This window comes from Patella vulgata, chromosome 9 (assembly GCF_932274485.2).
Source record: "Patella vulgata chromosome 9, xgPatVulg1.2, whole genome shotgun sequence".
Classification (NCBI taxonomy): Eukaryota; Metazoa; Mollusca; class Gastropoda; family Patellidae; genus Patella; species Patella vulgata.
In genome coordinates this window covers 44,324,186-44,430,393 of record NC_065887.2, presented here as the reverse complement: position 1 = coordinate 44,430,393, position 106,208 = coordinate 44,324,186, and the positions used below count along the sequence as shown (strand labels likewise).

Sequence of the window (106,208 nt, the reverse complement as noted above, 5' to 3'; positions counted from 1 at the left end):
TTATTATTATTGTTCGATTTATATAGCGCTTCATTACACGTGAAGTGTTTCTAAGCGCATATCACAAACATATACTTTAAACACACAGAAACAATCAAAATCAGGAGAACATAATTAAACACAGCTGCCTATTAGGCGCTATTATTCAAAGGTTTATATCCAACAAATCAACCGGCTAATCTCAATATTGAACTCAGTCGAGGTATTACCTGATGAACATCTACACCAAGTAGAGTTCAAAAATAAAAACGAAGTTTAAAAGAATCAACTTCATTAACAAAAATTAAACAATCAAAAACTAAACAGATAAATCAAATTCAAACGAAACAAATAAAACAAAGAAAATGAAAAGAGCAGTTCGTTACCATTCTACATTAACAAAATAAAGGAAATCAACTTGTGAAAATTTTTTCAAAAAATAAGAGCAAAGTAACACTAATGTTAATAATTATCAAAAGGAACCAAGATCTTAATGATAAAAACATATATTTAAAGTTTCATCCAAATTGGATAAAAACTGTGGTCTCTAGAGGGTCCACAACCTTGATATACCATATCTATCTATTTCTTAATTAATTACAGGTATGTAAATTATTGTACCGGTAACCTAAATTTTATGAATATTGTTGTGATGTTATGACGATGTGCAATGCATATTGATATTGTGTTTACCTGTTTAAGATGAGTCAATAAAAATCTTTTCTTAAATATTTAGCACCCATGCCATTTAATTGGACGTACGGTATCCGAGACTTTGTTTAATATTATCATAGCAATCCAATAGTACATGTACCTATGCCTATTTAAAGATACATTCCTGTGTACAAACTGGGTGATTTATGGTATTATAATAGGATTAAACACATATTCAAACTAATTAATTTGTCATAATTTTGCTTCAAATCCTTCTCAAAACATTGTAATTTAGGCTAAATAAATCTTGTCAAAACATTCAAACATACGGTAGGCCTATACTGAAATGAAATAAAATGGGGTTTAACGTCCTACTGCTCCGAACTGGGCTAATGAAAACGGGCATAGATCAATTAGGCTGTACATTTATTTATATCCATCTTATTCTCTAATAAACCGATTATAGAGAAATAAAGGTATACAGGGTTTTAAAATCCCCTTAAATAGTGTTGAAGTAAAAAGTTTAAAAACATATTTTAAGATTATATTAAAATATTATTAGAATATTAATAGGGTGGGAAGGGTGCAAATTAAGCATTTAAATCTGGTTTGAACCGGTCAATAAAGTAAGCTTCCATATTCCGCCTCTTGATAGTATTGTCAATATTGACTTATAAAAAGGAAAAATACTAAATTTAATATTTAAGTTCTTAGCACAAGTATTTAAAGGAGCTAAATCGCTAATATTTGGGACCTAGAAATTGACAAAAGTGGGTCGCAACGCATATAATAATGTAGTATGAATGTATATAAACTGATTTACATTCAATGGTTTCCGTTTTTACTCCAATTTCAAATCAGTTATGTTCGGCGAAATAAGCCAGCAGTCTCAAGCGAGTGCAAATTTCTAGCGTCTGGTTATTCCTGTCTACATACGCCGTTTGATTTGATGCAATGTGTCTAGCCTCGTCCCTCGAGTCTCTTGATACAACTGGGGCTGAAGCGCACTATGGTACACGATTCGTGTACCAATGGTAAAATGTTTATTCTGTCTTAAATATTGGATATCAATAGCCTATCTTTTTCCGGTAAGATCACAACATGAATGTTGATTTAATTTGACAAATAAATCGTGTTTTCAATGTTGAAGATTTTGGATGATATTGAGTTAGAGACTTAGCTACTTTAAATGTTTAGAGACTTTCAAAACAGGATTAATTTGTAAACTCTGTTGCCTATGAACTGGGATGCGTGCGCGTAATTCAGTCCCGCACTTCCCTATGTAATTCTTCATACAGTTATTGCAAACAAGAACATAAATTAAAATTATATATATATATCAACAATAAGCAGGATGTAATTTAGATAAGAAAGATATGATATCATATCCCTAGCCATAAATAAATATTTCCGTGTAAATTTCCACATCAAGAACTCTGTGGTGACAGAGTATATAAGTAATGTTGTTATTACATTATTGAAGGTGTACTGTTTTGTTGACATTGACAATAATTCGCGTTAACAAAAAAGTCTATAAAGTCTAGTATTGATGGCGATATTAGCGACCATTCATTTTGGCTTACTGTCGTACTGTTGTCTTTTCGCCTCGGAAGTTGATGTAGTCTCTACTTTCAAGGTCACTTTTCGACTTTCGTGTTTTGAAGGGGCGAAAAGTAGAAATTATGAATGGTAGTTATAGGCTTCCATAAAATTGTAAGACAAAATAAACATTTTACCATTGGTTCACGAATGCCTTTAGGTGCCATTTATAACAAGGGACTCGAAGGACGGGGCTAGATATATTCCACAAGACGGTTACGTCATATTCCTATCTGGAGAGCATGCGCAATAAATACTAAATCAGTTTATGTACATTCATATTACATTATTATTTGTGTTGCGAACCATTTGTGTCAATTTCTAGGTCCTAAATATTAGCGATTTAGCTCCTTTAAATAACAAATACATGTAGATTGCTTTGGGGTGACCTTTTCCGTAAATAATCAGTAAATGTTCATATTTTTGCACCAAAATAGATAATTTTGGATCAAATTTTCTTTTACTGATAATTGATAAGTTCGTAAATAGTATTGTACGATGGGTCAATAGGCCATTAATATTTCGATATTGATCCCTTTCTATAGAAATCAATATATAATTGGCAAGAGTTATACAATCGTAATGTCCTCAACAACCCTTGTTTTACTTATGAATATTAATCTCCACAAGAAAAAGTTCCAAAATCATTTAATTGGTTAACATCAAATTGGTCAATATCAAAGTATATGAGTAAAATAATGTAAGATATTTTATACCCTGGCTTAGACAAGCTGCTGTAGATATTACATCAAATTAATAAGCTTATTATTACATTATGTAATATTTGAATCAATTTTTTTTATTATATTAAATTGTTATTAAATTTGTTTATCTCTGTGTTTAATTTGATTAGTTTTTCTTATTCTCTTATTCAAATCTCATAGAATCTGATTCCAAACCCATCTAGCTTTCGTTTTACATTCTAAATATAGAGCAGTGTAATATGACACTTATACAATATACCATCTGAATAGATAATAATTGGGCTACAATTTATTGTCTTTGAGAGGTTGATGACAGGATTCTCTTCAACAAATCTTTGAGGTCACATTCCCAAACTTGAAGAAATCTGGCTGATTTCTAGTTGGTCTTAAGACCGTATTTATAACTTCAGCTTCTGTGAATGGCTGATTCCTCTTCCCTTGTGCTACTTTTGTATGTATTGTTTAATGGTCGAGAGCGAGACATTAAGTAATATATTGTAACAACATGAGGGCCGTAGGCCCGAATGTTTTTACAATATATTACGCAATGTCGTAAGCTCGAGACCATTAAACATCTTAAAATACTGACACTCAGCACGAGCTTTTACGTCACATTAGTCCAATATCTCACTGGTTTGAATAAAGTACTATTGGCAAGTTGCTCGTACGATTATTTGAAATAATGGTACGCCAACATCAAAGGATGACGTCACATCTGTATTTTAAAAACAAATAAGAAACGGCTTTAATATCACTGTTATAATAAACTTTAATAATAAATAGAACAACAAATAATTTATATAAACAAACATGTAAATACTGTTTATAGGAAATACGTCAAATTACACAGTGTGGGAACAACTAAGCAATGTACACGCACTTTCCTACTTTCTGTTTAAAACAAACATAAAACAAAACACCCAGTTGGTAATGAGGAGCCGGCGGGGGGGGGGGGGTGTGATATAAAAGGTTTTCCATTCAAAAGGGTTGGGAATTCATCGGAGAATTTAAACAATACTATTATCTAATGTCCCCAGGAATATAAGTCGATGAAATGACGATGTCAGCTGTGATATTTAATGTACAATGATACTGTTACATCAATGAAAGTATTGCCACATGTATAAATGCCTGTAACAAGTCCGTGGGGTGACTGTTCTATGTAAAATTTGGTCATGGAGCTGGGCAATAAATCCAGATATATCCTAGCGGCACGCTCTAGATACTATATCCATTAGAATTCTTGGCGAAGTTCAGGTGGAACATTTTTCATTCTATCTTTCAGGATCTTTTCAAAGAAAAACAAACCTCCATCATGATAGCGTGTTGAGGTATAACAATCGTGTAAATATGGCGGACAAGATATATATTGATGTACATATGCCATTTCTCCGGATAAAATGATTCTGAAAAATACAAGATAGATAATGTCCTGATATGTGAAGATATTCATGTTAAGATAGATGATGTCTTGTCTAAAGCAAGATACACTATAATAGAATGTAGACAATATGCAGCAGTTGCATCTTGGCGAGAGATAGAGAAATGGGTTTAACGTCCAATCGACACAAACTAGGTCATTTCGGGACTAACATATGGTTCAATTTTATTTCAATAATACGCTTAATTGCGCGTAGGAGTCTTTTGGGAGGAAATCGGAGGACCCGGAGAATACCTACGAAGTTGGACAGGCGACCCTACTCCTTTTCACGTACAACAGGGGAACCGAAACCACGCGAGTTGACTCAATGACAGACCTTATGATGCAGCGCACACGCGCTAACCATTCGCCCCCCCCCCCCACAACCAGGTTGCATATTGGAGTGGAGTGCATACACGAACCTGATAACTGACAACTTGTTTAAACGGAAAAATTCTAGCATACCATAGTGGGACAAAATGGTGTTCTGGGGTCTCCGGGTTCTGACGGCCCTTGTCCCTCTCAGCAATTTGAATGTTTATGTATATTAAGACTGTTGTACGTACCGTTGATAGTGATATTGTGGTATAACATGGGTGTTAGTTAATTCTGTGATTCTACCAGGTATATGAACCGATCTCGTATTAGTAGTATTTAATGGAGTTCTCTGTAGATATTGTAGATAGAAGAGCTGATTATCAGGATCCGATTTATTCCAATCAGTTATAAAAGTTTTTACTGGGAAACTGAAGCTAGATGCCTGCTGATATTCTACCCTAAGACGATGCTAAAACATAATAGAAAAATAAACCATCTATTATGAAAGTTGAGTGAAAGCAAACTTGGCTTATATTCTTTTAAGATGTTCTAAGTAAAAAAAGCAGAGTGACAATTCTAACTGAAGATTATTCTTGGAATTTCAAATTAATCAGGTTATTGAAATTGAGAACTAATAAGTACAAATCTGATTATATCACAGATCCTATTTCGTTTCGTTTTTTAGTTCAAAATATAAAAAAACGAAACGAAATATACATATGTATTTTAAACAGTTTTACCCCCGCCCCCGCCTCCCCAAACAAAACCCACCAGTTTAAATTAATAAAATAAATCTAAAATTCAAATAAATTTTCTTGTTCATCATTACTTTATAATGAATTAGGTGGCCTATTTAATACATACCTCTAATAAATCATACAGATTGGCTATTTTGCCTTTTGGTATAATAACTTCATGAAAACCTGTTACCATCATATATCTATAACCCTGTAGTCGTTCTTTACAATCAAATAACGACATCTGAATATCATTTAAATACTGAGGAGGCCATCTTTGGTTTAATTCAAAACCTCTGTCAGGTTTGGCTGAAAAAATGAAAACAATAATTTAACGTATCTATGAAGGTTAAATGTGAACGGATGGGCAAAAATCATAAATTGCGACAACGACCTCCATTCAGGCGCTGAACGACCAATTACACAAGAGAACGGAAGAGCAGGGGTGCTGACGTGTCCTAAATATTATTATTTATAATACAATTTTCATGGTCAGCTGTGTCGGTTTTTAACCAAATAATAACCACGTACCTTTCATCTGCACATGCGACAATAAAGGCATTGACAATTCGTTTCACTATTTTTTTTAATTCCTCAAAATATGTATTACAGCGTCATCACTTATTTAATAAAATTGACTTTATAGGCAATCTACCACGTCCTGGGTTGCATAAAATTTATTTAGAGGGTTCTACTCTATTTCCTAAATCGTTTAATATCCATATATTTCTCACCGTACAAAATTATATTAAAGAAATGAAAAGATTGATGTGTACTTTGTCGCTATTATTGTAATTCTCCAGTGGCTTATCACTACTGATATTCACTTCAGTGTGTAACGTCATGGACTTATTAAGGTAGCATGTATATATGTCACAGAGTAAAAATATGTATGAATGTATGTATGTACGTGTGTATGTATGTATATATGTATGTATGTATCATGTATGTATGTACATGTATGTATGTATGTATGTATGTATGTATGTACATGTATGTATGTATGTACATGTATGTATGTATGTATGTATGTATGTATGTATAGTATGTATGTACGTGTGTATGTATGTATGTATGAATGTATGTATGTACGTGTGTATGTATGTATATATGTATGTATGTATGTATGTATCATGTATGTACGTGTGTATGTATGTACATGTATGTATGTACCCCACCTAGTTGTATACCTACCTTTAATAATCAGTGGAATATTGTACGGAATTATCTGTAATATTCCGTCATTCTCATAATATTTCAACACTTTCATGGAATCTCTATCTAAATTGTATGTGAATGTCACAACCTTTTCCACTCCAAGAATCTTCTGAAGTTCAAACCATTCTGTTAGTCGTTCCGGCACCAATCTTCCATACGCTACTCCTGCGCAAACGGCTAATTGATCAACATCCTTTTCTGGGTAGGTTATCGGTGAATAATTTAAAGCTGTTTGGTCACAAGAATGGTCAGCCAAAGCTATATGTGTCGGCTTCAATCGTTCTGCATTTACGAGACAGTTAAACTGAGTCGCCCGAAACGGGCTCTCCACGGAATATCTATTGAAAACATATGGCATTACCTTTATAACGTCTCTATCTGCGCGTAAGCAACACACAAAATCGGGCGATGTATACGTCCCATCCCATGCGTTTACGACAACACTGATTACAGTAGATGCTGGTTCCTTGTAACTGGCTATAACTGACTGTATATAAATACACCTTTCTCCTACTTTAGTTAAAACACTCTCCTGAAATATAAATATTTCCCGTTTTTTACAGAACCATGTACAAACTATAATAAATCTGAGATATATACATCAATTTATTTTAATTCCAATCGTATACGATTTATTAAATTTCGAGATATATGCAACTATTCATACATTTATATCATTTGAATTTGAAAGTGTGCACAGTGAAACAGATCTCCTCTATAATGTAGGACTTTTGCTAGAATTTTTGATCTTGAAATTAATGATGGCATTATATTGTATTAATTAATGTCTTTGGCAAGTTGGGGGATTCAAACATATTGTCTAATATGTACTTAAATCAAATTAGTGAATGAATGATTGTTATATAAAACAATAGTTATAATTTGGTAAACATTAGCCGGTTCCGTGGGAATTAGAATATCGTGTGTAACACGTGATTGCAAATTTACTAATTGCATCATGTGGGTTGAGTAACCAATCGTTATAATTAATTACGTCATTATTTGACCAATTAGATAATTGAACGTCCAAATCCAAAGCTACAAGACTATCATATATTTGGGCATTTGTCAGACAGCAGCTGGATTCCAGAAGGGAAAAGATGAAGCCATTTCTATGAGCAAACTCGCCCCAGCGAGCCTGGCTGGATGGGGTTTGAGAGAACGACTTTAGTATTCTAATCTACTATGCTTGTATCTATGTATCCAGCTATGATATATAAAATGTAAAAACGAACTCTTGCATTGTTATTCTCGAGAAGACAAACGTCTTAACTAACTGAGAAAACAGTAAGGAATAAATACACAACGTGAAGTGGAAGCAAAGACAACCAGAGACAAATTCTAGACGATCACAAGGCTACTAAGATATGTAGAAAAGATGCATGGGTCAAACGTAGGATGTGGCTCTCCACGTCCGACTAAAGACCCATGGTCCTGCAATAAGTTGTAATAACCCACCTATTCCACGTAGATGAGCCAGATACACTAAAGTTGAAATAGATTGCACTCAACTCTGAAAACCATGGTTCAGATCAAATCCCGACCGAGAGCTTAATAAAGTGGAACCGGGTTATTAGAAATCCCATTCTGAAAGCAAATACGCAAGTGTCAACCACTGCCTTATATGTATTAGATGCCCCAAATGCTTAAATGCAAATGGCGCGAAAATAACAGTATTTCTAGACAGAAGAAATGATTAGTCATTTATTTTCATTCAATGAGAATAGTAGAAAGCTAATCAAAGGTAAGCAATCAACTTTTCTTCTCTATCGTAGATATGGAATCGGTTTTTGATAAAGTGAATAGAGTCTGTGTGGTATAAAGTGAATAGAGACTCTGTGTGGTATAAAGTGAATAGTGACTGTGTGTGGTATAAAGTGAATAGAGACTGTGTGGTTAATTGGCGAAAACACTCGATGCCTTCATCCTTGGCAAAGAACAGTGTATTGGTTACGCAGCGAAAGCTGTGATCTAATGATCGGAAAACTAAGATAACATCATGCACTCACACCAAGTAGCTGTCGATGATATCCCTTCTGGGACAGAATCTAAGTTATTGATTAAATACCAAATGTAATGTTTTAGAGACCGCCATAGTTGGGAGCGTTAAGTTGAATAATATGTTGTGTAAATATACACATCAACTTAAATAAACAAAAATCTAGCCATTAACCGTCAATCTCAAACCTAATGGCTCTTCAAGTAAGTTTCCTGGCAAACACTTGTCTGCGATATAACCCTAGATGAACGCGGATGCTACGTCTAACATCAATAACAGCCCTACAAACGTCACTAACTGTGACAAAGGTTTGTAGACCTATAGCATTGTACCGATCATTAAACTAAATCTCAATCTACGTCTAACATCAATAACATCCCTACAAACGTGACTAACTGTGACAAAGGTTTGTAGACTTATAGTATTGTACCGACCATTAAACTAAATCTCAATAGATATATTTGATTGATAAGTTGTATAGTATTTCAATATTTAGCTCAGTATTGGAGCATTGGCTTACTCCGGTAGATATTCAAATATAACTCACACTCAAAATGTGCTTTGAGCTCAATCGTGAACACCCCCCCCCCCCCCAAAAAAAAAAAAATACCTTTAGAAAATATAACATGTCTGAGGATTTTACAAGAATACAGTAAATTATTAGTTCACACAATACAGTTGTTATTGACAACCTGGTTTATTATTATTATTACAGTATATTTATAGTGCAACCTTTCATATAACATGTTAAAAGACACTTTACAGTTGTATATAGAGTCAGTTAAAAGTCTGATTAAATAAATGTGTTTTAAGGTGTATTTTAAAAGAATATAGAGATGTACAACATCATAAACTAAATGGTAGATTATTCCATAAAACAGGTGCTTGATAACTATAACACTAAATTATATTCTGTATGTTTCAAGGGAATCAATTCCGTTGTCGAACAGACATGATTCTAGATCGTTAAGGTGTATTGAGAAGAGGACAGGGGAAAGATTTTCTCCTTGTCTTACCCCTAACCTATGTAAGGCATGTTGATTATATATAGGTCACAAATTGAACAATAAATGCTGGTATTTGCACAAAGATATCAAATTATTATTATGTTTGAATGTGACTTGTGCCGCGTTGAATTCCTTTTTTTATACGAGCAGATACCTTAAGACAGTGTAGAAAAAAAATAGTAAAATGCTACTTTTCAGAACTCATGTTGCAACAAAATACACAACAGGCAGATATATTGAGTAGCTGCTACAATAGCCGACAAATTAGCGCCGTAAAACCATCGGATTAAAAAAATATTTCAGAATTCACGTGTAAATAATGGAGATTGTTTGACCTGCTTTGGACTATTTTGTTTAGTTTTCAATAGGCCAATCATAGTATGGATAAACAGTTAAATAAACAATTGAACATCGAGATGATAAGGAAGTGCAGAACGTCTTGCCGATAAAACGTCGGTGAACGATACCAAGATATCCATATACATGGACATCGCATTTCTTTGCCAACATATTGGCCAACTGGTTTTATTTTTAAAATATATACTTACCGAATCTGGTAAAAGGCATTCCCTGGCTTCACTGAAATTCTGGATTGGTTTTTGTTGAAACATCTGAAAGCTAGGTGGTATATGAACCAATGATGTAGAATTGAGTGTTATGACTGCTATGGTAGTTAATAGTAAGGCTGAAAAAAGTCCACCGATGGGTTTCCGACAGTTCTGATACTGTCTGGCCCTTTCTCTTCGATAAGCGGATAATAATGTTCCGCGGTTGCTCATTTTCCCTTAAATATTATAGTTTTTCTATAGTATTTATCCTCGTGCTTCCAAATCCTATAAAACTCCTTTAAATTATACCAGTTAACATTTTTCTTGGCTTAAAATTTAAGGTAAATGACACCCAAACCAATCATGAAACGTTTGATACGAACACCTTCACTCTTAATGCATATCTACCTACATATATAGCTACCCTTCGCTGTACACGATATTGACTAACTTGATATTATAAAATCCAAATTCGCGATCAACACAATCCATTATTCAACTCATAGGCCTTAACCTTATTTACACTTTGTAGGGACCACGTGTGAAATATTAGCCGTCAGTGTTGTTATCACTATAGCAACGAGAGAAGACAGGTAGATCTTAACAGGTGTGTTGATTTGAATGGTTAACTTGACATATAATATATAATTTGACTACAATATGTCCTGAAACGCACACTAAAATCACAAGACGTAACTTTAGTATAAATTTGAGTGTGCTGAATGATAAGACAATATAGATATAAATTCATAAGATTGTTATTTTAAATTAAATTTGAGTTGTGATTTGTGAGTGTTGTATAAACTATAGAATTAACTTTACACCAGATGATTAGTAGATTTTGTCAATTACTATTTTAAAACAAAATAGAAAAAACAAAGAGAAAATCTGCTGTATATAATTACTATATCTGAGAATGCAACTAACAAAATACAAATTGTTTTTTTGCGCTATTTTTCAAGTGTACCTCCAATAGAAATATTCAACAAAGATGTAGTCTTGTCAGATTCCAGCCTAATACGCCAACCAGATGCAAAGTTGACTGTGTTGTTTTTACCTTAATTTGCAATCTCACTAAGTTACAAAACATTTCCAACAGTTATCATGTGAAACAGTTGTCGTGTAAAACAGTTTTCGTGTAAAACAGTTTTCATGTAAAACAGTTATCACGCGAAACAGTTATCATGTAAAACAGTTATCATGTAAAACAGTTATCATGCGAAACAGCCTTCAGGTAAAACAGTTATCATGTCAAACAGTTATCATGTAAAACAGTTATCATGTCAAACAGTTATCATGTAAAACAGTTATCATGTAAGACAGTTATCACGTCAGAGAGAGAAAGAGAGAGAGAGAGAGCACAAACTATGTCATTTCGGGAGGTTGGACAGCCGACCCATTTCCTTGTCACGTGCAACCCGGGAATCGAAACCACGCCAGTTGACTGTATGACAGACCTTATGATACAACACGCACTCGCTAACCATATCGGACCGTAACTTCCTGGATTACGACCCCTGATTGTACGAAAAATCGCGTTTTAGCTTGCTGTCCTTATAGAGGCCACCATTTTTATTCGATGTTGATGAAACTTAAAATATATGTTTCCATCCCGAAGCATACGACATGATATTAGGCTATACCCATCTTCATTCCTTTTAATATAGAAGTGAAATCCGGGGACAGGCATATCTCTTGACTGAATTGTTCTTACTCTATGCACGGCCTCGACTTGATAGGTTATTGTTATGGTTAGTTAATTTAACAAAATGTTGATACGGGGTGTTCTCATCCAGCTCAAAATATTGATTAAGGGGATTAAGGGTTTAGGGCTGGGGGATTATGGTCTGTAGCTGAAATGTGTTCACCTAATTAGATATGGATTAACCGTTTAATAAGTGTCATGTGAACTGTGTTTAATAAGTGTCATGTGAACTGTGTTTAATGAGTGATTTTTTCAAAGTAATGAATCAATTTGGTGAACTAGAAGAGAGACTTCAAGCATTGAAAGATCAGTTCCGAAATGGTCAAAGAGACATCATGCTTTATGTAGATGCGGTATCTCATCTTGTCCATTTAGAGTAAAAAGTATGAAATGTTTACTTGCCCATATGAAATATATATTTTTAATGTTGATGCTCATTTCATAGTGCTATTTAGTTATTTATTTTTTATATTAAGTTTTTCCATGTTTTACTATAATAAATGTTGAATAAAACATTATCAAGTGATTTTGTTTTACTATTAGGTTTAACCTAATGAAATAAACAGTGCCCAATGTGAAACAGACTACAGCTAATCCTTCTTTAGAAATTCCAATTAACACCTTAGTCACGCTAACATGATAATGAACCGTTGATACCCTTCCTCTAGGTACACCTTTAGGTTCGCCGCCCCCTCTTCTGTGTGTCAAGTGTCAATGGAAGCTCCCACTAATTATCAAAAGACATTTAATTGGTGTTAAGTGTCCGACAATGAATCAACAGACGACACAAATTCATACTCATGCGATAAACTAAAGTTTAAATCTTTATCCGATTCTTTACGAAATAAGTAGTTTATAATTTATTTTATAGTAAGTTTATGTTTTACATTCAGGAATCTGACAGGATTTAGGACAGAATGCCTTGGCAGAAACTGGGTCATCACAGATACCTTCTGATTTCAGAAAGACACAGTCATAACGAGGAGGATCTACACAGGAAAAACTAGTAGTTGGTAATGGTGTCGTCGTCACGGGATAATCTAAAAAAAACATGCCATGATTATTTTTAATGTCATGTTTTTCTGAAAATATGAAAACATTACCAACCCATGTCTGTCTGTATCTCACAGCTATTGTCACTTGAAACGGAAAAAATGGGAAAAAAATGGGAGTTAACTGTAAGTATAACCAAACAGGCTGAAGAAGATTTGCTATGAGACGGCCTTATCGGGAGATGTTTAACGTGCTGTCATTGGTGTGCATGGGACCTAGGTTTATCGTCTCCCCCGAACGACTGTACGTTGTAGATTTTTTAGCCGTCCTGCACCACTGACATGAGGAAACTAAGCTGTAAAACCCGAAATGAACTTCCTCGACCAACACCGGGACCCAACTCGTGACCCGGTTAGTGTACCAGCTCTAGCTGCTTATAATGGACTAATGGGGGTACAGGGGAATATATGAAAGTGGTGGGGGGGGGGTACAGAGGAATATATTAAAAGGGGAGGGGGTTTGTGGGGGTACAGAGGAATATATGAAAGAGTTTATAACGCCCTACTGGGGAACTTGTAGTCGGGGTACAGAGGAATATATCAGAGGAGTTTATAACGCCCTATGAGGCTAATTAATCCAACATCTGACTATGGTTCTGTAGGAAAGTTTGAGTAGGGAGAATTTTTTTGAAGAAATGTTTAGTGGGTGCCGAAGTAAGTATTTTGAACTTGGGTGGACACTCACCACGTGGTAGGTTATTCTACAATGACGTCATCAAATATGGCCGAAGACATTATATCAGTTTTATCCTACCCGCTCTAGTTTTCCGTCAATTTCTATGAAATAAAGGTCAGAAAGAAGCTATTTATTTGAATTTATTTGAAGAATATATTTTTGGTAATTTTTTTTTATTAATTTTCAAGAAAACACATAACACATTTTTAAGCGAAAACGTTTAAAAAGTTAAAAAAAAATAAGAAAATTAACACATTTACAGTGCTACAACAATAAGAATACTTTAATAACACTCAAAAAAGAAGTTCTGTCTTTTTATATAAAGAACTATCTGTGCATACTAATTAATGATATCAAGCATAGTTACCGCAAGATGTGATCTTCCGACTGTGAAGAAATACACCGAGCGGAATCTCTCACACGAATTCAAAATGAAATTAGCAAACATATACCTAGCGTCAATAAAATATATCACGATAATAATTGTTACCTTTATAATAGAAGCATTTTAAGACATGTTATTACCGTAAACATACTAAAATATCGCAAACTGGGCACGCAGAATTCAAACAGTATTCAAACCAGCTGAATAAACTACTAGACTGCAAAATTTCATAAGCCGCCTATGTTGTATTGTATTCAGGACGTCTATTTCACACAAAATATTATGTTATATATAAACATCTATCTGCATAATAAGTTTATGGAAATATGCATTTAAACAACATTTAGATATTATCTACCACCTGTAGCACTTTCCCCTCAAACTAACAATAAATTGTTTATTGGAATTTTCATAGTTTTAAATTTACCTCCTCTGGGCTATTCATAATTAGTTTTGTGGATAGAAATTGACCTCTACACCCTTAAAACCCCTAGCCTATAGGCTATAAGACATATTGTACATTTCATATCTAACGGAAGTAAAAAAATTTAATGACGATTAATTAAAATTCCGACGTTTAGAATTTCATTTCTGTCATCATAGATTCTTGAATTTTATTTTTGAGATCAGAATTGAACAAAGCGACACCGAGAACCATATAAATGACATATCCAATAGGAAAAAATTTATCTTTAAATTCAGAGAGGTCGAAAACCTTATAGCTAAAAGTCATCTTACGAAATAGCTGTCATGAAAATACATTTTTTTGAGGGGGTTTCTTTTGGTTCAATTCGTTATTTCAGCACATTTCGCCTCTTAACACCTGTTTGAAGAATTTAAAAAAAAGAGTTATTCTCCCACCACTAAAACACACTGAACCTTATTGAAAACCACCATATTGAATTATGTTAATTACGTCATTTCGCCATGGCCGAATTTGAGTATTATGTTGTCTGATATATGTATCATTGAACCAAACTATTGGTTTCTTTTGCAATTCGTTTTGGGGCGAAACGCTATCCCTCCCATCCTACGCATACGCGACGTCATAGGTTGCACGCGATGGTGCCGCGTCAGCTAAGTCACGTGACACAAACTGACAAACATGACTTCTTTTAATACATTTTTTATTGCGTGGGGTATTTCCTCGCGAATACAATGTTTGAGACGGATTTGAAGAAAATTTTTGTTTGATTATGCTTTTAGTTCAAATATATCATCAGATCACCCAGTTTGTACCGTGGAAGGTATCTTTAATGTGTCTTAAAGGGTTATTTTCTAATATTAAGGTAACAATTACTATCCATTCGGCAAACCTCGACAAATTCTACGCATCTAATCTCGGCTGTATGACGAATTCCGCCATATTGGAACTATTTTAAACGTCCCGGATGAAAAATGGCTGTGCCCATGGAGATTTCTGTGGAGAGTGTATTATATCAACAAACGTCAAGTTTGGCATTGGGTTTAGGGAATTACCTGGGAATTATATCAAACCAGCAGCCTTGAGACAATATCTCTGCTCGTTTAGTTATATACACTCGACAAAAGACGCCATTTTGGGACTTTTTTTTGTAAAAGCGACACGTTTTCCTGTTAAAGTAAACCGGTAGCCGCATCGCAAATGTATGGGCGTAGGTACATATCAATTACTATCATACAGTCGAGGTTAAATGTAGGGTACCGGAATTTCCCGAGGTTTGCCGAGTGAATTACTATCGTGATAAATATAACACATGTAGATAGGTTTTTATTGCGCTAGGAATATGTTTGATAACTTCATTTCGAACCCGGGTGCTGGAATACCGGTGAGGGATACCGCTCGGTTGTTAAGATCATATTTTTATACTAACTACCTACATGTACATCATTGCAGGGGCGGATCCACGAATTTTTGCAGGAGGGGGTTTGCCAGGTTCCTGAGACAATATACCCCCCCTCCTCCCGCATGGTTTCTATCGTCATTTTGGCGTATATACATACATATTTAACTTTTTAAACAGAGAAATTCAACACCTCGTTTGACGTCAATTTTTATTATGAATTAATACAATGACATTTGTGATTCGATTTCATGGATGCAAAGCATTAATTGTGATATCACATAATGTCTATATCATTATCTCGTGCTTTGAGTGCCCATCCAGTCCCACATCTGACGATAAAGGATAAAGCACACGGCCGAGAAACTTTTCTCATAAAAAGTGTTGATTTACAAACCCCCCCCCCCTTCTGGATCCGCCCCTGCATTGTCTATATAATGTAAGCATTCATTTAGAACCATGTCAATTTCCAATCAGCGGCTGTCAGGCAGGATACGCCCACATTTTGCAAGAGATGGATAGAGAACAAGCTAAAAACAAACGGGATTTTTTGTACAATTAGGGGCAATAATCCAGAAAGTTATTTCAAAAGGGACTGGGATCTTTGGGATATAAAGATATGTTTTAAGTTTCATCAAAATGGGATAACAATTGTGACCTCTAGAGGGTCCACAACCTTTGTATTGCATATTTTAACACAATTTGCGTACAAAGAGCGGCCATTTTGTCGGGCAGTTTCATTTTGATTTTCCCGAAATTCGAATTCAACCTTCATTATGGTGGAATAGTGATATATTTAAACGGTTTTTAAAATCCAAACTCAATCAAAATTACGGTGTAACGGTGATATATTCGAGCGTTTTTTTAAATTGGATAATAATCACAAGCTAAAAACGCGATATTTCGTACAATCAGTGGCCATAATTCAGAAAGTTATGATCCGATACGCGTGAATATCCAAAGGAACCAATATCTTTCGATTATAAACATGCATTTCAAGTTTCATCAAAATCGGATCAAAATTGTGACCTCTAGAGGGTTCACAACTTTGATATACCAGATGTTATACACTATTTGCTTAAGAAAAGGCGGCCATTTTGTACGGCAGTTTTAGTCCGATTTTCGCGAAATTCTAACTCAGCCAATATTACGGTGTAACGGTGATATAATTGAACATTTTTTTTAAATCAGATAATAATTGTGACCTCTAGAGGGACCTGTAGCTAAAAGCACGATTTTTCGTATAATCAGGGTCCATAATTCAGGAAGTTACGATCCGATATGCGCGAATATCAACAGGAACCAAGATCTTTGGGCTATAAACTTATATTTCATGTTTCATCAAAATCAGAAGAAAATTGAGACATCTAGAGAGTTATATTTCGAGCTTGAGCTATTAAATTGGCAAATTTTATTGGAGAACTTTGTTGACATATTGATTGCACGATTATTCGTAGTCCGATTTGTAGACCGGGAGCGAAGGTGACAAGATTTTCACCCTGAGAATACGGCCTAAGTCCACAACCTTGATGTACCATATTTTTACGCCATTTGAGTACGAGGGGCGACCATTTTGTCTGTCAGTTTTGGTCTGATTTTTACGAAATTCGAACTCAACTATCCTTAGGGTGTAACGGTGTTATATTCAAATGTTTTTTTTTAAATCGGATAAAAAATTATGACCTCTATAGGGTCTACAAGCTAAAAACGCTATTTTTTTGTACAATCAAGGGCCGTAATTCAGGAAATTAAGGTCCGATGCATGCCAATATCGAAAGGAATCGAGATCTTAGGGATATAAACCTATAATATTTCAAGTTTCGTTTAAATCGGATAAAAATTGTGACCTGTAGAGTGTCCACAAATGGAACTTGTAAAAATCCCTGTTGAATGCTGTCAACGAATTTTTTATTGTTATACCATTGTAATTAATTTTGAAGTGTTATTTTTTTTTTACATTTTAGAGCTTTTTTCGTGTTGTCACTTTTTTCGTGAAAAATTAATAAAAGTTTAATAAATATATTTTCCACTTTAATTCACACAGCCAGCTTCATTCTGACTTTTATTTCATAAATATTGAAAGAAAACTATAGCAGGTAGGGTAAAATTGAAATAACGTCGGCGGCCATCTTTGATGACGTCATAGGGGAATAACCTACCACATGGTGAGTGTCCACCCAAGTCCAAAATACTGACTAAGCTACCTACTCAACATTTCTTCAAAGAAATTCTCCCTACTCAAACTTTCCTACAGAACCATAGTCAGATCCACGATTAAATGAAGAAGAGCATACAGTTAAAATTTCAACTGTCAAGGTTCTTTTAAGGGCACGTCTATACCGAGCCACATTTATTCGTCGTCCCATCCGAACGCTGTTTCTTCTCAAGCCCTGACAAGAGGGACACCAGGTTGGAAAAATCCCGGGTAACTTTCTTGGAAACAGAGGTGTCGAACTCTGGGCCTTCTGTTTAGTAAGCCAGTGCCTTACTCACTGAATGACCGTGACTCCCATGTAATGAGGGACTGGATACTAAAGTCTATATATATGTATAACCAGACTTACCACACAATCCACAGTAGTTCTTACAGTTTAATTTAGCCCAATGAGAATATGTTTTACATGTTTCTTGAGTATGTAGATGACAATTATCTTGTTTATCTAAACACCCTTCATCTGTAGAATAAAACATCTGACGTGTCATCAATCAATAACCAACATGTTTCACAATTAAACACTGGCAATATATAGTTATATACCCCGAACCAGGGGCGCGTGCAGAAAAATGATCAGTCGGGGTGGGGGTGGGGGCTGTTCCGGCATGGTTTAAAGCAGAGCTTCGATATTTCTGATCGACTTTTACTCTTTTAAATGTTAAATGTATAGTCTCTCTCTTGGATCTCCCCTGTATAGATCCCGTATAAGCAGGGTGGGGAGGGGGGGGGGTGCGTACTTGATCATTTTGTTTTCAAATTGTAACGATTCTGCTCGATTGTAATTATTGGAGATATCATCGTCGTAGTATATTATAATCTATACGGTAACCATTAAATATGACCATACTTTATTCATTTATTCATCATAATATCATTTACTTTTATAAAATTCGGGAAACAATGAATAAAGAAAAACTACCACAAAATCCACAAAACCTTCGACAATTATCTCTTGACCAATCAGGGTAATCGTTACAAAGATCTGGATTGGTTTCGTTGTATTGTTTACAGTCAAGTATATTATCAACACATATATGATGAGATAACTCTACAATAGAATATATGATGAGATAACTCTACAATAGAATATATGATGAGATAACTCTACAATAGAATATATGATGAGATAACTCTACAATAGAATATACAATTTGATCAGTCAACAATCTGATTAAAACACTAGGATCTGGAAGAGTTGTTATATAACCCGCGTTCTGAATGATGTGAGAGATTAGCCAATGAAACGGTCTGTTAAAGAAGAATATTATGAGTAAATTCATACCTTCCCTTCCACATATAACTAACTTCATTATTTGTTTATCATGTTCAATCCAACCAGTCTGACAAAAAAAATATATAGTTCTTCTAAAGTTGTAGGCTATACATTATTGGACATATTTATATGCAGTGGCGTAATAAAATGGGGTCTACGTCCCCCCCCCCCCCAAACCCCTAAACCCCTAAAAAGGTATGATCCAACCTCCACTCCCTTGAACCAATGTGATTAAAACACAGATCCTATTTCTTTTCTTTTATTTATGGTTCAAAATGTCGTTTAACTTGTTTTTACTACGCTGATGGCATTCTCCACACAAGTCTCGCTATCCAGCATTAGCGTGGACTGCAATTGAAGACAACTCTGTTTGGGAGAATGCGCTGATATGTTAATCAAATAGCTGACGTCATAGGGTCAAAAGTCGCTCGTATGACCCCTGACGCGACTCTCCACTGCAGCTGATCAGATCTTCATGTACTGCGGGCCATCGAAAGTATAAAAAAAACGAAAGGAAATATAGATGTCTATATTTTAATCAAATTGCCCTTGAACTAAATACAGCAAAGGTATCAAAATATAATGGAATAGGGAAACCATCTCATCACCACCCTAACGAGTAATCTAGAGCCCTCGTCAAGCCTTTCAATTTGGTCAAAATAAAGCCGTAATAACGTCGATTACCTAGCTATACATATCGATTTCTTTCTTCCAACAGAATCGAAGATCAGTTTTGGAGTGCTAATTTTTTTTTTATTTTTGCGAAACAGTTGCCACTTCTAACTTGATAATTTACAGTTTGTTGTACGTTTGTATTAGGTTTAAAAAGTAACCCATCCAAAGATTTGTTCTGAATCGCGTTCATGTAATGGGCGATTACAGAGAACCGCACAGATAGAAAATAATATGAAATTGATCAGAAAATTGTCTAAATATCTGTTGGATAACGAATTCAATCAGAAGTTATTGATGTTTGAAGTTGTACCTGTGACGTGTATTTAATATGATGCCAAACTTCACCTCGTAGACCTGAGACTTCATCAAATGATTGAACACATTTATTCATTGGCACAACGAATTCTCCATTATCTCCTTTTACACGTTCATCTTTACTAAAACATATACAATCTAAAACTGAAATTATAAAATTACATAATCTTTAGTTTGGGTTATTTTAACTGCGAGATCGTGGTGGGTTGTGGGAACACTTTGCGCGTAGCTAAAGCTTGCCCATAAACGTAGTAAGATCTTGAAATGGGAAATGAAATGGGGTTTAACGTCCTACTGTTCTGCTCCGAACTGGGCTAATGAAGACGGGTATACGCCATACAGCGTGCTATGAGGGGAAATTTGCCCAGTCAGCGGCCTTACGGCCTACTTTTATATCGAATTCCAACTGTCAAGGGATCTTTTACGTGCACGCCAATGTGTACATGGGACCTCGGTTTTTCGTCCCATCCGAACAACTAGACAGCTGTCTTAGTCTGGCCCTCCGTTCTGTATCATTGACAAAGGGGAAGCGCAAGGGAAAATCTGGATGAACTTTTTCGGCCAATGCAGCGAACCAGCGTCTTACCCACGTAGCCACCGTGATCCCTGAGTGCGCTGGGCGCAGTAAGCGCTTGGTGTGGTCGTGGCAGGAGCACGATGGGCGCGTGTCAATTTCTTGCCACGCATATGGCGCAAGCTCCACGCTGCCGTTGCACTCGCTTTGCCTCCATGCCAGAAGGCCGATTCGTTAGGCTTTTCTGTCCGCAAAATTTCGATATGAACTCAGTGGTCATCTTGGATGAAGGATTTGCATCGTTGGATAATATACCAAATGGATACGACACGGTGTCGGCTTTCAGGAATGTGCTACAAGCTAATAGCCTACGTAGCAGAATTGGACACAGAAACCTGTAAATAACAGCAAGTAAATAAATGATAATAATATGTTTAGAAAACGTTTCGCCATCTTGGAAAAAATGCTAAATTGGTGAACATACATGTACGATCATTTTATGCAGATGTATATGGCAGAAATCAAATCTGCGCCCCGAAACATATATATTGACACCAAAGACAACTTGAAAATCAGCACATCGTCCGATTTTCCCTCCACAAGTAGCAGCAATGTTAGAAATATGCTAAATATGTGAATATGTGAATATGTAATCATTATACAAGGTTACAAAGGCCAGAAATGGATTCTGCGACCCCGTAAACATATTTATTGACACCAAACACTATTGATTTTCCCGCAAAAAAAAAAATAAATGGTTGCCATCTTGGAGATATCTTCATGAAGTGATCGGAAAAATCTGAAATATAGTCATGACCTCAGTCAATACTAATACACTGCCAAATCACAGTTGATATGTCCATAAATTTATAAATAAGTTAGAAACAAAATATAAGTTGGAATATTTTCGCAAAATGACTACCTTTCAAATAATGGCGTCCCATACGATGAAGACCTACTCAGAAAAAATGTCAACATTGGTTTTTTGTCATCAAACATCCAAACCTTCAAAATAAAGCTTATTCCACGATTTCTACCCGAAAATATGGTGAATTTACATTAAGGATCGGACTACACTTTCTTCTGGAATTTAAATTTGTAATGATGAAACAATCAGCATCGTATTCTGGATTTCAGAATAGTCGAGTGACCATGTATTTAAAAGTTATTTAAATTGATTTTCTGGGATGAAAAGACTATTCCCATCTGTGTGTAAAATACCCCGGATTAAATAACTCAACATGTAGAATAATCCAAATACAAGAAACTTACGTCCTGCGCTGGAATCAAATCCACCATGTAAAAGAATTACGAGTAATGCCAACAAAATCATATTTAATGTCAATGGCGGAATCAGGTTGATTTGATAGATAAGAACTGATAAGATGGACACAGACAGAAACTAACTAAAGTTAACCAAATCTTATCTATTTTATTAGAGAATGTCCTAGAAAGATAAACAGTACTTTCTTTGTCGGCTTTAATAACATTTTTAATAAATAAAACACTGCAAAAATGGCGTTTTCGCATCAAGTCGAGCCTTTAAAACTTTCTAATGTTTTTTTGTTTTGATGTGAAATATATTATGAGCTTTAGTGCCGAACGGGGCTATGCGCAAAATATATTAAAGGCTCAATACCACTCTTGTTGTAACTGAATAATATGTCCCAATCTTTATTCTGGTCAACAAATTGTACTATTTTACAATATTCCAATTAATTGATGACACAAATTTCATCTTAACACACCTTATTTAAAAATTTTGAAAAATTCAACATAATGGTTTGAAACGTCTAACGTATACCTTTTCAAATGAAACTTCGACTTAAAAATATTTTCGAACCCTCTGGACAAGTAAAATAGGATGTAATGGATAATTTACACAACAGGTAGTACACTTAAACATGTAGTACTTAGATAGAGATATTATTTATTTTCTGGAGCTTTCAAGCTAGCAAGAGTGTTATTGTCCCTTTAAACTTTAAGAAGTATTTCCTTTTATCCCTGACATGTTGTGATACGAAGAGAAGTGGATCTCGAAATGTTATATTAATTTCGATAATGTTTGGAATTGTAAAAAAAAGTTGTACATACTTGTGTATTACTCGCTAAAGCAGTGTCGACCTGCCCCTCTTTCACGGATATAGTAGATGCACACCCCTATAGGCATAATCGAATTACTTGAGTAACCGATTCTTATCAGCTCGCATGTCATGTAGGCTAGAGCCGATAAGAATCTGTTACTAAATTTAAATTAACTTCTAATAACCATAAATCACGCCGGAAATTACAGGAATTTATGGAGGAATTGTCGCTTTGTGGACGTTTGAGACGATAAAATTTAGAAGAGTATAGTACCCCTTCATGAAAGGCTAAATTTCCGAATTACGATTACGCGATTAAAAATAAATCTGAAAACATCTTTTTTCGTGAACTTATAATTACGACCTGATATTCGGGTATGAAATGTAACAGTTATCTGCCCTTGTTTATTGTGACAAGTGTGTTAATATTTAGGAAATGATAATCTAAATTTTTATGTGTTCTTCTGACTTTGATTTGAATTTAGAATTATCTTTATTGTGGAGCTGAAACATACATCATATTTATTACTATTTGTTATTTCTTTACCATTACTATGAAAAGAACAGAGCTCTTTTGATCCGAGTAGATTTGAGACGCACTAACTTGACTAAGTGACTTGTTTTGTTTTGCTAAATATATAGTATAACGAAGTAGCAATGTTTTCAGCGACTGCTCATCAAGTAGCGACAGCACTTGGAAAAGACACGTTATTACCCGTACCAAGTATAAACACAGCAGATAATATTGATGTTCTTAGAGTAGTTATAAAGAAACGTAGAAAATGGTTATTTTTTTCCAGGAAACCACACTATGAAGCAACTGAATTTACACTCTCCGATTTGTTGGTTAAAGATAGCAGTGGCCTAGGAATCAAAGATGTTCCTACAGATACCCATGTCCTAACAACATATAACAGCAAGACAGATTTTTCTCTAAAGGGAAAATTTGGTGCCGATTTAACCAAAGAATTACTGGACGTGAAACTTGGGACGGCGGATGCTGTGAATGTCAGCAGTCAACTGGGAACACTGATTAAAACAGAGCTAACAACACCAAAACTTTTAGCTCTGCTTTGTCATAAGTAAATAAAATACTACTTACTCTTTCTGTATAGGAGTCTGATATAAACATTCCATTGTGGAATTTTGCTTCTGGGCGATCATGGGTTTTATTGCACGACTGAACTTAGTCCGAATCGACAGGGTCATGAAAGACTGGTGAATTGATGTTTAGAAACGTGTTTCTTTATTTTTATCATTGTATTAAAGATACATTATGGGAGTTTAGATAAAGAGCTGGCAGTTCTCACTATAATAGTTAAAAACTAGATAATGTAAAGGGAATTTGCTGAACATTTCAGTCAAATTGATGCACTCTGAACCGAGAATTTAGTGTAAAAAACATAGTCTCAATTATCCATTTTTTGATTTAATCAGAAGCAGGAAACCGGGTTCTAATACAGTAAATATCGCAGGCTAGCGATGCTATCGAGAGTTGATTATGGTCTGGATAAGTTAATTATGTCTAATTAATAATTTAGATACCATTTCAGGCCTAAAGAAAAACCTGCAATAGGCAGATTTAGCTCTTGCATCATGTATGTTTAATCCCCAAATTGTACGTAGTAGTCAATTTATGGGTTCAATTTGTAGAACTTGGATCCTACATGCATGCTTGCATTTTCAATATAATATGAGTACCCCTCCTACCTCCCTCCATTATTAATTATGATATGTGTGGCTATGGAATGTTGAACTAATATTTTTTTATTATAGAAAGATAAATATTGATCATCCTATTGTAAAAGTTGCGCGAGGAGACGGACGTAAATCATTATGTGTGATAACATCAGTCATACAGTTACAAGATGATGGAATAATATCCAGTCATGTCAATTTAGATGTTAGTGGTGAAATGGATTCCAAGGTATTTTACTTGTTTTGTATTTTTGAATGGTATTTGATTTTCCCTTTTGTATGGACCACTACTGTCTGCACCGTTGTAAATTCTGAACAGATTTTTTCGATTGTGAACAAACTACTTCATAATTGTTATTAAAAACTTGCCTATGTGTTTGAGATCACCTACCGTTAAATAAAATCCTTTGCACAATTAAATATCCCAACGAATAAAAAATATTATCTCTTGAAAAGTCGATGTATTTGCTTGTATTTTTGACAACACTGCTTTTGTCACGTAATGAGCTAAACCACCGTAATATGTTGAAGGGGGATTAACGTTGACAAATTTTGACAATCACATCAAAACAATGTGTGACCTATTCGATTGTTTGAGTTTGGGCAACAAAAATAGCAATTGAAGACAATAACATTAATTCGGAAACAATTGATTGTAAATGTGTGCAGGCTGTTTCGTAACTAGTTCATTCACACCTCAAATTATCGTCAATAATCCCAAACTCACTCATCGTCAGAATGGGTTCAATAATCAACACCAGATTAAATAGGAACAAAAGGCAAGTAGCAGTATTTGTTTTGTTTTTTTCAAATATCAGATGTCGTCAATAATCCCAACTTACTCATCAGTTGCAATATTGTAGCAGCATCATGTCTTATCACTCAGTTGCAAAAGTAATCTAGGTGACATGAAATCATGTGCGTGTTCTAATTCTAATTCAAATCATTTAATTATGCCGTAAGGTTTCACCTTTATTTCAATTTATTTCAACAACATATAGGAAAGGTATGAATCAATTTGAGGTATGAATGAACCAGGTATGAATGAACTAGGTACGAATGAACCAGGTACAAAACAACCAAGTTACGAAACAGCTCGCATTCCTCGTAAATATAATATTGCTTTTCACATTATTATCACCCCAGAATTGTAAATACCCTGTATATTATATATACCGGTATTTTTATAAATTATGTTACATCCTTGTCAATTATAGAGAACTTTGTGGCTTACATTTATAAAAAAAACAACTTTATTTCATAATTTTAATTGATCATATTTCACAACAGGGTCTAATCCCAACGCTCTGTGGTTATTAGTCCATTTTCAAAGTTTTATGATTACCACAAAAATATGAAAAAAGGTCACCGCTTCTCAATAATTTCCATATTTAGTTCACGTTCCGACTGTTCACGTCAATAATATTCCTGATTGAATTACGTTTTTTTTGTACGCCCACATTGATGATTGTGGACGCTCTACAGGCTAAAGTTAATATCCAATGACTTTAAATTTATGCACAGTGTTTAAGGTCATCAGACAAAGCAGCCTATTGATTGTCAACGATTTCTGATAATTAGCCCTCCAGCTTGTGGATGCTTTAATTTAGAGACCATAGTTATCATCTGATTGATTTTATATTTATACACCATGTTTACGCCTATATCATGATCGTTTCGATTGACTTTCAATTGATCCACAGAGTTTAAGGTCTTGAGACGAACAAGTATATTGATTTTCAATGATTTTTGATAACTTGAACAGCTAAATCCATGGTAGGGTGACCCAGCATAAATAAATATCTCCAAATATCTCGACAATTACGCCACAATATTTATATATATGCCAAGCCTCAAATCAGTTTCACACAATTATAGTCACTAAATAAACGATCATGTTGTACTTAATAAGCTATGACCATTAATCATCTATAAATAATAGACTGTAAACTGGTTCCAAGTGTCGTCCATAACATCCAGACACTTTTTAGTAAAAGATAGGTTACGTGCCCTTGTTTTGAAATTAGTCTCGCTTAACCAGTCTATCGACGATTCTACGTCTGATTGACAGGTCGGGATAATCAAGATTACTTTTTTACGAAACATAACAGAAAGCTAGAACAAGAAATTGAATTTAGAAATAAGCACTTTAGACAACTCAACAATTGTTTTAAGAAACTTGTAAAAGTAAAATGAAACTACTGCTAGTATCATGTTCTTGCCTAACCTGAGTGTTTCAGAGATATAATTTGTACTAAACCAAAAGATGCGGCTCTTAACGGTACAGTTAATGATAAAGCAATTTAAAAAATAAAACAAACGTAATTTCTAAAGCTGCTGTAATAAAAAAGAAGCTAAATTTTACTGCTATTCAAAATCGTCAACAATAGATTTTTTACGGCTGTAATAGTTGATATATTTGTAGAGAATTGCACGTGCCATGGCTATTTATCGACTCAAAGAGAGTGCGGGGTAGTCAGAAATCAGTTCGAGACACGCAACTGAAGCGTGCACATTTAGCCATGTCGAGACCAACTTTCTGTAGAGTGCACGGGTCACCCTATCCATGGTATTAATTGTTTTGTATACTAAACGTTAGCATGGGCCAAACAAATTCTAATGATTTTCTGATAATTACTTAATGAGTTGTTACTCTTAATCAGATTATAGTGTATTATAAATGTTTATATTACTGACAAAAGTAAAAATATGTGACAACCCTTGTTGACTGTCCGGATGATTTAGCTGCTGTGGTCTTATTCTTATGCTTCATTGCAGGGCCACGTATCTTTGTATTTCCCATGTCCAAGTTTGTGATGAGTTCAATTTTACAAGAGAGAATGTTTTTGTTAGTTGGGATATTTAGTTGTACAATGGATTTTATTTAACGGGAGGTGATTTCAAACACATAGCCATAATTAAGTAGTTTGGTCATAATCAAAGAAATCTGTTTAAATTTAGGACGGTTCAGACAGTATATGAAGTTATTTAAAAATTTGTAATTTCAACTGTTCGGTTTCCTGTTGCAAACAAACAAGCAAAGAAAGATTATAGAATACATAGGGATATAAACCCAGGTTAGATTATCAACTGTATTACCTGTAATCCTTATAAGACATATAGAAATAGATTTCACTAAAATCTATAGTGAAATTGGTTATCTATATATTGCACTACGTTTTTGTTAATTAATCATTATTTGCTTGATAACGATACCTGTATGAGTATTGAAACGTAGCATGTTAATAAAATTCAGAAGTAGTATATCCATATTAGTGTGTTTTTTTTTTTGTATTACCTGTTATTACCTGTTTAATGTTTATAGCTTGCAGATGTAGATACTGATATTAATGAAGACAAGTCGAAATCCATGACGATACCAAAAAATACAACAATGGCTTTCTCTATGATTGAATTATTAATCTCCTTAAAAGATGGTGCGTTTGAATTATTGCTATCACCTGATGATGATGGGGGTTTTACAGAACACGAAGTAGAGTCTATAGATGGAAATTTTAAAGGTACATTTACACAAAAATTCTGATTAAACATACTCAGTCATCTTTCGGTCCGGCATGCACACATGTCTTACACGAGTTGGTAAATGTCTGACCAGAAATATGTCAAATTGGACATCAAATTATGGTGAATCATATTCAAAATAATATTTACTGTTGTGAGGGTACATATAAAGTTGTTTATTACAGATTTCAATACAATAAACATGATATGGGTACCATTAACTAATACTAATCTTCATTATAGTTGATAATAGGTGGGGTTGATTATAGTTGATAATAGGTGGGGTTGATTATAGTTTATAATAGGTGGGGTTGATTATAGGTGGGATTGATTATGGTTGATAATAGGTGGGGTTGATTATAGTTGATAATAGGTGGGGTTGATTATAGTTGATAATAGGTGGGTTTGATTATAGGTGGGATTGATTATAGTTGATAATAGGTGGCGTTGATTATGGTTGATAATAGGTGGGGTTGATTATAGGTGGGATTGATGAAGTGCAATCTGATTAAAATACAGATCTATATTTCATTTCGTTTTTTTTTATACTTTCACTACATGAAGATCTGACAAGTTATAGCGATAGGTCACGTCAGGGGTCAAAAGACCGACTTATGACCCTATGATGTCAGACATTTGATTAACCAATCAGCATTGATGTTACTAGTGGATTACAGACCATTTCATTGGCTTATCCCTGACACCATTCAGAACATGAGTTAAACAACAACTCTTCCAGCTCCAAGTGTATAAAGACAAGTAAAACCAAATTTTGAACTATAAAAACGAAACGAAATAGGATCTGTGTTTTAACCAGATTGGATTAAGTGATCAACCCTCTTATAAGAGATTGACTACTTATTCTGCCTTGATTGACTACTTAATCTGCCTTGATTGACTTCCTTAATCTGCCTTGATTGACTTCCTTAATCTGCCTTGATTGACTTCCTTAATCTGCCTTGACCTCCTTTATATCCTAATCCTACAAAAACAATTTAATTCCTTTAATGTCAGATGATCCGCCCTCTCTTCTCATGACAGCGATTTTATAGGTGTGTTTTAATGTGACTTTTTGATATCCAAGGACTTTTTATACGCCCACATTTTCAGATCGAAACTTCATGGATTTTGGCCCCTGTTTGTATGAAAAATCACGTTTTTAGCTTGTGGACTCTATAGAGGTCCCAATTTTTATACGCCCACATTGAAATGTGGTCGTATATTGTTGTCGCTCTGTCTGTCGGTCAGTACACAGTGTTTAGGGTCATGAGACGAAGAAGCCTATTAATTTTCAGCGATTTTCGATAATTACTGTCAGAGTTATGGCCCTTGATCACTTCAAAAAATCTTGTGGACGCTCTTAGAGGTCAAAGTTAATATTTGATTAACTTTAAATTTATACACAGTGTTTAAGGTCATGAGACAAAGAAGCCTACTGATTTTCAACGATTTTCGATAATTACTGCCAGAGTTATGGCCCTTGATCACATCAAAAAATCTTGTGGACGCTCTAGAGGTCAAAGTTAATATCCGATTGACTTTAAATTTATACACAGTGTATAAGGTCATGAGACGAAGAAGCCGATTGATTTTCAGCGATTTCTGATAATTACTGCCAGAGTTATGGCCCTTGATCACTTTGATAAATCTTGTGGACGCTCTAGAGGCTAAAGTTAATATCTGATTGACTTTAAATGTATACACACGGTTTAAGGTCAGCGATTTCCGATAATTACTGCCAGAGTTATGGCCCTTGATCACTTTGAAAAATCTTGTCGACTCTCTAGAGGCTAAAGTTAATATCCGATTGGCTTTAAATTGATACACAGTGTTTAAGCTCATGAGACGAAGAAGCTTATTGATTTTCAGCGATTTCTGATAATTTTTGCCAGAGTTTTGGCCCTTGATCACTTGTGGACGCTCTAGAGGCTAAAGTTAATATCCGATTGACTTTAAATTTATATACAGTGTTGAAGACCATGAGACGAAGAAGCGATTTCTGATAATTTTTGCCAGAGTTATGTCCCTTGATCACTTTGAAAAATCTTGTGGACGCTCTAGAGGCTAAAGTTAATATTCGATTGACTTTAAATTTATACACAGTGTTTAAGATCTTGAGACGAACAAGTATATTGATTTTCAAGAATCTTTATGACTTGAACAGGTAAATCCATGATGTTAAAAGTTTTGTATACTAAACGTTAGCATGGGGCAGAACTTTGTAAAAACCAAACAAATTCTAATGGTTTTCTGATAATTACTTAATTAGTTGTTACTCTTTATCAGATTTTAATGTATTATAAATGTTTCATTACCGAAAAAAGTAAAAATATGTGACAACTCTTGTTGACTGCCCGGACGATATAGCTGCTGTGGGCGTATATGTTTCGTTGCCTGGCAACCTATCTTTATCCGATTTTGTTGAAACTTGAAATATAAGTTTATAACCCAAAGATCTCAGTTCCTTTCAATATTCGCGCATATCGGACCGTAACTTCCAGAATTATGGCCCCTGATTGTACGAAAAATCATGTTTTTAGCTTGTGGACCCTATAGAGGTCATAAATTTTATCCGATTTAAAAAACGTATTATTATATCACTGTTACACCCTAAGGACGGCAGTTCGACTGAGTTCGAATTTATTGAAAATCGGCCCAAAACTGACAGGCAAAATGGCTGCTCCTCGTTCTCAAATAGCGTAAAAATATGGTATATCAAGGTTGTGGACCCTATAGAGGTCACAATTTTTATCTGGTTTTGTTGAAACTTGAAATGTAAGTTTATAACCCAAAGATCTTGGTTCCTTTCGATATTTGCGCATATCGAATTGTAATTTCCTAATTATGGCCCTTGATTGTAGGAAAAATCACTTTCTTTTTAGCTTGTTCTCTATCCATCTCTCGAAAATGTTGGCATATCCTGCCTGGCAGCCGCTGGTTTATTTTGTGTTTTTACCAATTTTGCATTTTTTTTTTTTTGAATTGTTTGTTTATTTGTGTTTTTCTGAGTATGATGTCTTGTCCATGTATTTGTTTTTGTGTAAATTATGTGTGGTGCATTCCCCCTGCACTTACTATTTAGTATAAATAATTTAATTAAATCAACCTATCCATAATATATTTATTGTATTGGACGTTAAACCTGTTATAAACAACAACAAAGTTCAAACCATTTAAAGACATCTTACTTGTTGATTAGGAAATTAATCATTCAGATAACCATCAAATTGATTAGTACAAGCTCGATAATTATTCATAAAATGTCCAGTAAGTACTCACATTCCAAATTATTTTCTATAATCTCATAAATTAAATGTCACTGATGTCAATCGAAATCACACAAGCTATAATCCCGGAAATTAAATGTTGCTGATGTCGATCGGAATCACACAAGAAAATGGCACTTTCTCACTATTCTGTACCCAAATGTAGCAATCTGATTAAAACACAGATCCTATTTCATTTCGTTTTTATAGTTCAAAATTTCGATTTTACTTGTCTTTACTACACTTGGATCTGGAAGTGTTGTTATTTAACTCGTGTTCTGCTTGAAATGAGGGGTCAGCCAATCAAATGGTCTGTCGAATCGAGGGTTTGACCTTTTTTGCGCGGAACTGTGGGTAGACATTAGCGGCAATAGAAATCAAAACAAAGCAAAAGTAGATAAAAAATACATGGCGGTCGCTAATTGGTTAATCGAATGACTGACGTAATCTGGTCAAATGTCGCTTGCTTGGTACCTGACGTCATAGAACGTGAACTCCCACTATAACTTGTTAGATCTACATGTAGTGTAGGCCATCGAAAGTATAAAAAACGAAACGAAATATAGATCTTTATTTTAATTAGATTGCCAAACGTAGTTAAATGGCTTAATTTGGTGTGAAATACATCTCAGTTGTCACAGGCACGAGTAACAATACACAGAAGTCAACCATGTGTTTTTAAGAGTAATTAAGCTATCGATATAATTTTGAAATGCCCAGTTATAAATAAAACAAACAACGTTTCGCTTTCATTTTCTATCGTATTAACGAAGACACATAATTATTGAGGACTATTACTGCCAAGTTTGGTTATAAAATGGCTGTTTTTGCTACTTTGCCGCAGATGTTTTTCCAGGAAGCTTGTACATGAGATAAAGGAATATCTTGTCTCATTTTTAGAGATGTATTTAATTAAAGGATTATTATTATTATTATTATTACAGAACGTGGAACAAAAGATCTGTTTAATGTGATAAGGAGTACAGATAAAACAAAACAAGCTTTATTGGCCGTTCAACAATTATTAGAACAACCAAAATCTATAAAACCTCTTAATGAACTGGTAGGTATTAGAAATTCTTTCTACAAAAACTCTTAATTTCCATGTATCCGTACATTGACCTAGAACTGCAACATTTTTACTTATAAATACACCTACAGTGTACAGTCTTACTAATCACAGCCTCAGCCTTATTTTCTTTCCATCCTCAGTCCAACCGTTGCAGATTCCTTATAATTTGTCCATCATCAGGGTAATTGTCAGTCATTGTTTATAAACAGTGAATGCACTAAACAACGTTGGTAGATCACAGTTGATTAAAGATAAACACTCTGTGTTGAATATAGTTTAATACAAGATAATTAATAAAATAGAAAAGAAAACTTGCTGAACTTCTCCCTTTCCCCCAAAATACAACTTGTATTGTTTCATCAGTTTACCTTACTTACGATTTGTTTTGGGTTTTTTTATCTTCGCTTTACAGTATAATTACGAAGAGAAAACAAAATTCGTAAATTTGACTATACACCTTTATTTATTTCAGTTCCGTGAGGTTGAAGTGAGTCTTGATTTAGATATTCCACGAATGTACACCATGGAAGATCTTCAACAGGATTTTAATCTGGATCCAAATCACACTTGTCTCCCATTTCTCAATATTGCTGATTTTGTTGTCACTGTAAGTTTGTCATCTATTCTATAAATCCTGACATTATGGCACTAAATTTTCCCTGTTCCTACAAATGATGGGGATTTGACTAGAATGACTCGGGGTGGACCAAGAAGAACCTTGAGATTTTACAAGATCTGTTCTCACTTGGCAGTGTGTGTGTGGGGGGGTGCCTGCGGGGCTGACAGTGTGTGTGTGTGTGGGGGGGCCTGCAGGGCAGACAGTGTATGTGTGGGGGTGCCTGCGGGGCTGACAGTGTGGGGGGGGGGGGTGCCTGCGGGGCTGACAGTGTGTGTGTGTGTGGGGGCCTGCTGGGCTTACAGTGTGTGTGTGGGAGGTGGGAGCTGCGGGGCTGACAAAGAAACCGTGTGTGGTTATTCCCTTGGCAGTTGTAATTTGATGAAAAGTAGGTTGAATTGCCTGTATTTAAATTATTTCAGGATGAAAGTATAACTATACCAGATAGTTCATCAAGTGGTGTATTTGATGCATTTCATCTATTGTTAACATTATTAGATGAGTTAGATGATGGTGTTATTACACAGTTATCTCTAGCTTTAATGGTTACCGAAACAACGAGAAAAATATTACCTATTGTACGTATTACACCTTTATGACAATATCAACACAAATCTTTTTTTTGCTTAAATCATTTTTTTTGTATATTCCAATGGTGTCCTCCCCTTCTCTAATCAGATTAATATTGTATGTTTTCATATGCACCCACTGAAATGTAGTCGTATATTGCTGCCATCTGTAATTTATTGTGAACACCTACAGTCTTCTCAAGTTATCACCCTATATGCTTGAAAGTTATATGCATTGTTCACATTAGTGAAATGAAGAAGCCTATTGAATTCCAGTTAATTATTATTAGAGTTACGGCCCTTCTTTGAGTTGTAACATTTGTGAACATTCCATTCCGCTTGACATTTATATGCTTAATAAAATGTGCCTGTGCAACCTCGTGGGTTTTCTCCAGGTCCTCTCGCTGCTAAAAAACCCTAAGCACAAGCGAATTATTGAAATAAAATTAAACCATATGTTAGTCCCAAAATGACCTAGTCTATGTCGAGTGGACGTTAAACCCCATTTCTCTCTTTCTCTTAATAAAATGAAGAAGACTTGATTTTAAACAATTAAGATTAATTACTTGTCCCTCTTCACTACGTAATTAAAAATCTTATGAACACTCTAGTGACACAAGTTATCATCTTAGCTGCTTGAAAGTTATTGTTCCGTGTTTTTGAAAGCTTATTTAAATGGTTCTATCAGTACTACTAAGAAGGTAAAATATCTGTGAGGAGCATCCGGTAAATTAATACAATTGCTTTCCCTTGTCTGATTAACTTTGAGTGGTGAAATGGCACTTGATCAATCAAGTACAGTGATCTCTATCTCATAGTATAAAAATAATAACATGAAATTAATTATTATTTCATATTTTAGTTGAAGAAATTGGTTGACAGTAAAGAAACAGTGAAGTTGACAAAAGAAGAAGTCGAGAACATTACAGCCATACCAATAGATTCACTCTTGACAGCCCTCAACATTAAAATTCAAAATGATAGTCTGGATGTTCCTACTGATAGTAGACTAGATTTACATGCTACTTATCAAATTCTTGATGCTCTTCTGGGTTAAAGCCAAAAGCTTACAATGCTCATGCTTTGAAACTGAAATATGCAAGCATAGCGGTACACATGAGACTTATCATGTGTATATATTGTTACTAGGACTTGACCAAATCATCATCACTATCAATCTGTAGCAAATATTTATAGTTCATTTTTGAAAAATATTTGTTACATTTTGCGTACATTCTGCTCTTTGAAGCATTTCCTGTCTATTAATGACAATAGTATCAGGGGTTTTATTCTTTTTAATATTCAGAGGGTGTCAATTTCTTTGTGAGCTAAATAAATTTAAAAAGTTTCACAGTAGTGAATGCATACCAGTGTCAAATTAAAAAAAAAATAAATCCATTATTTTCACTGTAAAGAATATTCGTGTTTTAGGATAATGAAAACATTTGTTTGTCAGCGTTTATTTGACTATTTGTACTTAGATTATTTCCGATATATAAACTTTTGTTGGAGTATCTTTCCCGTAATCACGAAACGCTTGAAAAGTAATATGCATGTATTTGAAAAGTAATTTTATAATTATTTTTATGATTTAGTATTAATTCATATCTATGCATGTTATATTTATTTTCGTAGTTCTATTTATGGAAGATCACAAGAATAGCTTTTTTTTTAAAAAATTATTCCTTTACTTAAAGACATATTGTCAAATGTGGTGAATTTAAGATCTACTTAAAAGGGGCATTACTTCACGGCTAATTCCTGGCTTTACAATACAATGACAATAATAACTGTGGTTTTCAGGAAAAACCTGCAAATAACATGCTTAAAGATTGAGAGTTCACCATTGAGAGCTCACAACATCAAATAACATGTTTAAACATTGAGAACTCACAACATCAAATAACATGTTTAAACATTGGGAGCTTTTGTCAAATTGTATTGTTTAATACAACTGTAATATGTGACATGAATGTTTTTAAGATTTAGAAAGAAAGCATATGCATGTAGCTGCATTAAATGGCTGATCTTTACTAAGCCATTTCCATCTTTCTTTCAAGTTTACCAAATAGTTTTTTGGGTTTTTTCTAAGAGAATAATATTAATCCTGTATTTTTTTTTTATATGTTTTATGACCTGTAATCTCATTTCTGAAGTGAGTAATGCTGTTAAAGGTGAAATAACTCTTTCTAATTGTCCTTTGATCCATATTATCTCCCCTTAGACCACAGATATATATATATATATATATATTTTTAGAATTCAGTCAGTATTATGTGACACTGTATATGGAGTTTTTGTGAAGATATCTGTGTATATATGGTTGATTAAGAGTCAGTATGATCTAATAATGGCAGAACTGTACGTGATTTCCAGTATAATCAAACAACTTTTCTAATATTGTTAAAATTCATCTACTTAAATTATCCATTGTTTAACATTTAATTAAACAAACAAAATCAAAATTTCAATGGTGGATAATCTCGCGGCTTGGATTCAATCGCATTAAAGTGAGGCTCATCAAAATTTTTTAGCAAATATTATAGGTCGCTTTTGACCATATCGTATCAGCCTATAGAAAATTCCATAAAATATTTTTTAAGACTTTAAATATGAAGACAGTTGATTGGCTGTTTAACCTCAATCAGTATCATATAGCAGTCACCGGTCCATAACATGTCTTTAGAAGTCAATGGATTGACAAATAAATTGAACAAAAATAGCATTTAGTTTTAGTCAAATTGTTACCTAAATATTTCTCGTTACCGGTAGTGCTCATTTACAAACTTTTTACCTTATTTTTTTGGAGTTTCATTTACATTTATTTATTTATTGTTTTGAACATAAATTTTGAATTCCATGTAATTTTTGATTTTTACAAATTTGTATTGTATTGTATTTTACAAATTTGTATTGTATTGTATTTTACAAATTTGTATTATATTGTATGTAGTTTATTGAAATTTGTAATTTATAATCTGTATAATGTCTGTTTTCATTTTGAAAGAATGCCCAAATGATGATGAACAAAATTTAAAACAGGAAAGATCCGCTCCCATTTGCTAATTCTCAATATTAGAAATCTTATGGAGTAAATAGCTGACAGTCTTTGTTGTTAATTCACATTTTCTAAGGCTTGATTACACCAAAATACTATCCAACATTTCCTAAGGCTTGATTACACCAAAATACTATCCAACATTTCCTAAGTCTTGATTACACCAAAATACTATCCAATATAAACTGCATTGATATATACCTATATATCTTAATGAGATTATTAGAATTTTACAGGTGAATTTTAAATATTCAACAATTTTATTCATACAACAAACCGGTAGGATGTGAATAGCTTTAATTTATATGATTTTATGTTGGTGAAGGAGTGAATCTCTTACTCAACAACATAAGTTGATGTCATAAAATCTGAGCAATTTTACTTTCTAGATGACCTGATATATTCATCACTCAATATCATTTTAAAGTTAAAAAAAAAGAAATATAACTGGAAATGTTAGCCAAAATCAAGTTTACTGGATATCTTAGTAAAAAACAATTTGAATGAATATCATCTAGGAGATTATTACACTGAATATGATTGGGTAATGAATATCATCTAGGAGATTATTACACTGAATATGATTGGGTAATAAATATCATCTAGGAGATTATAACAATGAATATGATTGGGTGATAAATGTATAATACCTATGATTATATTTTAAAATCAATTTCCTTTTTTTTTATTTACAATTTTTTCTATTTTTTATCACTGGTTATTTTGCTTATTGCATTTTTACTTCACACTCTTAATTGTATTTGTTCAATATTTCAATTCTATTTGTTCCGATACTTCAGCACTAATTGTTCAATTTTTCAACGCTATTTGTTCTATATTTTAGTGCTATTTGTTCAATATTTCAACACTACATGATCAATATTTCAGTGCTAATTGATCAATATTTCAACACTACATGTTTATGATTGTTTGTAACCTCCAATAATAAGACTAGCGAAACTTGTGACATGGATAATGAAATGTTTATATTGTTTAAAGTTACATTAATATCACATCTTTCTCAGTTTTGTTTTGTTGCTAGAGAATTAGTTAATGTGAGCATGTTGCGATATTTAATATTTGGCTTTATATTTAGTTGTAGGATTACCTATACCGACAAGAGGCTTCTCATATTTTTTATATTTTCACTCAGCTATCAGGTCTCTTTTATAATAAAAATATTGCACCAGCAGAATTCATTGTTTCATTTGACTCTTTCAACTCCCTCTCTGTAGTTGAAATCAAAAAATACGAGGAATTCATTACAATGGTATCTAAACATTATTTATTGTACTTGAAATTTATTTTGGACACCACTGTTTTGTAGCGAGGAGATGAATAGCTTATATAGTGGCATACTGTGGCCTCCGTTGGATAGGTTAGTGTGTCTGAGATCCTTGTATAGCATTTTGACTCCTGGGATGATTTTTATAACCACATTGAATGTGGTTGTATATTGTCGTCTGTCCGTCCGGCATCCACAATTGCTTGTTAAGGCTCTAGAGACTAAAGTTTATATCCGATTGTCATTAAATTCATACACAGTTTTTTAGGTCATGAGGCGAAGAAGCCTATTGATTTTCAGCGATAATTACTGCAAGAGTTATGGCCCTTGATCACTTTGAAGTATCTTGTGGACGCTATTGAGGGAAAAGTTAATATCCGATTGACTTTAAATTTATGCACAGTGTTTAAGGTCATGGGACGAAGACGCCTATTGATATTTAACGATATCTGATAATTACAGCAAGAGTTATGGTCCTTGATCACTTTGAACTATCTTGTGGATACTCTGGAGATAAAGATAATATCCAATTGACTTTAAATATATACGCACTGTTTAAGGTCATGAGACGAAGAAGCCTATTGATTTTCAACTATTTCCGATAATTACTGCCAGAGTTATGGCCCTTGATAACTTGGAAAAATCTTGTGGGCCCTCTAGAGGTTAAAGTTAATATAAATTGCTTAGGGTCATGAGACAAATAATTGAAACAAATTCTCCTCTTATTTTCATGTATTGTAAATGTTGTCATTACTGACAAGAAAAATATCTACATCAACACGTGTTGACTACCCAGACGACTTAGCTGCTGTAGGCGTATTTTTGTTGCCTGGCAACCTATCTTGGGTTCTCTTATTGGATACAAAGATAGAATGCACCACCTGGTATCCAGTCAGATTGTCCAACCAATCACTGATGTGCAAATAGCCTATCACAGAACAGGTTTTCATTTGCAATTCTTATTCATAATCTTATCCTAATGCACACGTACCTTGTATCGCCAGCCTTTTTATACACCCGCATGTACCCTTTTGTTATATACCCTTTTGTTATATGTCTACATTGAAATGTGGTCATATATTGCTATCGGTCTTATTCAGTCCACAGTTTTACACAGTGTTTGCGGTCAGAAGCATATTGATTTTCAACAATTTCCGATTATTACTGTCAGAGTTATGGCCCTTGATCATTCTCAAAAATCTTGTGGCCGCTCTAGAGGCTGAGGTTAATATCCGATTGATTTCAAATTTATACACAGTGTTTACGGTTATGAGACGAAGAACTATTGATTTTCAACAATTTGCAATAATTACTGGCAGGGTTATGGCCCTTGATTATTTTGAAAATTCTTGTGGATGCTCTGGAGACTAAAGTTAATATTCGAATGATACAGATGGTACGAAAAACTGAGGTCCCGTGTACACATTGCCGTGCACATAAAAAGTCCCTTGTCCAGGCAAAATCCCCTCATAGCACACTGTATAGCGTATGCCCGTCTTCATTAGACCATTTCATGGCATACTAGTAGGACGTTCAACCCCATTTCATTTCATTTCATTTCTGTGCAAGAGTTACGGCCCTTGATCCCTTTAAAATACCTTGTTGACACTCTAGAGAATAAAGTTTATATCAGAATGACTTTATACACAGTGTTTCAGGTCAAGAAACGAGAAGCCTATTGATCCAACATGTTTATACTAAACTATTCCTCAGTTAAGTATCAAAATAACCAGCATACTTTCTATATTTTTGGTTATGAACTTAGAATCAATAATTTGCAAAGATAACAATATTGTTTAAGCCCAATCTGATTAAAATACAGATCTATATTTCGTTTCGTTTTTTTTTTATACTTTCTATGGCCTACACTACATGAAGATCTGACCGGTTGTCGCGATATAGGTCATGTCAAGAGGTCACACGAGCGGCCTTTGACATTATGACGTCAGACATTTGATTAACCAATCAGCATTGACGTTACTAGTGGATTACCCACAGTTCCGTGCAAAACACGCCTAAAGCTCACCTTAACAGACTGTTTCATTGGCTTATACCTCACACCATTCAGAACATGTCAATGATAACAGATCCTAGTGTAGTAAAGACAAGTAAAACGAAATTTTGAACTACAAAAGCGAAACGAAATAGGATCTGTGTTGTAACCAGATTGGTTTAAGCCATCATATTTCTCCATTCATTGTCTATGAATTTGAAAACAATGTGGCAAGGACAATACTGTTACAATTTACCAGTGGATGGAAACTCACAAGATAATCAGACCACCCTACCTCACTCATAATGCATTCAAGGTGCATGAATTAACACACTTTTCTAGCAACCCACCTAATTATAAAGGTGTGACTCAGCTATTAACCACCTCCTAATTATAAAGGTGTGACTCGACCATCCCCTACCTCTAATCATAAAGGTGTGTCTCAACCACCCCTAACTCTAATTATAAAGGTGTGACTCGACCATCCCCTACCTCTAATCATAAAGGTGTGTCTCAACCACCCCTAACTCTAATTATAAAGGTGTGACTCGACCATCCCCTGCCTCTAATCATAAAGGTGTGTCTCAACCACCACTAACTCTAATTATAAAGGTGTGACTCGGCCATCCCCTACCTCTAATCATAAAGGTGTGTCTCAACCACCCCCTACCTCTAATTATAAAGGTGTGACTCGACCACACCCTACCTCTAATCATAAAGGTGTGTCTTAACCACCCCCTACCTCTAATTATAAAGGTGTGACTCAACCACCCCTAACTCTAATTATAAAGTGTGACTCGACCACCCCTACCTCTAATCATAAAGGTGTGTCTCAACCACCCACCTGCCCCTAATCATAAAGGTGTGACTCGACCACCCACCGGCCCCTAATTATAAAGGTTTGACGCTGCCACCCACCGCCTCCCAGTTATAAAGGTGTGACTCTACCACCCACCTGCCCCTAATCATAAAGGTGTTACTCGACCACCCACTGGCCCCTAATTATAAAGATGTGACTTGGCCACCCACCGCCTCCTAATTATAATGACTCGGCCAATCACCTGCCCCAAATTGTACAGGATGAATTAACACAATCTTCTAGGCCACCATCCCAAACTTAGGCTGCCTATCTACAGCTAGCTCCGGCTGAGAATAGGCCCTAAGCTAATTACCTGACATTTTAATTCCTACATCGACGATTTAAGTCGAAAACACTGAGTATGCTTTTAGAAATTTTTAGAAGTATTTATTTCTCTTCTATTGTCATATTGAATGAAATTAAATATGTTTATTTAGCCGTCGTGTGTATGAAAGATGTCAAACTAATCACAAAAAAGTTCCCTAATTATTCAATATGGCGGCGCCTATGACAGATAATTTCACAGAGACGGTTTTGTTTGCGAAAACAAATTTAGGAGTATCTAACCTTGTTTTGAAAGATAAACAGATTGAAACTCTAAAGACAGTTTACAATGGTAAAGAATTTATTGCAATATTACCCATAGCACATATTATATATCGCTTTTACGCGAGTGTCAGCGGCATGGCGTGTTTACATAAAACACACGTGGGTGGGTTATTTTTACTCTGTTGTCTAAACAAAACGGTGTCTCGTCGATAAGTCCCGCCCCAAAATGATCACGTGTGCGTTTAAAATGGAGGCTAACAAGGGCAGTGTCACATTCTGGGAAGAATGACGTAGATGGGTCGCTGCGTGCAGTATGCTAGGCCACCTACCTAATTATAAAGGTTCAACTCGACCACCTGCCGCCTCCTAATTATAAAGGTGTGACTCTACCACCCACCTGCCTCTAATTATAAAGGCTCAACTCGGCCATCCAGCCCCTCTAATTATAAAGGGTGTGGCTCGACCATCCAGCGTCTCTAATTATAAAGGCTCAACTCAACCATCCAGCATCTCTAATTATAAAGGGTGTGGCTCGACCATCCAGCGTCTCTAATTATAAAGGGTGTGGCTCGACCATCCAGCGTCTCTAATTATAAAGGGTGTGGCTCGACCATCCAGCGTTTCTAATTATAAAGGGTGTGGCTAGACCATCCAGCACCTCTAATTATAAAAGGTGTGGATCGACCATCCAGCGTCTCTAATTATAAAGGGTGTGGGTCGACCATCCAGCGTCTCCTAATTATAAAGGGTGTGGGTCAACCATCCAGCATCTCCTAATTATAAAGGGTGTGGTGTGATGTATTAAATAAAGAAAGCAATTTAAATAGATAATATATTTATTTTTTTCACTAATTAGCACTTTGAATCATAATTTAAGTTTTTACAGAATCAGCACTTTGAATCATAAGTAGATATATTTATAGAACATCCCTTTTACCAACAAAATATACTTCCACTACCTTGGTCAAATAAACCATATATATAATAACTGTCAAATATAATTAACACATCTGTTTCTAATAATTAAACAATATGTACTCTTAAGCCAGAATAACCCTAAAACAAAGATTTCTGTAGCTTCCTTTCAGAATGTCTACATCTGGATACTATTTTTAATTCAAACATTAACATTAACAAAAATATTCATTTACAATTTCATCAATCTGGACATTGTGTTTACGATTTGCCATTTACTGAGCTCAATTCATATATACGACAGATTGAAAGAAAGAAACACATGTTGATAAGTTTCCTCATGTTTTTCAACCGGCACTATTTATTTGTGTTAATTGGTAAATTGAATACTTTATTACAAAGATATGTATTGATAATCTGTTAATATTTTTATTGATATAAATAAAATATTAGATTAAAAGAAATCGAATCATGATTTTGTTGACATAAAATTGACACATAACCCAAATTACAAATGTGTTTTATAATAATCAGATGAAACAAATATTGTGCATAATTTGTGATTCCCAATAATATAAATGATTTAAGCAAATCACACCCTTTCTATCTGGGTTGGTTAATATGCATATTGATTTGAGGATTGGGGGCTCGTCTTTCATGCGTTGGTTGCTTTGGTTCGTGAACATGTTTAATGTGTTCACCATGTTGAGGAGTATTATATCCCTGAAAGAAACGAAATATACATCAACAAAATGTAGTCTACTGTACCTATTGGCACCTGACCAGTGGTAAGTTGGTAATGGAGGCAGGAGCTCTAGCCTCTCAGGGAGCCACTGTGGGTAAGACGCTGTCTCTCTGCCTGAGTTTGATCCCTGCATTGGCCGAGAACATTCATCAGGCTTTTCCGACGTGGTTTCCCCTTGTCAGTGGTGCAGGACAGAGGGCCTGACAAGAACAGCTGTCTAATCGTTCGGATGGGATGGAAAACCAAGGTCCCGTGTTTACATTGGCGTGCACGTAAAAGATCCTTTGGCAGTTGGAATTCGATATAAAAGTAGGCCATAATTTAAGATACCTGAAAACGGTTTAATCCATTTTTGACTGATTTTCTACTGTTTAGAAATTGGCATGATGGTAAATTTGTGCAGAATTTCTTAAAAGATATTTGTTAATATAGATTTCTTGAAGATATGAGCTGAGGAAGATCATTGAACATAAAATGAACAAAAGTCAATGTAATAGTTTTATACATGATTTTTCGGCCTTGCTAAAATAGAGGGGGATTATTGTCCAATGAGAATCAAGGAAATTATTTAATTTGTGTTACAATCTTACTTACCTTGGTAACAACACCATCTAAATCTGTATTGGGTTGCGTACTGAAACATGAAAAATATACAAGTCAATAAACACAATCATTAACTCCCCAACATCCTAGAATAAAGGCAAACATATGACAACAGCAGGTAAATCTTCCAAGTGGTCAACAAGGCTTGTCGCATATCTATTCTTTGTAGATAATATTGGCATTTAAAAGACAATTTTATACAGATCAGCTTTTGATATTCATTGTTTGATGGTTAACAAGGTTCTACAAACTGAAACAAGGGCCTTAACTCTGGAAGTAATTTACAGAATTTGTTAATGTCAACAGACTTTTAAGTATTACTAATTCAAATAATGCATATATAAATTTTAAACAGACCGGATGATAACATTTGTTGTTCGAGTGTTCAACAAAGTAAACAAGGGCCATAACTCTTGAAGTAATTGACAGAAATTGCTGAAATTCAATCAGATTCTTCATTTCGCTAATTTAAATGATGCATTTAAGTTTCATACAGATCGGATAATAACTTTTGTCGTTCAAGCGTTCACAAGGTTCAACAAAGTGAAACAAGGGTCATAACATAAATTTCTGAAATTCAATAAGCTTCTTTGTTTCACTAATTTAAATGATGCATATAAATTTCATACAGATCGGATGATGACTTTTGTTGTTAAAGCATTTACAAAGTGAAACAAAGTGAAACAAGGGCCATAACTCTAAGACCTAATTTATAATTTTATGAAAGCTTCTAGTGAATTTTATGATTTTTATGATATTTTTCCATCAAATAGCGCTGGTACATGTAGTATTAATGGTCGCAGTCATCTCCTATATTCATATACCTACATAACATTGAATGGATAGAAAATGAAAGAAAGCAGCAAGCTGGGGGTTATAAAATGTCTGGATGATTTTCTTCTTTACATCCCGATTTATTAGTATAGAAATTCATTATTAGGAGTATTGATGAGAAATGGTGAAATTTTATATTTTTTATGACATTTTTTTCCATTTTATGATAATGTTATGAGAAATGATGAAAATATAAATGTTTTTATATTGTATGGTCCCTGTAAATGTAGTCTGTAGATTGTTCACAAGAAATTGTAGACGACGGACAGACGAGGGTGACGACAATATACAAACAACTTTTCATGTGGCCGTATAAAAACATTCTGGATCAACAGGCCAGAACAATTGTACAATGCACAGGTTTTCATCATAAACAGTTAAAAGTACTTTCATTAAAAAACATTTTGTCTGATTAAACAATTATTTTAATCAATCACTTCGATCAACAACCTTCCCTGATTTGTGAGATGTGATCAATCTGGTTTGTTGTGCCTTCTCATCCACCACAATTAGGTGATTATATTTTCATCATTCTGGTCAAGAATATTATTATAAATTGTTGCATAAAAAACTCACTTTAAAAAGCTAGTCGAATTTGGTTGAATAGATTTTTTTTCCGAGTCGTCATCTTGTGCTGCACCCTCATGGTGAGTTTTGGTTGTCTTAGCAACCCTCATTCCTCCCACTTTAACTGTCAAATATTCAAAACGTGTTTATTAATAATCTTGTTTAACATGTTATAAAGTGACAGTTACACATGATTATTCAATTTTTACAGTAATTCCTTTAAACAAATATTTTAGATAAGTCAACAGTAAAGCTGATGTCCTCCGATGAAATTCCAAAATAAATAGATGACACATATTAATTAATTGCACATTTATCTTTTTCAAAAGTATCGTGCAATCAAATTGATTATAAACTATACACTAAGTTTCATCACTCTCTATCAGATAGAATCAAAATCGAAGAAATTACTTAGCACTGCTTAGCTTTAGCGGGAAATGTTAATCATTGAACTCAGTCAAGACATTCACCTAATTAACATCTACATCAAGTTTAAACATTCTACCTCAATTAAAAGCAGAGTTGTTATGTTCCAAAGTCTTGACCTATCAAATTACTTATCGCTCCTTAGCCTAAGCAGAAAATTCTCATCATCGATTTTAGTCACTTAAATCATAACCAAAGTTATCGTGGCCAAAAGCTTCAACCAATCAAATTAATTATCTCTGCTTACCGTAAGCAGACAATGTTCATTATTGAACTCCATCAATGCAATCACCTAATGAACGCCTACACCAAGTTTGAACATTCTACCTCAATTGGAAGGTGAGCTATTGTGTTCCAAAGTCTCGACCAATCAAATTGCTTATCGTTCGGCTTACCCTCTGTAGAAAATGTTCATTGTCGAATGGATGTGATGAAACTATAGACAAACCCATTTTAATAGTCCCCTGTTTTCTTCGAAAGGTGGGGGGCAAAAATTTATAAAGTGACCCTGGGGTTAACTGACCAACAGTTTATGGTCGATAAATAACTGGAACATAAAACATACTTTCACATTCCTTTTTCACAATTTTACAAGTGTATTACTTGAGTTTGGAGCTCTAGACACGATCTGTAAATACAATGGATTTAGACCAGATCTTGCCGGTAAATATCCACTGTTGCACAAATCATAAACATGTACATGCCTTCTTGTAGCAAGGTTAATGTGACACTAAACAAAGCAATAAGTTTTGTTTTGTTTTGATTAACATGTCCACCCCCCCCCCCCCCCCACCCGATAAGAATATAGCCTACTACTATAATAATATTACAAGACTGTCTATATATATATCACTATAATATCAACAATTTTCAGGACAGGAAGTTGTTAAATTGTTTTAATGATAAACAGGTTTAATACGCTGAATTACACAAATATAACCCATTATATAGCCACATCCAACTAGTCTGTTGGCAATACAAATACATAAACAATGAGTCATCCGTCTAATTGTTCAAGGCTATATATACATATATAACCTACTATAAAACATGGCATATGGTATATCAATTCACATACTCCAACATAGTTACAATATTTGTTACTTATAGATCAGCATTTTAATATATTACCAGTTCTAGCTTTTATTGAAAACTTATCAATTTATTTATTAGTTAATTTCATGGTTACTTATAACACAGAATATACTAGAATATTCGACTGACCTAAATACAAATTATTTTGTCATGAGAGACTATATTAATATTGTGTCCAATTATGATGATTATGGGCAGCTCCAAGTTGGCGATCTGGTTAGATCAAAACAATACAAATAAATAAATAATCTAGCACACTCATCATTATATTTTATTTCCTAATGAATGTACTGATTAACGTGTCGTCTTTCTTCGTCTTATTAAAATATGTGCTGTCGTGGACCTCTTAAACCGATTCGCATTACAATACGTAGCTTTTACCTACGGCTCCAGTACTAAAAGGTGAACATTCTGATATGAACCGAGACAGTGTATGTTGTAACAAATTTATGCATTCAAATAAAAGCTTTTCAAATTAATACCTGCAGGCGGATGCCCAGCTTTTAATTCTGTTTCGTCTGTACTTGACATACTTGCAATTTTCTCAACTGGCTGATATTTTAACAAATCTACAGCGTGGTTTCTGTATGAAATTCACCATTCGAAGCTGTGGTCTACGTCATACAAACTGGGTTGTCACGTGTTTCTAGACAAGATACTACGGTAAATTTCCACCAATAATAAATAAACTGCGTATGCAGTAACCTTGTTTGTTTCACTTGCAGGAAAATTAATCAGTACCGTATGTATGTATATTGAAACGTTGTTTTTTTCCAGACAACTAGTATCATTATGTAGAGCATTCGTTGTAAAACTAATTCGGAGAGATTTTCATTTAACAATTTTTGCGTATTTTTGAAACAAGCTCCGAAGCGTTTTGGTTCTGTTATGCAAGATCATTTTCGACGTTCCAAAGTAAAAGTTTGGTGCTAAGACCAACTAGAGATAAATTTTAAATGTTCCTATTATTAATTAGAACAGGTTTCGCTTTAGTTTTTATATTTTACGCCGACATTTATTACTTTAAATCTTCCTAGTGCTAAAACGGAAAATGTGACCTTTTGACCTCTGGGGTCACAAAGAACAAAGGTGAATTTAGCAAGTTTACATTTTTATTGAAAGTGTGATTACTTTCGATCATTTTCAGCTTATTTTCATGATACAAGAATGATTGCGCATTCACTTGCAGTGCAAATGAAATTATTTGACCCCGAATATCTCGAAAACGCCCCAACGGCGGACTGATTACACTGATCTATATAATAACACTGATTACCACTCGGCATCATATTCTACGCAAAATTTTACTCTAGAAAAGTTGGGCCTGGTTTTGTGCCCATTTGATGGACACCCCCCGCGCTGAGCCTCCAGACTATTACCTTCTACCACGGTGTTTCCGTTCATGAGACGAAGAATCCTATTGATTTTAAATGATTTCAGATAGTTGTTGTCAGAGTAATGACCTTCGATTACTTTGAAATATCTGTGGACGCTCTCGAGGTTAAAGTTAATATCCGATTGAATTTAAAAATTTTCACAGTGCCAAATATCATGTGAAAAAATCCTATTGATTTTCAACGTTTTCCAATAACTATTAATAGACAAATCGCCCTTGATTACTTTGAAATCTCTTGTGGACGCGGTAGAAATATCCGATTGACTTTAGGTTTATACGCAGTGATTAAGGCCACGAGATCAATTTCTAGAGATTTTCAATGACGATTTTCAAAACATGATTTCCGATAAATCTGCCAGAATTATGACCCTGGATTACCTGAAAAATGTTGCAGGTGCTCTACGGACCAAAGTAATCATTCAGTAAGTGTTGACATGAGATTGATACTAGCGGTCTTGAGACAAACAAGTTATAATTCTGACAACTTGAACAGGTAAATCTTGGCTTTGTAAGCTAAACACCATGGGACAGAATTTTAATGATTGCCCATTTGTTACTTGATGGGTTGTTGCTCTTGTCAGATTTAAGTGTATTGCAAATGCTTCATTAGATTATACCGACAAATAGAGAAATATGCGACAACTCTTGTTGACTGCCCGGATGACATAGCTGCGGTATGTTTCGTTGCCTGACAATCTATCTTTATCATACGTAAACAGTCGCATGCTATATTGTTTTTTGTTTTAATTTTAATTATTAGCCTTTGTCATAAATGATGTTCATGCTTTTTTCTTTTTAAAATGTTTTGTTGATATTTGTATGCTGCCTCTTATGGGGGTGCTTAGATACAATAAAATCTATCTATGATAAGTATTTTTTTTTCTGAATTCATTTGTAGAATAATATGTAAGCATATTTGGTACTCTGTATAATATATTTATGGCCTACAAAGCTCAAACCTCAGAAATTTTTCTATGCGTCCTACAAGTACGGGCCCGACCGACCAAAAGCCGGAATACATCATATTTCACTTAATTTATAATCACCGGAATTGACTTGAAAACACCGGAATAATGACTATGGAAACACAAAATAACAATTAAAGTTGAAGACGCGTTTGCTTTGTGCCAAAGGGGGGGTGGGGGGTGGATGGCCCTCCGTCCTGCATCACTGACAAGGGGGGACCACGCCGGAGAATCCCAGTGAACTTTCTTGGCCAATGCAGCGATTGAACACCCAACCTCCAGACTAGCGAGCGCGTCTTACCCACTTAGCCACGTGATCCCCTATCCAGTTTCAAAGTAAATTCCGGTATTTTCAAGTTAATTCGAGTCCGGGAGCTCAGTGAGATTTAATCAAAATATTGAGTCCAAAAGGTTTGAGGTATACAACACATAATTCACCCCTCACCCCTAGATCATTTTGGAAAGGCAAGTCTTAAATTTTGTAACCTGTGCAAATACCTGGAAGCCCCCCTCCCCCCAAAAAAAATTAAAAAAAAATAAATGGGGGTTAAAATTCAATATTTTTCCACAATTATATACTTACAAACGTTTCATACTTAACACTAAGAAACAGAATGCAAAAAATGTTGTGCTAATGCTACTTTTAAAGAGCTTAATTTTAGCACTAATTGGTGACCGTAGCTAGCTAGCTAACCAAGCCAGAAAACCAAGCCAATATCACTAATAGCGAGAAAGGTTGAACAGACGTTGCTTAAGACTCGTTCAAAGGTGACAAAGGTCAAATTTTGGGTCACATAATGACGTTTGAGTGGATTATTTTTCTGGACAATTAAATAATAAATTAGTCAAGATAAAGATATATATGATTCCAAACATTTATGTTTTCTCCTGGGATATTTACAGGAATGTCTTCAAAAATCGATCGAAAATTATTCTGAGTGAAGACTAATATATGCCACCTTGGTGAAAACGGGTCGAAAGTTTTAACGTCCACTCGACACAAACTAGGTCATTTCGGGACTAAAATAATGGTTCAATTTTATTTCAATAATTCGCTCATGCACATGGCCGGGTCTTTAGCAGTGGGAGGAAACCGGAGGCGCCACAGAGAAAACCCACGAGGTTGACAGGCAACCCTACTCCTTGTCACGTACAACCGAGGAATGGAAACAAGACAATGACAGCCCCCCCCCCCTATATATTTAGACATAGTCGTATACATTTAATAATACATATAACATAGAAAACACATACATGTACACACAAGTAATACATTCACGTGATACTCTTGTTGGCTAATAGTCTTGTTTCATCAATTATCATTCTATTCCTAAATATTTCCAATTGTAAACTAGATTTACTGTGGACTGTGGAGTGAGGCACGGATTTTAGAACCATACTTTCAAATGATTAGGATTCTTAACAAACAATATTTATTATTCTTCGTTTATTATTTGTGTTCAAATTTAACAAACATTTAGCAGTAGGGAACATTTGACTTCCATAAGAATTAAAAAAAAAAAAACCAAAAAAACCAACGAAACAACCAAATATATATACTCTTCAAAAAAAAGTAGGGGATATTGAAATGCAAATACCTATGCAGGTTGTGATATGATAAATAGTCATGGACACTTGACATGCTTTGAGAGTATGTTCACAGATGAAGAACTCATCGCCCCGACAGAACCACTGAGCTGCACATGCGCCATACACGTGGGAGGGGTTCATTGTCAAATTTAACACTGCTGGTTTATCTATCCATGTTTGCTTTCCTATCGGTTCTTGCATAAGATTTACAGTTTAGCGTATCTTTGCTTTAGTGTGTTACGTTTAATTTGATCGAGAGACGTGTTCGTCGACGTCAACGTCAACCGACAACACTGCAAGAATTGACCCACACTGATCAGCAGTGAATATTCGCTAGGCCGCGACCATCACTGATAAGGATGACATCGATGCGACTTAATGAGCCACAAATATTAACTTTTTTCCTCCGACAAATTTAATTATAAGACATTTTTTGATGTATTAAAAAAAATAAATAAAGACGCTTGACGTACTTTTAGGTAAAAATTATTTCTTATTTATTGTAAATGGGTATTAAAATGAGTAAAAGGCTCCATTCCGCCCGAACCAGTAAGGTCTTATGTAAACAATGCACGCGACATTGAGCCAATGGTTGACGCCGCGTGATGAAAAGTCACGTGTTGAAGGTAGTCATCTTTTACAGAGATATTAGAAGACTTTCATATCCTCAGTGAAACAGATTGGAATTGACCGTGGCACTGCAAGAGGAGAGGGTCACATTGACCCAAATCGTGACTGGACGGTTGATTAGGAGCATGCCACGACGAATTGCTGAATGTCTGAGGATTGGTGGAGCAATTACTCATTATTAAGACAAAAATCAAAAACGTCCATTTTCACTTTTGACGGTGTTTCTCTTTGCGAGTGAAATGGGGCCGTCAGATAAGCCGCCCATATGAACTGTTTATGTTCATGTGTAGGCAATTGATCTGTTATTAACATACACTGGTTACCTCTAATAAAAACAGCAGTGCATTCCGCAGTTTTGTATTGTTTCTGAATATCCCCTACTTTTTTTGAAGAGTATATAATCAGTCATAATAAACGATTTCAACAAAAAATATAAACCGAAAATTGCAGCTTTTACTTGACAAGCTATAAAAGAAGATTGAAATAGGGTTACATCTAGAATACGCTTCTTAATTATATACTAATATTTCAATGACATCCAAAAACCAGACAGTTTTTATTACTGCCTTTGTCACAATTGGTGTAACACATTGTCTTCAAGTCCTCCACAGTTTTAAGGGACTCGGGGATAACAAGACAGTGTCGTTTGGTCTCTAGTTCTGCCACATGCTAATGTTTTAGTATATAAAACATTCAATATCGTGAATTTATCTGTGCACGTTATCGAAAATCGATGAAAATCAAAAGATTTTGTCGTCCAATTATCTTAAACACTGTGTATAAATTTGAAGTCGATCAGATATTAACTTTAGCCTCCAGGGGGTACACAAGATTTTTCAAAGAGATCAAGGGCCATAACGCGGGCAGTATTTATAAGAAATCATTGGTTGGAAATCAGTAGGATTCTTCATCTCATGACCTCTAATTAACACTGTGTATAAATTTAAAGTCAATTGGACATTAATCATTTTAAGAGGTAGGAGTTAGCCATTGTTTAACCATGCATTATGCAAGAGCTAAATCTGTCTATTGCATGTCTTTCTTTAGGCCTGAAATGTTATCCAAATTATTAATTAGACATTAATTAACCTATCCAGACCATAATCAACTCTAGATGGCATCGCTAGCCTGCGATCTTTAGTGGAATGTGAGCTGATTTACTGCAGAACTTTCCTTCACGATTTATCGTACTGACTTTAGTAACGATGATCAAATCGCTTTGTTCTCGGTTCATAGTGGATCAATTTGAAGGAAATTTTCAGCAAATTGCCTTTACATTATCTAGTTTTTAACTATTATAGTGAGAACTGCCAACTCGTTATCGAAACTCCCATAATGTATCTTTAACTTTAACCCTTAGGGCCCGATTGTGGTCGCTAACCGGAGTGGGGGGGGGGGGGGTCAATGACAATATATGACCACATTTCAATGTGGCCGTATAAAAACTATTTTTCGGACAATCAGGGGCGATAATCCAGAAAGTTACGGTCCGATACCCACAGAGATTGAAAGGAACACAGAAATTTGGGATATAAACATATGTAAAGTTGCATACTTTTACTCTATTTGCATACGTGCAACAATGATTTTGTCGGGCAGTTTCGGTACGAATTTCATGAACAGCTTTTAAAATTGACCTGTAGATGGACCACAAGCTAAAAACAAGTTTTTTCGTACAATCAGGCGCCATAATCAAGAAAGTTGCTGTCCGAATATCGAAAGGAAGCAAGATCTTTGGGTTATATTTAAAGTTTCAACAAAATCGGATAAAAAATGTGATCTCTAGAATGTCCACTGGTTAAAAATGTGATTTTTCGTACAATTTCATAATCCATTGTCGTCGCCCGTGCCCGCCTGGATGTCAACAATTTGTTAGTGGACACTCCACAGGTCACATTTTTGACGAAACTTGAAATATTGGTTTATCTCCCAAAGATCTCGATTCCTTTCTATATTGGCACATAGCGGTCCGTTACTACTTGGATTATAGCTCCTCACTGTACGAAAAATCATATTTTTAGATTGTGGACACTCTTGAGGTCCCAATTTTTATCAGATTTTAAAAACTGTTTAAATATATCACCGTTACACCATATAATGACGGTTGAGTTTGAACTTCATGAAAATTGGACAGAAACTGCCAGACAAAATCGCCGCTTCCCGTACACAAATAGTGTAAAAGTGTATACACGTAATAACAAAGTTGTGGACCCTCTATAGGTCACAATTTTTATCCGATTATGATTAACATACACTGGTTACCTCTAATAAAAACAGCAGTGCATTTCCGCAGTTTTGTATTGTTTCTAATATCCCCTACTTTTTTTGAAGAGTATATATAAATTTCAATCTGATCAGATAATAAATGTAGTCTGTAGAGTGTTCACAAGAAATTGTGGACCACGGATGGACAGACGGACAGAGGCAATATATGACCACATTTTCATGTGGGAAACTTCCAATCATTAGAAACAGGTAACACAAACCAATTACAGATGGTTTGATGGGATCAATTTTAACGAAGTCAAAATGATGCATTTGATATTCAGATAAGTTGATATACAATAATTAATAGAGTACAAAATAGGCGTATAAAAATCGAGTTTTTTTTTTAGCCTGTTCTCTGTCCATCTCTTGCAAAATGTGGTCATATCTTTCCTGGCAGGACATTTCCAACTTGTTACATTCTGTTATTTGATTCTCTAAAGAAAACATCATGGTATAAAATGGTTTATTTCATCCACAAAGTCACAGAAGAATGTTGTATTTAAACAGGAGAATACTAAAACGTACCTGTACTTCTACATTTTATGTCAAGTTTTCTTTTCCCTGGGATTACAGACTACAGTGCTTGTCATTAATCATGGTCAATTGTTACAGACAGCAATCAAAAGGTTATTGGGAAATAAACAGAGTGATTTTTATAACTGAGTTTAAACTACTAAATTAATATATTTATTCAGCAATTATAATAAAAGGCTTAAGCTTATTGCCACTTCAAGTCTTTCAATTATTTAAAAAATGCATTCCATTTTATTTCAAATGACAAACACTGTTAAACATAAATTATGAAAGAAGTAAATCTGCCTAATGCAGGTCTTTAATGTTATCTAAATTATTAGACATTTATTAACAAAACAAGACAATAATCAACTCTCAATGCCATCTTATCTGTCTGATTTTCATTGGATTTGAATCTGATCTGCTGTTCAACGTCTGTTGATGATGAAAGGCAAAAATGGATAATCAAGACTTTGTTAATTGTCGTGACAGTGGTAATAATGACAGTCAAGGCTACAAAGATTTTAAAATAAGGTGTTCTCACCTTATAGTGAATAAATTTTGACCGAAATTTTCAGCATATTCCCTTTACATTATCTAGTTTTTAACTATTATAGTGAGAATGGCCAGCTTTTTATCTATTCTTCCATAATGTATCTTTAATCATGTGGGTCATACCTTTACCTCCATAAATTATTTTAATGGCATTTAGTAATTGAAGTGGAAACCTACAGGTAACATGGAATACAATGACTGTTTACAACAAAGCAAGGTTTTGACTAGGATTCTCACTATCAAGCTCAGTAGCAAATAGTCCTCATATTCTATACAATTGGGATCTCTTTATCTTTCTTGTGAAAGTTAGGTCACATGGGATATTCCATATAATTCCTGTATTTAACATTTATAGGACACTAATAATACCATTACTATGGTGTAAGAAGACTAAGATATACATACTTTTCAAAGAGATAAAAAAAAAAATAAATAAATTGGTTGTTTTGCAGAATTTATTTGATCAAGGTACAAGATAAGGTAGCCAAATTGGTGTACAAATAGATAGAATAATTCACACCAGTATTGTAAATAATCTATAAGTTCATCATAACTTGTTATTTGATATGTACGTTTGTTTGCGATTTCTGAGTATTGTGTCTTGTTGTAGATTTGTTTTTGTGTAAATTATGTGTGGTAAAGCCCCCCTGCACTTACTATTTAACTCTGCTTTACATAAACTAATAAATAGTTCAAACACAACTTTACAAACTTTCCACATATTTTCACATTCTAACACACAAGAACATTCTAAACACAATACAATAAGTAGAAAAATAGCCATTTCTAAAGTAAGTGTGACTGACTGTCAAATAAGTGTGACTGACTGTCAAATAAGTGTGACTGACTATTCCAAGTAAGTGTGATTGACTATTCCAAGTATGTGTGACTGTGTTATATAAATGAAGTGGGGTTTAAATTCCTACTGTTCTGCTCCAAAAATATATTTTGTTATTTCAAAATAACCAGATAAAAAAAGCAGTATATTTAGTGAAAGATCCATAAAAGTAGAGTGTAGAACACGACAATCAACCTGGGCTATTCCAAACTCCTTTAGGCCCAGCATGTAGTCTACATCAAAAAAATCTGGTCCAGTAACAAGTTCAAAATATTTCATGAATATCAGCTTAAATGGTGAGTCGACTCAACAAGGTTTATTCTTATAACCCCTGGGTTCTCATGCACTTTTTGTGGGGTTGTGACAGACTACTCTGAAAGACAGAAGCAACCATCAAATTGAATAAAATTACCTAATCTGCGGTCAATATCTTGTCAATATCTTGTCAAATATGTAAACAATAATAAATGTGTCATTTTTTTTATAAAGGTTTCAAAATGTAAACAATAAGTTGTCAAATAAGTAAACCAATCGTAAATGTAATTGTTGTTGGAGGTGTCGCAATCAGATACTGGTTTCTGGAATGCGGTCATAATTAAGAAAAGGATGGGAACTATTGTAGTAACCCAATGAATATTCCCATTAAGTTGGAAAGGTAACCCTGCAAAATACACTCACAATTTGGTATAATAAAATTACGATTCCTGATAAATCTATTGGGATATTTTGGATGCCCTACCAAGTTGATTGTACAAATATTAGTAATTAAAAAGCTGCGGTAATAAATACAAGTTAAATGAATGTTGTAAAACAATACGTCATGCAGAGGTCTAGTAAACATCAACTTCTATAATTTGTTTGTATATTCTGTAATTTCACTAGTTTTAGAGTCTGTTACCGTTTCACTACTTGCATCTATGATTGTATTATCTTCAACTACATCGCTTTTATTTTGTATGTTATCTGTGGTAATTTTAATGTCTTCCGTTAATATTTTTGTATGCACAGTTTTCTCTAGTTGAGCTTCACTATGATGGACTGTACCATCAGTAGTTAAAACTGCTTCAGTTTTTATATTTTGTTCAGTTTCTGTCTGACTCACAGCCAATTCTTTCTCTAGTTTAATTTCAGTCTTGGATGTTGATGATTTCATGTTATCTACACTTATTTCAGTCTTCACACTGTCCGCATCTTCGTCCTCTGTTTTAACTTTTATTTTACTTCTTTCAGGGATTTTTTCTGAACGCATTTCACCCATTTCTAGATTCTGAATAAGAGATTCTTTTTTAAATGTGATAGAATCTCTCTTGCCAGCACCTGTTGCAGCAGTATCACTCTCACACACAGTTTTATCGGAACGGTCAACAACACTAGAAACAGTCTTTGTGACGTCACTGTCAGATGTATCAACACTTTGAAGATATGAATCAAGTTTTTGTTGCAAATCTCTTGTTTTCATATCCTCTTCTTTTTGTCGTATTTTTGTACTACCTGCTCGCAGTTCCCCTTCCAGATTTACTAAAGCGGATGTAATTTCTTTTAATTCTTGCCTTACGTCCTCTGTGTCATCACCATCTGCTGCTGAAGGATCATAGTTGCCTTCCTGTTGTATATACTCTTGATGTCCATCCTGTGGTTCATCAGATTCTAGTATCTCAGTTTGTCTTCTATTGCCCTGTTTTATCTCCTGAAGACATATACAATATTTGTACAAATTAGATATAAAAATACTTATGTTTTTATTATGCTTGAGGCCATACAACCTGATTAAAACACAGATCCCATTTCGTCGTTTCCTGTTCTATACTTATCTTTACTACACTAGGATCTGAAAGAGTTGTTATATAACCCGCGTTCTGGATGATGTGAGGGATTAGCCAATAAAGGGTCTATTACGGCGAGTTCTTGGTGTGAGGTGCACGGACCTGTGGGTAAACCACTAGAAACACCAACACTGATTGATTAAACAATGTCTGACGTCATAAGGTCAAAAGCCGCTCAAATGACACCTGACGTGACTTTCCACTAAAACTGGTCAGATCTTCATGTAGTGTAGGCCATCGAAAGTATAAAAAAAATAGACGAAATACAGATCTGTATTTTAATCACATCGGGGGCCAAAAAAAAAAGTTCTGTTTCCGGTAACCTGACTGACCCATCACAAAAACTGCTGACTCCAAGGTTGTTTTTTTAATGTCAAGTGAAATAAGAAACTTTCATTCACCTAGCGACTGTTGAGAATACCCTAAGCCTACAGAATTTGTGAGAATGTCTAGATTATTTGTTGTTATAAATATCTAATGATAGCAATATTATCAACATCCCATTGACACAAACTAGGTCATTTTGAGTACACGTCTATTTCAATAATCCAATAATGCGCAGGTACATGGGAGGAAACTAGAGCACCCAAGAGGTTATGTAGGTAATGCCAGGTCACATACAAGCCTGGGATTGAAACCACACAAGCCTGGGATTGAAACCACACAAGCCTGGGATTGAAACCACAGACGACTGGGATTAAAACCACACAAGCCTGGGATTGAAACCACACAAGACTGGGATTGAAACCACACAAGCCTGGGATTGAAACCACACAAGCCTGGGATTGAAACCACAGACGACTGGGATTAAAACCACACAAGCCTGGGATTGAAACCACACAAGACTGGGATTGAAACCACACAAGCCTGGGATTGAAACCACACAAGACTGGGATTAAAACCACACAAGACTGGGATTGAAACCACACAAGCCTGGGATTAAAACCACACAAGCCTGGGATTAAAACCACACAAGCCTGGGATTGAAACCACACAAGCCTGGGATTGAAACCACACAAGCCTGGGATTGAAACCACACAAGCCTGGGATTAAAACCACACAATTTGACTCCGTGACAGGCAGATCTTATGATCTAAATCTAAGACGTTAAGATCCCCAATTTTTACCTATATTCTATGAACTTTACCTGTGGGTTGACTATTGGTATTGCTGACTTCAATCTTCTCACAGGGGATCTGTGGGGATTCGCTGGTTGAAGTTCTGGAGGATAATAGATCGTTCCTCCTCGATAAACTTCGGGTTGTTGTGATGGTGGTGACTGGATCGGCTGCAATGATTAGTATATGAGGTGAAGATAATATATCATCAGGTATTGAAACTAAACATCTTGTATATTAAACACAACATCTTCAGTTTAACTGGATAACCTCATCTTCAATTTAACTTTCTAATTATATTGTAATTTTGAAGAAGTGACTTTACAATATTACCCAAAATATTTTTCAAGCCTAGATTTCGATATATTTCTATGCCAACAATTAGCTTTAGACTTTCTGATCACAAGCCAAAACTGTAGAATATTAAAATAAACTGCCATATTCAGAAAACACTGATTCTCATCAACATTGTGCATAACTCTTTCAAAATCTGTTTCAGGAATATGGTTTACTGATTCTGAAAACAAATCTGAATTATATCAAGTTACAGTACAGTTACAGTAATACAAATAGAAGTTACCTGAGGTGGGGTACCACCAGCAAAACCCATGGGTACAGAAAAAGGTGGGGCTGGGGTAATGCCAGGTGGTGCAGCCCCATATATAACTGTACCCTGACCCAGATATTGTGATGGTATTATCTGAGGATGGGGAGCTGGTGGTAAGTTAGAAGGTACAGAGCTTGCTATAGGTGCTGGGGAAGGTGGGTATAATCTTGGAGCTGTTGGCATGTTTGAAGAGGAAACTGAAAGCAGACAAAAGGTGAGATTGTCAATATATAATCATGTACAGCTAGGATATTTTAATTATTCTCCTACGTAAGTTAATAATAAAGAGGTAATTGTGCAATAGTTTATTAATTCAATCACTTAAATACAGACAATACGAATATGGTGAAGAAATAAATAAAAATTGCATCAATACAAACAGCAAGGTAGACATTAGTTTTCCTATAAACCGGTGAGAAGATAATAAATGTTTTATAATATGATGACAATGAGAGAGTACCTGGTAGGGGATATGTTATACCACTTGGTTGTAGAATTGGTTGAAATGTTGGACTATCTTGTGATGGTGATTGATCAGTTCCAGAATAAAACTGTGTATTAGGATAAGCTAGAAATATAATAATTATTTGTAATTAGTCTGATAATATTAGTTATTTATCACCCAATAATACATTCTACAGTAGATATCGCTTGTGTGATATATTTCATAATCTACTGCGATGTCTCCTAAAGATATCGCTTTACATGAATTTGATTGGTCAGTTGAAAAGGAACTACTTTTTTTTTATTTTCAAAGAACAGTTCATTTCTTATTTAAAGTAATTTTTTTTATTAAAAATGAACTATTGTTATTCAATTGACCTTGATGGAAACACTGGGTCAAAATAAAGGACTTTGCAATGGTTGAATTGCTGTCAAAAAATGATGTATCACTACGCCATAATGTTCAGTAAAAGTTAAATCTACAGCAAAGAATTATATTTATCTATTTGTGCATGTAAGAAGGGATTGGGTGATAAATAAAATCTCCTACTTGTCTTTTTTGATATCAAAAAATATCAACACTCGTTGATAAAGTAAAAAAAAAACTTGGCAGAGCCTTGTTTTTTGTTACTTTATCAACATGTGTTGATATTTTTTGATATCAAAAAAGACTGGTAGGAGATTCTCTATTTAATACATATTCTTGGGTTTTATAACAGATTGTAGTTTGAGGTACATTTAACCTCTTACAAACCACATTATGTAAGGAATGTCAGTTTAATAACAGTTCAATTCCATTCAGTATATATAAACAGTGATATATAGGAGCATACCTTGATTATAATAATTACTTCCCTCTATCTGTTTGTTATAACCAACATCTGGTCCTGGTCGTTGACGTTGAGATGAATATCGTTTAGGACGAGTTTGTAAGGAATTATCAGATTTAGTTATTCCTGTGGAAGAAGATGCTGGATTTTTACTAGGTTTTGTAGATGTTTCACTCGTTTCTGTAAGAAAAAAAAAGTGTAATCTGCTCAGTAACATTCCTGACCAAAATGATAATTCAGTTTTAAACACATCATAATTAATTTAGGATTTACTTCATAACTTAAAAGCTACATGTAGTTCATAACTTAACCCATGTGCGGACATGTTGACGAAAAACACTGTCGACAACAAGGGGTAATCTAAGACCTCAGACATAAATTGGTTTTTGGGTGCATAATTTTATTTAAATACGATCAAACTACAGCTTCATATGAAGACTGAATAATAATCAATCAGAGTAAATATATATATATATTTGAGGTATTAACAGTGACGATATGAATTATAAGGTATTTTTGAAACCATACAAATCTACAAATAACTTAATTATCATCCCCATGTAGAACCGTCTTTTGATGGGGTTGGTAGAGTGATCAACACAACATCATCAGTAAGAAAGATTCCAAATACAAAGCTAGCACTGAGCGCAGAACAGATTAGACACCAGCAAAAGAAAAGGGGAGGGTCCACAAGATCTCTTGTGTCCGATAATGTATTACTCATACTTTCTTGTCAAATGATGAATGTTGCCATTGCCTCATGTCCGTTCTATTTGCAGCATTATACCGGACATTAAGTAGCTGACAATGTATAAAATTGTCGCTATACAATTATGAACCAGTTCCTCACAGACGCTAAGGATATGGTTGTGGGGTTCCGAGGGTTAAGAGAGAGAGTAGTTTATCCATGATGTTTACCTGGTGTAGAAGATTGTGTAGGTTGTGTACCAGTATCAGGTACTTCAGACTTTACAGACCCAGTACCTTGACAAGCCACATAATTACTTGCTTCATCCTGTTGTCGTGGTCTTCCTCCTACATATTTCATTCTACGATCTTTACTGTACGATTTTTTCTCTGTTGTTGTATTTGTTATCGTTACACTAATTGTCTGAACATTTTCTTTATTGGATATAACAACATCTTCTTTAGTTTGCTGGATATCAGCAGGTTCATTATTTTCAAACCGAGTTTTGTCAGTTTTCTCTGGGGCTCGATAGTTAGAATTTGTAAATTGTCTAGGTGAATTATTTTGACTGCCTGGAGCAAAGTTACGACTTTCATTTTCGCCATCTTGATAGCGCTTTTGGCCTCGCCCTCTACCCCTCTGGGCCCTATTTTGACCACGATATTGATAGCTATCACTCTCATGATGCTCATCTTGAGCATGATAGCCCGTATTTTGTCGGTAATTGTCTGTAGAATATCCACGATTTGATGCATTATTTCTATAATCTGTTGTTGATTTGCTGTAGTCATTGTAGGATTTATTATCACGCGAACGATAATCTGACCTTTCACCTCGACTATGATTTTCAGATTGATAGTTACCTCCTTTAGAAAAATTGTCATATTGATAGTTATCTCCCTTAGCACGACTGTCATATTGATAGTTATCTTCTCTTTGTCTATTGTCTGTTTCAAATGATTTATTTTTAGATCGGTTGTTATACGGTTTATTTCGAGGTTTATAATCAGATTTTGAACGATTGTCATCGTTCCTGTAAGACGGAGGTGTTCGATATTCCATGGGTATGTATTCTGTTTCTTCTGAATGTGATCTACGGAACTGACTAGAAGTTTGTTTATCGTCTATTTTATCTGTTTGTATATAATCACCAAATCTGGTATTTTCTCCTGGTCTTCTGCCCCTGTAACACAGTAATATATCTATATTTAGGGTTAATAGGGTTAGTCTTATTAGACTGGAGGTTTCATCTATTAGTGATGGACCAAGCTCTATAAGATTACGTTTTTAATGTAAGATGGAATTTGATTAAAATATACTGAGCTCCATAGAAAACGCATCACTTTTTTTCCCAAATATTTTATTACTAGGTGGTTTTGTATGTATAATAGTATGCAATACTATAAACTATTGTTGCACACAATGCTCCCAAACGCAAAAAATATCGGCCCGTGTGCAAAAAAAAAATTGCACGAGATGCACATGAAAAACCCAATATTCACGTGCAGCATTGTGTGTGAGCCCTTTAAAAGCATGTTTTCAACTTAATGTGCAGTACATGAACTGTGAAACGTCAATCTGTCGTAATTTGTTGTTGGACGGGTGAAGGAATCGAGCTAGAGATGCCTAGACTTACTGAAAATCAACGGAATGAAGCCATGGGAATGTCCAGGACTGACATGTCTACACGTGCTATTGCCAGACACTTCAATTGTCATCAGTCCACTATTGTAAGGTTGGTGGAACGTGTTCGAGTTACTGGATCAACACGTGACCGTCAACGTCCTGGTCCACAACGCGTTACAACCCAGGCTCAAGACCGCTACATCCGGGTCACTCATCTGCGTGACAGATTCCGCCCAGCGACTCAAACAGGTGCAGGGTGTCGGAAGACAAGGACCAGTAAGTGCCAACACCGTAAGACGTCGTCTAAGAGAAGTAGGACTCAGTGCACGAGGACCTTATGTTAAAGCTATCCTCAGGGATCATCACCGTCAGCGGCGTTTGATATGGGCTTAAGGACACCAGACATGGAGAAGAGTAGACTGGCAAAGTGTGCTCTTCAGTGATGAGAGACGCTTTCATCTTTATCACGCTGATGGCCGTCAACGTGTGTGGAGACGTCTTGGGGGAACATCTTGCAGACTGCTGCGTCTTCGAAATGAATCGATGGGGTGGGGGAAGTGTAATGGTGTGGGGGGGTTTCACATTTCATCACCGGACCGCCCTACACATTTGCAGGGGTCGCGTTAATGCTGTAGCCTACTGTGATGATGGCCGATGGATGACACACGCGCTACTGACATCTGTGTCGTACTTTTGGTTTTGACCCCTCTGACTTTGTACCCTTGATTACAGATTAAACATCCATAAGTGTACAAATGTGTTGTTATTGATGTGTTCCCATTTGAATATTGTTCACAATAAGAAGCAAAATAAATAAGATATGTTTACAGGATCATTTTGTTATACGAAAAACTAAGTGATGCGTTTTACATGGCGCTCAGTATATGTTAAAGGATTGAACTCCTATGTTATGACATCATTGCCAAAATAACGTTTTTTTACGTCACGCCATTCAGTCAGCGGACGGCTGTCTTTCGAGACAGTCTACATTTCCTATTTGCTTCTTTGTATTCAGTTTTGTTTGTTTTTGTGACAGGTGGAACACGTGCCCTAAATGTATTCAATATAACTCAATTCCATTGAATACTGAAACGTTTCTTGATTGATTTAGAGCATTTAGTTTTAGACTGCTTTTTTATACATTTCACCGATGTGGTTACTTGTATAGTTGAATTTTACTACATATGCTTACATTCGTATATTTGTTGTAACATGAAGCAGATCATGACTCGTGCTGGCATTACACAATGGTTTCTTTGGCTGTATTCCTGATAGTTTTCAAATTTGAGTGAAGTCTGTGTCACTACAGGCCCGGGACTGTACAGCGCAGTGGACGCTTACGGCTAGCCCCCGGTTCCATTCACTTTTTTTGAATCGTTTGCTTAATTGTGGTTTCTGAGTATGATGTCTTGTCCATGTATTTGTTTTTGTGTAAATTATGTGTGGTGCAGTCCCCCCTACACTTACTATTAGTTTGAAAAGGCATAAGATTTGAACTATATTATATATGTACACGTCACTAACAAGTAATAGAGCAATACACAAGACTAACCTGCCACCACCTCTCCTGGGTCTAGGTCTATATTCAGGTGGTTGACTACCAGCTCTAACATCATACCCATAAATTGCTATTAATTCTTCCTGGGTTTTAGGTGCTTGTTGTGCTTCATTATATCCATCATGTAACCACTTACCATCATCTTTCCACAATCGTTTCTTACTATTAGCTCTAAAAATAAATAACTAATAAGATGGTGGATATATAGCAACAGAATACAGATAGATGGTGGATACGTAGCAACAGACAGATGGTGGATACATAGTAACAGACAGATGGTGGATACATAGTAACAGACAGATGGTGGATACATAGCAACAGGCAGATGGTGGATACACAGCAACAGACAAATGGTGGATACATAGCAACAGACAAATGGTGGATACATAGCAACAGACAGATGGTGGATACATAGTAACAGACAGATGGTGGATACATAGTAACAGACAGATGGTGAATACATAGCAACAGGCAGATGGTGGATACACAGCAACAGACAAATGGTGGATACATAGCAACAGACAAATGGTGGATACATAGCAACAGACAAATGGTGGGTTATTAACGAACAGATGAGTTTATTTTGTCGAAATATACATTCTAATACTCTTGGAAAATTCCATGGCTAGCAACAAAAATATATATATATATATATTTTACCTATCCCCCTCCTCTTCCTCTTTAGGTGGCTTTGAGTCTTTCTCTCTCGAATCATGTTCATAAAAGGCACCTTTTCTCGGAACAAAAGCTGGATTTTTTCTATCTTCATCATCATCAACATCTTTTGAGTCTGGCTGTTCCTAAAAAAGAGGAACAATTAAATGAAATATCAGTAATAGTTGAAGTAGACTTTCAATTAAAAAATTATAATAAATCTTCCGGTCTATTATGTGAGGGGAACTTTACCAGTTGATGATCAGTGAATGTTTAAAGTTACCTCTCCATCACCACTCTGTCTTTCTTCATCAACCCAATCATCATCATCACCTTCTATAACAACATTTATATCTTGACCATCATCATCATCATCTGTTTCATCATCATCATCTGTCTCATCATCATCATCATCATCATCATCACTATCTTCTTCTGATTCATCATCCTATAATGGTATAATATCTTATCAACAATAAAGCTTTCTTTGAGACACCGGTACTTCTTGATGTACAGGAAAAGGGGGGGGGACCTTGGTTGGTTTTTATAAAGTTCTGCCCCATGCTAACGTTTAGTATACAAAACATTTAATATCATGGATTTAGCTGTTCAAGTTATCAAAATTCATTGAAAATCAATATACTTGTTTGTCTCAAGACGTTCAACTCTGTGTATCAATCTGAAGTCAATCGGATGATAACACTAGCGTCCACAAGATTTTTAAAAAGTCATCAAGGGCCATAACTCTGGCAGTAACTATCGGAAATCACTGAAAATCAATAGGATTCTTCATCTCATGACCTCAAACACTGTGTATAAATTCAAAGTCAATTGGATATTAACTTTAGCTTCTAGAGCGTCCACAAGTAATTGTGTACGCTGGCCAGCCCGGGTGACAACAATATTCGACAAATTTCAATGTGGGTGTATAAAAACAGCAAATAGAACTGTATACTCATACAATACCTCATCATCTTTTTTTTCTTCATCAGCACTTTCATACTCGGATAGATCTACATCTACAAAACAGATAAAATCATGATCAAAATAAACAACCAAATGGTTAATCTTGTCAATTATTCAGCTTTTCTTTCTGTTTGATATTTAAACATACATGATTATGCAAGAGCTAAATCTGCCTATTGCAGGTCTTTCTTTAGGCCTGAAATGTTATCTAAATTATTAATTAGACATTGCCATAATCAACTCTTGATGGCATCGCTAGCCTGCAATGTTTATTGGATTAGGATCCAATCTGCTACTCTACGCTCATTCATGATTAAATCATGAAATGAATAATCGAGACTATGTTTTTTTTATCGTACCGACTTTAGTAATGATGATCGGGGCTAGGCTGTAAATTCAATAGCTAAATTCCCGGTTCAGAGTGGATCAATTTGATCAAAATTTTCAGCAAATTCCTTTTACATTATCAATTTTTTAACTATTATAGTGAGAACTGCCAGCTCTTTATCTAATCTCCCATAATGTATCTTTAAAGATACATTAATAAGATTTAGATAAAGAACTAGTCATTCTTGCTATAATAGTTCGAAAGTAGATGATGTAAAATGAATAATTTAAAAAATTTCATTCAAATTACTCTATTGCAAGCGAAAATATTAGCCTTTGAAGGTTTGACAGACGTGTGCAATAATTTCAACCACTATACTGGTTGATCGAAGCTAAGTCTCGGTCCTCCATATTTGATTAAATCAAAGTATCGCTGAACCATTCTAATCTATTTAATATCGGAGAAATCTGATGCCATTGAGAGTTGATTATGGTCTGGATAAGTTAATTAATGTCTAATTAATACTTTAGAAAACATTTCAGGCTTAAAGAAAGACCTGCAATAGGCAGATTTAGCTCTTGCATGTTTAAACAGAATATTTGAACAATATAAATACTGGAAATTCTTCAGTCCACAATTGCCATAGTAAGATTTCAAAAGATTAAAATCATAGAAAAAATTATTTTTAATTTAACGACAGGTTGACTGGCAACGAAACATACAGCCACAGCATCTAAGTCGTCTGGGGAGTCAACAAGGGTTGTTGCATTACGAGTAACAACCCATTTGGCTTCTAGTTCTGCCATATTCGAACATTAAGCATGCAAAACATTTAATATCAATAGCCATAATCATCGGAAATTGTTAAAAATTGATACACTGCGTGTATAAATATAAAGACTATTGGATATTAACTTTTATCTCTAAAGAATCCACAAGATTTTCCAAAGCGATCCATTTTAAAGGGAAATAACTACATTTTACTCATTATTATTGTTCTGGCCATAAGCAACAAAGATATGTCGAACGAAGTTGATTCGAAACCTTGGTTTTGGTATGGAATGTTATTATTTTATTTGTCAATTCAATGAAATAAATTCTACATGTATACATAACGATATTACAGGATAAACTCACATATAATACATTATTCATATACAAATTATGAAGGTTTTCAAAACAAATTTTAAGTAAAAATAATTTGCCCATATTATCGCTTACTGATCGACGAATGGTTGGCGATTATTGATACTACAAAGCAGTATCGATCGCCAGCCCTGTTACAAAATATAATTTTATAGAATAATTCACATCACATGTACTTACCTCCATCAGCATCTCCATGTTCACTTTCCTATAATAAAATAGTTTTAATATTACTAGTCTACATGTACAGAGAAATACAATCAACTTAGTATTTAATATAAGCCACTTTCTTCCAAATATAAATTCAAGTCCTCATCATACACCATTTTAAGCAATGGAAATCATATTCACAATATTTTGAAAGAAGAATCTGTAATGCGAATATCACTCCTTTCAGTATTTTCAAATATATGTGGAATTGAATCTACAGTATACTGCTAGAGAGTAGCGAAGAAACCTGTTGGACCTAGTTTAAATCAGACTGAATCCAATATGGGAGATTATCTAACGTTGGTATTTTCATTTTGTTTTCTTAATTAAATGTTAAAGTAGCTAAGTCTCTAACTCAATATCATCAAAAATTTTCGACATTGAAAACCCGAATTATTTGTCAATTCAAATCAACATTGGTCTTGTGATCTTATAGGGAAAAGATGGGCTTCTGATATCCAATATTCAAGACAAAATAAACATTTTACCATTGGTAGTGGTACATGAATCGTGTACCATAATGCGTTTCAGCACCATTTGAAACAAGGGACTCAAAGAACGCGGCTAGACATATTCCACAAGTCATGTCAAATGGTGACGCTATATTCTTATCTGGAGAGCACGCACAATAAATATCATCGGTGTAGACTGGAATAACCAGACGCTAAATATTGCCATTCAATTGAGACTTCTGGCGTATTTCGTCGAACATAACTGATTAGAAAGCTCCTAAATTTGTGCGTTACCTTTCAATGAAGTCCGCCAAGTCGGTTAGAAGATGGAGACATATTTTTTAACAGCGTTTTGTGTCGCTCATACTGGTTCTAGCGAGGTAAGCAAGGTCTTATTTTCTCACTAAGGTGTTCATTTATATTGTTCAGGCATTCATGGGGACCAACACGCAATCTTTTAGCAGTAAAAAGTTGCCCAGTAAGATTGACTGGGGCGGATCTCAGTTTCGACAAGGATTCAAGAAAAGAGTTCCTGAACGTACAGGCCGAGTGAAATGAGACCTACGTTCAGAGCTGAACTAGGTCTTTAGCAGTGGGAGGAAACCAGTGAGAGGACCCAAAGATAATCCAAGAGGTTGGACAGGTGACCCTACTCCTTGTCACGTACAACTTGGGAATCGAAACCCCGCCATTTGACTCAATGACAGACCGTATGATACAGCGCAGCGCGCACGTGCTAACCATTCGGCCACCCAACCCCCCAATGAAGAAAGAAAATCATATCCTACAATGTACAAGACAATGCAGAAGTAGCCTAATGGCCGATTCACAAATGACGAATTAATAATAAAACAAGCCAACAGTGAGGCTGATGTCCCCTGCCGAAATCCCCAAATAAATAGAAGACACATATTAATTAATCGCACATCTATTTTTTTCAAAAGTATCGAGCAATCAAACTGATTAACAACTATACACTAAGTTTCATCACTCTCTATCAGATAGAATTAAAGTTATCTTGTCCGAAAGCATCGGCCAAGGAAATTGCTAATCTCTGCTTAGCTTTAGCGCGATATGTTAATCATTGAACTCGGTCAAGACGAACATCAACATCAAGTTTAAACATTCTACCTAAATTAGAAGCAGAGTTGTTATGTTCCAAAGTCTTGACCAATCAAAATGCTTATTGCTCCTTAGCCTAAGCAGACAATTCTCATCATCGAACTTAGTCAAGGTATTGATGTAATGAAACTATACACCAAGTTTCATCACTCTCACTTAATTAGAACTAAAGTTATCATGTCCCAAAGCATCAACCAATCAAATTGCTTATCTCTACTTACCATAAGCAGAAAAGGCTCATCTTCGCACTCTATCAAGGCATTGACCTCATAAACACCTACACCAAATTTGAACATTTTACCTCAATTAGAAGGAGAGTTATTGTGTTCCAAAGTCTCGGCCAATCAAATTGCTTATCGCTCTGCTTACCCTGAGCAGAAAATGCTCATTATCGAACTTAGTCAAGGTATTGATGTAATGAAACTATACACCAAGTTTCATCACTCTCACTTAATTAGAACTAAAGTTATTGTGTCCCAAAGCATCAACCAATCTAATCGCTTATCTCTGCTTACCCTAAGCAGAAAATGCTCAACGTCGAACTCCATCAAGGCATTGACCTAATAAACACCTACACCAAGTTTGAACATTCTAGGTCAATTAGACGACGGAGAGTTATTGTGTCCCAAAAAGTGTGACGGACAGACGGACACACAGACAGAAGGACGGACAGACAGACGGACGAACCCATTTTAATAGTCCCCTGCTTTCTTCGAAAGGCGGGGGAGAAAAAAGTATGGATTGAAAAGGACTAAGTAGTTGTAAACGACTTGTATGTGTTTTTAAATCAATTTTTTTTATCTATTTTAATGTTCCAAAGAATCAGAATACATGTACATGTACTAGATAGAGCCATACACCCTTTAATGAAAAGAACATGTATTAGATAGAGCCATAGACCCTTTAAAAGAAGATGGGCCAGCAGTAGAAGTACTACTAAGCAGATTCCGAGTGCCTGACTCAAAATAAAACTTGAAAACAAAATGACAATTAATTATATAGTTCAGTAGACTAGTGTCAGTAGTGAGTCTAGAGAGTATCAGACTGGGTTCACAATTGAAGTAGTGTATTCTGTAGCTAGACACAAGATTTTATTCTATAATCAAGAAACGTAAATGATTTCATAATCACCAATGAAAAGAGTTATGGGCCTTTCTATCGGCGACTTCTCCAAAATAGGGGGGAATCCGAAAGCATGGCACAAATACTAACGTGACCAAATATAGACTAGAAGTAGAAGAGTAACATTATGTTTTTCACAGGACGCTTGCTTGTTTCTACACAAACATATAATTATAAGAACTGTCGCCTTACACATTCCGATTTTCTAATCGGTTGTTTGTCAGTCACAATTTTCTCTGCATCCTCTTCACTATCAACAGGTTCTCGCCTTCTACGCCTGTCGGCCATTTTAGTGAATTTGCAAGGTGAGTGTCACGTGATGTATAACGGGTATCTCGTCATGAACAAATCTCCCGTTTGTGAACTGTGTGTTTAAACCCAAGCTATTTTGTTCCGGCCCTAGAAATTTACACGTTTTTTAAACTTGCTAGGAAAATGAAAATATTATATTTTTACAAATTCATTCAAACATTATGATACTTGCACGAGTATGTATTAGTGCTTAGTCTTCGTGTATCGACCGAAACATTAAACATGCGAGTGTCATTATATTATAATAATAATAATAGGCTACACAATAATTTAGCTTTGTGGTTATTCAAATATTGAGTGATATTTTACAATCCAGCAGACCGATTAATAACTTGAGTTACATTTTGTTTTGCGGTATGCCTATTGTTGTTGTCTGTATCAATTTTTATCCTATTTTATTTATGGTCAGGGACTGCAACAGGCCCCCTCCAGACCCATTGCAGGGACAAGCAACTTGACGAGGAGGCCGGGCCGGATACCATGACGGGTACGTAACCTCAAACTCAACAAGGGCGGACCGGGGCTCTACGACGCGAAGGCCGGGCAGGTGGTTTATAAACTTTAATTCACCAATTTTTCCCCCCAAAAGTGGACTAATAGACTCCGATTCTAATTCTACCCACTCCACTGAGTACACAAATTCAGAAAAGTCACCGGTGTTCATCTACTTGATGATTTTAAGTAACAGTGCATTTTTTTTATCAATTATATATACCAAGAATTTTTTGCCAGTGGTGCAGGACGGAGAGCCTAAAAAAGGACAGCTGTCTAGTCGTCCGGATGCTCTTCATTAGCCCAGTATAGGAGCAGAACTGGACGTTGAACCCAATTTCATTTTATTTTCTTTCATTCGGTGATTGAGCAACTGGTCGGGATCATTATATTGATATGAACGACTCGTCTGTTTGAATATCAAACATGATAACGGGACTAACAGATGGTTCAATTTTCAATAATTCGCTTGGGTGTAGGGGTCTTTAGCAGATGTGGGGGGGGGGGGGAACAGGAGGACCCGGAGAAAACCACGAGGTTGGACAGGCGACCGCACTCCTTGTCACGTACAACCGAGAAATCGAAACCACGCCAGTTGACTCAATGACAACGCACTACCCCCCCCCCCCCACCACAAAGATTTTATTGTACAGTTACAAAAGAATTCAGAACCAATTTGTTTTGACAGTACTGTGATTCCTATAAGATTACAGTAGCTAGATTACAACTTTTTTTTACTTTACTCTTTTGTAGACTCACTTTTTGACTGGCCGTAAGACACGTGCCTTATTTGCCTAATGGTTAATCCGGCGATGTGCATGAGTATAATAGTGTTGATATTTACACGGAAATAATGATATAAATATATAATAGGAATGTAAGAAGCATCAAGTAATAAAATATAATAATACATGGAAATCTTGATAATAATTTTCATACAAGATTTATGCTCTTAGTCTTGGGTTCATTGCATGAAATACGAACGCACAAACCGATTTTGCAATCGTTGAATAGATTTTTTAGAGAATAAAGTAGATAATTATCTGTAAATGTTGATGGACGGTACGTAAATCATCATACAGTGGACATTCTAGTAAAACAAATGGGCTTCGTTTTCAACTCTTTGCATAGCGCATTGTACAGTTGGCATATTCTTAGGGGGACATTTTTTATCTGCCCGGCCATCCCCATTTGAGTGAGAAGTAACTCGGAGTGCTATTTTAGCGAGTTAGGGTTTCACACAGCGTAGTTTATGTGAAACACTATAATTGTTTTTGTGCGGATTATCCTTATTCATAGGCGCATAGGCTCGATAACTGTTCGGATTACAGACGTCTAGCCCCCCCCCCCCCACACACACACACAAACTTTTCACCCCCAAAGAAAATTTGGAAAAGTTGAACGCCGCAAACGCATTTTCTTGCTATTCCGGTCCCTGAATTCAGCAAGTGGACTAATATAGACTAACTTAGGTGGCTGACTCGAATTCCAATCAATCGTTTACAGTCCACGGAGAATACAGCAACTTGTATTTGGTTCAATATAGCCTGCTATGGGTGGCTTATCTGAATCCCAAACAGCCAATCCTCGCGCTCCCCGAGAAAATTTTGAAAATTTAACCGCCGCAAATGCAACTTCAAAGTTTCCAATCGGGTTGCAACTGAAATCCTACTCTATTATGCCGACCTGGATTCCAACCATCCAATCAGACTTTTGCAGCTGCATTCACAAATAATAATCGATGCCCGAAAAATGTCGCACAAAGTAGAGTTGCTCCAGAAAAAATGTTATAATCCATAGTCTGCAGTTGAGTACAAATTAAAAGAAAAGTAAACTTTATAGTGTGTTATTAGATTTCAAGCACTTTATTTTGCTAACATGATGAAAGTGCCAAGAAAAAATTGGCCTACTTTAATATTTATGGATAAGAAATGCGTGGAAGGATAAACTTTAAATCCAAATAGGAATAAGAAATGATAAAATAAAATATAGTGTTCATTTTTATAATAAGGGGAAGATTGGATAGCCTATATATATAATTATGTTTGTAAACCTGTTGAACGGTCGGAATATAAATATGTAAATATACTTTTCTATAAAATGTAGACGGAGATTGCAGTGAAAAAACATTGTCGAAAATGAGTTTCAGGGAATGAAAAAGGTGATACGTCACCCTCTCCACTTGCTGCAATCACCCACAGGTGATTTCTCTACAGCATTGAAATAGCATTTTTCATCCATTAAATTTAGTATTTCTTTTTTATATTCGCTCAGTGCTCATAATAAAAACCAATATAATTTAAAGAATTCCTGTTTCGCCATCTACTTATTAGGTTGTTTTCATCTATCAAGTAGATCTATACCCCCAAATGAACGTTTTACGATGACAAATATTCATCCCGGTATTACACAATTGAATCAACACGGCTCGTGACTCATCGGAAAACAAGCCGGGCAAAATTAGCTTGGTGAGACACCTTTGAGCACCTTAGACTGGAGGCTAACACCCACAACAGGAATAGTTCTAAGTTATCTTTTCAATTTAATAACTATGTAAATTTAAATTCTGTGCAGAAAGCATTATTGCAAAAGGGTTACGAAAATGAGGGGTGCAAGAGGGCCACGGTTGCCCAAGCTAAATGTGTCGCAGGGGCAGCCTCCAAGCCCTCAACCTCCGAGGCCCGATATGGACTCCAGAGCAACCTTGACAATTGGCGACCAAACGTTCGTGTGCGAAGCAAATGATTTGGTAAAAATCAGACTTTTAGGACGTGGAGCTTATGGCATTGTGGAAGAAATGCGACATACAATCAGTGGTATTGTAATTGCAGTGAAAAGAATCCAAGCTACAGTGAATAATCAAGAGCAAAAACGTTTATTAATGGACTTGGATGTTAATATGAGAAGTGGATCTTGTCCTTACACTGTGCATTTTTATGGAGCCTTATTTCGAGAGGGAGATGTATGGATATGTATGGAAGTTATGGAAACGTCTTTAGACAAGCTGTATAAAGCAATCATTAGTGATGGAAATAAAATTCCAGAAGCTGTCTTAAAAAATATAGCATTGTCCGTAGTTAAAGCTTTACATTACCTCCATTCGGAGTTACAAGTTATCCATAGAGATGTTAAACCTTCTAATATACTGATCAATCGCAAAGGAGAGGTGAAGATCTGTGATTTTGGTATCAGCGGTTACTTAGTAGACTCTATTGCCCGAACAAAAGATGCTGGCTGTCGACCATATATGGGACCAGAACGCATCAATCCTGAAAATGTTTCCGGGGGTTATGATATAAGATCAGATGTGTGGAGTTTGGGTATTACAATGATTGAGTTAGCCACAGGTGTCTTCCCATACTCCACCTGGAGTACTCCATTTGAGCAAATTCGGCAAGTAGTCATGGATGCTCCACCTAAATTACCTGCAAATGAATTCTCCCCAGATTTTGAAGATTTTATTACACAGTGTTTGCAGAAAGATTACAAAATGCGACCAAACTACACTCAATTAATGGAACATCCATTTTTTGTAATGAATGTTGACGCTCCTGAGGTGGACATGGCTGAATTTGTTAATGATGTTTTAACAAGACATGCTGACTTAAATAATGTGACATGATTAGATTCATAGTTAATGTTAATTAATTAATTACTAGAAATTTAATGAATTAATTGAATAATCAATTATCGTTATTATTAATATTATCGAGGCATTTCATTCCATTTTGTTAAAAAAAAATTCATGAAATTCAGGGTTAATTATAAACACTTAAGTATGAATTTTTTTCATGGATAAACATGAAATATGAAGGTCTTGTTATAGGTAATGAATTGGAAACTATGCTTTTATAATATATGATCAGGGTTCAACATTGTGAGTACTAAAATAAATGAAGACATATTAGAATTACCTAATGTAGATCTTAATACTTCACCATAATTTAAAGATATATTTTTTGACAGGCTATTAATTTCATACAGAGGCTCTTCCGGGTTACACAAACTTAAAAAACCTGAAGACCTTCATGTAGACCATTCAAAGAATAATTCCACAAACTAAATTAAAGATACTTTGTCCTGAATTTATCAGGTGTTTTTTTCCAATAAAAATATGGCAAATTTGGCAATCTTACTACTACTAGAAAAATACTGGTTTACCCAAAAAACACCCATGTGGCAAGCACTGGGCAAAAATGTCAAGATATCACTAACTGGCAACCGGAATGTTGTCTGCCAGCTTGTTGTGTGCTAGCTTGACTGAGGGAGCTGTTGTTATTTCTTGATCAAATGGTTAGACAGTTTTGGGAACACTGAAGGGTGTCAACGTACAAAAGACTCAACATTTAAACGATGGAAAAAATAGTTAACAGAAATAATTAAGAATTTACTTAGGCCTCAATATGTATGATAAATGGACATTAAGTAATGAAAAACACATTCTGAAAAATGGACCCTCCTTAACTGAATTGACATGACAGACATGATGTAAGCTTTGGGTATCCCCCCGCAAAAACAAAGTTTTGAGAGGGATTTGAAGCAAATTTTTGATAAGCTTGAATATGTTTTTAGTCCAAATATATCATGAAATCTTGTGTATTTATAATGACTGTTTAGCAATAAGAATTACAGGATGGGAGACGATTGTATAATTAGTCTAGTAATTCTCCGAGGAATATGTATTTAAATCAAATAACAAATGTTTGATAATACATTTTCTGAGAAACTTGCATATTGAATATTTGTCAGTGCAAGTTTAAAGGAGCAAATTATGAAACTGGGGTAAATATCCAAATCAAATGTAAAGAAATAGCCCAGTTACTTTGTCCGAACGTTTCAATTCTGAATGATAGCCAGATATTAATAAATCAGATTATTTGGCTACAAGTAAACAGGAGCATTGTATCCATGGTCGTCAGCACAGAATTACCAAAATACATTTTAATAATAAATCAAGTGATTATTATTAAAAACCCTTGTAGCCTACTAGTAGTATGTTAATCTATTTATATAACACGATATTCTCGTTAATCTATTTATATAGCACGATATCCATGCAGTCTAAGAACAATCACAACTGTCAGAAAGTAAATGCTTGAATATGTGGATTTGTTTTCTAAAAATAATTCCAATAATTGTGAACTGGTGCAAGGGATTTGGGTGAAATATTAAGGTCTGACATTGAGTCAAGTGGTGTGGTTTCCATTCCCCGCTTCTACGTGACAGGGAGTAGAGTCGTCTGTCCAACCTCATGGGTGTTCTCTGGTTTTCTTCCACTGCTAAAGACACCTACTCGCAAGCTAATTATTGAAATAAAATAGAACCATATGTTAGTCCTGAAATGACCTAGTTTGTGTGAGTGGGCATTAAACCCCCATTTTTCTGTCTGTCTCTCTCTCTCTCTGGTGTAATATGTCATTGACTTGACAATCTTAGTATAGTAAAGTGTATTCACCATTCAAAAATTAATATTCTTGTAAGAAATTGATTGAACTAGAAATTGTTACACCCTATAACTTATATAGTATACAAATGTATCCTGAGAATGATGAAGAATTGAATTCATAATATTATAAAATTGTTGATGTTTTATCAAATATTTCCACCTGTGTAGATAGAAGAAAAGTTTGTACATTACATATATTATAAGTTGAGCTGATGCCATCTACTTTATATACTGTAGATCTACATCATTGATTGATGTTCTGTTTTTATGTATGTATTGTTTACATGACAATGTTGATATATAAATAATTTTTAAAAGAAATTTTGGCCTAAGAAGTTTGTTAAACGATCAAATATTTTGACAAAGGTAGATCCATTTTTAATTTTATGTTTCATGACTAATTGCCTAGATTTGTTTGGGGTTGTCTGAATATTGACAAGAATGTTATAATTCATTCTACTGAAAACATGACAGTTTCCAGTGATTGGGGGGGGGGGGGGGAATTTAGCGATCATTTCCAAACAACTTGTAATTTCTTTAAGTGGACCACTAGGAGATTTTGCCAACTGATCATTTTGAATGACACATGCATGTACTCAGAAAATACGTGTGTGACTACTACAAGGGCGTAGCTGTTCGCCTGAACAAAACCAGCCATCATATTGTTACCCATAATCATAGTCGAAAGTGGTCCCCACCCCCATCCATCCATATGTCCATCTATCGACTAAAATTCATGGACTAGTGTCTTCATATCATAGAGGGCATACTCTATATAAATTACAAAAACCCATTCTTCATCTGTATAAAGACTTGATGCATTGATATTTTGAAACAAAATTATATAAGACAGATTTGTTTCATAACATCTTAAAGACCAAACCGTAAATTGCAGTTGTCTCCCTTATACTAGGATTACTCCATATCATAGAAATAAAAACTGAAAACTGTAGCCGTTTCACGAATCAACATTCGTGTAGCTAATAACTCCCTCTAAATAATGCAGATTTATTTTGCCGTGTAGACTGCAATAGGGTCAATTAAATATGTGTTGATGTTCGCTCTTAAGTAAAGGACCGACCAGCCAGATTGCAAATGAAATGGGACCGAACACAAATTGGCAACCTATTCGGCTAGCGAGCTATTCGACCGATCCAGCTGGCAACCTGTTCGTTGGCAACCTATTCAGAATTAAGACAACAGTCGCCCAAAATCATCTATTTTTACCAACCAATAAAATCCAACGTTACGTCTATCAAATGAAAGTAGAATAATATATTATTTTTTATCCATTCCTTTAGCTCAGAATAGAGGTGTAATTTCGCATTATCGTACAAAATTCTAGACATCCAACCAAATATATTCCGAAAGGTAATTAAATAGGCTTTCCAAATATTATCAGTAAAAGTTGGCACAGTCATATAAAAGGGGTGCACTCTCTTCCTAAACATGACTAATTTTTTTAAAAATTTTAAAGGGAAAAACTGTTAATAACCCGTGTCAAAATTCGGACCATCGTACAAAATTCTGATGATCCAACTAAATATATTCTAAAAGGTAATTGAATAAGCTTTCTAAATGTCATTAGTAAAAGTTGGCACAATCATATTAAAGGGGTGCGCTCTCATCCTAAACGTCGCCAATTTTCTATATGTAAAAATAGACCGGTATTTTTTTCGAAGTCCAAATTCGGACCATCGTACAAAATTCCGAGCAACCGGCTATATATATTCTGAAAGGTAAGTGAATAAGCTTTCTAAATGTTATTAGTAAAAGTTGGCACAATCATCTTAAAGGGATGCGCTCTCATCCTAAACGTCACCAATTTTTTAATATTTTAAAGTGAAAGAACGGTAATATTCCGAGTCAAAATTCGGACTATCGTACACAATTCTGAGCATCCAGCTATATAAATTTGGAAAGGTAATTGAATCAGCTTTCCAAATATTATTAGTAAAAGTTGGCACAATCATATTAAAGGGGCGCGCTCTCAACCTGAACATAGCCAATTTTTCAATATTTTAAAGTGAAAGAACGGTAATATTCCGAGTCAAAATTCGGACCATCGTACAAAATTGAATAAGCTTTCCAAATATAATTAGTAAAAGTTGGCACAATCATATTAAAGGGGCGCGCTCTCAACCTGAACATAGCCAATTTTTCAATATTTTAAAGTGAAAAAAAGGTAATATTCCGAGTCAAAATTCGGACCATCGTACAAAATTCTGAGCAACCAGCTATATATATTCTGAAAGGTAATTGAAAAAGCTTTCCAAATATTATTAGTAAAAGTTGGCACAATCATATTAAAGGGGCAAGCTCTCAACCTGAACATAGCCGATTTTTCAATATTTTAAAGTGAAAGAACAGTAATATTCCGAGTCGAAATTCGGACCATCGTACAACATTCTGAGCATCCAGCTATATATATTCTGAAATAAAATTGGATAAGCTTTCCAAACATTATTAGTAAAAGTTGGAACAATCATATTAAAGGGGCGCGCTCTCAACCTGAACATAGCCAAGTTTTCAATACATGTATTTTAAAGTGAAAGAAAGGTAATATTCCGAGTCAAAATTCGGACCATCGTACAAAATTCTGAGCATCCAGCTATATATATTCTGAAAGGTCATTAAATAAGCTTTTCAAATATTATTAGTAAAAGTTGGAACAATCATATTAAAGGGTCAAGCTCTCAACCTGAACATAGCCAATTTTTCAATATATTAAATTGAAAGAACGGTAATATTCCGAGTCAAAATTCGGACCATCGTACAAAATTCTGAGCAACCAGCTATATATATTCTGAAAGGTAATTGAATAAGCTTTCCAAATATTATTAGTAAAAGTTGGCACAATCATATTAAAGGGGTGCGCTCTCAACCTGAACATAGCCAATTTTTCAATATTCTATATGTAAAGATAGACCGGTATTTTTTTCGAAGTCCAAATTCGAACCATCGTACAAAATTCCGAGAAACCAGCTATATATATTCTGAAAGGTAATTGGATAAGCTTTTCAAATATTATTAGTAAAAGTTGGAACAATCATATTAAAGGGGCAAGCTCTCAACCTGAACATAGTCAATTTTTCAATATTTTAATGTGAAAGAACGGTAATATTCCGAGTCGAAATTCGGACCATCGTACAAAATTCTGAGCATCCAGCTATATATATTCTGAAAGGTAATTGGATAAGCTTTCCAAATATTAACAGTTTTTCCCTTTAAAATTTTTAAAAAAATTGGTCATGTTTAGGAAGAGAGTGCACCCCTTTAATATGACTGTGCCAACTTTTGCTGATAATATTTGGAAAGCCTATTTAATTACCTTTCGGAATATATTTAGTTGGATGTCTAGAATTTTGTACGATAATGCGAAATTACACCTCTATTCAATCTGAGATAAAGGAATGGATAAAAAATAATATATTATTCTACTTTCATTTGATAGACGTAACGTTGGATTTTATTGGTTGGTAAAAATAGATGAGTTTGGGCGACTGTTGTCTTAATTCTGAATAGGTTGCCAACGAACAGGTTGCCAGCTGGATCGGTCGAATAGCTCGCTAGCCGAATAGGTTGCCAATTTGTGTTCGGTCTATGACCGGTAGGTAGGGCGTCTGGGTTAGAACTATTTGATAAGGTCAACTTCAAGTTTGGCCAAGGGCCACGAGACGTAAACACTAAACAGCGCTAGCGCTAATCCCAACCGGGCCTAACCCTGGATCTAGCTCAAATGCTTACCCTAACACTAACCTACAATCTCGCCAACAATCACGTGCCCTAGCCTTATTTAAATCTGCAGCGACGTGACGAAAATTGAGCTGGCCTTAACAAATACATGTAGATCATTCTGCCCTGGGCGCCACGTGAAGGGACCGCCACTATGATGTACTGGCAGTAAGAATATTCTCCTGCGTAGGCTAAGCTAAGAAAGGTGCAATTATTAGAGACTTTTGGCAAGGGGAATTTTTCCAATCCGTATCACGTATCCGTATCGTCACGCGATACGTTGCGTTAATGTAGTTTTAGAGTTTTGGCAGATTTTCGCGTACGTATGAGACGCTGAGCTTAGTTCTATGACAGCATGATGGCAGTTATCTACCAAGATCAACATCAGTACTAGTCGTTATCTACCAAGATCAACATCAGTACTAGTCAAGTGTCTAGCCAATAAATTACGCCGAGTTATTAGAAAAAAAATAATGTCGCATCTTATAAAAAATCTTCGAAATCGACTCGACAGCAATGTTTGGCTTCACTAATGTATCATTTCAGAAAGTTTATACATTTTACCATAGAATCACATTATTTACAGATTTTTAAGGTCCCACCTTGCAGACAAACAGACAGGTAAAATATGAAAAATCCGAGAAAAAAATCATCAAAAATAATGATTAAATTACAGTCTTTATCATGGTTAAAATCACATCAAATGTACACCTTCGTGTTCTAGGATTCATAAAAAAATCTGTCACACAGCATTTCAGGGTCTAAAAGTAGTAAAAAGGACGTTAAAAGACGACGATGTTATACGGAACTTTTCCGTATGAAAGGTGTTCGATACTGCCGTATCCGTGTGCCGTATCACGTATGAGAAATACACACACATTGATGACGTCACATGCAAAGTCGATACGGATACGGATCAGGAATTTACGCTTGCCTAAAGTCTCCAATGTAGGCCTAGTGCCATAATTTGTAAGTTAAAATTAACATGACTGACTTGTATTTTTGAGCTGCTTTAATGGTATAGTTATCTAAAACAAAAATTATGGCATTCCCGTGCTTGCCATAGGCGCTATTTATCGCAGATACGTCACGACTGGAATGGAAGCCGCGGGATTTCCCGGGGCTATCGTTGCCCCGCCAATCAAATTGCAGTAAGCCAATTAAATATTGTATGACGTGTTGATTGTATTCATATTCGGCCTTATTCTTGGCCACCTGCGCTTTACAAAATAGAATACATATACAATAAAATAAAAATAATATTTTAAACCTTATAAAATTCAGATTTAAGGATTTCGGAAATGAACACATCAATTTTACTCCATCAAATGAAATGAAATGAAATGGGGTTTAACGTCCTACTGCTCTGCTCCAACCGGGCTATACGCCATACAGTGTGTTATGACGGAAATGTTGTCCGGCAGTGGCACTATGGCCTACTCTACTCTTATATCGAATTCCAACCGCCAAGGGATCTTTTACGTGCACGCCACGTAACGACTAAACAGCTGTGATTGACAGACCCTCCTTCCTGAACCACAGACAAGGAGAAACCACGTTGGAATACTCCATCAAATGATTATTTAACCTATAACGTCGCTTCTTGTAAATGAAACATTTGAACAAATACAGTGTGTGCTGCGTGATAGATTGTCACCAAGAAAACATCCTTGTAGCTGATAACAGTGTGTGCTGCGTGATAGATTGTCACCAAGAAAACATCCTTGCAGCTGATAACAGTGTGTGCTGCGTGATAGATTGTCACCAAGAAAACATCCTTGCAGCTGATAACAGTGAGTGCTGCGTGATAGATTGTCACCAAGAAAACATCCTTGTAGCTGATAACAGTGTGTGCTGCGTGATAGATTGTCACCAAGAAAACATCCTTGCAGCTGATAACAGTGTGTGCTGCGTGATAGATTGTCACCAAGACAACATCCTTGCAGCTGATAAAAATGACAACTAAATCTCATTAAAATACAGATCTATATTTCGTTTCGTTTGGGTTATTTTTGTGTGCTTTCGATGACCTTCACTACGTGATTGTTGGCGAGATTGTAGGTTAGGTTTAAGAATTTGGGGGAGAGGTTAAGTCTCCACATAAGCACTGACCTAGGATGATGAAAAGTTAGTTCGTGATATTTCCTAGTTTTATTAAAAATACATACAATACATTAGATTTATATACAAAAGCGATTTCACTGTTTTTTGATGTTGGTGGCGCTGATGGTCTTCCTTGAATGGTACTTCTGATATTCTGGTATTTTTGTTTCTGATGAGGAAAAAGAATAAATTTGAGGCTCTCGGGGGAGAGTCACATTAGTGTGTTTCCTACTACGGATTGGATTTTCTAAAAAATCGTGTTTGTTCTACATCACCGGGATAGGACTAGGGATTCTTATATCTAGTTGATTTTTATTTACTAACGATTAGGGATAGGATTTGATATATGGTTTGTTTTGGGTTAGGATGGAGACTGGTCTTATTTATTCTAATTAACTGTGCACTAGGATGTCGTTCAGATTTTTATTTTTAGAATATGCAATTATAAGTTTCTGTGTGAATATTTTCGGGCGATTTTCTTGGAGATCAGTATAGTGTTTTCTGATGATTTTGGATGCACTTGTTGCTGTTGCGCTAAATGGAACTACAAAAGGAGCCTACAAAAGGAGCTATTGCGCTAGCCGTATGAATATTCAAACCTAGGGGAGCTGTTGTTTTCAATTTGTCAATCCAGAATTTTTCTCTTGTTAGCCTAAACGTTTTAATTTCTTCTGTAGTTTCAAAGTCGCTCTTGGTCTTTTCTATTGGCGTGACAATGCGATCAGAAATGTCATGATTTGGTTGGTTGAAATGAATTGAGACCGGTTTGTCTTTTTTGGTGACTCTGTTTGATCGGTGACCGTTAATTCTTTCCCTAAGTGCATTTTGAGTCTCCCCTACGTATTGCTTGTCACATTGTCTGCATGAACTTAGATAAATTATGTTTGAACTACTGCATGAAAGTTGGTCTAATATTGGGAATTGTGTGCCAGATGTTTTGTTATGGAAATGGTCGGATATTTTAATATTTTGCATGTTTGACATCTTGGATGGCCACAAGTTTTGGTTTTAACTGCTGATTGCATATTATTTGTTTCTTTAGCGGCAAGTTCAGCTAGAGTGTTGTTTTTTATACGTCGCAGATAGCGTTTGGAGTATCCCCTTTCTCTTAGTTTGCTAAGTCGGTCTTCTGAGTACATATCCTATGAAAACGGAGAATCTGTGATTTTATGATGCCAGAGAAGGTATGTTTGGGGTGAAAGGAGCTCTTGAACAATAATTGATGTGTATCGGTTTCTTTGAAAAATACTTTAGTTTCCAGTTGGCCAGTGTTTTTGGTGTTGCTACTTTTAAAGACGGTGGTGTCAAGAAAATCAATGCTGTTATGACTTACATTTGACAGATGGATGATGATTGTTCAGAATGTTGAAAAACGTCCAAAATTCGTCGAGTGTATACGACCAGACTATGAAAACGTCATCTATAGAAAGCGTCCATAGTAATCTAGTTTTAAAGGGCAGAGCGGCAGAACTTCCCTTTCCCACTCCGCCATGAAGAGGTTTGCATAACTCGGAGCAAATCGTTTTCCCATGGCAGTTCCAGAAGACTGGAGGTATACCGGATAGATAATCATATTGTTTTGCTGTTATATATTCCTTGTCCTACATAGGCGTAGGGGCTCGATGACAGTTAGGGGGGCAGAACCCGAAATGCCCGAAAACATTTCGGGTTTACAGACAGCAGCGACCTTGTATACCCCCCCCCCCTCCCCCAAAGACAATTTTGGAATATTTGACGGCTGCAAACACGTTTTCCTGCTATTGCAGCCGTTGAACAAAGCAACTTAAAAGTGGTCTAATATAGCCTAATTAAGGTGGCTGACTCGGAATTCCAATCAATCGTTTACAGTCCTCGAAGACGGGACCGTTAGGAGTAAATTTTGAAAATTTAACTGCCGCAAACGCGTTTTCCCGATATTTCAGCCAGTGAACAAAGCAACTTCAAGCGGTCTAATATAGCCTAATTAAGCTGGCTGACTCGAATTCCAATCAGTCGTTTACAGTCCTCGAAGACGGGACCGTTAGGAGAAAATTTTGGAAATTTAACTGTCGCAAACGCGTTTTCCTGCTATTTCAGCCGGTGAACAAAGCAACTTCAAAGTGGTCGAATATATATTATAGCCTTATTAAGGTGGCTGACTCAAATTCCAATCAATCGTTTACAGTCAACGAAGACGGGACCGTTGGGAGAAAATTTTGAAAATGTAACTGCCGCAAACGCGTTTTTCTGTTATTCCAGTCTGTGAATACAGCAACTTCAATTTGGTCCAATATAGCCTACCTGGCTGACCCGAATTCCAAACAACCAATCAATCGTCGCGCGGTATATGGAGGCCTCACCCTTCCGGAGAAAAATTTGAAAATTTAATCACCGTAAATGCGTTTTCTGCTATTCTAGCCCGTGTAAGCAACTCCAAAAGTATCCAATGGTTTTGTAACTGAAATCCCACTCTGAATTCTAACCATCCAATCAGACTGTTGCATCTGCATTCACAAATAATAATCGATGCCTGAAAAATGTCGCACAAAGTAGAGTGGCTCCAGACAAAATGTTTTAATCCATAGTCAACTCAGTACAAATTCGTGATATTCAATTACAAGAAAAGTAAAATTAGTGTTTTATTAGGGATCGGTGACAGTTAGGGAAGCAAAACTAGAAATGCCAGAAAAATTTCGGATTTATAGACAGCGGCGCCGGTTTTCTTTGAGAGGCGAATGACCCGGCAAGAAAATGCGTAAATGCGTTTTCTGCTATTCTAGCCCGTGTAAGCAACTCCAAAAGTATCCAATGGTTTTGTAACTGAAATCCCACTCTGAATTCTAACCATCCAATCAGACTGTTGCATCTGCATTCACAAATAATAATCGATGCCTGAAAAATGTCGCACAAAGTAGAGTGGCTCCAGACAAAATCTGGATGAACTTATCTGGATGAACTTTCTCGGCCAATGCAGTGATCGAACACCCGACCTCCAGGCTAGCGAGCCAGCGTCTTACCCACTTAGCCACGTGATCCCCACAGTTCGGAGCAGAACGGTAGGACGTTAAACCCCATTTCATTTCATTTCATTTCATTTTTTGTTTGTTTTTTTTGTTTGAATGGAGTTAGCCCCACCTCACTATTATTAAAATGCTAAAAATAATCCTACAGCGTGATTGGTTGAGCCATGTATAAATTATTATGAACAGTGTAACGGGGTTTCCCCTAGGAAAACTATGAATGGAATGGCTATATGACGCGCGTTTCTAAGAAAGCGTTTTCTATTAATTTCTATTAATAAGCGTGTCACAACCATACCAGTATATAAGCTTATATGGATTATTAATAGTCATAATCAGGTGAGACAACATTGAGCAGTCTGGATGTTCGCTGCTTCATTATTTACCGTGATTCATGGGTAAATACGCCAAGTAAAAGCTCTATGATTACGACATTTGGTGTGGGTAATCGTTGATATTCGTTGCTAAATACACTAAGTAAAGGAGAATCTGTGAATATGCCACGGTCAAATGGATCGGGTAGACCCCGTTTATCTAAACTAGCTGTTTGTCGAGATGTACTGGAAATTCCTCAACTACCAAAGCCCAACATGTCCACCCTGACGATAGGGGGGCATACATACGAGTGCAATGCTCAATGTTTTAAAAGAATTCGTCTTCTTGGACGCGGGGCGTATGGTGTCGTGGAGGAAATGCGACATTTACCAAGTGGAGGTTTAATTGCAGTAAAACAAATTCAATTTACAGTGAATAATAAAGAACAAAAACGTTTATTAATGGACTTGGATATTAATATGAGAAGTGGGTCATGTCCTTACACGGTAGACTTTTATGGAGCCTTATTTCGCGAAGGTGATATGTGGATATGTATGGAAGTTATGGACGCCTCTTTGGAACAAATATATAAAGCTATTAATTGCAAAGGAAATAGAATTCCTGAGCCCGTTTTAAAAAATATAGCATTGTCCGTAGTTAAAGCTTTACATTACCTCCATTCGGAGTTACAAGTTATCCATAGAGATGTTAAACCTTCTAATATACTGATCAATCGCAAAGGAGAGGTGAAGATCTGTGATTTTGGTATTAGTGGACATCTAATCGATTCCCTGGTACATACCAAAGATGCTGGCTGTCGACCATATATGGGACCAGAACGCATCAATCCTGAAAATGTTTCCGGGGGTTATGATATAAGATCAGATGTGTGGAGTTTGGGTATTACAATGATTGAGTTAGCCACAGGTGTCTTCCCATACTCTACCTGGAGTACCCCATTTGAGCAAATTCGACAAGTAGTCATGGATGCTCCACCTAAATTACCTGCAAATGAATTCTCCCCAGAATTTGAAGATTTTGTTACACAGTGTTTGCAGAAAGATTACAAAATGCGACCAAACTACACTCAATTAATGAAACATCCATTTTTGGTTTCAAAATCTGACGTCTCGGAGGTGAATATGTCTGATTTTGTAGATGGGGTTTTAAAGACATGTGCCGATTGAAAAAATGAACGTTTGTCAGATGAAGAATGCGTTTGGTAGTAATTTCGGTTATTATCAGATTTGAACACACTGACATAGAATGAAAGTAGAACTCCATTTTAAACCAAACCTAGAGTGCATTAGGCAATCATAATAAATCTTGCGGTAAGATCAAAGATGGCTTGTAATACTTACAGAAAAATAACATAAAAGCTTCATACCATACTGTTATTGTTAATGATATTATCGATGAAGATTTTAAGAAAGTGCTTCAGTGATTATTCGTATTTTTGATATTATCCATATAAAACATTCAGCCTACCCGTAGTTCATTTCTTCCATATATCGGATTGTCTTTATCTCAGGAATTGATTTATCCGAACAATTTCACGGTCAAATTGCACCAGGAATTATTGTACATATGATTAGAAATTAACTTGTTATTAATGTGTATGAAAATATTTCAGTATAGGACTCAAAGTATTGTCTTATTGTATATTATATTATTGTATAGGTCAGATATTATAGTGTCCAAAATAATAATAATAAAAAAAACAAACAACAAACAATCCTTAAATTGTTTTTGAAATCGGAGAAGATTTTAAGATAAAGCTAACTATGAAAACTCATCAAGGCATAAAATTATCATCATTGGGCATGTGTATAGGCATAATGTTGAGTATATAAGGAACGTGCATTGCAGATAAAGAGTAAAAACCCACAAAACAACGGATGGTCACTGAATACGGGTCAGGAGTGGAGATAGGGTAGATACTGCTCTCGTAATCTCATGTCCACCAGCTATGTAGGGTGGAGATACTCCTATCGTAATCTCATATCCATCAGCTATGTAGGGTGGAGATACTCCTATCGTAATCTCATGTCCATGGGATGGAGATACTGCTCTCGTAATCTCATGTCCATGGGATGGAGATACTCTGCACTCGTAATCTCATGTCCACCAGCTAAGATGTGTTTGGCTCGATTTATCGATTATCTAATCAGTATAATACTGTAAGAGGAATGTTTTTTTTATTAGGTCATTACCTAGATAAGGTTGAACTTGGTATTGTCATTCTATACTGCTATAGAATAATGTAGTTGCTTAAAGACAATTGTCTTTAGGAATCTGTATAGATTGGAAATAAGAGTTTGACTTAATTAGGTGTCCTGACCGACAGCATCTGGTAATCCAGATTTGGTCATAATTTTTGGCACCTAATTTTCACTAAAGAGTACCCTCACCTCCGAGCTAATTATTAGAAAAATGGTTAACGAATGGTTAATGCGCTCGCGTTGGATCATAAGATCTGCCATTGAGTCGATAAGTGGCGTGGTTTTGATTCCCAGCTTGCACGTGACTACTATAGTAGGTCGCCTGTCCAACCTCGTTGGTTTTCTCCATCTCGGTACCCACAAATAATTATTGTAGTTCGTCTATTTATAGCAATTCTATCACAAACAGTGAAGACTGGACCACTAAAATAGTTACCGAACAGTTTTTATTTGGGGTAATAATGCGTTCTACATTTTCAGAGCGATGTTTCTTATAATATGAAGCCGCCGTGGCACCGGCCAGTTGAAATAAGTTCGGTAGTTGAGAAATTTCGCGTAGCAGTTGGGTTTCATATCATATAATTATGCGGTAAGGCTTCACCTTTATTTCAATAGGAATTGGTTTATTATATGTTAAGCTATGTGCAGTACAGTTTTGGGCCAGTTTATATGTAAATTAAGGGGGCTATAGGCCAGTAACCTTTTTGTAGTCATTTGACTAATAAACTTGCGCAAAGAAACTCCGTAACACGAGCCACTACTGTGGCTGGAGTAATTCGGAAGACATCAGTAGTGGAACCATTTCTAGTTTTTAGTACGCTTCTTCAAGTTTGTCTATCTTAAAATTTTGGAAGTCAACCTCATAAATTTTTTATTGCAAAGACATGACTATTTGTTTCTCTGTCTGTAATGAAAAGCATTCAGTCCAACAAAAATTAAGGGAAAAGTTGGAGTCGGGAAAAGAGGCCAGAATTAACATTGAAGGCAATGGGGAAATTAATGGTGGTTTGCTTCCAAACGTCTTTTTGAAAATAGAGTTCCTTCCCTTGGACCAACTTAACAAAACTTCGCATGCACTCGGTACGTTCAGGCGAGTACAAATTCCAAAACTTGATTTTTTTTCACGATTGAACATGTTTTTTCTAACGCAGTGTAATTTATTTAAGGATGAAAGAAATAAATGAAAATTTAAAAACTTTTATAAATTAACTATACACGTGATTAGGCGTTATATTAATAGTTTTACATTTACTAAGTGAAGAGTTTGCCATCATTCTATATGAGCAGTGCAAGGTTCTTCAAAAACGAAGTGGTCCGAACGAATTCATTGACGAAACAGTGTCAAAGCATCGCATGTGAAAATAATATACAAACTGGATTAAGTTATTAATCATAAAGGTAAAGTCATCAGTTCCCTGTGACACAAAAGTTTAATTACGGGCCTCACTAGCTATCAGAAGCGATGTGGTGCGATAGCAATGTGTTGAACGTAGGTCTGTAATGTCAATGAGAACTACGTTCAGAGCTGAACTACCGGTACCCAATCTCGGGGAGAAAGGAAATGAAATGAAATTAGCATTGCCAACGGGTTTTCAGATACAACCATTGACTCAAAAATGACAACGATACTGCAATTGTGAACTATCTAGAATGAATAATCTGAAAAAATTTCGAAAAAATATTGAAAATTAAAAAAGTTATAGCGTTTTAAAGAAGGCAAACCAGAGGCGCTAAAAAACGGCTTTTTTTAAAAACCGCAAAAAAGTGACCGAAGCCAATATCTCAGTAACTATACAAGATAGGTCTATGAAAATTGCACTAATTAAAGATCTAGATGTACTTGATAAAGCCAAATTGTCGCTATAATATTCTAGTATATACTTTTTATGTTACAGAGGTTCAAAGTTGGGATCCGTGCCGATTTCGCACAAATCACAGCAAAAAATTTTTCAAATTTGTGTGTACTTAAATTGTAGCGCTTTGACATTAATACAGAGGCTTATTTTTTAATGAATAAGCACACATAAAAGTGTTTTCAGTCTGTTCTGTTATTTATTTTTTTGCATGACAACACCTTAAATCACAATTTTTGACTGTATGATGTCAATGTCGAAGAGAAACAAGTTTATGTATGTAATTGGGCACCTACTGGTTCCGAGGCCATTGACCACTGGCCATTCACAGTCATACAACAATTATAAACCGGTTATACTAACGTATACTGTGGATATTTTTAAAAATCATGAAAGTGTGTGGCAAAATGAGAAATAAACCTGTAAGCTTTTGGCAGATTTGCCTCTTTTGCCACGCCAACTGCTTTAGTTGTTTAGAAGCTGCCATGTACATCAATTTGAAATTGTTTGTTTCAGGAATGAAAATTAACAATTAAACTATGATTTATATAACAGCTATATTTTTGTGATCAACATCACTACAATTTCAAATAAAAACAGACATAATTAATAGACATAATTAAAACATTTGAATATCTTAAAAGAGTCCAAATTAAAAGGTAAGCTTATAAAAAGTAAGATATAATCTACATGAAAGAGTATTAAAAAAATTAATTTGTGATACATGTGCATTACGATATACTATATTATAATATCAGTGGTAGAAGTCTAGCTTTCTTGTTGAGACATTATCCCATGAAAATAAAAACAATATAAACATTCAGATGGTGATACATCTTGCCGAGACATTATCTATGTCATAAAAATATAAAAATATTAAAAACAAAATCACAATAAGATCAAAATTCATATCTGTTACTTTTTAATATGAAATTAAAAATGTTCACCCACCGGTTTAAAATAAATGATAAAAAAAAAGAAACCATTATCACATTTATCAACAAATATAAGATTTCTAATACATGTATCTTACAAAAACAAACAATAATAACAATATAAAATAATCACATTATTCATATGCGATATTTTTCAAAATAAACAAAAACATTTGACGCATCAGGCCACTTCTTTCAGGTAGAAAATGTTAAAAATAAAATAAATATTATCACAAATATTGAAATAACAAAAATAAGATTACTAACACTGATTTCAAACAATAAATTAAACTAACTTCTATGATTCATACCAAATTTATAATAATTATGGACTTTCTTGAGAATGCTGAGAAACAGTCAGTTTCAAGCCCCCCCTTTTTATAGTCCTCATGCAAATTGTATGAGTAGGCCTATATATCATCATCATTTGTCTATTTTATGTTGTACCAAGTAATATCAGGGATCGCCTTTGGCTATGTTTGGATTTGGATGAGTATATATTATGTAGCTTACTTCTTCAGCTACAGTTCCTGAAAAAAAAATCCAAGGTGGTCAACAACATTCACAATTTTTATCCTTTGTTAGTGAAATGTCTGGCTAAAGTTTGGTTGGTAGCTTTAGTAACATTCAATATAATAAAAAAAACCTGTCCAAATCTAACATCATTTTTTTTTACACTGAAGTCTGTGGGGGGGGGGGGGTTAATTATGGTCTGAACCCTGATCAACCACGAGTTACCTCCCTTTAATTCCACATGGTTCAATTTCAGCCATTTTACGAATTCCTACGGGGGATACGGACTTAACAAATGGTCAAACTAAGTAGTTAATGAATTGGGCTTTCCAAATATACCAAAATCTTGAGCGTCGAGGGCCTTTTTTGAAAATTTCTCTCAACTTCAAATTTTCAATTCATGAAAAATATCAGAAAATCTTACCTCAGCTTCTCAAAATCCTACTCGACAGCAAGTTCATCTATTTTTCTCGATGGTAAACATCACGTGGTCAATGTTTGACACTTTGAATATTCATGACAAGGCGTAACACGACGTATACTTTTCTCGGTCAACTTTTTGTGATGTCTGTAAATAGTACAGCCAGCGCTCCTAGCGGCGTTTAGCATCGCTAATGAAATGGGGTTTAACGTTCTACTGTTCTGCTCCGACTGGGCTAACGAAGACGGGCATGCGCCATACTGTGAGCTATGAGGGAAATTTTGCCCGGGCAGAGGCACTATGATGGCCTATCCTTTTATATTTAGAATTCCAACTGCCAAGGGGTCTTTTACATGCACGCCTATATGTATACACCGGACCCCCGTTATTTCATCCTATTCGAATGACAAGACAGCTGTCCTTGTCAGGCCCTCTGTCCTGCACCACTGACAAGGGGAAACCATGGCAGAAAATCCCTATGACCTTTTTTGTCCAATACAGGGATTGAAAGTACGCCACCTCCAGGCTAGTGAGCCAGCATCTTACCCACTTAGCCACCGTGGCTCCCCTTGGAGAAAGGAGTGCCTTCTTAACCTTGTGGGTTTACTCCGGGTACCCCGGTTTCGTCCCATTAGAAGGACACCAACACATATGCTGAATATAATAAAATAAAACTTGTCTGCAATATCACTCTCGGTAGAAGCGGACATTAAACCCTATGAACAGCAACAATGGCCTAATAATAGTCAATATAACCAATGATACCTTATGTTCCTGAAGCAATGATTGCAAGTTGATAAGGTGTGTACAGGTGTGTAGGGGGTTAAAACGATGTGAAGCCTTATTGAAGATGGCGAGAGGATTCGTAAATTGTATAATTTGTTCTGAACCTGTTTGTATATACGCATACTTATATGTATGTATTTGCAATAAACTATATTATTTTAAAAACAAAAAAAGAAATAAATCTCAAGGGCTCTGCTGTGTATCTCAACCATTTAAGAAACGACTAAATAGTTCACTTTAGCTTGATTTCTCTTGTTTGATTTAGTTTTGAGATTATTTGCCTGTAATTGTCAATCTTTGATGAAATGTTGGTTTCTATTGCCCTAACCAATCACTCATGATGTAGGCTACAGAGGCAACAGCTATATATATGATCAAATTACAACACAGACATAAGAAAACCACACCACCTGCCACGATCTGGTTAAATTTCAACACACTACTAAGTTGAAATATCCACATACCGGTACTAAGTACAAATTTTTGGTAAAAAAAAAATAATTAACATGACCCTATTTAGTTTCTTTAGGCTAGCAAGGATTAGAGGGTATTTTTATAGAAACTGTATTTAAAGTCTATATCTAGATTATATTTTTATATTACAGATGTTACAGTTAAAATGTTGGACGTCTGCGTTTGGATCTGTTCGAAGAATGACAACCGCCATAGATAAATCTTTATTAAGTAAATTACGTAAAAAGACTGGCTTTTCATTCATCAACTGTAAGAATGCTTTACTTCAATTTGAAAACGATTTAGTCAAGGTACCTGATAAAAATATTTATTTCTATATATACTATTCAAAAAAAGTAGGGGATATTTGATTTTGGGGGCATAATACTAAAATATGCAAATGACTACGAAAAAAGTCACTATAGAACCTAACAGAAGAAACATTTCCAGTTACATGTGACGCCCAAACGCACCAATAGCTACCGAATGGAATGCAGGTGATGCTTGGGATCATCATGGGGGTCCAACCCAAGATTTGCACGACTCTGACTTTGAATGTTACAGTCATTGTGGCATTGAATTCCAGGGTGGAAACATCAGTTTAATTGTCTTAGTGACCAGAAAACAAATTTTGATATGCGTCGGCTTACCCAAAATGAAAGGTTACGTGCCCTTGGCATGCTACAGATCGGCACAACACAGGCGGTTGTGGCGCGGACGATGAATGTTTCTCAGTCTGTCATAAGCAGGCTATGGTCCTGATACCGTGATACACAATCTGTACAGGACAGACCACTCTCAGGTCGACCAAGGGCGACAACTCAAGCCCAGGATCGATTTATCCGTACCTTGGCCTTGAGAAATCGTGTCATCACAGCAAATCAGATCAGCGCTCGTCTTCAAACAGACACTGGTGTGAGAGTGAGTGGCCAGACGATTCGGAATCGACTGCATAGGGGTCACCTTTGCGCCCGACGTCCTCGCGTGATCCCTTGTTTGAGAGATCATCACATTCAGGCAAGACGTCGTTGGTGTAGGGATCGTCAACACTGGGATAATCGACGCTGGAGCGATGTGATGTTTTCAGATGAGTCAAGGTTCACTGTTGATTTTTTTGACAGACGTAGGAGGGTGTGGCGTCGTCGAAACGAGCGCTTCCAAGACGTTAACGTCATCAGACATGATCGATTTGGGGGTGGTTCTGTTATGGTGTGGGGAGGCATCACTGTTGCTGGAAGAACGGCTTTACATGTTGTTGCAGGGCGTGTTACAGGCCAGTACTACCGGGACAACATCTTGGCAGTCCATGTTGTGCCGTTCGCACGATGTCATGGCCGCCGTTTCATCTTCCAGGATGACAACGCAAGATGTCACAGGGCCAGGATCGTTACAGGTTACCTCCAACAACAGAACATCACCACATTACCTTGGCCAGCACTGAGTCCCGACCTCTCCCCCATCGAGCATGTCTGGGACATGCTTGGACAGAGGTTACGTCAACGTCAACAACGTCCTGCCAATGTCCAAGAACTTGCTGCTGCGTTGCAACAGGAATGGGACAATCTGGACCAAAATGACCTTAGACGTCTCATTAGGAGTATGCCACGTCGGATCAATGCTTGTTTGGCAAACAGAGGAGGATTTACCCGTTACTGACTTGGTTGTGATGCTGTGGTAACTTTGCTGTTTGACCCCAGGTATTATTTTACCCTTATAATGGTCAGTCTGTGCCTTACTTAGTCTAACGATCATTTGGAATAAATCGATGAATGTGAACTTCATTTCATTTTGTCATTTGTTTCTTCGTCAGTTTCATTAGGTGACTTTAATAACACTTAAAAATCAAATATCCCCTACTTTTTTTGAATAGTATATTTGATAGAGGCCTGCTCTCATCATTACTGACTGATCCTAAAGACAACTAATATAAAAATATGGCTTTTCCTCCACCTGGATTCTACATACTCCTTGCATTGACTCGTTTGATTATACCTAATCCAACTTAACACTGCTGTTATGGAAGCAAATTTCTGTTCCAAATTATGACTGGTCAATAGTCCGATTAACAACCAATAGCTAACTGCGTAACAATATCACTATGCTTTAAAGAGAGCCCCAAATTGGACCAAATATGTTTACATAACGTTACGTCACGACTCACGATTTTATTATGCCCAATTAACCAGGGCATAGCAGAATATTGCGGAAAAACAAATTGCGTGACAAACGAGGCTATCAACACAGATACAATGCAAACAATACTGTTTGGAAACAAACAATACTTTCACCATTTTTAATACCTTAAATTTAAATCACGGTCCAAAGTTTTAGGGAAGATCCCAGATTAAACGAAGGGCTGTCATGTTGCTGTACTTGGGATAGATTTGATTGAACAGGAAGAATAGACAAACTCCCTCAAAAGCTCAAGTATCAGAATCCAATCGAGCAATGGCTAGAGAGGGATTTCTCGGACCATTGCTTCAGGAATATGGGGTTCTAAGGCTATTTTGGAATCCTTACCGTCTATTTTTCACTGTGGTTCTTCATTGATTGCCAAAAGGGATCATTTCTTGCCACATCCGACACAAATTTATAATAATCCAACAATAGTCCAAGACTTGGATAGGCTTACATTGATGCAATTTGATGTGAGGTGAACAGGATATGTAGAGGGAAATAACTCTACGATGGCTATCTTCTAGAGATAAACCTGGTAAAACTGGTATGTATTGTGAATAATGTGAAGATCTGTTGTTAATTTAGGCTGAAGAATGGTTGAAAGAACAAGCCCAAAAAGAAGGTTGGGCAAAGGCTACTAAGTTACAGAGTCGTCCAATGTCACAAGGATTAGTTGGATTAAGAACAGATCCTGATAATACATCGGCTACATTAATAGAGGTAATCCACATAATATTTTAGTTAGGTTATCCCACTGTGATGAGTTGTGACAGGATTACATGACAGATGCAGCATTATCAGAATTAGCTTGTATTAACCTATAAATAATCATTGCGGGTGACGTTGTCTACAGAGCTCCAACCTCGTGGGTTTTCTCCGGGTCCTCCGGTTTCCTCCCACTGCTAAAGACCCCTACACGCAAGCGAATTATTGAAATAAAATTAAACCATGTTAGTCCCGAAATGACCTAGTCTGTGTCGCGTGGACATTAAACTCCATTTCTCTCTCTCTCTGTCTACAGTGCAGACTCGACGCATAGATCAAATAATAAAGTCCTCAAACAATCTAATGTTATTGATTCTTATTTACGTCAGTGACAAAAGGAAAATTGATTCATGGTGTCTACGAAGATAAATAACAGAAGTAGCTAACTTCAATTACTCGGTGAAAGTTCCGTATAATTGAATCAGGCCGAGCTATCTGTTTATAAATATTCGCACACAAAAACATAAATTGACTAAACTTGACCATCTATTATTCTGGGTGTTTGTGTTTTTTAGGTGAATTGTGAAACAGATTTTGTAGCCAGGAACAAGAAGTTTGTAAACCTAGTAACTACTTTAACAACAGTGTGTAATAATCATTTTACTTCATTCAATAATAAAAAGGTAAAACCATTTGAGAAAATTATCAGCTTTCACAGTTCAACAACAATAAAATGGAAAGCAAGATTTTATTGAGCTGGCAACATAATTTTAAATGTCTGTGTCTTTCATTTCCTGAAAAGCGCTGAATGCCAAAGATGAGACTTGATGATCAGGATTAACCAGATATAATTTATGCTATAGGTATAATCTGTCCAGGGTTTATTTATTTCAGATATTACTAGAGAAACAAGATGTAAATTCTATAGTAACATCAGATGGTAGAACAATAGGAGACCTGGTAGCATATGAAGTAGGTAATATCGGTGAAAATATGGCTTTACGTAGAGCAGTTCATATGATGACTTCACCTAATACTACAATAAGTACATATGTTCATGTTTCAGGTAAGATTATCTACCTGTTTATATTGGGTGACTGGTACCTTGTCAAGGTATATACAGTTGACTACCCACATAGAAAAATTGAAAAACATTGATAAGCTAAGATTGGTATGATTAAAAGCTAGATTTTTTAGATTTGATTCGTGTTAAGTGTTATGTTTTGAGTTAAATGTTTTTAAATTTTTGTCTCCTATAATAAAGTTTACCACTAATTTTAATATTATTCCCACATTACGACTTGACTATATACCTTAAAGGGTCAGATTTTCATATTTTTAGACTTTTTGAACATTTTCTTATCCGGTATGCTTAATTGATTTTAAACCATATTTGGTAGTTGAGTTTGTTGATTTGTTCGATGGTGCTTGAGTTGCGACAAGGTCACCTGAAAGTTTTACAGATCATCAACTTCTTGCCTAAAACCACTGATTGGATTCCAACCAAATCTGGTAGATAATGTAGCTTGGTTGATGATTATTCAGATTCATTTTTTGGTATGTTAAATAAAGTCAGTTGGCCCCAATAGTCCGGGAGCTAGGTGGGTTTTGTTCAACATGAAAGGTGCAGAAGGTTTGGGATGCTAGTGATGTATGGCTGGGTTAGGAGACCCCAGAAACCCATTCTTAAGTTGTGGCAGTGGTGGGTGTGGTAGGGGGAGCCACCCATAGTACCCCCCAAAATTGGTTTATTCAACATGGAAGGTGCAAGTTCCACTTCAGTGGCATTTGATAGAGGAATGTGCCCTGTATTAAGAAATATAACTTAAGAATGGGATTTGTGGTGGAAAGGCCACTTAAGAAGAGGTCAAAGGTCATCAATTAGCAATTTTTCGATTTTACACTGAACATTTTTCCCGTTATCTAGTGACCTATTCCAGGTATGTTACACAGAACTACATGGACATGTTTCATACTGCTAGGAGGACAAATATGAGATATAAAATTAATGACATAATCTCCAAATTAACGAGAATATCACTTGATCCCCCCCATCGATAATTAAAATTTCAATCAGGCTGACCTTAAAAATATCTTTGTTTCGCCTAACGCGACCGACTAACTAAAACCACCCCCGACTTAAATTATTTTATTGCACTTTTCCGCGATCTTTTTATTTTATTTTGTGTGTCAACCTGAAATATATCATGAGAGTTATTTCCCTTTACTATGGCTATGGTTTGATTCATTATTGAAACTGATTGATCAAGACGAAAGCGTCATAGGTGTCGCTTCTCAACAAAATGGTTGCAGACGAAAGCACGTCCATTCCCACGAAATGATTCTGCCTCTATGTCTGTGGGGCGTCATTTTAAACATGACAACGATATTTTCAATATCCGTTTTCGCGAAAATTGAAGGCACAACCCGCACGATCGTTAAAAACGTGTTGAGGGAGTTTCAAACGTGAGTTTGTCGCAATTTGTGTGCGAGTCTTGCATCAAGAAAAATCCCGATGTCATTGATTTGTTTGCCAATAAAATAAGACGAATGTTTGCACCCGGAAAATTATCAAGCTGTCAAATTAGCTCTTAAAAAAAAAAATCTGAAAAAAACCCGGCCTACCGACCCTTCTCCTCGATAGTGGGTCGGGTTTGGTGAAACAAAGATATTTTTAAGGTCAGCCTCAACATGAAAGGTGCGAGAATGAAACCAAGCCTAAATTGTGCGAAATAATATCAGAAATCATTATCATCAACTAAAGAATGAAATTCCTAGTGGTCGGTGTAATTATAAAGAGAACTAGAATTGCGCGCAATGCTGAAGGCTTTCACTGTCGCCAAGGCGTCACACGATCGCTAGATATATGACAAAATACTATCCCCACCACTCCCCCCACCCCCCAAAAAACCCACACTCTACCATAACTCAGATATTGACCCCTAAACATGCTCCAACTCGTAAAAATACGCTGTTTTCAATTTTCGATCTCTTTTTTTCGGCTACAGGGGACAATTAGAAAAATTGTACAAGGGTTTCACACAATACACTACCCAGTAGAATCTCGATTGAGCAAGTTTGAAAAAAATCATTGGCGGCTTTTCCGAGAAACATGGGTTTAAACGTGATCGAAATCGTAAATAACCTTACTTTTCAAAGTCCCATAAATTTTTTAGTTGGCAATAAAATCTTGTTGCTATACCACCATCTCGTAGATAATTCACGTGGCTATCATACGACATAATACTTTAAGTACTCGGTAGACAACCAATTGATACATCGCATTTGGCACACAGGCACCCATTTTTCAGAATTTTGTCAAATTTTGAATACCTTTCTTGACCACTTCCGGTGATTAGAGGATTTTCATTTATAGTTCATGGACTGGTTTGATCTGTCGAATTCATAGTCCCGACGTTTCGTACCTTTCTAACCAGGGTAATTATATAACTGTTAAATTAAACAATGGATAACTCCTACCTCTTAAATGATTTATATAATTAGTAAATAATTATTATTATCTAATGATTGTTGTTTTGCGACATTTTTAATGTAACCAATATATACATTGTACTTTTATAATCAATATGATACTGTGCATTAGTCGTGTTTATGTTCTTATGTTCGGGACTTCGGAATCGTGTTCGTGTCCGCTACTGAAATATGTAACTGGTTCAAAAATTAAATATCGACAATTTTCTGGTTTCGTGCATGTTAAAGATTTGACGTCACTAACATGTAAAAGTTTACTATTAAATACAGACAGAGTCCAGGATCAAACAACTGAAGCAGTCAAGAGCCAGGATGTTCGCGACTACTTTGTTTTTTTATATTTACTGATACTATCATATTTCATTATTTGTTAGCGTAGGACATTGTCATTTATATATATATTAAACATGTATTATATGTCTTATCATAGAAGTCTATAGTGTTATGTTCTTTCGTAATCATTTGTTTAAATACCTTAATTGTTCGTACCTTTCTAACCAGGGTAATTATATAACTGTTAAATTAAAGATACATTATGGGAGATAAGATAAAGAGATGGCAGTTCTCGCCATAATAGTTAAAAACTAGATAGTGTAAAGGTAATTTGCTGAAAATTTCAGTCAAATTGATCCACTATGAGTCGAAAAAGAAGCCGGTGAAATTTTTGCATAGTCTCAGTTATCATTACTAAAATCATTAATATAAACAGCATAGTCTCGATTATCCACTTTTTCTGATTTAATTATCTTTGGCCGTTAGCGGCATATAGGAATCTAATCCAGCCTACATCGAAGGCTAGCCTTGACATCAAGAGTTTATTATGGTCTGGATAATTATTATTATTATTATTATTATTATTACAGCATATTTATAGTGCACCCTTTCATATAACATGTTCAGGGGCACTTTACAAAGTGACAATGTAAATCACACATAAACAACAAGATTATGGGCATGTTAACGATTGTATACAGAGTCAGTTAAAAGCCTGATTAAATAAATGTGTTTTAAGTTGTTTTTTAAAAGAATACAGAGATGTACAACATCTTAAACTAAATGGTAGATTATTCCATAAAACAGGTGTTTGATAACTAAAAGAGCGCTGACCATAGGAGACTAGTTGAACAGTTTTGGGCTTTAAAAGTAGTTTATCTGATGTACGTAATGTTCGGCCAGGTGTATAAAGTTCTAAAAGATCTGAGAGGTAAACAGGAGCTAAATTATTTAAACATTTAATAGTAAGTAATAAAATCTTAAAATCAATTCGATATTTAACAGGTAACCAGTGTAAATTATATAAAACAGGAGTTATGTGGTCACATTTCTTAGTTAAAGTAACAAGTCTAGCCGCAGTATTCTGTACTTTTTGTAATTTATCTATAAGCTTTAAAGGTAAACCAACTAAAAGTGAATTAATGTCTAATTGATAATTTAGATAACATTTCAGGCCTAAAGAAAGACTTGTAATAAGCAGATTTTGCTCTTGCATAATGCATGGTTAAACAATGGCTAACTCCTACCTCTTAAAATGATTTATATAATTAGTAAATAATTATTATTATCTCATGATTGTTGTTTTGTGACATATATAGTATAACCAATATATACATTGTACTTTTATAATCAATATGATACTGTGTATTAGTCGTGTTTATGTTCTTATGAATTGAATTTCTTCATGCAATATTTGTAAATCGCCAGTAGGAATAAATGTCTCTTATATAGATACATTATGCTGGCTGGAATATTCAGGGTGCATTTGGACTGCGTTGTATCATACGGTCTGTCGAGTCAACTGGCGGGGTTTCGATTCCCGGTTGTACGTGACAAGGAATAGGGTCGCCTTTCCAACCTCGTGGGTTTTCTCCCGGTCCTCCCACTGCTAAAGACCCCTACGCGCAAGCAAATTATTGAAATAAAAAAAAATAAACCATATGTTAGTCCCGAAATGACCTAGTTTGTGTCAAGTGGACATTAAACCCCATTTCTCTCTCGCTCTCTCTTTTCATACACATATATATCAATTAATCTCTCTATAGAAGGACTTCCCCCAAAAATATTATATTGCCTTTTTGAGAAAAAGACCTCTAAACATGCTCGTACAGTGGCGCTAGTCTTCTTTTATATAGAATTCCAACCACCAAGGGATCTTTTACGGTCACACCAATGTGTACACGGGACTTCGGAATCGCGTTCATGTCAGCTACTCAAATATGTAACTGGTTCAAAAATTGGTTGAATATTCAATAAAATATCGCCAATTTTCTGGTTCCGTGCACGTAAAAGATTTGACGTCACTAATAAAAATGTAATATTAATTACAGATAAGAGTCCATTCTCAAACAACGTCATGCCTTTTATTACAGGTGCAATATTCGATACTATTGCACGATACTAATGCAACAGTTTACTAAATTGGACTTTCTTATAAACAGCGAGAGCCGTCGATTTCTGTCCAGATGATTACCGGTATAAGATAATTTTGACAAAGAAGCAACAATATTAATTCAAAGACTAATTATTACACACAGCAATCAACTATTTCTGTTACAGGGTCACTAAACCCAAATTTTGGATAGAAGAAAACACTAATAGTTGAAATAATTTCAGTTCAAATGTCATCACTGATAAAAGCACGCTTGAATAGACTCTATACATTGACAAAACGTACAGATTGTATCCCCCCTTATGTTTCGCTTAACAATGAAAGGTGCCGTGTTCCATTTTCGATCCCTTTGTTCTGCTACTCCTGAAATTTGGAACTGTTGTACAATGGTTTTATATATAACACTACTGATAGGCCTCTCTGTGGAAGAAGTTCCCAAAAAATATTATGTTGACTTTCGATCTCTTTTTTCGGCTACCCCTGACATTTCAAAAAATGATACAGTGGTTTCACACAACAGAGTATCCATTTATCTCTCGATTGAGACAGTTTTAAAAAAATCGTTGGGGGCGTTTCCGAGAAACATGCGTCTAAAGTTGCTCGAAATCGCAAAATACCTTACTTTTCAAAGTCAAATAACTTTTTTATTTTCTGATAGAAACTTGTCGCTGAAGTACCATCTGATAGACAAGTCAATTGGCTATTAAATGATATAAAACTTTAACTAAACGACAAGAACACAATTGATACATCGCATTTTCTGCACAGACACCCATTTTTCACAATTTTATCAAAGTTTGGATACCTTTCTTGACTACTTCCGGTGATTAGAGGATTTTCATTTATAGTTCATGGACTGGTTTGGTCTTTCGACTTCATATTCTTGAAGTTTCAGAAAAATCGTTGGAGCCGTTTTAAAAAAATAAGAACTCTACGATTTGACCAAAATGCGAAAAAAAGTGAAAAATCAAAGTTAAAATTTCAGAACAAAACTAATATTGTTGGAATCGGATTGATGTCAGCTATCCAAAAATATAACTGAAATTTCAAAATTCCCAAAAATAAAAATTTTAGAAAATTTTGAAAATTTTCCATTTTTCACCAAAAAAATGAGAGCGACAAAGTTTCTAAATTCCACAGTTTTGAACTGCTATCGGCTCAGAAATTAATGTATCACTATTATCATCAGAGATGAAGAGAAAACTTAACATTCCGGCCTATTTTACTGTTTGTCAATGATTTTTTATGGGCATTGATCACATCTGCTGTTCTTAAGTTCATTTACCACCAACATATTCATTCTTAAGATTGTGGTCGTGAATCCTATGATCATCCCCTACATGTTGCACCCTGTTCCAATGTCGCACCTTTCATGTTAATTGAATTTCTAAGGGGTCACTCGGTGCAAACCAGCATTATTCTCTTCTTAATTACACCGATCACTATGAATTTCATTCTTTAGTTGATGATAATGATTTCTGATATTATTCCGCACAATTTAGGCTTGGTTTCATACTCGCACCTTTCATATTGATTAACATTTTAATTATCGATGGGGGGGGGGGGGGAGGTGTCAAGTGATATTCTCGTTAATTTGGAGATTATGTCATTAATTTTATATCTCATATTTGTCCTCCTAGCAGTATGAAACATGTCCATGTAGTTCTGTGTAACATACCTGGAATAGGTCACCAGATAACGGGAAAAACGTTCAGAGTAAAATCGAAAAATTGCTAATTGATGACCTTTGACCTCTTCTTAAGTGGCCTTTCCACCACAAATCCCATTCTTAAGTTATATTTCTTAATTCTGGGCACATTCCTCTATCAAATGCCACTGAAGTGGAACTTGCACCTTCCATGTTGAATAAACCAATTTTGGGGTGGGTGCTATGGGTGGCTCCTCCTACCACACCCACCACTGGCGCAACTTAAGAATTGGGTTTCTGGGGTCTCCTAACCCAGCCATACATCACTAGCATCCCAAACCTTCTGCACCTTTCATGTTGAACAAAACCCACCTAGCTCCCGGACTACAAGTGATGGCCTACCTCCACCAGAAGTCAACATGGCCTCTAGTTGTAGCCAGTATAAGGCTAAAATAAATATCGCAAAATATCATCATATGTTAACTTTACATTATATAGCAATATAGATAATTATATGGTTTCTAGTATCCATGGTTACCTTGCTACCTATACATTGTAGTCAGGACATTTTCAACAGGGGAGGTAACTCTTCAGGTATAATTATGGGGGTACTCGATTAAACGTTCTGGAATTGAATTCTCGGAATCCCAAAAATAGTGACACTCGAGTGAAAGGGGGTATTTCGGGCTACAGCGCATGCTTCAACTGGATAAGTAAATATCTCAACCAACCATGCAGCTGAAACATATTCGTTGTGTTTAATTACGTCACAATTCTACTCACACCACCTCCATTGTCGGGACTGACAGAACTGTGACAGGAATGAATTTCGCATCACTCACTGCAATTCTATCAATTCTAGACGTTCTGGACTGTGAATCGAGCATCCCTTAATTGTTACACTTTGTAAAATAAATTACCAGTAACCATTTCTCTGTCTTTACAATCAGTCGGGTTCACAGTGAATATCAGAAAGCTCAAAGTTAATATTTCTGACCAATCCGCCATAAGATCAAGAAAATTAATAAAAGTAGATACATTTTATGTTGAATGTACCCAGACTGTTATTTATGGTGGTCAACATATAGTGATGGTCTAGGGGACAGAGGCTATAAATATGGTTTTATTAAAATATCACCCACCATTAGAAGTATGACATAGTATCTTTAACTATTCTAGTTTAATATTTATTTTTCTTGTAGGTGATGAAATAGAGGTCAGTGAAAACTGTCAACTGGGAAAATATGGAACCATTGTTGAATTTGAAAGAATAGAGAATAAAGATCAAACTTTGTATCTTGTAGCGGATCCTTTTCATGTTAAACAACAAATATGTCAGCATATTGTGGGAATGAATCCTAAAACGGTAGGAACACAAGATGATGAACCAGTATCTAATAAAGATGAGGAAACTATGTTATTATACCAGGAGTTTCTCACTGATCCAACCATCTTAGTTAAAGATGTTTTACAAGAGAACTGTTTAATAGTTAAAGATTTTATTCGGTTTGAATGTGGTGAAACATTACCAGGTGAAGAGTTATAGAACTTGGACAAATTTTATATTTATTGTATAGTCAGAATTTGAGTACAAGTCAAATAAATTAAATATTTGTCAAGTTGAATTATAAATATTAATGGATGTAAACAGTCTTCTTCTTAAAGAGTTGGATAGAAAGCTGGTGTCCTCTACAGCAGCAAAGTCTTCTCCTCAAATGGTCCTATTAATTAAGCTTTCATATTACATATGAAAGCTTATTGTTTCTGTTAAGATTATTATTGTTATTTTTTTTTTGTGTTTTGTCCACAAATCGGATTTCTCAGAATCTAACCATAGGATCGTTCTGAAACTTTTACCTATCCCCCCAAAAATGGGTGGTGGCTGTTGATTAAATATATTTTCAAAACGTTTTACGAATCCGAAATCACCGAATTTTACGAAGGAATGCATTTGACCTACAATGCTGTAACTTTGTGACTATTTGACCTATTTTACTAATTCTTTTTTCTTTGAGTATCTTGAAACATTTACTTCAAATCTGCAATTTCGGATTTTGGCATTTCGAAAATTCGTCGCTGTCATTTCGAACCGGAAGTTATTACCAATTTGACAACTTCTTTAATAGTTGTGCGATTTTCGTGAAATTTAGAATGTTAGTAGATCTTGCCAATGCGACTTCAATGATGTCCTTGGAAATTTTCTAAATTATCTCCCCTTGGTGAAATTAAGGATCAAAGTTTTCAAAAAAATCGTCGAAATATAGGTCAGAATGACCTAAAAAAAAAAAATTCGATACTAGACAAGTAATTACTGATTCGTACACAAAATATGGAGTTTGTCGATCGAACCGGAAGTGCCACCATCTTTAAACGTGAAAAATCAAAAAGGCTTTTTTGCTATTTTACTTACAGACTCGGGCGTCATATTTTCGGAATCCTGGAAGGAATGCCTAAAAATCTATCGGATCAGAATTTTGATTTCGGTCACGTGATGGTCACCATTTTGAATTGAAAATGAAAAATAGAAGCAATTTGAAGGGCCGGGACTTTGGAACACAAGAACTCTCCTTCTAATTAAGCTAGAATGTTCAAACTTGGTGTAGGCGTTCACTAGGTCAATGTCATGATTGAGTTCAAAGATGAGCATTTTTTGCCTAGGGTAAGCAGAGATAAGCAAGCTGATTTGTTGATTCTTTAGGGCACGATGACATTGGTTATAATGAATGGAGGGCGATGAAACTCTTGTCAATCGAGAGGCTAATAGCTGGCCTGTTGTGTGAAATCATTGTATCATTTTTTGAAAATGTCCAGGGTAGCCGAAAAAAGGAGATCGAAATCCAAAAAGTCGTATTTTTACGATTTGGGGCATTTTTAGAGGTCGTGTAAAGTAAAATAAAGCATGCATATACATATATTATTGATATTAAATATATCATATAAAAAACTAAACAATGAATCAGCTGTCATTGACAGATTTTATATTATAAGCATGGTCAGTGGAAGGTCAGCGTATTGTCTAACTTGAACTCACTGACTCCGTAACATTATTGTGGGTATGGTATAAGCTGAATTTGATGAGATGCACATATCTGGTATGACTATTTGGTACTTACAGTGTTAGACTTTGTCGTAACGTTACGGTCTCCATTCATCAAATCGTCGTTGGGGCTATAATACGATTTTGAATCAAGTT

The 106,208-nt window shown here is 35.4% G+C and overlaps 6 protein-coding genes and 3 long non-coding RNA genes across 10 annotated transcripts; 5 read left to right on the top strand and 4 right to left on the bottom strand.

The window, feature by feature from the left end:
* Positions 1-3,687: 3,687 nt before the first annotated feature.
* LOC126832335 (uncharacterized) lies at positions 3,688-10,704 on the bottom strand. The gene is made up of 5 exons (XM_050563090.2): positions 10,184-10,704; positions 6,606-7,161; positions 5,539-5,720; positions 4,923-5,143; positions 3,688-4,342 (listed from the first exon to the last, which is right to left on the bottom strand). Exons 1-5 carry the CDS (start codon positions 10,412-10,414, stop codon positions 4,171-4,173), a joined length of 1,362 nt encoding a protein of 453 aa, XP_050419047.2. The 5' UTR covers positions 10,415-10,704; the 3' UTR covers positions 3,688-4,170.
* Positions 10,705-12,686: 1,982 nt separating this feature from the next.
* LOC126831674 (uncharacterized) lies at positions 12,687-23,037 on the bottom strand. 2 transcript variants are annotated; one of them, XR_007684254.2, is made up of 6 exons: positions 22,911-23,037; positions 20,298-20,446; positions 19,322-19,379; positions 18,959-19,087; positions 18,389-18,499; positions 12,687-12,928 (listed from the first exon to the last, which is right to left on the bottom strand). It is a non-coding gene; the product is annotated as an uncharacterized LOC126831674 (long non-coding RNA). The 2 variants fall into 2 exon arrangements; XR_007684252.2 differs by lacking the exon at positions 22,911-23,037 and adding an exon at positions 22,089-22,228.
* A 276-nt stretch (positions 23,038-23,313) lies between these two features.
* Positions 23,314-37,896, top strand: LOC126832084 (pejvakin). Its single transcript, XM_050562766.2, has 7 exons — positions 23,314-23,982; positions 24,677-24,827; positions 27,924-28,119; positions 32,331-32,449; positions 32,931-33,065; positions 33,497-33,652; positions 34,506-37,896. The coding sequence occupies exons 1-7, from the start codon at positions 23,558-23,560 to the stop codon at positions 34,698-34,700; spliced, it is 1,377 nt and encodes a 458-aa protein (XP_050418723.1). The 5' UTR covers positions 23,314-23,557; the 3' UTR covers positions 34,701-37,896.
* A 2,180-nt stretch (positions 37,897-40,076) lies between these two features.
* LOC130014352 (uncharacterized) lies at positions 40,077-42,628 on the top strand. Its single transcript, XR_008789327.1, has 2 exons — positions 40,077-40,378; positions 41,766-42,628. It is a non-coding gene; the product is annotated as an uncharacterized LOC130014352 (long non-coding RNA).
* Positions 42,206-47,214, bottom strand: LOC126832093 (uncharacterized). The gene is made up of 4 exons (XR_007684546.2): positions 47,055-47,214; positions 45,061-45,175; positions 43,642-43,681; positions 42,206-43,025 (listed from the first exon to the last, which is right to left on the bottom strand). It is a non-coding gene; the product is annotated as an uncharacterized LOC126832093 (long non-coding RNA).
* A 6,653-nt stretch (positions 47,215-53,867) lies between these two features.
* On the bottom strand, positions 53,868-70,348 carry LOC126832077 (protein CASC3). The gene is made up of 12 exons (XM_050562751.2): positions 70,214-70,348; positions 67,296-67,323; positions 65,642-65,694; positions 64,959-65,123; positions 64,682-64,821; positions 64,016-64,192; positions 61,068-62,020; positions 60,153-60,329; positions 59,336-59,443; positions 58,849-59,072; positions 58,298-58,438; positions 53,868-57,014 (listed from the first exon to the last, which is right to left on the bottom strand). The coding sequence occupies exons 1-12, from the start codon at positions 70,307-70,309 to the stop codon at positions 56,175-56,177; spliced, it is 3,102 nt and encodes a 1,033-aa protein (XP_050418708.2). The 5' UTR covers positions 70,310-70,348; the 3' UTR covers positions 53,868-56,174.
* Positions 70,349-73,301: 2,953 nt separating this feature from the next.
* LOC126832088 (dual specificity mitogen-activated protein kinase kinase 6) lies at positions 73,302-76,592 on the top strand. Its single transcript, XM_050562774.2, has one exon. The coding sequence runs from the start codon at positions 73,428-73,430 to the stop codon at positions 74,445-74,447; it is 1,020 nt and encodes a 339-aa protein (XP_050418731.2). The 5' UTR covers positions 73,302-73,427; the 3' UTR covers positions 74,448-76,592.
* Positions 76,593-85,429: 8,837 nt separating this feature from the next.
* On the top strand, positions 85,430-87,152 carry LOC126832089 (dual specificity mitogen-activated protein kinase kinase 6). The gene has a single exon (XM_050562775.2). It carries the CDS (start codon positions 85,606-85,608, stop codon positions 86,608-86,610), a length of 1,005 nt encoding a protein of 334 aa, XP_050418732.1. The 5' UTR covers positions 85,430-85,605; the 3' UTR covers positions 86,611-87,152.
* A 1,774-nt stretch (positions 87,153-88,926) lies between these two features.
* LOC126832091 (elongation factor Ts, mitochondrial) lies at positions 88,927-104,731 on the top strand. Its single transcript, XM_050562776.2, has 6 exons — positions 88,927-89,043; positions 92,759-92,917; positions 95,370-95,504; positions 96,065-96,172; positions 96,384-96,555; positions 104,218-104,731. The coding sequence occupies exons 2-6, from the start codon at positions 92,759-92,761 to the stop codon at positions 104,559-104,561; spliced, it is 918 nt and encodes a 305-aa protein (XP_050418733.1). The 5' UTR covers positions 88,927-89,043; the 3' UTR covers positions 104,562-104,731.
* The last annotated feature ends 1,477 nt before the right edge of the window (positions 104,732-106,208 follow it).

Coding starts and splice junctions, on each gene's coding strand:
- LOC126832335 (XM_050563090.2), bottom strand. CDS start 10,414: ATGAGCAACCGCGGAACATTATTATCCGCTTATCGAAGAGAAAGGGCC. Junction 7,162..10,183: donor AATGCCTTTTACCAGATTCG/GTAAGTATATAT, acceptor TTTATATTTCAG/GAGAGTGTTTTAACTAAAGT. Junction 4,343..4,922: donor CCACAATATCACTATCAACG/GTACGTACAACA, acceptor TGTATTTTTCAG/AATCATTTTATCCGGAGAAA.
- LOC126832084 (XM_050562766.2), top strand. CDS start 23,558: ATGTTTTCAGCGACTGCTCATCAAGTAGCGACAGCACTTGGAAAAGAC. Junction 23,983..24,676: donor TTAGCTCTGCTTTGTCATAA/GTAAATAAAATA, acceptor TTTTTATTATAG/AAAGATAAATATTGATCATC. Junction 28,120..32,330: donor TATAGATGGAAATTTTAAAG/GTACATTTACAC, acceptor TTATTATTACAG/AACGTGGAACAAAAGATCTG.
- LOC126832077 (XM_050562751.2), bottom strand. CDS start 70,309: ATGGCCGACAGGCGTAGAAGGCGAGAACCTGTTGATAGTGAAGAGGAT. Junction 65,695..67,295: donor ACATGGAGATGCTGATGGAG/GTAAGTACATGT, acceptor TCTGTTTTGTAG/ATGTAGATCTATCCGAGTAT. Junction 59,444..60,152: donor AAGTAATTATTATAATCAAG/GTATGCTCCTAT, acceptor TTATATTTCTAG/CTTATCCTAATACACAGTTT.
- LOC126832088 (XM_050562774.2), top strand. CDS start 73,428: ATGAGGGGTGCAAGAGGGCCACGGTTGCCCAAGCTAAATGTGTCGCAG.
- LOC126832089 (XM_050562775.2), top strand. CDS start 85,606: ATGCCACGGTCAAATGGATCGGGTAGACCCCGTTTATCTAAACTAGCT.
- LOC126832091 (XM_050562776.2), top strand. CDS start 92,759: ATGTTACAGTTAAAATGTTGGACGTCTGCGTTTGGATCTGTTCGAAGA. Junction 96,173..96,383: donor CTTCATTCAATAATAAAAAG/GTAAAACCATTT, acceptor TATTTATTTCAG/ATATTACTAGAGAAACAAGA. Junction 96,556..104,217: donor TACATATGTTCATGTTTCAG/GTAAGATTATCT, acceptor TTTTTCTTGTAG/GTGATGAAATAGAGGTCAGT.